This window comes from Lissotriton helveticus, chromosome 9, assembly GCF_964261635.1.
Source record: "Lissotriton helveticus chromosome 9, aLisHel1.1, whole genome shotgun sequence".
In the NCBI taxonomy this organism is placed as follows: Eukaryota; Metazoa; Chordata; class Amphibia; order Caudata; family Salamandridae; genus Lissotriton; species Lissotriton helveticus.
The window spans coordinates 113207809-113351987 of NC_136070.1; the positions used below are offsets into that span (position 1 = coordinate 113207809).

At 43.9% G+C, this 144179-nt stretch overlaps 1 protein-coding gene and 1 pseudogene across 1 annotated transcript; one reads left to right on the forward strand and one right to left on the reverse strand.

Annotated features, from left to right (window-relative positions):
* Positions 1-13604: 13604 nt before the first annotated feature.
* On the reverse strand, positions 13605-97106 carry LOC144782649 (cytochrome c oxidase subunit 7A2-like, mitochondrial). Its single transcript, XM_078662005.1, has 4 exons — positions 96990-97106; positions 26517-26657; positions 23869-24037; positions 13605-13765 (listed from the first exon to the last, which is right to left on the reverse strand). The coding sequence occupies exons 1-3, from the start codon at positions 97059-97061 to the stop codon at positions 23894-23896; spliced, it is 357 nt and encodes a 118-aa protein (XP_078518131.1). The 5' UTR covers positions 97062-97106; the 3' UTR covers positions 13605-13765; positions 23869-23893.
* On the forward strand, positions 81158-85508 carry LOC144782530 (uncharacterized; annotated as a pseudogene).
* Positions 97107-144179: the final 47073 nt, after the last annotated feature.

Sequence of the window (144179 nt, forward strand, 5' to 3'; positions counted from 1 at the left end):
TGAAGATACGTATATGACCATTTGTAACTGCGCTTTTATCTTTCTGCTTTTGAACGCACTGATGCTTACAGTTACATCGCTGTTTTTCCGTCTGTTACTGGCATTTCTTGTTGTTTATTTTACCTGCCGTGTCTCCGATCCTTTCGCTTGAGGAGAAAATAACGCTAATATACAATTGCGGCACAGTACACGTGAGCCTCGCCGAGCTCAAGCGCCCCAATGCTGACAATCAATGCATCACTTCACTCGAAATGGCAGAGCAAACACCCGCCCCCCAGCACGCACCACCAAAAGGAATGCTGTGACCCCCAACGGAGCACCACAATGGCAATTACCTCGTACAAACAGCAGCCGCCAACACACAACTCTGAACGTAAACCCGAACAACACGCATGTGCCATCACCAGGCTATCAAATCCACCCGTCATAAGTCAACCAGTAAAGGCCAGAGCACACTGACAAAAGAGAAGGCGGCTGCTCCAGACTGGGACGAGTCTGCACAAAATGCTCCAATGTCCGACATCCCATACAGAACCGCACCACCGTCAGCTCAGCCGAGCTGGTCGAAAAGGGCGAGCTGGTCCACAGAGCCCCATGACAGCGATGCAGCCGCCTGGCTCCATGGAATTAAATGGCCAGCAGGACTGCAGTGCACTAGCACACGACAAATGCTCTTAGACTGTCGTGTCTACGATCCTTTCGCTTGAGGAGAAAATAACGCTAATATACAATTGCGTAGAATGGTTTGGTTTTTCATTTTTACTCACAGGTTTACTTTACTGGTGGCACTGCCTTTATAAGAGGCCTGCTAAATACTGCTGCTGCTCCAAGAACAGTGCCCGCCTCCACGTCGTGCTGAACTCTGGCGGAAATGACTCTTGCGGTGCGTGTGCCGGGGCGTGGTCACGTGGAATTTAATTTGGAAAAAAAAGGTTACGCAGGCTGTTGTAGACTGCCCCTACCCCCCACAGGACCAAATGCAGTTATTTACTTTGTATGACGCCACATGTAGTGAGTTTGGAAGCGTCCTGCTTAATGTGAGTTCAAGTTGGCAGACTAGTATAGTGTAGACCCGGCCCAAACTGAGTTTTAAAATGACGTTCGGAAGCCCCCCCACCTTTCACTTCTGAAAGATATTGAGTCATTTGACACACAAAAATACTGACTGGAGCACAGAAGTGTGTTTTCACAACAAAGAACAGACGTTAATTGTTACAGCACTGTAGTTTTGCAGCAAAATTGAGTTTGCGATGCACTCGCTATTTTGGAGAGTTGCACTACAAAAGCAGAAAAGCTATGTTAGTGCAGAAACTGTAGCTGTAAAATTAGCTTGTTGTTCACCCCACTCACCCACACTGTACTAGAAACAATTCCTCATTAAAACATGAACTCCAACAAGCAATGTGGCGGCAGAAGGCAAGGCAAGGTGTGGACTACAAGATTACTGGCATGGCAGGCACAAATGATGCGTAGGTCTTTGAGTCTTTGCACATACATACCTAGAAGATCACCTCACACTCACTCACCCTCACCCTCTCTCACCCTCTACCCTCACTCACCCTCAATAGCTCACTCACCCTCACCCTCTCTCACCCTCTACCCTCACTCACCCTCAATCCCTCACTCACCCTCACCCACCCTCACCCTCACCCTCACTCACCCTCACCCTCACTCACCCTCACTCTCACCCTCACTCACCCTCTACCCTCACTCACCCTCACCCACCCTCACCCTCACTCACCCTCACCCTCACTCACCCTCACCCTCACTCACCCTCTACCCCCACTCACCCTCAATACCTCACCCTCACTCACCCTCACCCACCCTCACCCTCACTCACCCTCACCCTCACTCACCCTCACTCACCCTCAATCCCTCACTCACCCTCACCCACCCTCTCCCTCACTCACCCTCACCCTCACCCTCACTCACCCTCACTCACCCTCTACCCTCACTCACCCTCAATACCTCACCCTCACTCACCCTCACCCACCCTCACCCTCACTCACCCTCACCCTCACTCACCCTCACCCTCACTCACCCTCACTCACCCTCACCCTCACTCACCCTCACCCTCAACCCCTCACCCTCACACAGTGCAATAGGTCTCGGAGCATTTGAGTTAGAGCTTTTAGAAATGTTTATGGCTTTTTTTTTTTAATTCTTTAGCATTGGCTACAGGAAACAAAAATGCTAAAGATTTACAAAAAAACCCATAAACAATTCTAAAAGCACTAACTCTAATGCTGCGAGACCTATTGCATTTCCAATGCTTGTTTTGACTTTATAGCATTTCCACATTTTTCTCTTTGATAGAGATTATCCCCCAGATTAATCATGGTCCGATTAGCGAGTCCTTAATAGCGGTTATTAAGGAATCGCTATTAAGGACTCTCAAATCGGGATTCATGTAGAAATTGCAAAATAAATTGCGATTCCTACAGCCTCCTTATTTGCGATTAGCAAAATGCTAATCACAAATAAGGAATAACTCCTCATTCATTCCTATGGGCCTAAAGGCCTATAGGAATGACTGGGGAGTCAATCCTTATTTGCGATTAGCAATTTGCTAATCGCAAATAAGATTGCGATTTCCAGGGTGCCAGGGGTGTCCAAATGACACCCTGTAGAACCTCTGAAATAGAAATGTAGCCTGATGTTGCGCACACACATGTCCAAAGGACATGTGTGTGTGTAACATACCACTTAGAAAAATGCACTAAAGTGCATTTTTCTAAGTTTTCCCTATTTACCACAAAGTCAGACTTCGCGGTAAATAGCGAATTCGCAAATTTTAAAACTTTCATGAATTGCATTTAAGGAATCTCAAATAGAGATTCCTTAAATGCTATTCCTCGCTAAAATGCGAATTCTGTAATAGCGAATTTTGCATTTGGGATGATGAATCCCAAATGCAAAAATTGCGCTCGCAAAGGGCCAGATTCTCAGAATCTGGCCCTTTGCGAGCGCAATTTCCCTTGATGATATGTGAATTACAAAGGAGCCATATGCAGTTTTGCACCTTATAGCATTTGCACCTTATCTATGCCTAAAACCCAAGCAGTAAGTTGATTTTTATTTTGCTTAATGAAATGTCTAGCAATTCGTAACCTCATTCCCCGCCTGGAAGTTTTAAATCCTCTGTTTTAAATGTATGAATCTGAAAACTATTTATTTCTTTAGTACATTTTAAATTGTTTTATTATGCTCGGATTTCAATCCAAATGAAAATTGAATATGTACAGAATGATTGTTGAAAGAGATGATTACTGTACTTGCGCTATTTCCAGAATGTCTATTTGTTGTTGTCTTTTACCTTTTATGGTTTTATAAACTGAATAAAGATTATTGAATTGAATTGCATCATCTTGTTTTCTTGGCATCCAGTGTTGTCTTTCAGTTGTCTGGCTCCAACTCCAGCGGTGGTTCTTCAACACTTGTCACAGACCACAGCACTTGACATTTGATGAGATCATCGTTAGAACTGTCCACAGTTTTTGCGAGTGCAGCCATTTCTTTGGATCGGGTTGTGTGTTTATTTTTGCTGATTCTTTTTTGTATTCATACTTGGCACATTCATTTTTTATGAGAAAATACATTTGTATTTTGTTTGTGCTAGAATCATGATGTTATTTACTGTATGTACAAAATATTGGTGGATTTCTACATACAAATTCCCACATCTTAGGCCTTGGCTACTGTGTGCAAAGGCTTTGTTTCAAATACGTTTCATATTCTTAAAGTGGTCTTTGGATCAAACCCTTGGTCATGCCTGGAAGGCATGATTGTCTATGCCACTTCCCTGCTCCTCATTCACTGACTTTTCTCCCTGTTATGGGTTTGTCTGATCTAGGAACATTGAAGTTTCACTGTTTTCTGATTGGATGAATTGTATCCTTGCACTGTATGCTTAGGGTGACTCTTTGCTTTAAGCACTCAGGAATGCATCTGTTTCTTGCTCGCTCTCATTTCCTCTATTCTGTGTGCTCGACCTTCACTTGCCCCTCCCCTGCACCCGGTGTATTTTATTTATTCTTAATTTGCTTACTAGGGCCCGGCAGCTACAAAGAGCTGCCAGGCTACTCATTCACGCATTTCTCCATCTCCTCAATGTTGTCCATCCCACATTTAAACTTTGTAAAACTTTTGATTCATATGTGATTTTTTGAAGGCTCAACAACTATAAAGTATTGCCTAGTTGACCACTCGACATTTTGTGCTTAGTGCAACATATTTTATGTTAAAAAAAAGTGCCTGTCCAAAGTGGCCAGCCGCCATGTAAGAGAGGTAAAAAGATACCCACCTGTGTTAGGATGTATGCGTGGGTCATTAGGCAAACGCATATGTACATCACCACATATGAGATCACATCGGCAGCCATCTTGGAATGGGTTTTAATATGACACCTATTCCAAAATTGCGAGCCACGCATGTGCATTCATGTTGATGTGTACAATTGGAAGGAAAGCTTTGTCAAAGTCAATAGCTTGGCATTTTAGAGCAGGAACCTACTGGCTTTCCCGATGCCTGATTAAAAGTTATGATTTCCCAATACGACCACATGGAGACAATGTATTTGTGTCTTCTACAGAAACTGACAAGTTAACTGCCTAATTTTTCAAGCAGTATAAAAAAAAAGTATCAATCTTGGATTGTTCAACCAACAGAATAGCATCAGACCTATATATTCACTTAACAAGAGTCTATTCAGAATGTATCCGCTCATTAAAAGAAGGACGCTTAGCCGAAATTAAGTTAAAGAAACTAAAGTGCACTGGATTTCATTCAAGAGCATTATTTCGGATGCATGTGGCAAAAGTCCAAAGTGCTTCTTGACTTCGCCAAACATGCTCTCATGCTTATGGAATGTAGTCAATAAAGCCGTTGACAGCCTTGCACACGTAACGCCTTTTTTCATGTCTGTAATAAATTGTCTGACAACCCTGAACTAAAAGCATGACATGTAAACTTTCTTAATTTGACCGAAGGCTACTTTTTTCGAATAACATTTAATGCAGTTTTTGCGTACTGTGATCATATTCTAAGGCTGCAAACAAGGGATTTGTTTCATAAATATATGCCATATAAAGAGACAACCGCGGATGAGGGACTGACACTTATAACTGCCTGAGGCCTTTTGTCGCGCTGACATCACCTCCGGTGGGACCATGCTTTGGCCTTTGGATGACTGAGAACCTCTGTCTCACTTTACCCACCAAAGAAGTATATTCCCTGGATGTTTTACAGGGTTTATTAGGAAATACAAATTAAATTACCCCTATTGCAAGAAATAATAATATCATATTCAGTGATAGTGTGTAATTCACTCCAAGTGGGTGATATTTTCTGTTTTTAAAAAATGTGTAAGTCTGTGACTTGCAGACTGCAAAGATCAGGTAGTTCTTTTATGCCCCAGTAATCACACACCATTCATTTTTTGATTATTGTTGTCGATATCCTCGGCAGATATGAAACGCTGGTTCATTATAAAACTTGGTTTCAAGTGCAGAAGCTATTGCAATGATTTTACTACCTCGAACCATTGGCATCTCTTCTTGGTTGGCACGTGCAGGTTTCAGGAACGGTAATACTGCCAATGTTGGAATAAAAACGGTGAGCCTGATTCACTAAAGCATTTATAATTACAGGAAGTTGTACTACTGGGGTGCGCTTTGACGTACTCCCACATGACTTTGTGGATCGGCCAAGAAATGTCTAACTCCTTACTCATAAAGTCATTTTTATCGCACTATTTAATATTCCTTAATGTTGCCATTTTACCTGTTTTGGGGCCAATTATCAAAGGCATATAAGAGAATGTAAAAGAGTACTTACTACATGAGTTTAACCTAGCATACTCTAATTTGTCTTTGTGAATCGAACCCATAGGCTGGCCTGTAGATTACTGCACAATAAAGAAAGGGGGTGAGAATGGAGTATGCATTTTTCTTTTATTTTTAAATATTTGTAGATCCTTGATAGGGGATATAATGTTTTACTATACCCATTTACTCTTGCACCGGTCAATAAAGCCAATTTAAGATGAGACCAAGAAACGTTACCACTCAAACTGTATTAAGAATTGAAAAGTAGCACTCTGCTTCAATAAATTATTACCATTAATTTGTAATGCCACCATACCTGCAGCCAGGTAGAGAGAGTGTGAAATACCAGTCGCTGACTCAGCAGAATTGCAATGAAAATAATAAGCAGCTTTTCCATCTAAACTATTTTTTCCTGAAAATGGACTGTAATTAGTTTATGTTACGGCAGTGTGATTATTTATTTCATTTCAGGAAACCAGGGCTCCGTCTAAATTAATTGTTCCCATATATAATAACAGCTTGCTTTGAGAGTGACATGATAAAACGCTTAAAATAAAATCGTACAACCAATTCGATATTAACTGTACATATCTTTTAGAAGCAGAATGAAAGTTTTAAAAGTTGTTTTTGGGGGTATATATGTGAAACGGTATTGTATAGAATAATGTGCCCAAATCATACAGTTTGGAGACATTGCAAGGCAACTCAGAGTTTTTTGACCTCGTAAATTAACTCGGCCATTGCCCTCTTTCTTCAATATAGTCACGGAGCCACTTGGATCATTTTGCCAATCTTATTGTATATGGCGGGGGTACTGCAATAATGATACAACACAGGTTTGGTCAAGATATTTTATGACAAATAAGCCCAAGGAAAATGTATCTCATTTGTTGAACCTTAAAGGGAAATAGAGTAGCTGAGCGTCACACCGACACTGGTGTCACTGTCAGAAGAAAATCATACGATCTAACTCCGCTAGGACATCACCTTAATTTCAGGAAATTTCAGTTTAAGTGGCAATGAGTTATTCAAGGTATTGCTCACCCATAATATTGGAACCATTCCAGGAACAACATATCTTCAAAGGAAAATGGTAATTTTAGAACCCAAAGAAAACATCCCTAAATCTTTTAAATGTAGTAAAATTATTACAATGGAAAGCAATTAGCAGATTAAATTATTTACATTTGTAGCAGCAAGTGTCCTACTATTAGCCCTAAAACTTCTTATTTTGAAGCAGCCAGCCTGTGGGTTGTACCAGACAGTGTGGTAATGCTGCATGTCTTCCATGTGCAGTATGCCACTTATGACCAGATGGACGGTATCACTAATGGGCACAATTAGTTTTGAGTGAAGGTTTGGTTTGACTACGAGTGCATATTATGCCACCACAGGGAAGCAACCTCTTATTGTGCCGTCAAACCTCCTGCATTTACTAACAAGTAGTACAAATTTAAAGCATCTGTCAAAGAGAAGGATCGCAGAAATAGCTGGTAGAATGGCTTAGGGTAACACCTTCTGGTTGGCACTAAAACCAAATAAATGGTTGGATCCAGAGCTGGGGTGGAGGGAGCAGAGCTCTGGTGATATTTTGCAGAATATCTAAGCTTACTGTCGGGGCTTGGCTAAACTGGCCAAGATGGCAGACACACTACCCTAGTGCTCCGCATGGCCGCCCGCGCTAAATGACCATAAATGCGGTGTAATGCCCAGGGTCCACTCAGGCCCGGACTGGCTGTTGCGGGCACCGGGCAATCCCCCTGTGGGCCGCATAGGTGGGGGCCGGATTTGGGCCCCTGGGGGCCGTTTTTGTTAAAGGGCCGTTTTTCCTGCATATTAACTGCCGGACCCGGCGGGAGAGGAGAAGCCCGAGACCCCTAAGACGGGGTCAACCAAAGCACATACGCAACTCCCCCCATACCTAATGTGTCCCTAACACAGACATCACAATTCTCACACTAAATGTACGGGGGATGCATACAGCGAGTAAGAGATATGCGGTGTACGCTTACATAAAGAGGCAGCAAGCGCAGATAGCCCTTTTGCAGGAGACACACCTGACGGCGCCAGAGGTAGAGCGCTTGCATAAGAAATTGCGAGGTATCATATGCGCTACAGCATACTTAGCCTTTGCCAGGTTGGTCCTAATCTTGATCCGTCCGGGTACCCCATTCAAAGAAACAACGAGAGAGATAGACAAAGAGTGGTGGTACGCTGTGCTAGAAGGTCTCTTAGAGGGCCAACCTATATTGCTGGGAAGTATATATGCCCCGAACGTAGAGCAACCCGCCTTCTGGAATCGCCTCACCGGAATGCTAACAAACCACATGCACACCCCGTGGATCCTCGGTGGCGATTACAACTGTGCCCTAGACATATCCCTAGATAGGTCTCACCCCCGCACATTCACCTGAGCTTAAACAAACGGAGGCATTTAATACATGGGTATGACACTGGGCATTGACAGACGTTTGGCGACTGCGCAACCCAAGCACCAAAATATACTCCTTCCATTCCATTCCTCACGATTTGCGGGTGCGCCTGGACAGATTCCTCTGCTCTGCCACGATACTACCAAGAGTGCAGCATACAGACTACCTGGGGAGGGTGCTCTCAGATCACGACGCACACACACTGGCCCTAAGATGGAGACCGCCACACCCCCCCTTTCCCACATGGAGGTTGCTGAGAGACTGCCTCACAGATCAAGTGTTTAAACAGGATCACGAGGAACATATTCACAAACACTTCACACTGAACGCTGGCACAGGGACGTCACGCCTGTTAGAATGGGACACATATAAAGTAGTGGCGAGGGGGCACTTCATCCAACAAATAGTAGGGATCCGTAAAACTCTAGAAGACGCCCTGCAAAAAGCTGAACACACGCTAGCGAACCTTTCCAAACAGGCGGATCGGAGCAAGACCACGCCAGATCAAATGGAAGAGGCAAAAAGGCTTTACGTGGAAACACTTACCGACCTCCGTAAATATAATTTTCGACTGTATGCAGCAAGGGTCCAACGGGAGGGTAATAGGGGGGTGCGCTCCTGGCTTGGTTAGCCAAACAAGATACGGAGATCAAGCCGATCACAGCAGTGATGGATGTCACAGGGGTTCTACGCCACTCACAATTGGACATCCTAAATGTCTTCCATGGCTACTACTCAAGCATTTACACGACCCCAGAATGGGACACTTGCCGAGCAAGTGCCAATTTCCTGGACCTATTACCAATCCCCCAAATCTCACCAGAAAATAAAAAACAATTAGAGGCGTGGATCAAGCCGACAGATGTGAACCAAGCAATCAGGGCGCTGGTGCGTAATAAAGCCCCAGGAATGGACGGCTTCCCAGTAGAATACTCCAGCGCTTACGCAACCCAATTGGCCTCCCGCATGGCAATAATGTATAATGATGCACTAGACAGAGGGGTACTCCCCGGCTCCCTCAGAGAATCAGTCATAGTCACCTTCCCCAAACCCCAGAGAGATCCCTCCCTACCCTCTTCATATCGCCCAATAACTCTCCTCAACACGGATTGCAAGATACTAGGGAAGATCTTAGCGGAACGATACACTAAAATTCTGACACCATTAATTCACTCAGACCAATGCAGATTTATTCCAAGGCGCACTATCTCACAAAACCTACGTAGGCTATTCCATATACAGGATGAGACACAGATACAATTCCCACGAGCTGCATGTCTCATATTAGACCTTGAAAAGGCCTTTGACACATTACTATGACCATATTTGTTTGCGGTCCTCGACAGGGTAAACATAGGCCCCACGTTAGTAGCCTATACAAAACTCCTTCACACTAGTCTCACGTCGAGAGTATATCTCCTCAGCGTTTGCTGTGGAGAGGGGAACAAGACAGGGATGCCCATTATCCCCTCTCCTGTTCGCCCTAGCGGTGGAACCCCTGGCTATACGTTTACGCCAGGAGGGTGAGGAGTGGGGCATTCCATTGGCAGGCATGACACACTGTGTGTCCCTTTACGCGGATGACCTTTTGATAAATGTCCGTGACGCTACCCAAGATCTGACACCCATATGGCAAACATTGCAAGACTTCGCGGAGGCTTCGGGCCTGAGAGTTAACTGGGGAAAATCCACCCTGTATCCCCTCAGCCCACACATAGCCCCGTCCCAGATACAGATAGGGACGCAATCGCTCACGTGGAACGCCTAGGCACCCAGATATTTGGGAGTGCGTATGTACCACTCCCCAACGGACATGTTTGAAGGGAATCACCGCAGGGCCTTGGCAGGCCTTCGGTCGGCGGTGGGGTTCTGGAAATCGCTACCTCTAGCCCCCCATAGGCCGAGTGGCGCTGGCCAAAATGATTATGGTCCCACGCATGTTATATCACTTTGCTAACATCCCAGTTATACCGCCACGACCATTCTTTAAGGAGTTAGACTCCCTACTTGCTGAACTGATTTGGGGTGGGGGACGACACAGGGTGGCCCTGACTACACTATACATCCCCACGACGGAAGGGGGCTGGGAGCACCTTCCTTTGAGGCATACTTCCTCGCAGCTCAGCTGCAATGGCTGTCATATTGGACGGCGGAGCGGCACATGGGGGAGACCGTCACCATGTCAGGTTGCACGCCACTGCCAGTTATTTGCCGGATGCTACTCCCGGGCACAAGGCCCATACGCATGCAGCCCCTGCAGTTGTCCATAGCCCGTACTTATATGCAGCGCATCCACCGCATGTCGTGAAATAGGCCCCCATACTCACCCTTGCTCACGCTCGTGGGCTTCCCCAGGGATGACGCGTACTACACTGCCAGTGCCCTCCAAGTCTGGACTGACCTGGCAATCACGGAGATGGAAGCCCTATTTGAGAATGGCCAAATTAAAACGTATGCCCAAATGCCTGAACAGTACGATCTTCCCCCTGGACAATTCTTACTACACAGACAGCTGATCGACAGTGGCCATAGGTATTTGGACCCGACAGCAGGGGAACCGCAAACACACCCAGTGATCCATACTATTTTACACATGGAAATAGGGCGCCACCTAGTTACGTGGCTTTACAAAGCTATACGGACACTCATTCTCCCCTCCCTGCAACCGATACGTCAGAAGTGGGAAGCGGAAATAGTAAGGGCATTACCTGATAAGGAGTGGGAAATGGCCCTCGAGTTTCCTAAAAAAGTATCCAGGAATGCAAGCTTCCGCAATATACAATTTAACGTCCTCCATCGGGCCTACCTTACACCCCACCGGCTTCATAAATTCTATCCTGACACGGATTTTACCTGCCTCCGATGTCAATTACCGAGCGCAGACTTCAAACACATGTTCTGGGATTGCCCTACACTTCATGAATACTGGGACCAGGTCCACCGGACACTCAGAACCACAACTAACATCACAAACTTTTCCACCTGGGAGGCGTGCGCCCTTGGGGTACTCCGTAGACGGAAGACTCACAAAACACAGTATCTCTTTCTATCCCTTGCCATCCTCTTAGCGAAAAGGTGAATAGCCATGTACTGGCGAGCCCCGGTAGGCCCCCCATTGGCGGCCTGAATAGGAGCATTGAAAAAATGGGGGAGGGCAGAGGAGGAGGTTTTGCGAGATGAAGAAGCAAAAGGTACCTGCAAACATCCCATCTCTCTTGAGGGGGCACAGTTACTACATACCTTTACGCAAGAAACCACCCCGAGACCGAACCGGCAATTCATTCATATGAATACTCTTTGACCTTTTGAGGAATATGGGCTTTGTAATCACCTTATCCTCTTCACACTCTAGCCTTCTAGGGATCACAAACCAAGCACCTCCCAATTCTCCTCTGTTCTCTCGGATTCAATCTTTCTCAGCCTGCACCAGCTCCTCTGTAGTTGGTATTTCTCAAGGACCAGTTGACGGTCTTCTGCTTTTCTCACAGTACAGGGTGTTCTTAGGAGAGATCACCTTATCCTACAGGGTTTCCCATCATCTTTATGCAGATCACAAATCATCTTCTTTGCAGCACTTATGTCAAGTGTTCAAACCAAAGCCACTGGCTCTCACAAAAATCTGCCACTGTATTTTAAGCATTTTTTTTCTGTTCTGTTACCTCACCACTCAATGCCCATTTTGTCTGGTTAATAGCACCAATACCACATTATCATCCAGAAACATTGGTGCAAAATTCAACCCAAACACAAGCTTGGAATCCTTAACATTACTACTGCCTCAGCCGCCAGGCCCCAATACTCAACATTCACCAAAATTGCCCCATGTTCACTTGGCTAAACCGCTTCTGTTTCCATGAGTACTGCCTGACTTCCCTCAGTATTCATTCACACCATTAGACATGTTTCAAGACTTTCCAATACAGACCTTATATAATCTCTCAAAGCACGTTCAACCTCCTGTTATGGTCACCAAATTTCTTGACATTCAACATTGAAAAGACTGGTGTGAAAGTTTGTTCTAATATTTTAAAGCCAACTAGCTCCCTATCTTCCAATCTGAACCTCAATGTTATTCCTCAACCAGCCTCCACATCATTACGGTGCTGCTCATTTTAACTACTCTCGAAAAACAACTGTAATACCTTCAAACAGGCCATGTGCCATCTCCTCCATTTCTACCGCTAAAACAGTGATGCTGGTGCACTTTCTTAAACTGGAAGGATACTTCCAGTAATTGGATTATCTTTACTCTCTCACTTCACTCCACTCCTCAACCACCCTTTTTGTAAATATGTTTATATGATGTATATATTAGCAAGCTTGCCTACTGTGCCTCGATTATTATTAACCATGGGCATAGTTCGCGAAGTAGCGCTACGCGTAGCTATGCAAAGTGCACTTCGCGCTACGAGTAGCGCTACACGAACTGTGCAGTGCGCTGTTCGCGATGATTGCACAGTGCCGGAAGCTTGTCCGCACTGTGCAATCATTGAAAACAGCATCTTGCACAGTGGGAGCTGTCGTTTTCTGCCGCTCGAGTATATTTTTACTCGGGCCGCAGCTTTCTCAACGCGGACTGGTAGTTTCTCTTCGCGAGCAGTCGCGAGCATACGCGACCACTCGCAATGAGAAACCTAACCTCCCCGTGTTGAGAATCTCGCCGTGAGGTTTATTTTCCACGCTCGTGATCGCCAACTTGATGTTGCTGATCGCGAACGAGAAAAAAGTCTCGCCGGGATGTCATTTTGCTTGCTCGCGGTCGCCAACTTGACGTTGAGGACCACGAGCAAGCAAAAAATGGCCGCTACGCTACGCGTGTTGGCAACGTGCTATGTGCAATTCGCGTAGTGCGAAGTAGCGCAAACTTCGCAAACGTAGCGTAGTCGTTCGCCCAGGTTTAATTATTATGTTATAAATTATATGTTAGAAATGCTTAACATGCAAACTGTATATGACCTTTTTTAGGCATCAAATTCACAAGAATTGCGTAGCAATATAGACTGAAAAAAAGCTCAGGGGCAGAACAAGCTTTTTGACAAAATGCCGCATTTGTGCAATCTTTCCAACTGGAAAATAACATTCATCTGGAAATGTACTATCCTTATCATGACCCCCAGAATGTCATTGTTATCCTAAAGCTTAGTGGGACTCCTCAGAAGGTGTCTATGAGGAGAATAAATGGCCATGAAAAGTCACAATACAGGATGGTTCAGGGGTCTTTACTATTGGACACCTTGATATTCCTTATTTTATATATTTTTTGGTGTGCAGTAATCTATTGATTTCACTAGTTAAAAAGTCATTAAAAAAGTGTCCACATCACAAGAAAAATAGACAAGCACTTTATTACATTGGTTTCACACTCTACATTTACACATATTGCAATCCCCATTGAAGCATGAGCCTCGAACGCAAACGTGGTTTACTTTTCAAGGCTCATTGGTTTAATCTTCGCAGTCTCTTTTCCTCACACATGATCGGGGTATGATTTTCCATGATTAAACATATCTGCAAAACAAAATGCCCTTCAGAGATTAGATTTTCTAAGCAACAATACCAAATACACAAAACAATACCAATAACAGAAAACAATCAGCATTGTGTTATGTATGCTCTATTATGCATAATAATTACTCAAAAGCTGCAAGGTCAATTTCGCCTCACATGCTTAGGAAGAGCTATAAAATCTTTTTTTGCGATTTGCCATCCATAAATATAGGAACAATTTTCTTACAGTACATTAACTAGTTCTTATGCACGTCTTTCAATAGTTCTAAGAACCCCACACACAGTGCGTACATTAATTAGTTGATATGCAAGTCTTTAAATAGTTCTAAGAACCCCCCTCACACAGTGTGTACATTAATTAGTTCATATGCACGTCTTTAAATAGTTCTAAGAACCCCCCCCCCCCCCCCACACACACACACACACACACACACAAAGTGTTTGCAGCCTATTCTGATTGTCCAACGGTACATTTATTGGCTCAATTCGAAACCCCAACAAAGAAAGCATTAATTAACCAGAGAGTGTAAAATAAGTATCCTCATTACAGAGTTAAACCTTCTAGGCAAGGGGGAGATTAGATTTAAAAATCTAAAGGAAAAGTGAGACATATAAAGAAAAGCTGAGAAGAAAAGTGACAAACGTCATTAGCACAAAAAAAATCCATGAAGAAAAATATTTTCTGAAATTTCTGAAACTTTATAGTTGTAGGATGTGAGTTGAATTGGGGAAATGATCAGGAAAGGGCGGCTAAAGAGTTGTGGGAGAGTGGCACAGAGGTGTAAGTAGACGCCTGAGAAATGCACTGGGGATACAACACTGTGGAAGAAGGCAAGGGGCCTTCAGAAGGCATAAGTATTATGCAGTGTTCCTCCAAGCCTTACTGGGGGAGGGGAGAAGTGACAGGTGGTTGTGGGTCAACAGAATTACAATGTACTGAATCCAAAATGAGTCTTTCAAAGTTATCGGTGTTCTTCTCCTTTTGAATGTTTACATTACAATCATAAAGAGTAGCATGGCTCACCGCCCCCTGCTGTGGAACAGCATCACGGTTCTTGTGGAAATGGCGTGATTAAGTCAGGTACTAACGGTACTTGGGGCATTCCTCTGGTAGTACCCCAGAATAGAAACCCGGGGTGCATTTTTTTGTTGAAATATTGTGTGGAGAAATGTAATTCTAATGAAGAAGGTAGCCAGTAGAGAGGAAAAGATATAACTTGAAAAAGTGTTGGAGCCGTCTGGCACAGCACACCTCGGCCTCACATCACTCAGCACCATGGTGGCCAGCAGTAACCCCGGCTTAAAACGTCACTCTGATTGAAACTTACACATACATCTCAATTGCTCTTGACTTGTCCCATTAAAAATGGTGTGCAAATGGCAACCTAAATAAGCATGTAAAGGAGAAATTCACCATAACAAATAAGTGTTTCAGTTGGAAACAGCGATGGGCATCTTGGGTTGCTCACAATGGGTCCCTCCACAACACACAAAACTTACAAATTAAAAGTTGATTGCGTGACATGAAATATGTCCACAGGATTGACAGGAATGCAAGAAGATATTGCGATTCTGATGCAGCAGCGAGATGCATGGTAGAGGAAATTAGGAACCTTGAAGACAAGTGGCTAACTTAAAATTCCTTGCATATAATTTAGAGAGATTTAAAATGGCAGCCAAACTGTACTGACTTATCATTGACTCAGTTCTGATACTAGGGACAACCGCACAAAACAGCTCTCCTAACACGAAGTAGGAGCAGCAGGTGAGCGAAGAGCTCTTAGTCATACACAGACTACTATCCAAGAGGCACTCCAAAGATGTTGCGAAAGAGGAGGTTGCCAGGGCCATCAGGAACATTAACTTTTTCACTACAGCCCTTATCTTGTGCAGAGTCACTATTAAATACATTGACAGACATCACTAAAACCGGTTACAAATTCTTTGTTCAAGACGAGGAATGGATTGCAGTCTTGAAATGATTTCTCAAACTCAACCTGTCTAAAACTAATTTCCAACTCCTCCATTCAAAAAACACGCTTTCTCCAATCTATCACTGGCTACATTGTCTTGCTGACATAGGCTTCGCACCAATCCTGGTGCCCAATCCCAAATCACTAGGATTCACTACCAATCAGATTATATCCCTTACAACACACATTTCAAAACTAATCAAAAACCCTTCGTTCCAGCTCCACCTTCACAAGAAAATCAAGCTCTCCATACCATTGGGAGACTTCAGGATCGGAGTTTAAGCCTGCTCCTAATACACAATGCGAGCAGTAATGCCTTGAAGCAGGGCTCCCCAAACACAATCTTGCCCCTTTCAGAACCATCCTACACACAGTCGCCGGCTCTTATGTGGATGCCAAGAAATCATCATTGTGAGACTTGGCATCTTTTGACGTGTTTCTTTTGAATTTTTGCTTTCGGACCTCCTGGTTTTGGCTCTGTGCAGGCTTAGTGTTTCTGCGCACGTTTTTCCCTGCTGATCAGTGGTAAAGTGCAAGGGCTCCAGTGGAAAAATGTGTTATGGATGGGTGTTTCCATGATTGGCCTATTTGATTTATGTGTCAGTCCCTAGTAAACTGCACTGAATGTGCCAGGGCCTGTAAATCAAATGCGGTTAGTGGGTTGCAGCACTGGATTGTGCCACCCACACAAACAGCCCTTAAATGTAACTCTAGCCTGCCATTGCAGAGCCTGCGTGCAGTCTGGTTCTGCCATGTCAACATGGCAAGGACACCCACTTGCCAGGCCCTAACCTTTCCTTTTCTTACATGTCAGTTACCCCTAAGGTTGGCCCAAGGTACCCCTGTGGGCAGGGTGCAGTTTATGTGAAAGGTAGGACATGCCCTGGTGTTTGTGTGCATGTCCTGATAGTGAAATACTGCCAATCTAGTTTTTCACTATTGCAAGGCTACCTGTTCCCCATAGGACAGACTGGGGAGTTTGTTTATAACATCTTATAAACATAACTGGCCCAGGGAACTAGTTAGGAAAATAAAGTTTAGTATGCCTGAACTCAGAATCTAGAGATGCATCTTTTAGTGATGGTGGTTTTTACATTCTAGGTTTGAAAATACCACTTTTAGAAAGTAGGCCAAACCCCTGAACTTTAGAACTCTTTTGGACCAAGAAGACTGCCAAGAAGAAGAGCTGGAGAAGCTGTGAGGAGGAACTACCACTTTGCTGAAGTGCCATGCTGTGTTGGCCTGCAGTGGCTGCTTCTGTCTTGAGCAGTGAAAGGACTAGACTGTACTTTCTACAACTTCTTTCCTTGAGTATCTCCAAGGGCTTGAGGTAGAGCTTACAGTACAATAACAACAAAACGGGTGATAGAGGATAATTTGCGCTGGGAAGAGATAGTTATTATTTCAATCACAATATTTGGTAAGCTCAGAAGGATCAGATTCTGGTCACCCCACCAGAGTCAAAAAACCTACGACACCAAGGGGCCACAGTTAAACAGTTACAACACACACAATAGATCCTGAGCTGAAAGAGATTAAGTCAATTCAAAATATCAAGTCCCAATGTTTTAAATGTTCTTCATTTTATTCTTCATAAAAAATTTCTGTTCTTTGGTAGAATCCAATCTTCACACATTAAGGAAAGAAACAACCGCTGCCAACACGTGTTTCGTCTAGGTCGTCAAGACCAATAGACTTCGTCAGGGCTGTAAATATTACAATAAACATAATCACAATCGCGTTCCACTAAAATAATACTGTCATAAAATAAAAAAACGTCCTATTTACAGTTTTATATACAAAGTGGCATCCGTTCAAACAAAAAATTGAGCTGATATAGAGATTGAGAACAAAGTTTGAGTAGTTTGCACTAAGAACTCATTCAAAGTTAAGATGTTGCATTGTAAAATACAAACATTGAAAATTATTAGTCCACTAAGGCACAGAAATTTATAAGAATAGTGAAAATCCAATTCTTACGTTCTTAAAATGCTAACAAGAATATGGAGAGAAAGATAGACCAAATGAAGGCGACCACAGAAAAAGCCCAAAGTCGAGATTGTGTCTAGAGGATAGACCCGATTCACACCTAACTAAGTGAATAACGTATCTATGAGCCAAAAGAAACATGCAAATCAAAGTGCAGTAAGAATAATCACAAAATATGCTCACCAAATATGTCTCATGAAACAGTCATATAGGTGAAAAATAGGCGTTTTGTTCTAGTTCAAAATCTGCAACAATATTGAAAATCGTGAGTACGCACAAGCTCTATTCTCTACCTGCGTAAGTCTCATAATACGGGCTTCCTATATAAAAATCCAAATCAGTGACATACTTGTGGTACACTCACTTCGTTCCAAAAGAGCGTCCTACTCCAAGTACATATCCAATAAGAGAAACGTCCAATCCTTCCAGTAATTAGTTTGTGTCCACCCAATCCATGAAAAAAGTGTTCAAAAGTATCCTACGAGTCAAGTGAAAGCAATATCAGTAATACATAATCTATCTAACGTGTAAGTAGGTATAGCACATTAAAAGAATTATTCCACTCAATTGTATGTTTACGTTTATCCAAATTCATAGTGAAAACACCCTCCTAGTACTTCGTTAACCGGTCTGGAGACAAACGTTAAACCAATAATATTCCCGGATCACAAACCAAAAATACCTCATTAATTAAGTGATATTCCACAAGTACGCAAATCATGTAAGTATCCGAAATTCATATCAAAGACATCCAAACGTACCTCCGAGTACAGAGTCCGGAAGGGAAAAAGAGTGTTTCCTAGCGTTCACTGGCGTACAGCACACGCGCCATCTTATCTGTCTCCTTATCATCACCTTGCTTGTGGGGTTCCAAGAAATAAAAATAGAGATAGGACTATCGTACCTATAGTTACATGGCCGCCATCTTTTAGCAGTAAAAAGGTCTTAGAAACATTATCTAAATTCCCAAAATCCATCAAAACTGGTTGAGCATAACCCAGGTGATGCGTGCCCATTCCAAAGTCTGAAACATTATATCAGTATAGCATAGGAAAGGATATTATTAGTACATACTAATCCTAGACTACCCCACCCGGTACAGTGTCCTATAAGATAGGAGAGTGTCACACAAAGGTGGTAGATGTAAGATAATAGGTGAAACAAAAGCATGTTAATAACATCCATTATTTAGAAAGCGGAAGATCGAAGAAATAAGAAAAATTATATATCACAAACAGTAAGGTCAATATTCCAAATACAGTACAGTCCAAACATAGTGTGCTTTAGGTATTCACAAAAAATGCACATCCAAAAGAATTATACAGTGATACATGATTCAACCTGTACATGTTACAGAAGGATTCGAATTACAGTATACTTAAGATATAAAAATCCATCATATCTTAGAGGCATGAGATTCTGTTCTGACTAGCGGTGAAATTATACCAGAAAGAATTGTAGTTCCTCTTCAAAATTCAAACCCCGCTCCACTGCATGAACCCGCATTATCCAACGAGCTTCCTGTTGTCTTAATCTGAGTTCGCGATTCCCACCCCTTATATCTATGGGCATGGTCTCTATGCCATGGAAGGACATAGTCAGATGTTCTGTTTGTGCCGGACAATCCATGGCATGTGCAGCAATCGGAACTCTGTTGTCCCTATTCTTAAGACCCCTGAAATGTTCACTGACACGGTCTCTCAGTTTTCTGATAGTACTCCCAATGTAAACTTTGCCACATTTACAAAGTATAGCATATATGACATACGTAGTTGTACAGTCAATGTGGGTTTTAATATGGTAAGTACCTGAGTCGTTGTAGTTGAAATACTTTGTCCCATGTAGTGACATTCTGCACATACTACAGTTCCCACATCTATAAGAGCCCTTATTGTGAGAGTGTAGCCAAGATGTTTTACGAGTGTTCGTAGGATAGCTGGGACTGATCATGTTTCCAATCGTAATGCCTCTCCGGAAAGTCATTGATGGATGCGGCAATATATGTTCTTTTAATACAGGATCTGCAGTTAACATGAACCAGTATTTCTTTAAAATTCTATAGATGTTAGTGGACCATGAATTGTAGCTAGTCACAAATCTTACCAATTTTCTAGTCACAGTGTTTTTAGGTCTCGTTTGAAGTGTTACATTACGTTTAAGTTTAACCGCCCTGTTTTTAGCTCTACTAATAACAGCCTTACTGTATCCCCTGGATAAAAATCTGTTTTCTATGTCATTAGCACATACAGTAAAGTCAGTGTCTTCACTACAGTTACGGCGAGCTCTGTAGAACTCGCCAAACGGAATTGAATTAACTTGTGACTTGGGATGTGCACTACTTCCGTGTAACACAGCATTGCATGAGGTCTCCTTTCTGAAAAGTGTGCTACAAAGTTTACCATTGTGTACATAGAATTTGAGGTCCAGAAAAGTTATTTCAGAGCGACTGTAGTTCATGGTGAAAGTCACATTGTACATATTGTTGTTCATGTACTCAAAAAAATTCAAAAGTTGGATCTCGGTACCCGTCCAGATAAATAAAAGGTCATCTATGTACCTTCCATAGTAATTGATACAATCGTGCCAGTCAGCACCACCAGGGCCCCAGATATGCTTCGTCTCCATCCACCCCATATAGAGGCAGGCAAAAGACGGCGCAAATCTGAAACCCATGGCTACCCCGCATTTCTGGCGGTACCAAGTGTCTTTAAACAGGAAAACATTATTCTCCAAGATGATTCTAGACATAGCTAAGAGCATATTTGTATGATCTAGTAATTCAATAGGTCTTTTGAATAAAAAATATTCCAAACCTGAAATACCCTTATCATGTGTGATATTAGTGTACAGTTGTGATACATCCATAGTGACCATTATCATTTCTGGCTCCCAATTAAAGTCATTAAAGACGTTAAGTACGTCCTTGGTATCTTTAATATAAGAGGCAAGGCTGGTGACATAGGGTCGTAGAAAGATGTCTACAAATTCCGATAGTTTCTCGGTAGGCCCCCCAATACCAGACACTATAGGTCTTCCAGGTGGACAGGTAGTGTCCTTATGAACCTTAGGTAAGGTATATAGGCATGGGAAGCGAGGACGGTCTACTAATAGGTATTTGTACTCCTTGTCTGATAGGATAGTTTCTTGATGACAAGATTTCAAAAAATCATTAATTTTCGTTACTATTCCAAAGATCGGGTTAGAGGGTAGTTGGATATAACAGGCTTGATTATTAAGTTGGCTCATGATTTCATTATCATAGTTGGTTTTGTGTATTATTACCACATTCCCTCCCTTGTCTGCTTCTTTGACTACAAGGGAGGGATCCGCTGCCAACGTTTTTAAGGCTGTTTTTTCACTCAACATGAGATTACTCGGACGAGAAGAGGTTTTAGATGTAATAATCTTCTTTTCCAATAGATTCAATTCTTGCATTATGATTTTAAAAAATGCATCAATATTGTTGTTACTAGCCAATCTGGGGGTCCATTTAGATTTGCTTTTTAAACCACTATCCTCACTATAATTGGTACAGTAATCAAGTTCTTGCAATACCCGCTGTAATGTGATAGGATCGTTTTCATTCTCAGTAATGGAAAGGAGTAGTCTTGTTGCTTCCACATCGTGAATGGTAACATCCCCCCACATATGTTTAGAAGATTGATTTATTTCCACACCAGTTGCTGCAAAGAATTTTTTAATCTTTAGTTGTCTTACAAATTTATACATATCAATTTTCACATCAATTATATTGCAAAAACCCGTTGGACAAAAGTTCAACCCCTTCTTAAGTGCTGTTAGAGTATCTTGGGAAAAGTTTCTGTCCGTCAGATTCATTATCTGGATATCATTGGTGCAATCTACCTCCTCTGGTTGGCCTGCCATGATCTGGTCTGGTAATGGGTTCTTACGTCTGAGTTTCCGGACGCCCCTTTTACCTCTCTTGGGCTTGCCGTGCCCTCTCCCCTTAGGTCCCGCTGTCTCGAATTGCCAATTTTTATACGTTGGACCTCCTTTAAAAAAGAAGAAGAAGAGGTAGGAGCTGGTACTCCATTGGCCTGTTCTATGTTAGTACTGCTGGTCCCCTCATCCCCACTAACAGAAACACTACTAGAAGATATAGTGTTTAAACTTCTTGTCGATACAGTATTTCTATTCTTATTAAGGGTGTCATTTATAATTAGGGTGTCAAATCTTTTGGCAAAAGTAAAAACCCTGCCCATATTATGAGGTAGAGCTTGCCCCCTGTTCAAGAAGTCTCAGGAACAGCAAAGACTTCAAGTTCTTCTGCCCTCAGCACTGGGGACTTAGTGTTTTGCGTTGCAGCAGAACAAAAAGCAACCCGACGCCATCTACGACGCCGCTGCCAACTCCGTGTCCTGAAGGCAACGCAGAGGGCACTGCCGCAATGCTGCACCGCAACCCTGGTTTCACCGACAACACCTGCGGATGCCGCCTCTGAGCTGCTGCTTGCACCGCAACCTGTGGGCACCGCACTCCCCACAGCTTCGATTCACACCGCCGCCTTAGTATCCCCGACGACGATGCTCCATGCCGAAATTGATGCCACTACCTGCACCGTGGTTCGAGGGCACCGCTCGTAAAGTTACATGATTCACCGCCCTCATCACGCACCACAGCCTTGGCCTACCGACGCCGGCGCCATCGACTCCAGTTCGTCAGTTGACTATAGCGCTTCAGCAACGATGACAACACTGCTTGCACCGTGACCTGCCAGCACGGCGACGAGCACCGCATCACTCTGCAATGCGACCCTGGTCTCACCGACGACGCCATCTGACGCTGCTGCTCGCACCGTGACCTGAGGGCATCGCATGCCGCAGCGCTGCACTTTGCACCGCAGCACCTGACGCCTGCCGATGCCAGCGCTCCTGACTTCAACTGCGAGGAGTTCGATCTGCAACGCGTGTGACTTCAAGGGCCCCGACGACTCCTGCACCGACCTCCGGAACCGACGCCTGCCGAAGCCATGCTTTCGGAAGCTCAACGAGAAGTCGCCGACTCCCTGCATTTCTAAAGGTACTATTTTGCGGGTCTTCCTGACACCGTAGCTGGCCCGCGACGCCGCGGTCAGCCAGAACTGTTTGGATTTGTTTGTTCACAAAGCTGTTATAGCCTCGGACGGAGCTATCGACTTCAAGAACTGTATTTCAAGGTTATTTTATTAACTGAAGATTTCTAAGTACTGTATTGAGGATTTTTATCGTTTTTGGTCTTGTCTTAATTATATATAGATATTGGATATTTTTCTAAACTGGTGTGGTGTCCTTTTGCAGTGCTTTCACTGTGTTACTGTTGGTTATGTGCAAATGCTTTACACACTGCCTCTAAGATAAGCTTGACTGCTCTTGCCAAGCTGCCTAGGGGGTGAGCAGGGGTTATTTTAGGAGAGTAACTCCCTTATCCTGACTAGGAAGAAGGGTCCCTACTTGGACAAAGGTGCAAATCATTGCCTACTAGAGACCCCATTTCTAACAAGAATACTGAACTATCTCCACTGGCTCCATCTAAATATTAGAATACATTCCAAAATGGCCAGAATCATACATAAAGCTGTATGTCTAGGGCTGCCAATCATCATGTAAGAGGAAATCAATATCTCCAGAGGAGATAGGAGCTCCAGAAACCAATAACAACTAGGATATAGAAGTATCAGAAACCACTAACAACTGTTTCTAGAAATCTGGAAAGTTAAAAAGTCCAAGACCATAAGCCAGGCCTTTTCATGTCTGACAGTGACACACTGAAATTAAATGCCTGAAAATCTGAGGACCAATGACAACATTCTACAATTCAGGAGAAGGCTGAAAACCCACCTGTAAATCACTCCCCACCTCCATGAGCATATCAGTTCAACTCTAACATCTTAAATGTTTTCTCACCCTCCCACACCCGTTATTATCTCCCTTTTTCATTGTACTTCTGGTTATCTATAAAGCACTCCATTGCCCATGGTTTCAGGTCTGCTCTCTTTAAATACTAACAATAATGAAATAAATATAGAGAGAAAACTGGTCTTCCTCAGAGGAACAAAAATGTTGACCCAACCCCTGGCTCACATTAGTTGTTTTATTAATGGACATGACACTGTTTAAAGGAAAACTGAGGAAAACGTTTGACCTTCATATAAACTTTTGACCTTCGTCTACTTCTTATTCTGGGGTTGGGCTGCCAGGTAGAGGGCCACAAGACTGTAGACCGTGCCGCAAAGAGCCAACACCATAGTTATCCGGTAGAGCAATTTATCTGCATATCCACCTTTGAGGTGAACTGGCAAACCATCTGGTTTCTGGAAAAAAAGACAACAAAGAACAGATTTATATTCCACGCTCTCCTATATTTGTAAAACTTTTAAGAATAGACCACAATGAAAAATAAAGCAAGAGAGGGAATCCTCTCTGCATTCCACAATACATTCCAAATCGTTTCAGTGTTTGAAATACAGTGCATTCAACCAAACTATAGAAAGATTTATTGGAGACAGAAAGCATGTTCTGTCGCTTCTACATTTCTAATGTCCACCAAAGTACACACCAGTTGCATAAATGGGTGCAAGTCTGGAAAACCTCTTTATGTCCGCAACCCTCATCCATTTTGTTGCCTTTCTTCCTGTGTCAATCTTACCCCTGACCATGCTTGCACTGTCCGGGTGATAGTTGACACATCATGCACTGAACTGAACTATTTGCAAAGAGGGAGTGACATTACTCATGCGGGATGTGAGCTCCTGTAATATAAGGTCAGTCACAATTGATTTCTTCATTGTTAGGTTTATAGTTGTGGCCTTCCATTGTTGGGCCAGGATACAAAAATAGAAAATCAACATTTTCTCGGGCCCACAATGTTTGAAAAGGTGCACAAAGCCTAGCTCACTCAGCAGGTGGAGGTTCGTCCATTTAAGCCCTCTTCCAAGTTTCAGAGATTTCCCACCCAGGGTTCTATGAATACCATGAGATTCCGTTTTTCCCTAGCGCAGTATCATTTCTCCATTCCGAAATCAGCAGGTAGGGCTGGAGGAGAACGCGAAGTTGCCATTGGTTTTTTCGTTGAGAGCTGCAAAATTCAGAATATTGGGATTTTTTTGATTGCACGCATTTTGGTAGACTTTACCTGGTGAAATGTGTGGGGGATCTGAGTAAAATTCCATGCATACCTTGTAATCCCAATTTAAGTGCAAACACTTGTTTGCTCTCGAGTTTGGAAAGGAAGTGTCAGCTTGGGTAATACCAAGTAGGTACTCTCAGTTTGAGCTTCCCTACATCTTCCCACTGATGGAATGTCCCAGAGAGGAATGGCACGGCCCATCCATATCTCGTATCTTATTACTCAAGACCACAATTGTTGCTAACAACACTGTTTGGTTTTTTTAAGCCTGTGGTTCTCATTTTTGTTGAACTATGTCACAGAAATTATAAAAGGAGAATATTCTCAAAAAACACATGATATAGAAATACAAGAAAACGTATTCATAAAAACAAACCCCGAGAACTACTTCTGGCACATAATTACACCTTTCCTTAGAGTGGGGGAGCAACCCCAAAAAATCATCAGAACTTGAATGATCACATGAATAACTTGCACCCCAGGACTTTAAGGCTTGCTCTACTACCACACAGTGTACCCCCTGAGGAAAGTCCAGCAGATCTACGTTGCTCAGTAGTACTAGAAGTAACTTGTTACTACCCGCATTTTACTGGCATGATGCATTTCATTGCTACATACGAAATTGCAACTGAAGAAGCTGAAACCACAACAGTGACAGGCTGGCACATCATACATGATGTTGAACCTAATTTGTCGTGTCTACAGTTCCACAAAATAGGCGGGATGCATGTTGAAAGGACTTTACAATCAAAATATGCAGTCTGTAATGAACTGGTGGTTCCTGCACCCTAATGATAGGCAATTATTAAACATGGTAGGCAAATTACTACATGCGGCAACACCAACCAATTTGCAATACTGTAATACATACTTTTCTATTTATGGCTGTAAAAGTAAAAGCAGTCATATGTTCCAAAATTGAAATATTTGTACATTGGCCTAATTCCCCTGATATTAGACATGAACCTAGTATGAGGGCCCCGCTGTATTCTAAGGTATTACATTTAGTGCAGTCCCACATCAGAGAAGCATAAGGGAGCTATTCGTGGAGCAGGGGATCCTAGACCGAAAGTTGTTTTACTGAGAACTGTGCACTGTGTGCAGGTCTGGTTGTGGCCAGAACCTAGAACAGGAGGGTGAGAACATGCTACATGGTTAATACTAGACAGGGGTGGGAATTTGTTTTTTTACTTTTAACCATTTGCATTGCAAATATTTACAACCTTTTAATGGCAGAAAATTAAGTGATTGACTAAAACGTAACATGTTGATCTATAATTGGTTCCAGTCGGTAACATACCCATTGCAGTTAAAATTGATTTTTTTTTTCAAGTGCTTAACGCCGGCACTGAAACATGCTTAGGCATTGCTTAAAACACAACATCTTATGGCAGATACATTACAAGCCTGTGCATCATCCCAGAACGTATGTTTGGGGTCTCTATGTGTATGTTCATGTCTTTGTGACTATAGCACTCCCCTATACAGTGTAGCCAACCAGTAGGTCGGATTTGAAAGTATAACTTCATTTGGGCATTCACAGTGAATCTCCCAAAAAGGTCCATCTTGGAAACTTCTGAGGTTTCAGACATTAAACGTGAGAGACCATTGTAGGGAAAGCTTGCCTCTCTATAATCTTTTAACTCAAGTTAAGTAAATCTTACCTGGAAGAGTTTCTGTAGTTCCCGCACGGTGTTTCTTCCCATAAATGTTGCATCCGTGTGAGAGCTGTGGCCCGCTGCTACTCCGGTTGGACCACCAAATATCAGTGGTGCTGGCTCCGCTGGAATGCCAGGCTTCAGTCCCTAAAGATACACATAGTAACATTGAAAAGATTTGCTTCCAGAAGGCAATTTATATCCCTGTTAAGTCTAGCACTTCCTTTGGCTGGTGAAACCCTACAGTCAACCAGATGGAAGGACAACTGCAAAGGCTATCTTTCCTTTGTAAACCTGGAGCGGTCTTGTCTTCCGCAGGCACACTTCTGGCTGTAAGATGGACACATACACTAGGCCTGAAGGCCTGAAGAGCATCAAAATAAGAACACCGCTTACCTTCCGGATGTATGCCTCAAAGAGCAGGCAGAATCCCTGCATTAAGGATCCACATGGTATCCTCTTCCCAGGGTGAACTTGTAGTGAAATGAAGTGATGCTTGGACATGTCTTTACTGAGCCCTACTAGCATTAGATTTACCGACCTTGGCCTTATTTAGATTATAGTCAGTGTTGCCATCCAGAAAATATATACTCTTTCATTAGACATCTCTTCAGATATCCAGTTTTACCAAGGAGGACATCTCCTCATTTAGAGGTGTGCTTACAATCCTTGAACAAAGTCACTGGTCATGTGAAAGAGCGTGTAAAAATGACACCAATAAAACAAATGCTATCTACATCTAACGTAGCATTGCTCATCCACCAAGTATGAACCCTGTATCTAACCAAACTCCGATCTTTTTGTTCTCTACACATTTAAAACGTACCTAATGGTGCCACCATATTTTTCTAATCTTTAAAGAAACCCCTGTAAACCATCTTACAATAGTTAGCACATCTACACGCATTAATAGGTTATCTCAGCTAACCTATGAGGAAATACATTAGCCCCTCCTGCTTGGCTAGAGAGGGAAGATAGAAATTGAAGAGTGCATGAGTGAGTACACAGCTTTCTTTAGCCTGACTAGTATTCATGCCATGAACTGCCTCTCACTGCCCAGCATTAAGGTTCAATCTCCTCTTGGGAAACAAATCAATCCACATACATATCTTACATTCCTCCCTCAACCCTTGGGCAATTTGCTACCACTACAAATCCAGTACCACAGCAGTATTTGAAAGACACAAAACTTTAATAGCGTATTGACCATTCTACCTTTAAAACTTTACAAAGTGTACATCTATAACGTCAAAGATAGAGGAATCTTGCAATTAAAATCTTCACAGTACGGCGCAAAACAATGTTCTAAAATAAATATAAAACAACATTTTAAAAAAAACAGGAAGAGACAAAAACAGACAAAAGAATTGTTTATACAGACATACTGATCAGTTCAATCAGTGGTGAAGGATACTTCATGTAGTGTCCGAATCACCATCTATCGCTGCCACAGTTTACACAGATTCAGTATTATACATTTTGACGACATGTTTTGGTGGATCACAGACAATTTAATAGCCACCGTCTTCAACACCAACAAATCGATTCTCCCACTTACAAAGATACAGTAACTCAAAGTAAAGGTTGTGAAGATTCTTGTAGGGACCTGTATATAATAACTAGGATCCCAGTAGGGCTTCTTCTTGTAAAAACGTACTACCGTTGTTGGGGGGTGGGGAGGTCACCCTCATTATGGCAGCAAAATCCTTCTATAGGTCAAGTCGCCACCCAGTCTAGTGTTGTCCAGATTCAAATCAAGTCATAGGAGAATTATGTCCTCCTTAGGATCTCGGTGATTGTTCCTTAGCTTCTTCTTTAGAGTGGCTAATTGCATTCACATACATATGCCATGAGGACGCCGATGTGCGTTTTAAATTCAAGACCACTGCCCTGCGATGCTGCTATATTAAAAGTACATTTATTTTTAGTATATTATACATGGGCAAAGTCAGGTAAATAGCATATGCCCTGCAATGACTATGATCTTCACATGCTCATAACCCTTTTATGGTGTGCTTAGGCAACAGCAACAAAGCGCATATAATATTAGTTTACCCAGAAGCAAGCGACTGAGAATGGCACTGAGAAGACACAGGCACACATAAGAAACAAGCAAAGGCCTTATGCTTGGGGCCTTCATCTTTGTGTAGAATATGTCAGTCAACAAAATAAAAGCCCTCCCACAAGTACTCAAAGCAAGGGAGCAGACTTCTCTCCCTGCTTCTCGAATCACACTAGTCTTCTACATGCACTGATCTAACAATTTTACGATTAATCAATCTGCAAAGCAGGTATCCAGTAACGATGAGGAGCAAAATCAGTCTACATGTTGACAGACCAATCATCAATTCTGTATGAGTTGTTCCAATTATTAAGTATGCACTTGCATATTCAGCCACGCTTATTCCAGGCAAACGAAAATGATCTCAAAACTAATCAGGTTTTCAACGTGATCACAACAGCTGAAAATCAAAACTCTGAAAATCTTACGTAGTATAATAGTGTATTCTCTAATCTTCAATTTTAATGTATTTTGAAGATTGTCTGTTTCCAATACTGGAGACTGAAGCCCCAAGGGATATATAACACATGGTTTTATATTTCATCTTTAGATGAAGCGGGTACAGTAAACTTGTTTTTGATACACAGTGATAAAACTGCTCCTTGTCATGGAGAATCATGCTCATAGCAGTCAATTCATAGACCTGGAACGCCATACGATGACATCATCAGCTATGAGAATTATTTTTAATTGCTTTCTTATGCCAATGAAACCCTGGTCTTAAAGTCAATTCCTTTGCCTGAAATTAATGTTAGGATACTGTTTCGGGTGTGCCATTCTTGTATGGGCCATTTTCTGAAGTACGAATTAAATCTGATTCTGTAGTAAATTAGTTAATTGATCTCATAACCTTTTGGTTTGTTTTAGTGTGACTTAAAATACTGGCATATTTCTTAAAGGGATCCCGCTCCACTCCCATAATGGCTTGAATACTCTTATAATAAGACCTACTAAGACTTTAAAAAGCAACGGACATGGTAAGTGGGAACTGACTTTTGGGAGTAAAATGTTGTCTGCCAGTATTTTGTGTCTTTTTTTAAGTGATCTACTTCAAAAGGAGTACAAAAGGGGGTGGTGATGGACGGAGCCTCTGAACCAATCAAACACTCACACCTAGTCAAAAGATCAAAAGGAGCCAAGAGGGAAAAAGAGCGCCAGGGTTGCCCTCCACTCGTCAAACATCAATACACATAAACCCTGTCTCATAGGCGACCAATATATCTATAATATTACCGCAGAAAGAATGTATCTCATCCATTTCTTCTGCTGCAACACCCTTCTTATTACTATTTTTAAGTGGTGTTCTCAGTATATTGCCCTTGATTTAAAATTCAAATTACGAACAACCTGTTTCGATTTTCAATTGACAGTGAAGAAGAACACTATCGATGTCTGGAAAATAAAGTCAACAGTACATCAAAAAGTGAAAAAATGTGAAAAGGACAAAATGACCCGTCACGGGCGCACAACCTTCAGTGTAACTGGCAGGTACTCGCCAGATTGGGCCCCTTTTCTCATCATAGACAGTCATTATGTCCCAGAAAAGAAAAGAAGAAAGAAAAGTGTCCAAACAAATACAGAATGCGTGAAGTGCAGTAGAGCGATCAGCAATCTCACTCAACTCGTGACAAAAAGTGATTAAAATCCACAGGCACACCGCTTTCACAACTTTATTCTTAATTCCTGGGTGTGAATTAAGATAATATTATAGATATATTGGTCGCCTATGAGACAGGGTTTATGTGTATTGATCTTTTTTTAAGTGAACCTGCAGTTCAATTAAAAGAAATATCTAACGAGATATCAGGAGAATGATGAGAGCAGAAAATGTCTCTCATTGAGTCAATTTCTGTGTGAACCAGTCTCCAGCCGGTATCTGAGATACTTTTTTTTTTTACGTGAGGTGAGTACGCGCTCAAAAGAAGTTATGCAAAATTGCATAATATTACATTTCGTTACATTTCACAAACTTCACATAACGTGAAATTAGTGAATTTTGAGAACTTAACTTGCATTATTAAAATTTCATCAGGGCCTAAACTTCACGTGCTCCAAAGCTCCTTGTCTGGAGCTAAATTAAATTCTATTCATGAAATTTCATGGTTGTTGGAGGCAGGGCCTCTACGTATGTTATGCATTGCTGTGTCCATGCCACTTTTCCAAGGTTCAACCTTTCACATTAAGGAGTTCCACATAAAAGTAATTTAACACAGAGATGAGAAATAGATCTTCCTTCCATGTTTTGAAAATGTAAAGGGCTAATAACAGTTACAATCATAGCGGTAGGGATAACAAGGAACAAAGGAAGAACATTTACTTTGAGATTCTCTTTGATAAGTACTGGTAAGCAGATCGAGGACACTTCAAGGGGGGATGGCTTTGGAAAACGCAACAACATCATCGCATTTAGCCTTATACTACCCTCCCCAGTGTGTCCTCACAGAAGGGCTTTTAGTTTTCTGAAAAACAGAACAGCAAAGAATGAGTGCGTTTGTAAGCGTGCCGTTACACAACAGTCACACTAGATACTCCTTCGTTCCTCTCCCTTCCCTATCATGATTCATCTACCAACATCCAGTTACATAAAAAAAGGGAAAATACAAAAGATCCTGCTGCTTTCTACACGCTATTTACTAAACACCCTCCCCCTGCACACTTCTCAGTAGAAACCGCTTTGTGTACCAACCAATGAGAATATAGTATTGTCATGAGCTCATTGTAGTATCTTTATAACCAATAAAAGAAACATTTTGGAAGTGGTCTGACATTACATCTATACTAAACAAATTCACAAACGTCAATCTACGAAAGGTCATTGGGGGATCACAAGACTTTCTGGCAGTGAAACAAAACTTGAAAGGTCATTATTGTATCTTCGCTCAGAAGTCTTTTTCTGGCAGTGAAACAAAAAAAACTGATGGTTTTGTTGAGGAGGAGTCACAGTAAGAAACACATCACTTTGACAGAAATTGGGACCCATGCTGACAGAAGGGCCAACGAATGAGCAAGCGCAACGTAATGTTCCATTCCTGCCTCGGAGGCATGACACCTCAAGGCCAGGATCAAGACAAACCTGTGGGACCAGGTGTGCAAGGGTAGTTATTAGAGAGCTGTTAGTTTGTCAGCTTTCTTAAGAACTGTCAATATTTCACCCCAAGACATGAATAAAACAGGTCCGCCAAGGATACAAAACAGTCTGTTTGCCTTTTAAGAAACTACCTCTGTTTGGCTGCTACATTACAAACTACAATAACACTTCAACAGTTATAAACAAAAACATTCTAAAGAGTCCAAAGGTCCATTTTGTTACTTATTCGATGTATTTTTCTCAAAGAAGAAGTCCAAAGAAAATCATGACAATTTCTAATGATAGCTGACATGTATTACGCTCTTCCTCACAAAACTTTACAAAGCTGTACTTGAGCTTAGGCACCTAATGATAGTACAACACCTTAAGGAAAGGTAACTATTCTTGCTTTATATCCAAAGGACTCTCAGTCCCAGTGCTGTCTGTATGTCGCTTGCCTTTAGCGGTGACAAAATTTGACACAAGAGGAGGGATTTCTCCCCCTCTAATGTGAAAGTGCTTCATGGTATTGCCTTTGCACTCTCGGGAAAATGAGACAGCCAGCTACAATTTGTTGAGTTGAAATGCAAACAAAGGAACAAAAAAAACAGAATAGCAAAGGAAATTTCCAGATCACATCAATCACTAAAGTTTGCTGTTCTTCAAACACAAAACATGCCTGGATGCCTACTTCCTTGGTCAAACATGAGCTCAAAGGTAAACAATGGTTTGTGCATGATTATAAAAACAGCAACAAGAAAAGAGACCTCCAAAGCACAATAAAGTATGTTCTTAAATCACAATGCACAAATAGCTACTTGTGTAGAAACACAAAATAATATATTGTGTATTGAATATGGTTTATCATCACCCAACAAAGTTCTCAACAACAAAAGAAGCCTAAACTCTTAGTTATCATTTCGATTTTTAGAATTCGAAAAAAATATTGACTCTTCATATGATAAACAAACATTCAACAGATTGCCTAAATAGCCTGATAAGGATTGACTCGCTTCACAAATTTGCATGGATGTATCTACAAATTGACACCTCATGGCCTTAGGATAGAAGAAGACCGCAGTAACAAAAGAGTAGTACATATAAGAATGCAGGGGTTACATGGGTCGGCTCCCTTAGGTGGATGCTTAAACACTGACCTTTCTACTGAGCAGAACTGCCCGTAAGTAGATGGTAAAAGAAGAAAATGGCTCCACCCATTTGCAAACATTTCCAGAAGGGAGATTCGGGTTAAAGGTGTGTGGGTCAAGAACCATAAGTAGAATCTTAGTTCCTGAAAAGATCTATCTCCTAAGTGTGGATATGCTGTTCTGAAGATGTACCCTTTGTTTTAAGTGAAATACCAGAGATTTCTGGTTAGTTCAAAGGGTGGAAGAAATTGTGGCAGTAAACTGTGACTAACGTGAACTGTAGAGTATACTGTATTACAGACATGCTGTTTTTCAAATGCTTCAAGTGCTTAAAGGGGTGGGGCTGAAAGTGTCACTGAAGGCACTGGGTCATCGACTGACAATATTAATAATGCCTCCTAAATCATGGTAAGTCTTACTCGAGCCAGAGCTGGAAGAGGAGGGTGTAGATTCCAGATGAAAGTACATTGAATGCGAAATATTGTAACCCCACCCCTCCTCCCCCCGATAGTTTGTGCTTGGCCAGTTGAAGAGCGAGCAGATGATGGGCCCATGGCATTAGCAGTCTAATGGGTTTGGAGGATTGAAAGTTCAGTGAGTTAGCAAGATCTGTGGCATGGTGGTGCCTTGTGAATGCAGAGTGTGTTAAATTGTGTTTTTCTTCTACTGGAAGCTGGTGCAGGGCTTTCAGCTAGGAATGATACAATAGGATCATCTTAGCCTAAATATTATGTAGAGGTGTAGGTCTGAGCCCTTTGCAATGCACTTAACAAATCTGAAGGAGGACTTGCTGCCACTATACCCTCGCTGGGGTGGGCTCATCTCGGGATCCAGTACTGCTTGCAGACGTAAAGTATAATCTATCACCACCCATCTCAAAGTAAGACCCTTAATGCCTTCCTAATCAGCCTGGCTGTAGCCTGCAAATGGTAGAAAAAAATCCAAACCAGTCTGCACCAGTGTGCCACCAACCCAAGCAGAATAGACAACACATTTAAAATAATAGCATGATTTTACAGAGCTTGGTATATATTGAAACACAGTGCTAAATTTGCCACTATGGAGTAATCAGTAAAATTGAGAAGAAAGTAATATCATGAATTCCACTAAGCTCAAACAGGCAATCCCAAGGTAAAAGAAACAACAAAACTTATTTTTAACAAAGCTACAAGCCAGTTATATGTAAGATAGTTCGCAAACCCATAAATGTTCAGAAAAGAATAGCAGATGGAACCAAGGGCCAAAATCACCAACAGATTTTCATTTCTGTAGCAGTGTGGTTTGCCCCATGATCATTCTGGAGGGTTTCACTTGGTCCCACCGACTTGGAGCTCAAAGAATCTGTCCATGGAGCACCTTGATATCTCCAGTAGAGACACTTGTGGAGAGAGGAGAACTGTTTCCACTTCCAGGCGCAATATCAAGAAATATACTTTGCCATGGAGAACTGCAGTGGCTGAATGTGCGGTTACTAACTAAAAAGCCATAGCGTGCAGCGGATTATCATACGACTACTGCAAAATGTAAAGTGTCATCTAATGTTGATGGGAGCCACAGCCTTCAGGCTCAGCCTGAAGAAGCACAGAAGCTGTGTGGTGGAGGTTGGAGGAAGCCACAGGAAAGGCCTGAATGGTGGTAGTGTGGTGTGTTGGTGGGAATGTGTCCTGGGATGTATGGGCCCTAACACTGGCATTTGAAAATACGTATAAGGAAATAAGTCAATCAAGATGAGGAGTAACATTGCATTTGTCATTTATATAGCACATGGCTGTCACTAGGGGGCATCATAACACTAATCAAGGGTTGTAGAAGAAGGAATATGCATGTGGCCCAAAAATATACTGGGGCAGTGTACCTCGGATACTAAGAGATTGTTTTTGAGCATTTAACATTGACCTTCACTGAACATACTGTGGTAACCCCATGATACCACAGGGATTTACCTTGCGCGGAAGGACTGAGGAGTCGCTTGGCAACTTCATGGCATAACCAATCAGATAAGAGACGGTCAAATACTACTTTTTGCAGAAGAAGAGGACAACACTGACACAGGTTTTTGACAATCTCCAACCTGCACGTGTGCCTGCAGTTCACCAAACGTGCACCGATTAGACTGACAATTCTATCAAACGTAGATCATAAAAAAAGATTATTCTGTCATTCTGGTGACAACATTCTTTTAAAATGCAGTTTCTCTACATGCTCCCACCTGCCTTACTACCTTGGTGTACATGCAGCATGAGATGCAGGTTCCTTGCCTCTCTCGTCACTCCCTTCCCAGACAAAGACTTCTGCGACCAATAGCTTTGGTGCTGCACAGAACAATCTCCCCAGGCTCTTCTGGCCCTACCCTAACACCAACCCCTGTTTATCCAATCAGCATGCCCTGCTAACACATTTCACCTGTTTACTTGTCATCTTCATAGCACTGTTTCTCTCCCTATAGACAGTGTTTATGCCTCAGGGAAAGAAGGCTTGGTGTGTGGTAAAGCAAAACATACTGTTGTAGCAATAGTAGCAAAGTGCAATGCATCAGAGATCTACAGATAGCTGAAAAGCATTCCTTCTCACACACCAGGAGGCTGCCAGAGGGCTTATGTGTGTTGAAATGTAAAACGAAATGCATGAAGATTCCACATAAAATGGATTTAACAAAGTGTCTCTCGTTATGAGACAGATAGGTCATTGACAGTAATACACAATTACGGTGTTACCACAAGCTGTAATCTGGACACTATTGTCAATTTAGATTTGAATGGGGAAACACATGCAGAGATTGTGCTTCTGCATTTAAAGGAATGGAGCTAAAACAGACTTTTACTGGCATTAATAAGAGTGAACTCACTGAGCAGGAAATTACTGCAATACTAGATGCAGTGATGTCACTTTTCTCTATGTACAACAACTCTGTTAAATGCAAGGAAACTCAACTGTCACACCACTAACACAATCTGTGCTAACAAACTCCAGCTGATGGCCATGGTGTTTTAAAAACAATACCAACAAGATCTATGCTGAGACCAAGGATGCTCTGCCCTGACCAGATACAATGAACCCAGCCTCCACAATTTCAGGAAATACACTAGAAACGCCCCTTTTCAGAAACCCAACTTTGAGGAGATTAAATTATCCATGATGCATTAAATAGATAATGAATTAACATGATCTTCTTTTGATACATTCCAATGAGTAGTGTGAATAAAGGGCGGACATTGAAAACGAGCCTCCATGGGTAACAGTGTCATCTTCCATCTTAGTGGAAGACTATAGCAATAAACCCATTTACAAAGCTTATTTTTTAATTGAATCTCAACAAGGTGCTGATAATGAGCGCTTAAATGTAAACCCAACTGAACAACATCCATTTTATTGACCTCTGAAGTATATGAGGCTGAGTGTAGCAACAAGGCGTCAGTGAAATACAAGTAGTACGTATATCAACACCAACTAGAAGAAGGAAATAAGGAAGCAAAAACATTCATCCATCGAAGGTCCCTTACAAAGAAATGACTATGCAGAGGCAATTACAAAGTAACACCTCTGGGTCACCAGAAGCAAGTATCTATGAAGCAAAAGGAGGTCCCAAATACTGATGTGCCTCCCCACCTGGCTAACACACACATAGTGGAAGGAATATAAAGAAGCAACTCTGGCAAGCACGAACTAACCTTGAGCCAGCACAACTCACTAGAATCAGGCCATTAGGAAGCACCATAAAATTCATCGCTCTTCCTTTCTTTATGAAGGCTACACAAATATCTTCAACTCAGGGTCGCGAAGGACATGGGTGGCTTCTGTTAGGCCATGGTAATGGTCAAGGACCAGAACCTCTGCTCCATCCATGGCCCACTTCTCAACTCACACAAACTCAACATATGCCTTCTACTCATACCTTCATGAACAGTGCTTACCATTTCACACTCATACATAACACAATTATGCAGCCACCCCAACCTAAACAACCTCATCAACATTCCTCTCGCCATCCCACAACAAACACAGTAAGCACAACTTAACTTCATGCTGACCACTGCACACTCTGCAGTACTGCAATAGCAAACACCATCACCCCTCACCAGCTTGATGCAATCCTCAGCACTAATATCTGGTCCGCTCAGACCTCCCGACACATGCAGCACCTCATTGTGCTCAAGGCTGTTATTTGCTCAGACATGACTACCGCTCCCTACATGTATTTGGGCTATGTTGCACGTTATGACCTCGATATGGCCACCAATCCTAAAGCGCAGATATTTCCTTGCCAGATCAGGTTAAAGGATGCAGACAACAATACCTCAGAAATCCTCTGCCCCTCTCCATAAATGCCCACACAGATCACAAACATTGTAAATGTAAATGTAAATGTATTGCAATTTATATAGCGCACGTATCACCCGTAGGCATCAAGGCGTTTGCCTTGGGAACCCGTCCTGGTATTCCCCTGTGAGATAGCCCCAGCAGGGTATCCACAAGGTGAAAGCCAGGCATCCCGCCGCGAGGGGCCGTAGTGGAGATTAAGCAAGCTATTGCCAGAGTCGCAGAGTGTGAACCCATGAGTCGAGTAGGCACCGGAACGAGAATTATCGAGTCCATGGAATTTTTGAGCCCAAGACCCGGCGAGGCGGGGAATTGAACCCTGGTCCAGGACTGATCTCAGCTTCCAGGTCTGCCGCCTCTAACCCCTGAGCCACACTTCTCCACATTGAGCTCTGACTGCTCAGCTAAAAACACCACAGGCTCAGGATGAGCACCTTTAAAAAACAACTGCTCTTTTTCACTAAAGACATACTTCCTGGACGGGTACAAACTGCTCTTTGTTCAGAGTCTCAAAGAATACTAAAATCATGTACTAAAAATAACTTTCACTGACTATCCTGACCAGGAATGTGGTCTACACATAAACATATATGAAAATGAGATGGTCATGACTCACGCATTTCACATTAATCTCCACATCTACACCCAGTGGCGGCTCATCCGCATTGGCGGAGGAGCCTCACCCCACTGTTTTCAAGCAGTGTGAGAAACAAAAACATAAAATGATAATAACTTTCAGTGATTATCGTTTTATGCTTCCTGCTGCTTTGCGGGCAGGCAGGCAGGGGTGCTCTGCTCTCGGAGCAGGGGAGGAGTGGTTTGCTCACTCCTAAGTGCGCAGTGACAGTTTGGTCGGTCCTCTTGGGCCACCCAAACCAGTCATGCGCACTTTCCCTTTCTCCATGCAGGATGCATTACATCTGACAGGCCCCAACAATCTCACTAGAAATCCCATAGTGCATATTTTAAAGACACTGATTGGCCAGCATCCTTCACCTAAATATATCGCATAATTATGACCACCCTCTTCTTAATTTTGGCTGTTCATATGTGCATACTGAATGTCTGTTTCACATGTACAGACAGGTTACTCGGTCACATCGGTGACGGATAGCTTGTCCGCCAAAATATAAATCCCATAATGGGATTAATATTTTGGCAACGGGATAGCCGTCACTTTTTGTATTATTTTCTTTAAGACTGCATGTCTATCAATGTAAAATCTTGATGCGCAATATTAGCAAGTGTGCCTTTTCATACACATAAAAGGCAACAATTGCTAAAAAAATGAACAGGTGTTCAGTCAAGCCAATGAATCCACTGTGGACGAAGTGGATTGCGGGACAACCACAAAAGGGCACCGCAAGCGAAAAAATGGAAGTCACCTTTTAACCTACTTTATCCCCTCAACTTCCACTAACCCACATCCTCCCTGACACTCCTACCCACAATAACATTACTTCTCCAATGAGAAGTCACAAGATGTCTATTTTCTTTCTACCCTCTCCATTTTGTAGTTTACTGTCTTACTCACAAAGTGCTTATTCTTTCAAAGGTTTCTAGATCTTGATAGCAAGGCCTCCACTGGGTTGAATGGACAATGAAAATGAAAAAGTATGTCACATTGAATGGAACAGACTAGATTGGATTACTAGTCCTTAACTATTATCAATTTATTCACGAATTACCACTCTAACGTGTACTAGAAAAGACAAGCATAGATTGGTTGCGATTAAAAAGGCTGACAAATTATTGCAATAAATCCCTCTTCTTCTCCGGAAGACGTCACACAAGTCTGAGTCTCAAAGAAAATAGCTAATGCATCCAATGCTTATCTTTAACCAGGAGAGCAATGGATGATACCATATGCAATGGCCCATAGCATCCCTTAAAAGACAGCAGTACAACCCATGAGGATTGAGGCCAGGACACCGTCTTAGAAGCAACCCTTGGCACTGCAGAGATCTTGTAAGAGTATCTGGTCCTGACTGCAGTCTACATTCTGGAATAATGCACAAGCTTACACAAGTTTAGTTGCCTGCTTCCAGTTCTTCCTAGCAACAGCTCAATCACGCTTGGGATATGTGGCCTGTGACATCCCAACACACATTCCAGGTGTTGTCCCCCCTGCCCCCTCTTGTCAGTGTTGGAAACCTGGGAAATGCAAGTGAAGCTGCTCCCTCCATTGCCACACGTTCAGAGCCACTGTAATTCTGTGTCCATGATAGCTCTTGCGAAAGCTGTGTCAGAATTTCCAGATGTACCCCAATCATAAACCAGGATGCCCAATTCAGCACAATCTATGGCTGCTCCTCTTTGTCAGAAAATGCTACATGAGCTAGCTGTTACCACATTTTTGGATTCTCAACCTTCATGGGGTCATTCTGAGCCCAGGCTTTAAAGAGTCCCCTAAGTGTTACATTCCGAGATATCCACAGGTCCCTTCATGGGGTAAGTAACTTCCTGCACACATCACCAAACCTTAGAGCCTCAGTGTAGCAAGTACAGAAGAACGTTGATTACATGCTTGCCCAGCAACACACCACAACAATTCTCCCTACTGATCTGATTTGCTGTTGCATTCTGGCGGACTAAAACGATTTCCTAACCAAACACTTTTCCTAAACACGCCTTCTAAATCAAAAATATGTTTCACCCGGCAAAGAATTTTTCTTTTCTGGGTGGAGCCTGTTGGTGCTATAACAACAGCTAGGAACCCAACTCCACTTCACTGCAGCAATATTGGAACTCAGGCCTCCTTCCTTGCCTTTGGAAAGAATACAGATTCACCTTTTTCATCTCATCCTCAACTAAACAGGCACGTTTCTGTTTCATAAATTTGTTTTATTCTTAGCCAAACATGAGACACATCTTGCTCGTCTTAAATGCTGTTACTCTTCTCCTGTTCATTATACAGCGCCGAGTCTCATTTAGCTGTTTTTCCTACTTCTGTTTTCTGTTGCTTCGTCTACCTTATTTATGTTGTTGAGATACATACAGGCACTAAAAAGTCCCCAGGTGCTGGTGGGCTCCACGAAAATGTTAACTAAATAAAAATATAAATGAGAACTAGAAAATATATGCTGCTTCTGATTGCCAACTATCAACATCCCCTCTTCTTTGGGTTGGCATCCATTTTGCATTCGGATTTAGGGCAGAATCTCAGCAACTACTGCTTGAACATTAAGTGGAAGATGGTACTGAGACAAGAAGAATTTGCCTTAGCACCTAGGATATTTTGTTGCAAACCGAAACCTGAACTTTGAAGGCACCCATGTTTTGTGATCAGTGCAATAATGCTTTTGCTGTAAACTCCGCCACTTCTGATTAGAGCATCTCAGGGCCGATTACGATCTGTGTGTTAAATGTCAATTTCTTGGAAAACAGGAGTTTCCGCATGGATCTTAATTTCCCACCTTTATAATACTTATCGAACCCCTGCAGGTTCCCTAGATGGATTCCCACTGGATAAACCAACAGAATATTATTAGGGGAAAAGGTCATGCAATATGGCAAAGCAGGCACATTAGGTGAGTAAACATACCTATTCCGTGTGTCCTCCCACTTCTGCAGGTGAACAACTTGAAGTAGTAGGCATCAGGGCCGGACTGGCCGTTGCGGGCACCAGGCAATCCCCCGGAGTGCCGCAAGGGTGGGGGCCAGTTTTGGGCCCCTGGGGGCCGTTTTTGTTACAGGGCCGTTTTTGCAGCATAGCTGCAAAATCGGTCCTGTAACAAAATCGGCCGAAACCCGGCCCGACAAAGTGCTCTGTGGCACCCTCTACCTCCCCCCGGGGGGCGGCCGAGCACTTTGCCTGGGCCGGTTTTTGTTCCCAGTCCGGCCCTGGTAGGCATTCACAGCAGCCAGTAAATACCAAACGTTAGGGTAATAGTACTTCCTGGGTGCAGTGAATACCTCACACATTTCCAACCTTCTCAGTCTAAACATTAAAATACCATTCAGTTTTGTAGCTCAACCCAAGTAGGTGATATGGCTTTCTTGCTTCGTTTTGGCATACGGTAACTGCCCTAATGTTTTATATGTAAAGGAATCACTTTTGTACTGAATCATGGATCGTAGCAGGGCTTTAAAAAGGGAAAAAACTGATGGTGCTCTAAAAGGGGCATGGCAGATTTATTATTATTTTTTTTTAAAAACCTTTATTGAAACTTGCAAAGTATTACATGCGCAGGCCCACAACCACAGGGGCCGGCCGCAAGCGTATCAAATGAATCAGGATGTAGAAACAAGAACACGACCGAAAAAAGCAATATCATAGATACGTCATGTGTGAGTTCGCACTGCAAAGCATAAGGATATATGAGGTTTTCGTTTTTTTAAAGTTATGTAGAGTAGGAACGGCTGCAGGAGCAATGGCGTCACACCACATAATAAAATAAGAAGAGGTAAGGGGGGGACGTACCCCGCAGAGCAAACAGAATTAGTTGATGAACCACACAGTTGTCAAAACAATACAGTCGCCAAGGCGGACCTAGAGCAAAAACAATACGACAGCAAACAATAAAGCAGAGCACCATTCTGAAAACTCGCCCCCCAGTAACCTAAAGGCATAGTGGAGTGTAGAAGCCTTATAAAAAGGGAAAAAGGGAAAGAAAGACAGCCAACCCTACTAAAGAGGTAAAGAACCCTCCCAGAGACAGACGGAAAAAGAAGAAAGGGACCATAGAACAAAACAAACTAAAATAACAAACCCCCCCCACACCCGCCACCCTACACCACTGTAATGGCTACGGCCTACCCCACTAACAGCGTGCCTGTCGCCCAGGAACTGCCCCAAAGGAGAGGGAAAGAAAAGAGAAAGCGGAGGAGGAGAAAGCGGACACACTCCCGGACTCCCATGCCCACCGCCAACAGCAACCACCCGGAGACACAATAAAACCAATATTCAGCAAGTATACAAACCAGTCACGGTAGGATAAATAACAGCCACCCAATTCCCATCACAATATAGGCACAACCCCGGCATTAAGAAAAGCTATTATATCGGAACCCAGCGATAAAGTTCAGCCCTGGCCAGTACGGTCCGTCCTAAGAGTCCTTGCCACTCGAGCCGCCATTTTGATGGAAAAGGCAGAGCGTCCATAAAAGTTCTTTGCAGCATAAGAGGATCGAAAACAGGATAACAGTACATGGCTCGAACTAGGAAGGAAGTCCAAGAACAGCGAGCATCCGAAACCATCAGCAAGTAACTCGTGGCCACATGGAAGTTTGTCCATAGAAGTGATGGGTGGCAGCAGGGTCAGGCAAAAGACACTAGTGAGAAGCACGGGCTGGCTAGCCGGCAATAGGGGACCGTCAAGAATCATAAAGTCCGTGCGATGCACAGGGACCCCGACCTCTGAGATGCCATGCATCGCTGGTACCATCTCCAGCTGGAGACCAAACGAGGTGTCGTCCTCAGGTACCAGGATACCGTCCACCTGCACCATCAGTGTCCGGAACACAGCGACTGTGTGCGAATGGAGCGCCCCAATGGCAGCCACAACGGCCCGTAGTGATGGCGTGCCCTCCGTCCGCTCCATCTCCTCTCGGTAGGTGACAGAGCCGGGTTCGGACCCCGGAGGCCGGCTGCTCCGGAGTCACAGGCCACGTAAATCTGATCACAAATAATGGGCGCTCCTCGTCTTATAGAACACACCTTCGCCGTCAGGGAGGACCCAGCCCGTCGACCCCCACGGGGCAGAAAGGGCTCCGGGCGCCGGGCCTCCACCACAGCAGCCGGCGTGGCACGCTGGCGTGTCCCGGGTGTGGATCGTTCAAAGGATCGTCAGAAAAATCAACAATTCAGGCACTCTTCGGGAGACCGGGCTCAGTCCAGGTCTCACGGCCGATGTTGTTCAACTCCGACTCGGGTAGTCTAGAAATCGAGGCCCCGGCTTCAACACGATGTTAGGCCGAGAATAGAAACACGGCGTATCTTCGTCAGCCGATAAGGTAGAAATCTCGGGATTGCACCTCTGGAAGCAGTAGACCTTCATAGACAAGAAAATCAGGTGTGCAGACAGGATGAAAGACAGGATAATCGAGCTGTTGGCGGAGGTCGACGGAGCCGGGAGCTTATGCGGCCATCTTGATTCGTAGCGTAGCTCCTCCTCTGGCAGATTTTTTAAAGGGATGTGGCCTATCCGAGTAGGGGCGTGGTCTAAATCAAGATAACTAGCATTGTGTGCTTAAGAAAATCATAAAGTCGCATCCAGCAAAGGATAATAAAATAGGCAAAAAGGTATATTTATTAAGTATAAGCTATTAAATACCAAACACTGTAAAACATGTAAAAATTATTTACATTACTTCGAAATCTATCGCAGGATTTCCCAAAACCCTTGAAGATATTCACTGTGTCTGTTTTACTGGGGTTTCTCACAACAATTTTCTTCAGCGGACCTTCTACCTTTAGCCAGCCAACTCTTTATGTACAGCTTTGCATCAAATGTTTCAAATAGAGAACCATTGAGTTTTACCCGTAAGCATGAAGAAATGGTCTCTACAAGAAGAGAGGCCCTTGTTGGGCTAGCAATTAAGTTCATTGCGCTGAAACCTCTCTCGCAATCTGCATTACTTGCTGGCAGGGTTTCCATGCAAACTACTAACTTTTTTAATGCTTCAGGGGTTTTCTTTCTACCAAAATCTTTGAAAAGTCTAAAAGCTTGGATAGTATCTCTTGCTGGCAGCTGAAACTCTGAACACAGTTTCTGGATATCTCTTTCACCATAAGCAATGCATTCATCACCAGAAGACAAGTTGCCTGCATCTAACACACTGAAGCTGGCTATAAGTTCTTTCTCAGAATCCGGGACACATCGTTTACTGATATTTACAGACAGACTTTGGTAAAACTGATTTGGATTAAAGGCAACAGAGTCACTTCTACCATGGAAAAGAGGAACATTCTTGAATTTGCCCTCGTCAACTGTTCTCTGAGCCAGGGCCGGACTGGGAACGAAAACCGGCCCTGGCAAAGTGCTCGGCCGCCCCCTGGGGGAGCGACCGAGCTCTTTGCCGGGGCCGGTTTTCCTCCGATTTTGTTACAGGGCCGATTTTGCAGCTATGTTGCAAAAACAGCCCCCACCCTTGCAAAGCAAACTCCCCTGGTGAGCCCTTCATTGCTCTAAATATACGTACTTGACTAACCAAAAGTCTGTGGGCATTAACAATTGTAAAGTCCCTCCTCTGTAAGGAGAGTGATAGGTCTTTGAGCTCTTGAAGTGGATCACACATTACCCCCAAATCTCTGATAAAAGAATAGGATGTAAGCTTCTTCAAGAGACCTTCATACTAACTCCGGTCTCTTATGGGTCTGAATGGGTCTTTAGAAGCATTCTCAAAATGTTTGCACAAGGCAGGGAAGCAGTTCCAAACAGCTTTCACAGATCTGTAACTGGATGCTACCCATCCAGTATCAAGCATTATCCCTATCTTCTGAAGCTGTACACATAGCTCGCTGGCAGCGAGATTTAGCTCCCTGTTTCTTTGGTGACATGCTGTATGTGGCATACAATGAGTCCATGAAAATCTTGACGTGATGACCCCAGCAACCTCATCAACTGTATCTGCCATAGCAAAGAAGTGCTATGTCAGTACAAGATTTTGAAATTCTGATTTCAGCAATGATACTACTACTCCTTTTTTACCAAACATTACTGCTGCTCCATCTGAACATATTGATATCAAGTAGCAGACTTTTTGTGAGTCCAACTTTTTCGAAGTAGCTTAGGAGAGCGGTCTTTACGCCAAGGGCATTTGTTCTGCCAGCTCCAGCAGGCCGAAATAGATGGTCACTGAGGTACTTTCATTTCCAAAAATGGCATCACAGCAATGGTAGGTCCGCTCCCAGAAACTAGCACAGATTCCTTCTTGATCACAAAGTTTTACGTATACATAATCAGGGTCAGAGCTTTTAAAGATTCCAGCACCAAACGTCACTACTTCGTATGCCTGCTCAATAAATGTTCTAGCTTCGGTGCACCCGGTTTGGGATGTGACCCATATACATCCCACTTTGGCAGAACAAGATCCTCCGTTACAAGATACTAGACTGACCCTGCACTCGAGAAGTGTGTATTTAAGTATGTGACCAATGTAGTGCAGTTTGTATGAATCACTCAAGAACAAATATCACAGACAAAATATTATTAAATGATCAAATATCTTGATAGTAGTTGTATCAAATCCTTTATTTATTGTTACTCAAATATCCTCCTTTTGCAATTAAAAATACCACATGATTGCTTTGCCACCAACTCGTTTCATCCCTCTTGGGAATTCTTTAGGGCTTGTTATAGTACTGGGTCATATGTTGGTGATCAGTGTGGCTCCAAACCAACCTTAGCAGCAACGTGGATAAATGAGATGTATTCTTTTCTTATGATGGTCTTGAATATATGGTGCTATCGGACTTGTCCTCTCTCAAAGATGAAGAAGTGATAAAAACAGTTCTCGTAATTTGTGAAGATTCCGTAATCTGAGTTTGTTGTCCTGATATTAGATTCACCTTAAGTAATAGATGCTCACTGCTTATACGTAATCTTCCTGGAGGGTGGATTGTCCCCAATAGTCAGTTCGACCAGTCTTCACAAAGTGTTTCAATTTCTAAGTTAAATTCAGGTAATATGGCCTTATCCGTACCGTCACACTGCGACCTGCGTGGATTGTTCCGGTACGGTTGCTGCAGTCCACTAGTGACATTTAACTTACAGGCCCTGGGTACACTTTGTACCATGTACTAGGGACTTATAGATAAGCTTAACATACCAATTAGGAATATGCAATTTCAACGATGTTTAAAGGGGGAGCACAGACACTTTACTACAGGTTAGCAGGGATAAGCATACAGCGCTCTAAAGCCCACAAAAAATATAGGGTCTAGAAAAAAGGGGAATAATACGGAATGATCACATAAAAAAAGGAGGATTTCCTACTACAGTTGCCTATAATGGTGTATATATTTCGGTAAAGCCACTCGATGTTGTGCAGTGTTTCACTGTACAGTGTCTTTTTCATTTGATCAGCCAAAGTCCAGTGTTTGTGTTGCTAAACCTTACAAATTATGCCTGAGATGAGGTACACAGAGATAATGTCGTAATTACTTAATGGTAATCTTCATTACACGCAGCCCTACTAGTCCTTGTACCAGTCTTTACAAACTACCCATCCCACCCATGACTGTTCAAACTTCCTCTTAGCTCGGTATGTCAGGAGGATGCTGGGAATACCAGCCTTTTCATGATGACCAGTTACTAGTGGTCAGGCTTTGCATTCGCATCATTTACCTGGGGTTTCCTGTCTCAAAGAGGTGTATTGGTTCACCACATAAGTAGTGACTGAGAGGAGGACAAGAGGCATAGATGTAATTAGTTACCCCTGCCACTTGCCCGCCATCCTTTACTCCATTCTGGCCTGCCTGTCTTTTCTGTTACATGCATCTCTCCCTTCTCTTGTCCCTTTTTATTGTGACGCTTACCCGATCTCTCCAGTCAGGCTTTGTTCCATCTCACTGGATATTCATCCTCGCTTTTACCTCCCCCAGTTCTATCTGCCCTCTTCCTCCTCCCTATTAAGTCACTCGTTTCACTCACACCTCTTGCCTCTTTCCACCCAATAGACTTTCTCCTCTCCTTTCCTCCCGTCTCTCTTCTAACTACTTTGGGACGAAAAACGAGGGTGGGCAGAAGGCCATCCAACAGCTCATCAGTGGCGTTCTGCCCGACACTAGGGTGCCCTCCTAAACATCCATACATTGTGTCGCACACACGGTGCATGGATGTTTAAAAAGTGTATTTTTCCTATTGTGGTTTGTGCTGCTGCTTGTGAACAATGTATGATTATTAAAAGAAAGTTGGGTGAAATTGTATACAGTGTATTCAATGACAAAGATCACACAATGGAACTGAATACAAATAAAAATGATTCTTTCACTATAAATAAAGACTTTTGGAAATGTTATACTCAACATCTCTGCACAATTCCTTTTCATGTAGTACAATAGGTGGTTGAAAGAGTTAAGCAGTATAATGGATGCAGGCTATTGAGTTACATGCACAGTTACTAAGCCTGAAAAAGGTTAAGAAAAGGAGGATCTTTTCTTGAAATACTGAATTTGAAGACAACAGTTTACTTTGCCTCTAACAATATATGAACACACTGAGAGTGTATGTTTTTGTGAAAGATATTTAGAAGTATACAGTTCAGCGTGTTCAACAGCCAGTTTAATAGATGTATCTAAACTTAATTTAATTCAAAGAGATCTTTATTCGACTTATCAGGCCATAAATAACTCTTGTCAGCGGTTGGAATTATTCCTGTTCTGGCTGATTAGGTTGCCTCGACTGGTTTCAATTATTAGTTCGTAGGCAATTTTTTGAAGCTGTGTGCATCACATATCAATCTGGCATTATTTTAAGAAAAAAGGGACTTCGATATCATAATCTTAACAGAGATTTGATACAAGCCTAGCTTCATCACTGAAGACAAACTGCACAAGTGGCAGGCTACACTCCTGAATTCCAGTGAAATTAACATTGCCATTATTGTAGTGGGAGAAAACAAGGGATCACACTACAATTTTTGGGTTGACCGATTGTATAATAGATTTGCAGTCACAATGTTATTTGAGATGGAAAAATGCCAGCTAAGGATGTATCATGGGTTTGCAAGCTGAGAAGTAAAGTTGGCAGTGTTACATTGGCCCTAAATCTACAAAGAACTAAGGCAAACTGAGTACCCTAAAAGACCGGGGAGATCTACATCTAGATGATATACTTTGTGGAACTTAGAGGGTTATGGCTGTCAGAGCAGATTCCAAGGGGAGAATGATTCGAGTGCAGTAAATTGAGGAAGTGACGAGGAGGGCTTTAAAGACCAGTGTAAGCAGCTTGAATAGGACCTAAATCTGGCAGATAACCAACCAACATGGAAGTAGATGTGGGCCTTTGAAGATTAAATAGAGTTGGTGGGAATAATGTATGATTTTATACAGGAAGGAGAATGATTGCTGTGGCTTTCTGGTCTGGAAGTGATTACAATATTTAAGTGTATCCATGACGAGCATGCTGAGTAACGTTTAGCTGTTTGGAACTGCAAATTAGTATCAATTGTGCATATGTTATGCATTTAAAATATGATTGCCTTTCACATGATGGGTCTTTTATCCAAATGTCTCCCATTGGAGTAGATTTATCCACCCTTTGCTTCATTATATTTTCATTATTTTGTCTCGGCAGTTTCAAGAAAGAAAGAAAGTTTGATCTGTTTAGAGTGGCCACTAACTGCAGCCTGTTGCATGGATTGAGGGAGAAATTGCCTTACATCTACGATTCTCCAGCTGCCATTCACCCTCCATGCACCAGATTATTCAAATGGTTGTTGGCTGCAGGGCAAATGCATTGCTGTTTAAGGGCAGCACAGTTATCAGTGCTTCACAGAATACCCTCATCTTTGTGGTTCTTTCTCAGTGCCTTTAGCTAAAGGCTTCCCTGCTGGGGCCTGAACCACAGTTTTACTGCATATTGTGTCATTTATTGGGCCTGCTCCAAACTACTGAGTATCTTGAAGGGAAATTCTCATTTGAAGCACAATGCAGTTGAATTCTAATGAATGTGTATTTTCGTGGTTGGTTCCACAACTCCAAGATTTCCCGAATTAGAGAAGAATCTTAGCTGAAAATCACACGCTTCTTTAAAACCACTTAGTACCCTTGAACCTTACAAAATGTGAACTGCCTTGTAATTGCGTTAACGCACTGGCAACACCAATAGGCCAGGCCCTGAAAGGTTAGTGCAATAATTACTATTAAAATAGTTTATTTCAAATAAATACCATACAAATATGCCATATACCTGCAATAAATATTTTGATTTAAAAAATCACCACTGCATATAACATTAATTCAACAGTGTGGCTGTGGTATAAACATCCTATAACTTTAATACAACAGTGTGGATATGTATGTAGCCCAGGCACACAAATTCATGTTTATTTTTCACGCATACCACAGGAAAACATTATTATTTTTGCAAAGAACTGATGATAAAGGCGTTACAATACTGTAACAAGAACACAAAGCTTAAACCAGAGGTCTTCAAACTTTTTGCTTTGAGCCCCTAAAGGTAAATGTTTCCGAAGGAGCCTCCCCTACAGATCTTTATGGCAAGGACTGGAGGAGCAAGAGGGGCAGAGCTGAAAGGAGAGTGTGGGGTTATGACAGTTTCACGAGTGCTTTTTCTGCAGCTCATAATCCAAGCTAAATGTGAGACTTGTACAAATGAATCAACGAAAAACAGAAATTAATAGGCATGCTCCCCATAATTGCACTAATGATAGCTGCGACCCTGAGTAGCAGGTTGGCCTACTCGGCCTCTTTCACCTCTTCCCTACAAAGCTTGACAATCACACCAATCTTTCAGAAAATAAACCCCATGTCTCCCCTATCTGTGCAGCAGGAGTGCCCTCTGCTCTAATGCTAGCAAAGAATATGAACCTATTACCCTTTTACAAAGTAAAAACAGTCATAACTGTGATGCAGTGGGGCCCAATGTCACTGCACCTGTTTCACTAGTGATAGCGTCTAAGAGGAATGTATCGTCCTCCCTTTGTTAAAAACATGTCCTCCCCCTGTCTTGCTCATTTCCCTCCTGGCTATTTCTGGGAGGCCCAAGCTAAAATTTCTGCTTTGCTTCAATGTTCCCTCCCAAGGTGGCTCTTGCTACCTAAAGGAAATTTTAAATGTGTGCAATTGGTTAATCACCGAATTTAAAGGCTGCTTGGGAGCAAGAATGGGCTTTAATTGATGGATTTTCTTGAAGCTTCTTGATGACAATCAATTATTCTTTCTGAAAAGGTAATGAAAGAGTGTTATCAGCTGAGTTTCGCAATGAGTCATTGTAATGGACACTTTTGAAAATGTTGGCACTATGTACAGTCTGATGACCTATTACTAAAACATAAACTTTCAAAGCACTTGTTTTATCTCAAACACTAAATCGTTTTGCTGCAGAATGCCTTATGTTGCATATAATGCAATTTTAAATTAATGACATATTCACTTTGCTTTCTGTCACAGACTGAGACCTCGTAGCACTATAAATTCACAAATCACTATTCCCCATTGCAACAATCAGGATCGAATTATATGACTCCTGTCCAACACACAGACAACTGCAGTGATCACATTTAAGAGATTATGTTTCATATCATAACAGGGTGTTTCCCCACTGATTTGCGTCTACTTTTTTTTTTATCTGAGATGTGTGCCTTCTTTTATATGCAGTTAACCAAAGTGAAAAACAACATAACAGCTACAGAATATCTTTTTTCTTTTTATACATGTCTTTGGCCCTGCTACCATACTCACTGACCACCAACCCCTTACCCCCAAGGCAATCAGGATCACAGTTCTCACACTTTTTTATGCACTTGGAATGCTGCATTTAAACAAAGATAGCATGGAAGTACACCAAATAAACAAGATCTTTATTTACAAGCATTTGCACCCCCCATGGAAAAACAGCTACAAACTCCCAGAAGGGCGCGACCCACAGTTTGAAGCTTTCTGGTTTAAACAAACAAGGATACCAAAAAAAAAGCAATAAACAAGCATTGGTAAAGCCAACAGCTCTGACTTAAATGTGCTAAAACATACAAACACAAGCATTCACTAATACTTTCCACATGTTAGCAAAATTAAACCAGACCTATTGACTTGGCCAAAGTTGAGGCAAAAATAAGTAGCAGAAGCAGATTGTTTTCCGTATAAAATACATATATGACATAAAAGATTTCAGTTTTGATCAGAGAGTGCACTTTTCAGATGTGAAATGGTTAATCGTGATGTCCACTGGAAGTACTCCCTAGAAGGCAGATTGATACACCAAACAGCCAAGTGCATGAAGTGAGAGATAAATAATCCTCTGGGTGGAGTGAAAGGCCATTCTAGACATACTTGAAAGAAATAGTAACAATAGGTACAAACACGCATTGTCAAAGGCAATAGGATTTGCCTATACAAAATTAATTGACTTTTAAAAATAAAAATAAAACCACTATGACGCTGCCAGTATTGCACCTTTTAAAATTTTACTTTAAGCCACGGTGCACAGCTGCCCACGCTGCTAGGCATCATGCAAAACAAACAGCTTGGGGAATTTAGGTAGGGGTCAAGCAACATGACGGAGGAGTGAGAGGAGGTGTTGGTGAAATCACGGGGAGCGGGATGGCGGGGTGAAAAAGAGGGACTGCAGAGGCAAGCAGAGTGCATGCCAAGTTAAACAAGCATTGGCATAGCCAATAGGTCTCGCCTTCGGGACCTTATAAGTATTTAGTTATGCAGAACAATATTCTTACTGCAACAACAATAACTGTTGCATGGCTAAAGACTTATAAAGGTCCCAAAGGCGAGACCTATTGGCTATGCCAATGCTTGTTTTAATAAGCAATAAAACATTCTACAAAAGGAAAGCTCGCTAGGGTGTGTGGGAGTTTGTTTGCCAAACTCCTGTCTCCGAGCATGCAGCCCAGAATTAACCCGTTTACTGCTTCGAACGTTCAGCGCCAGTGCTGAACGTTCGAAGAAACGGGTGCGGCGCGTCGGCCGTTGGACGTGCGCAATGCGCACCATGGAGGTAGCTCGCGGTGACGTCCAACGGCCGACGGCAGCAGCGATAGGGTTAACGTACTTAGCTCGGTAAATACAGTAATGCCCTAAATGCCCCTCTTCATCCTCGGCGACTTTGTTACTTTAATTACTGACTTGTTACAGCCCTGATTACAATGGGATAATAGCTATTTTAGGCTTTACTGTCCAGTTCCTGCATCCTTCCCGCTGCCTTCATTCAGCGGTGGGCGAGGTGGCATCACTTAAAACAATGCCAATAATTACCAAGCTTAGCGTAGTGTCAAAAACGCCAATTAAAACATACGTTGGAGTAAATTCATACAAATATGAAGTAATCACAGCTCCTTGTACCCTTCCATAAATGAGCACCCCGACCTATGGTTGGCAAAGCTCATCATGCCGTCATATATCCACCATTAATCTTCTTTCCTAAAATAACCATGGGATATTCTGTCACCTACCTAAAGTATCAATGCGGGGCAAATGCGTCCATCCAAGTTTTTGTGAGGGCATTTCCGGAGAGGGTACCGCGTACATACAGTTGCACTTCTCAGAAATACAGTCACATGAACCACGAGTAACAGCCATGCTTTCTCTTCCCAAAATGCTTGTAGACCTGGAGTAACAACATTACCAGTGTTCCGAAGTGACCTCAAGCTCCTTGGGCACAGCAGGTATTGGAGTAAATGCAAAACATGGGTGGAGGGTGGGGCAAGCAAGTGCTGGATTTACGTAGCTCTAATTGTGAATCCTCTAGGTGCTAAGTCGGTGACTTTGGAACAGAAAACCAAGTTTTCGTCAATTAGTTCCCAAAATGAGTAACCAGGTGCTATACTAAGTTACTGTGTAATGCCGTGAAAGAAGGGCATGCCCTGAATGTTAATAGGTACATGCTTGCTAAAATAAAAGTGCTGCAGTCATGTCAAACAGAACCGTGATATGAGACCCAGGCATGCTAGATTGCCAAGTACTCAGTGTAAATGGCTTTGTGATAATAATTGGGGGGGAAACAGGGAGGGTGAAGAGAACAGATCCCTTTCAAATGTACGATGTACCAGATGAAAAAATAGAAAGCACACTCTGAAACGGCACGTCTTTCTATGCATGATTTCAATGTGGAGGGCGCGAGTAGCAAAGCCAGAGACTGAGCACAAGCTGCATGAGTCTATGATGAGTCTGGCAAGCAGACTCTTTGCCTCACATTAAATGCTATGAACATTGGGTTCCATAAATTGCTTGCCCCAGGGAGATGGAAATGTCACGAAAGGTTTGGTTAGATGCATGTCAGATGCTTTGGTACTACTTTGCATTCTGTAGTTAACACCACACTCCGCCGCCGTGTAGGGTGTTAAACCTATCTTAGAATACGCTAAACCGTGTCCCATCTTGTTTTACTTTGGCAGAGTTGGTGTAGTTATAATGCCTACATTGTCTTTAACAGTGCTCTTATCAATAGTATACGACAGGTGAGCCAGCTTTTAATTCTCAGAGTGAAACAACACAAAAAAGGCTGGGCTTCCCTTTTTCCTGGTGTGTACTATGCCTACACGTGTGCACAACAAAAGGCTCTTTATCCCGCTCATGTTTTTATCCGTAGGGTGTTCTTATTTAAAGTAACCGCATCAAATCCAAACGCCACCTACTATCAATCAAGCATTGGCCGCGCAGACATCGGCGCCGCGAAAGTGAAAATAATTGCGGCTATAAGGGTGCCCGTGAGATGGCGCCTGTGCTATTAAGCGCGCGCCCGCACGCGTAACCACTCGCTGGTGGCCGGAGAAAGCCCTTCAAAAAGCCAGTTACTGACTGTCTCGCTGACAGCGCATGCGCGTTGGATCAGCGAGACCTGAAAAGAAGTGTATGCGGCCAGTGGAAGGGCACTGGCCACAGTAAGCAGTACGTGGTCCATACTTCACGGCATGGGCGAAGACTCAGATGCCCAGGAGGAAGCTGGAGGCCAGGAGGAGCTGCTAACCAATATGAAGACAAGATAGGGGAGTGATGGGGAGCTCACCAATGGTAAGCAAGGGAAGTAATGTGTGGGTTCTAAGCCCCGTTTAAACATTTTAAATTAATGACAAGAGATTTTTCAAGCAAAACCTCAAAAGTGTAAGGACTGGAAAGAAAACAAGTATTGGTAATGCATCGGTTTCGCCAATGTGATGAATAAAAAGCTGTTTTATCAATCATCATCTGGTATGAAGGAAAGAGCTCCCGAGTGGAGAGGATGTGGCACAGAAGCAACAGCTGCTGATCCAGGTTCGAGTTTGGGCAGCATAACAGCCTATGATTCTGGGCAAATCACTATGGGGCAAATCACTATGGGGCACATGCATGAAAGTTGCATTTTGCGATTACCAAACAACGATTTTTTAGAAATCGCTATCTGGTAATTGCAAAATGCTATGGAACAAAACAGAGCAAATAGCGATTCTCTAATTGTGATTCCTTAAGGATCGAAAAACGCAATTAGGGAATCGCTAGGTGAGAATGGTCTTGCATTACCTAAATTACGAATACCTAAATCGTAATCGCAAATTAGGTAATGCATAGGCAAGGGTGCCCGAGGGCCTAAGCCCCCCTGAGGCACCCTAAAAAAAGGTGCACATGTAAGGCATGTGTGCGCCACATGGCACTTTGAAAAATGCAGTTTTGTGCATTTTTCAAGGTATGCACATGGTTAACATCAACTTGAAGTTGATGTTAGAGTTTCCTAAATGCACAGTTCGCATTTAGGAAAGGCTTCTTGCATCTGCTTTAGGGAATCGCAAATTGTGATTCCCTATTTGCATTCACAATTTAGTGAATCTCAAACAACTGCGATTACCTAAATTGCGAATAAAAAAAACTTCCATGCATTAGGAAAGGCCATTTTGCGATCATAAACGGACGATTTTTGAGCATCTAACTGTTTGCGATCGCAAAATAGCTTGATGCATGTGCCCCTTAAGCTCTGGGTGATAAATTGCTATATAAATCTGCTGCAAGCCGAAAAATCATAAAGAGACAAAACCTTAGGAAAAAATTGTTCCATCAAAGCTGATGTTAACAGTATTTAGGTACAGGAAACTGATAGGAGAAGCAGACAAGAAACAAGCATTGGTAAATGCAGGAAAATATACCACAGTCAATAGAAATGGAGGAAAAGTAAGTAGCATGCACAGGAACCAATGAAAAGCAAGGAAAGAGACAAGGCTTTTAAATTTAGATAAAAAACAATAGATATCACAAGCACAGCGCAGTGCAGGCAAAACCTAAAAAGATGGGAAGTAGAAAATAAAAACTAAGTACATGAAGCAGAGGAAGAAGGCTAGAAAATGAGAGAGGGAGGACAAGCGAGGGAGGAGGAGAAAAGTACATTGGTTGAAAATGAGGATGCATAACTAGAAAGGACCAGAAAGAAACCTGCTTTTTCATAGTTGATGGGGGGCACTTATGTGGTAAAATGCTAGTTTGCCTGGAGCACCAAACATCTTCCTTCACATAGCAATTAATCGGTACCATGTCAGGCGGTGGACTTTCAGGCGGTCTTGATTTTCTTTCAGAAAACAACAAAAAGCAGAATGAGACATGTAGGCAGGCTCATGCACATAATAGTAATAGGAAACATGGAACTATAGTTGGGGCCTTGCTTAGTCTAATGGCCTGGAGAATCAGGACTGGCTGAAAGTATTCTTGGTGACATGAATGTAGGTGATGACTATGTTTAGGCATTCTACTGAACTCCAAGTCACCGGGAAAAGATTTTTTTACTTTCACTAATAAGCGTTTAAATGTATCTATCCAGTTAGGACAGCGACACAACCACCATTGCAATTCCCAAAATGCAATAATTTCTGTATTATAAAACCAGGCCTGAATACTTGGAGTGGTGTCCTGGTGACATGGGGTCAGCTGGTAACCCTAGGCAAACGCTCAATTACCTGGAGAATTTCCCCTTCCTTGCTTTTAGTCCAGCTTAAATAGCAGCAAACTTACACCTGTGAGGATCTGGAGGCTAGTATTTGGTAAAAAAAAAGGACTATTAAAGATTCTTTTTGAAACAAAGTTCTCCAAAAGTGCATCCTTTAATAAAGAGAGAGAGAGACAAAGACAGAGAGAGAGAGACAGAGTGAGAGAGAAATCTGTACATGACCAGCATGTTTTTTTCAGTCACAGCACTAAGCATGCACTGACTTGTAGTTTCACTTGCCCGGGTACCATGATGGGACTACAAGTCCCAGCATCCATACTGCTCTTTGTTAAAATATCATGACTGGTTGAATTTCATGACATAAGTAAGGGAACCCATGTTTCTACTGAGAATATTCCTTTTACCAGCCATTAGAAAATGTCAGTTCAGCTTCACTGTATGCAATTTTTATTTTAGCTCAAAATCCTAAAAGGCTGGAATGGACCGGTCCTCATTGGCCGAGTCAGAAACCTCTTACACCTAAGATGGCCCAATGCAGGGGCAAAATGTGCAAGGTGTTTTGGAATTGCAGTGGTATTACATCCCTGTGTTTACTTGGTGACTCCATGTCACTTACGGTTTAACATGTTAATTGTTTCGAACGTTCCGCGCCAGTGCGGAACGTTCGAAGAAACGGGTGGGGCCGCGACGGCCAATGGTCGTTAGTAGCACCAGGTAGGTAGTGCTCCCGTCGGCCAACACGAAACGGGTTAAATAAGTTGAGTCAATCGGATTAACACACGTGGAACTGCAAAAGGAGAGCAATGTGGGGTCACCCGGTAACCCTATCCACAACTTCCACTGCCAGTGAAAGAGGTAGGGCTCTGCACTATGACCTTGCTAAGCCAGGCCCCATCGCTTACATGGAGGATCATCTAAGCAAGCTCCTTTAAAGGATATATTACCTCAACACTTCAATTTAGCACTGATCAATGCAACTTCTTAATTCCACTGTCTTGACATGTTGTTTCTCTAATTTTACTGGGCCCAGTTGATTTATGGGAAACGATCCCTATGTGGCAATATCTGCACTAACATATCTTTGACAAAATAAAAATAATTAAAAAACAAGCCTCACGGGAGTGGAGAGGATGTGGCGTAGCAACCAGTGCTGCTGACTTGAGAGCTCGGGGATCCCGTTTTGAGTCTTAGCGGCTCATGATACTGTGATCCTGGGCAAATTACTTTATCTCTCAGGTGGTAAATTGTGCTATATAAATCTGCTGCAAGACCAAAAAGAAGAAAGAGACAAAACTTTATGAAGAAATAGTTCCACCAAAGCAGATGTTAGCAGTATTTCGGCCACAGAAAATCAGTCAGAGAAGCAGACGAGGAACAAGCAGTAAATGCAGGAAAATATGCTACAGCCAATAGAAATGGAGGAAAAGTAAGTAGCACGCATAGGAACCAATGAAAAGCCAGGAAAAAGCAGGGGCGGGATGTCAGCCCATTTTAAGTTTATATTAAAAACAATAGATTTCACATGTACAGCCGGGCAAAACCTAAAAAGTTAAGTCTTGGCCAACCAGCATTGATACTGAAGGGCACTTCTTTTACATGGATGTGCAGTTTAAGAGAACTAATGGCTGAATTAGACTGACCCAATTCTCCATTGTATAGTGTAGTGGGTGGTAGCAAACCGTAAAAGACAGACGAAAATATCAATGGATGAAGAGGGCTGGTGAGTGAGTGAGTGAGTGTGTGTGTGTGGGTGTGGGTGTGTGTGTGTGTGTTCATTGTTTTTGATTACATGAGGCTGCTGAACCAACTCGAGTTGTATCTATACCAGACCTACAAATGTGTTGCTCTTCTCTTGAAGTGCATTATCTTGTATTGTCTCCCTAGCTCCTTTACACTAGTCCCACACTCCTCCATCAATGTGCAGCTCTCCAGCATGGTTTAATACCAATATACAATGAAATAAAGAACACTGTCTGAGCACTTGTCTAGGGCTCACATCTTACTCTTGTGTTTTACTGTGATGATCAGGGCCTAGGGGCTATTTCAAATGACTAGTCAAGGCACATACCGCAAAAGAAACAACGTATTTGTTATAAAGAAATGAAAGAGAAAGGAGTCAGCCAAAACTGCAATTGAAAAGTCATGTTGTTGTATTCAAGACAAGGCAAACAACTGGGCGAAAGCTGGTCACTCTGGAATTAAACCGCCAATGGAAGGAGGGGCGTGATGAATACAAGCTACGAATAAGAAAGTGATTTTTTTCTGAACAACTTAGCCGCAGCACATATCCCTCAGCATGGCGTTCTGTAAAAAAAAATTGTTTAAGATGGTGCCCATGATTCCTTTGGTCACTCAAGGCTGCACTTAAAAGAGTTGTACACTCCCTATTCTTCTGTATAGCTGTCCTACTTCCTCTGACTTGCTCCCGAAATCCTGTTTAGGATTTAAGGCAAAGAGATATGGGGAGATGGTAAGCTGTGTCTTTCACCGGCTCTCCTAGATCTCAGCAGGTTACTTTTGTGCCGCTTTCCCGACTGTAAATTGGCTCCAGGTGTGCTGATTTTTAGGTTTTGCCTGCAAGTGCGCACGTAGTGCGCATGCGCTAAAAAAACCTATTGAGTTGTATATGTGATCGATGACCCGCCTCGGTCTCTCATTGGCTAGCTCCATAAATGGAGGCTAGCCATTGGGAGACAGAGGCTGTCAATCACGCTTTCTCGGGGAAAACGCGATTCGGGGGCGTTTCTCGGGCTTTTTTTAAGTCCCGCCCTTTTGTCCCGGGCCGCGCTGTGATTGGCTGCCGGCCCGGGACACCCCGTGACGTCATTTCCCGGGCCACGCTGTGATTGGCTGCCGGCCCGGGACCTGACTTGTTGTGTGTTTTCCCCAGCAGCCGTGACAGGTATTCTTCATGTGTTTTTTTTTGGCACAGAGTTTTATCGTTGTGTTGTTCGCCCCTGAATTCTCCAAATTCTGCACGCAGGCTCTTTGTCCTCGTGTAAAGTCTCCATTTCTTGACAATGGCTGTTGTCAGCAAGTGAATAATCCGAGCCCCGGAAGGTTCCTCATTCTGAGTTCACACTGATTTGCCCCCTCTCGGTTCCCGAAGGTTCGCTGTCATGGCCGCTGCAACACAACGCGGTTGTATATCACCCCCCTGCACAATGACCCCGGCACGGAGAGGCGATGTCTGCTTTCAGGACGCATTTTGACAAAAAATGTAACTAAAAACACAATTGCATAACAAGCGCAATACGAAATATACTAAATTGTGCAAATTCGGTCAGCGTCATTTTTAATTTCACCAGGGCCTCGCTTTTATCAAGGTATTCAGAATATTGGCAGTAATACTTGTGAGTTTTGTTTTCAACAGAAATATAACCTCTTTTAATTAAGAGAAGCTTTTTTTTTTGCTGCATAATAAGACTCCTGTTCCTTGACAGAATTACGCCAACCAGTTATTTGATTTGTAAATAAATAAGTACAATGACTAAATGTGGGAGGGAGCGCCCGAAACCTCTCTCGCCGCTACCCCCTCCAAAAACGTGCCAGTCTGACATCCAGACATCTTCTCGGAAGGGCTTGTGTACTCTGAACGAGAGACCCGTGATTTCACAGCAGTGCTGCCCGTGTACATGGGTGTGGATGAATCTGTGTGTTTGAATGCTTGTGTGTGGGTGCGTGCGTGTGTGTGTGTGTGAGAGAGACCGAATATTTGTTTGTGTATGTGCATGTATATCTGTGTGTGTGGGTAAGGTATTCCTGGGTGCTTGCGTGTGTGTGTGAGAGAGACACAATATTTGTTTGTGTATGTGCATGTATATCTGTGTGTGTGTGTGTAAGGTCTTCCTGTGTGTGTGGTTGTTGTTGATTGTATTCTACGACACGCTTGCTTGAACACCAGCCAAATGCAAGTTCATTACCTGAGATTTTTGAAAGAATGACAAATAATAACTTGCAATTATAATGATAACTCGCCATCACGATCCTTCTGAGCTTGCAGAAAATAATTCAGACTGGCAGTAATTAGCATTGTGATGGCTGTCAGTTGATGGTTTTATTACACTGGGATTAGCACCGCCTGGGTGAAAGCGATCAGCAAAGCGGTCCAAAAACATCAGTTCACGAACCACGTAAAATGCCCATTACAAACGAACTCAGGGCACAAAATATATAAATTGCCACCAGCGGTCCGAGAAACTTTAAGAGAAACTTTAAAGAATGGTTAAGGATTTACTAAATTATTGGCTAAAAAAACATGCCCCTTAAACCACGGTATGCTACACTGCTGAAAACGTTTACTTTGCAGTTAAATCGTGGTCCCTCTAGCGAACTAAAATACAGGCGATCGGTTTAGTATATAATAAAACAAATATATTCAGAAAAGATTACCACAACGAGGCTGTGCTGCATTTATAGTCAAATCACACTTAGATTCAGTATTAAATCCTAGAAAATACAAACAGGGATCTTCTAGGTTTGTCTCCTATTTTAGAAAAAAATAGTCTAGTGTCCACTTGTTTACGTTTTACAATTCTGGAACAAGGGTGGTTAAACGTTAAAAAGAATGTGTGTTACATTGCAATTATCCCTGTGTTTGCTCTAATAATTATTCAGAAATGATTTAGACAACTCTGAAATACTTTATGTGATTTCTTAGCATTTTCTGTTTTAGAGTAAGTTTCAGAAGGGACAACATTCCAGACTCCACTGCTGTTCTTTCTCATTATGTTTTTCGACCTGAGTTTATAATACTCGTCAGCCCAATAAAAACAAGCATTGGCATAGCCAATAGGTCTCGTTTATTTTTACAGCGATCGACTACAAGTATTTGTGTCTTGTCCGGGTTGATGTTAAGAGAATTTGCTGCACTATATTCCTGTAGTCTGCTCAATGCTCATTGGATGCCACTTTGGTGTGGTCCATAATAACTATATTGTTATTAAAGGCGAAACCGTTGCATTGTAAATGCTTGTTTTTAAATATCTTTACCAGTTTCACACAGGTGGCGTCTTAAAAAACATTATATGAGGTTACATAACATTTAGCTTCTCAACTCTGCACGCCCTTAGCTGGGACTTGTATTTTAACATTGTAATTAAAAGCATACACCTGCAATTCACAGCAAGGGTAGTGTAAAACCAAGACAAGCAGAAAGTGACCCTTATAACATGGGCCAAACACGGTCTAAGTTTTTCCACTCTATTGTCCTCCTCCAGATCCCAATAGATGCCACCTGCAGGAAAACTTGTGACTGCTGCAGGTGTTTCAATGGATTAACTTTTACTTACAGGTGAATATGGCAATGGAATCAAAAGCGCTAGAGAGTGACTCTGGGAGGCAGATGCTTGGTGCACATTGTTTAAAGAAAAGGAGAGAGGACAAGAACAAATGGCAAGATACCCGTTTCAGAAGAAGATGGAAGGTGCTGCTGCAGAACAAAGATCTGACAACCACAGAGGTGACGACAGAGCTGCTGCCCGATGAATACAAGGATGAGAGTGACTTCCCAAAAATGGTGCCTGATGGAAAATCTTTATGAGAAAAGAGCAGATGGGATCCATTAGTTGAACAATTGACTAAAGCTGCAGAAGGTAAAGAACCTCCATGTGCCAGTATCAGGGGAAGCATTAGAAGTTGATCAGGTGTTGCACAAATATTGTAGCACTGCAGACACCAATCTGGCATAAAGTTAGGCCCAGATGTGGAAGTAAAAATTGCTGGCTGCGCGTATGGTGCCAAGCATAGCATGGCGGAATACTAGCTGCAGAATTATAGTTCTATGGCAGGACAGGAGGCTCAGATTATGCTTTCTCGATTTCTTTACTACCAATAGCAGCCAATAGGAACATAGTAAAGAAAAAAGCAACTACAACTCCCATGAGCCCTTAGGCAACCATAGAGACTACATGCTATATAAACCACCATAGAGGACAACACTTCCTCTTTCTTTGCTGCTTCGCAGCCAGTTAAGTCCTTTTCTCTTATTTTGTTACTACTTCCATGTTTGTTTATTGCATTGTATATTGCATTGTGCTTTACTCACACGTTGTGCGCCGCTTTTCGGCTGCTTCCTTTAATTATTGCCGCTTTGCTGTGTGTTTGTCGCCTCTGGCGTCCGTTGCTTCGGCGTATTGTGGTGTGTTTCTTCTCCGCTTCTGAGAGCGCGTGTCGCCTCTCTTATACTACGGGCGCTTTGTGCCCGTGTGTTTTCTACATTGTGGAGCGGGACCGGGGCTCGGGGGCTCGCACGCTGGTGTCGCGTGTCGCTCCTCTTCCGGAGTGTCAGGCAAGCCTCCGCGCATGCGCATTGGCTTTCTTTCCGTTCTGTGTGTGACACGGAGCCCGGACACGCTCAGAGGCGGCGTTGCTTTGTTGTGCCTCAGCCCACTGCCTGCCGGAGAGTCCCTTAAGACGCCCTTTACCTCAGCATAGGGTTTAGGGCTGTATAATCTATAGAGGCGTTGCCTAGGGTGACTGTATTTGCAAGCCTGTCCCTCCACTTTCAATTGTGTTTTTCTTTGGTCGAGTTTGATGCTCTGCCTGTTAGGCTTGCTTGGGGCTGTCACTCCCCCTGACTGGGTCGCTTGGTTTACGCCTAGACCTTTCTTTCATATTTTAGTGGGCTTTTTGGTATATATATATTTTATATATATATCTTTCCTCAGTGGTGTGTATTCCCTTTTTTTCCACCATGGCTGAATATGAGGACGCTGATGAATATTATTATGGTGAAGAGCCCGAGGAGTCCTTTGAGTACGACTTGGTCGATGCCCTTGACCAAGGGGTCCAGCAGTCAGTTAATACAGCGCTAGTCCGCGCAATCGGACCTCTGAAGCGCCATTTGACAGATTACGCTCAGCAGCAAGGCTGGATTCCGTCATCTTCTACCAGGCACTCCTCTAAGTCGCCTAAGAATCCTCATAAGTCTGACTTTATGAAATTGGCTAAGTCTTTGTCTGCCCCTACTGCGTCTAAGAGATCCCGTTCCCCTCCCCCGGACACGGAGGACACCTCCTCCTCTTCGTCTTCAGGTCCCTCGGGTCTTCCCCCTGCTAAAAAGTCACGCAAAGAACATTTTGTTGACGCCTCTTCCCATCCTCCGGTCCTGACCTTTGAGCCTACGGATATCATCCATCCCAACTCCAAATCTTGGTCCCCTGCACCAGAGGTTGCTGATTACATACAGGCTCACATCCGTGAATCCTTTGATCAGGAGGTGCGCTCTCGGTTACGCTCCGAGTGCCCTCGCCCGGAGTTGGAACATAAGTTAGCTGACACCCCGGAGGTAGATCCGACTATTTTGACATACCTCAAACAATTCACTATAGATCCAAAGAAGGGGATTGATCGCTCTTGGTGCCTGTGTCAGGATAAGTTGCTTGATCTTCTTGGCCCCCTGACGAAGATCTTGGATTTAGGTTATCAGGCACAAGGGTCGGCATCTGGCATCGACCCGGATGAGCTTATTGGTTGGGCCCAGCGGGCTATCTGTTTCCTGGGAAACGCGAACTGTGCCCTTTCCACCGAACGTAGACGTTCCATCCTGTTGAAAATGGATCCCCGGTTGTCTGAACTGGCAACGTCAGAGTCGGGCCCCCAGGCTCAGGGTCTCCTGTTTGGTCAACCGTTTTTGAAGGAATTGACTAAGTTCGTTGCGACCTTTAGTGGCCTTGACAAGGCGCAGTCTTCCTTGCGCAGGGCGTTCCGCCCGGTTTTTGCCAGGGCCGGACGTTCTGGGGGACGTTCGTTCGGCCGAGGTTCTGGTCAGCAGCGTGGCCAACAGTCCCACCAGGGAGGGGGCGGGCAACGTCAACAACAACAGTCTTCCTATTCAGGTTCCAAGACGTCCTTCTACCCCTCCCGTAAAGGTCGTGGTCAAGGCAACAAAGGAGGCTACGGTGGCAACCAGGGAGGTCGCCAAGATTTCTCCTCCACAGGTGAGCTTGATTCCTTACGACAGTGTTGTTTTGGGGGGCAGGGTGCAATTTTTTCTAGAGAATTGGCGCACGATCTCAAACGATGCATGGATATTGCAGACCGTTCAAGGGTACCACATCGAATTTTACCACCCACCCCTTCAAGGTCCCGTCCCTTTTCCCCTTGTTTTTTCCCAACGAGATCGAGAGGTGATCTCCAAGGAAATCGATTCTCTTCTTCTCAAAGGGGCCATTGTGAGAACGACCCTGCATTCACAGGGGTTCGTCAGCAATGTGTTTCTGGTGGAGAAGAAAGGGGGAGGTTCTCGCCTTGTGCTCAATCTCAAAGAGTTCAACAACGGGGTGGTCTATCATCACTTCAAGATGGAGGGTATCCATCTTCTCAGGGATCTTCTTCGCAAGGGCGACTGGATGGTTCGCCTGGATTTGAAGGACGCTTATTTGTCCGTTCCCATCTTTCCGCCTCATCGCCGCTTTCTTCAGTTCCAATGGTCGGGGGAGTGGTTCGAGTACACGGTTCTCCCGTTCGGCCTATCGTCCGCTCCATGGTGCTTCACGAAGCTCCTGAGACCTGTTATGGAATCGCTGCGAGCGCGCGGGGTGCGGCTAATCGTGTATCTGAACGACATTCTTTTGATGGCTCAGTGCCCGCTGCAACTAAGTTCCCATTTATCGTGGACAATCGATCTGCTTCAGTCTCTCGGATTTCTAGTGAATCCTCAGAAATCTCATTTACAACCCACTCAGTCGATAGAGTTTCTGGGTTTCCTTGTGGACTCGATATCTTGCCAGCTTCTCTTGCCTGCCCAGAAGGTCAGGTCTATCAAGAGGGAATTGAAGTTACTGTTGTCCGCACCGAACGTATCTTTGCGGTCGATCGCTCGGATTGTCGGACTCTTAGCCTCTTCCATTCAGCAAACTTTCCAGGTCCCTTGCATTATCGGGCCCTGCAACGGCTCAAGATCCGGCACTTGCAGAAAGGTCTTCGTTATTCCGACCTCATTCCTCTGTCACAGGACGCGAAGTCGGAGATGTTGTGGTGGCTCCGGCACATGGAAGCCTGGAACGGGAAAGCCCTGTTCGGTTCAACTCCGGATTTGATGTTGGAATCGGATGCGAGTCTGTGGGGCTGGGGAGCCCGTTGCGGCGACATGACGACGGGCGGCCGTTGGTCTCAGGACGAACTAGCCCTTCACATCAACTGCCTGGAACTTCTGGCGGGATCTTTTGCAATCCGCAGCCTTGCTCCTCAGGCCACCAGCTGTTGCATTTTGCTCCGCATGGACAACATCTCGGCGGTGAGGTATGTGAACAAACTGGGAGGGACACGGTTGAGACTGTTGGCAGAGATTGCGAAGGATTTCTGGCATTTCTGCCTTCAGAGGAAGATCACTCTTATTGCAGAGTATCTCCCAGGTCGCCAGAATCAGGTGGCCGACTGGAACTCTCGCCACCTGCTGGACTTCAGCGACTGGCGGCTTCACCCCCGTGTCTTTCGGACTCTGTCTCGCCTTTGGGGTCGACCTTGGATCGATCTCTTCGCCTCTCGCCTCAATGCTCAACTGCCCAGGTTTTACAGCTGGCGTCCGGATTCGGACGCTCTTGCCACGGATGCCTTTCTCCAGACTTGGCCTCCTCAGCTTTGCTATGCTTTTCCCCCGTTCGCAATGATCCCGCGAGTCTTGGCCAGGACGAAGCAGTTTCATTCGGAGATCATTCTGATAGCTCCTCTTTGGAGGGCTCAAGCGTGGTTTCCGGACCTTCTGGATATGAGTTGCTCGACTCCGTTTCTGCTTCCAACGAAGTGGAACCTGCTGTTGGATCCTCTGCTCCAGCCACATCCTCTAATTCTGTCGGGCCAGCTCCGTCTGGTGGCGTGGCGTCTTTCGGGGAACGCTAGAAAGTCCCTGGTTTATCTGGAGACGCTGAGAGATTTATCAATGAAGCTTGGGCCCCCAACACGCGCAAGCGTTATGCGTCAGCTTGGCGACGATGGTGTGATTGGTGTTCTGAACGAGACCTGGATCCCGCTTCAGCTGATGTCTCTTTAGTTGTTAATTTTCTTGCTTCCATCGCTTCTTCTGGCTCTGCTTACAGGACTGTCAACTCTTTTCGCTCCGCTCTCTCTGCGGGCCATGATTTTGTCGACGGTAAACCTATTGGAGAACATCATCTGATCTCTAAATTGCTTCGTGGTGTTCGGATGGCTAAGCCGCCATGTCCGAAGTATGTAGCTCTTTGGGATGTCTCCGTTGTCTTACGTTTTCTGGAAGCTTGGCCTCCCAACGCTTCTCTGTCTCGTAAACAATTGTCGGCAAAATTGACAATGCTTTTATGCTTGGTATCTTGTAAGCGTATCTCGGATGTACGCGCGGTGGATCTCGCCGGCCGTTCTTTTTTCCCGGACGGCGTTACTTTTACGGTTTCCAGACGTACAAAGACTAATCTGTCTACTGTTACTTATCCAGCTTTTCCTCAGAACCCACAGTTATGTGTGGTCCGGTGCATAAAGGATTATGAGGTGAGTACTGCTCCTTTTCGTCAAGATTTGTCTGGGCAGTTGTTGATTGCTTTGCAAAAGCCTTTTAAGCCTGTGGCGCCAGCTACTCTTGCTCGTTGGGTGCGCTGGCTTATGTCTGAGGCAGGTATTGATGTCTCCATTTTTGGAGCTCATTCCGCAAGGGGTGCCATGGCCTCTAAGGCTTTCCATGTTGGTGTAAGTTTGCAAGACATTGTGAAGACGGCTGATTGGTCTTCTGATACTGTGTTTAAGACGTATTATTTCAAACCCATTGTGGATATTGCCTCTGTTGTGGTGGACCAGCTTTGAACAAGCATAATCTGAGCCTCCTGTCCTGCCATAGAATTAAAAATTTGCAAACATTCGTGACAAGAATTTTCAATTCTATTAAGGACACGGAGGCGAGGATTATCCCACCCATTTGTATTCTACTGCATTGTTTATATTGCATCTTTGCTTTGCTATGATCTGCAATGTTTTCTTGCATTGATTTTTTTCCCCACCCTATGTGATGCTACCTTTCCAAGGTTTTGGAATTGTGTATTACGGCTCTGTTTTTTCTTTCAGGTTCTGACCAGAAGTGATCCTTCGTCATGGTCTCTCCAGCAGTGTTTTTCCGCCACTTTGGATATTGGATCTGCTGTATTTCCTGATGCGGCCTCTTCGCCTTTGGTTGGTTGCCTGTCTCCTGTTGGCCCACTTTGCAGTTGCCTTCGGTCTTCTTCCTTCAGGATGGTCGGCGGTATTTTCTTCAATGACTTTTGACTGTTTATGATTTCCTGGACAAAGAAAGAGGAAGTGTTGTCCTCTATGGTGGTTTATATAGCATGTAGTCTCTATGGTTGCCTAAGGGCTCATGGGAGTTGTAGTTGCTTTTTTCTTTACTATGTTCCTATTGGCTGCTATTGGTAGTAAAGAAATCGAGAAAGCATAATCCTCGCCTCCGTGTCCTTAATAGAATTGAAAATTCTTGTCACGAATGATTGCAAATTTTTAATTATGTGGTCCTGTGTCACCGGCAATGTTGACTGCATACTGCAACTCCAGAGAAAAATACTGTTAATTCCCTTATTGTTTTGGACGCGACAGGAGTTATTGCATTACTAGACGTGCGCAAAATCCTCTGCATAATTTTTAGGTGTCAACTTTGAGACAAGCTTTTGCTGTGTGGTCACTATTTTTCCCCAAAAAGTAATATATGATAAACATGCAGAGAGTTGCTTTTGGTCACTGGGTTTATCTGCTGGTCTGTAAAAATGTCATTCACATTTTACTTCCGCCCACTTGCAGAATACTGCCTAGGATAACAGGTCAGCACACTTTACCCATGAGCTTCCTTCACGAAGGTGACTGCAGAAACCCGATACACACATTTCACATCCACATAAAATTAGTTATTTTATCTCAAGGACAAATCTTGTTCAAAGTGTAGTTTAATTAATTTTTATATCCACTTTAAATATCAGCAGTTTGGTTTTGGTTTAAACAAACAAGGATACCAAAAAAAAGCAATAAACAAGCATTGGTAAAGCCAACAGCTCTGACTTAAATGTGCTAAAACATACAAACACAAGCATTCACTAATACTTTCCACATGTTAGCAAAATTAAAACAAGTACCCTTGAACCTTACAAAATGTGAACTGCCTTGTAATTGCGTTAACGCACTGGCAACACCAATAGGCCAGGCCCTGAAAGGTTAGTGCAATAATTACTATTAAAATAGTTTATTTCAAATAAATACCATACAAATATGCCATATACCTGCAATAAATCTTTTGATTTAAAAAATCACCACTGCATATAACATTAATTCAACAGTGTGGCTGTGGTATAAACATCCTATAACTTTAATACAACAGTGTGGATATGTATGTAGCCCAGGCACACAAATTCATGTTTATTTTTCACGCATACCACAGGAAAACATTATTATTTTTGCAAAGAACTGATGATAAAGGCGTTACAATACTGTAACAAGAACACAAAGCTTAAACCAGAGGTCTTCAAACTTTTTGCTTTGAGCCCCTAAAGGTAAAAGTTTCCGAAGGAGCCTCCCCTACAGATCTTTATGGCAAGGACTGGAGGAGCAAGAGGGGCAGAGCTGAAAGGAGAGTGTGGGGTTATGACAGTTTCACGAGTGCTTTTTCTGCAGCTCATAATCCAAGCTAAATGTGAGACTTGTACAAATGAATCAACGAAAAACAGAAATTAATAGGCATGCTCCCCATAATTGCACTAATGATAGCTGCGACCCTGAGTAGCAGGTTGGCCTACTCGGCCTCTTTCACCTCTTCCCTACAAAGCTTGACAATCACACCAATCTTTCAGAAAATAAACCCCATGTCTCCCCTATCTGTGCAGCAGGAGTGCCCTCTGCTCTAATGCTAGCAAAGAATATGAACCTATTACCCTTTTACAAAGTAAAAACAGTCATAACTGTGATGCAGTGGGGCCCAATGTCACTGCACCTGTTTCACTAGTGATAGCGTCTAAGAGGAATGTATCGTCCTCCCTTTGTTAAAAACATGTCCTCCCCCTGTCTTGCTCATTTCCCTCCTGGCTATTTCTGGGAGGCCCAAGCTAAAATTTCTGCTTTGCTTCAATGTTCCCTCCCAAGGTGGCTCTTGCTACCTAAAGGAAATTTTAAATGTGTGCAATTGGTTAATCACCGAATTTAAAGGCTGCTTGGGAGCAAGAATGGGCTTTAATTGATGGATTTTCTTGAAGCTTCTTGATGACAATCAATTATTCTTTCTGAAAAGGTAATGAAAGAGTGTTATCAGCTGAGTTTCGCAATGAGTCATTGTAATGGACACTTTTGAAAATGTTGGCACTATGTACAGTCTGATGACCTATTACTAAAACATAAACTTTCAAAGCACTTGTTTTATCTCAAACACTAAATCGTTTTGCTGCAGAATGCCTTATGTTGCATATAATGCAATTTTAAATTAATGACATATTCACTTTGCTTTCTGTCACAGACTGAGACCTCGTAGCACTATAAATTCACAAATCACTATTCCCCATTGCAACAATCAGGATCGAATTCTATGACTCCTGTCCAACACACAGACAACTGCAGTGATCACATTTAAGAGATTATGTTTCATATCATAACAGGGTGTTTCCCCACTGATTTGCGTCTACTTTTTTTTTTATCTGAGATGTGTGCCTTCTTTTATTTGCAGTTAACCAAAGTGAAAAACAACATAACAGCTACAGAATATCTTTTTTCTTTTTATACATGTCTTTGGCCCTGCTACCATACTCACTGACCACCAACCCCTTACCCCCAAGGCAATCAGGATCACAGTTCTCACACTTTTTTATGCACTTGGAATGCTGCATTTAAACAAAGATAGCATGGAAGTGCACCAAATAAACAAGATCTTTATTTACAAGCATTTGCACCCCCCATGGAAAAACAGCTACAAACTCCCAGAAGGGCGCGACCCACAGTTTGAAGCTTTCTGGTTTAAACAAACAAGGATACCAAAAAAAAGCAATAAACAAGCATTGGTAAAGCCAACAGCTCTGACTTAAATGTGCTAAAACATACAAACACAAGCATTCACTAATACTTTCCACATGTTAGCAAAATTAAACCAGACCTATTGACTTGGCCAAAGTTGAGGCAAAAATAAGTAGCAGAAGCAGATTGTTTTCCGTATAAAATACATATATGACATAAAAGATTTCAGTTTTGATCAGAGAGTGCACTTTTCAGATGTGAAATGGTTAATCGTGAAGTCCACTGGAAGTACTCCCTAGAAGGCAGATTGATACACCAAACAGCCAAGTGCATGAAGTGAGAGATAAATAATCCTCTGGGTGGAGTGAAAGGCCATTCTAGACATACTTGAAAGAAATAGTAACAATAGGTACAAACACGCATTGTCAAAGGCAATAGGATTTGCCTATACAAAATTAATTGACTTTTGAAAATAAAAATAAAACCACTATGACGCTGCCAGTATTGCACCTTTTAAAATTTTACTTTAAGCCACGGTGCACAGCTGCCCACGCTGCTAGGCATCATGCAAAACAAACAGCTTGGGGAATTTAGGTAGGGGTCAAGCAACATGACGGAGGAGTGAGAGGAGGTGTTGGTGAAATCACGGGGAGCGGGATGGCGGGGTGAAAAAGAGGGACTGCAGAGGCAAGCAGAGTGCATGCCAAGTTAAACAAGCATTGGCATAGCCAATAGGTCTCGCCTTCGGGACCTTATAAGTATTTAGTTATGCAGAACAATATTCTTACTGCAACAACAATAACTGTTGCATGGCTAAAGACTTATAAAGGTCCCAAAGGCGAGACCTATTGGCTATGCCAATGCTTGTTTTAATAAGCAATAAAACATTCTACAAAAGGAAAGCTCGCTAGGGTGTGTGGGAGTTTGTTTGCCAAACTCCTGTCTCCGAGCATGCAGCCCAGAATTAACCCGTTTACTGCTTCGAACGTTCAGCGCCAGTGCTGAACGTTCGAAGAAACGGGTGCGGCGCGTCGGCCGTTGGACGTGCGCAATGCGCACCATGGAGGTAGCTCGCGGTGACGTCCAATGGCCGACGGCAGCAGCGATAGGGTTAACGTACTTAGCTCGGTAAATACAGTAATGCCCTAAATGCCCCTCTTCATCCTCGGCGACTTTGTTACTTTAATTACTGACTTGTTACAGCCCTGATTACAATGGGATAATAGCTATTTTAGGCTTTCCTGTCCAGTTCCTGCATCCTTCCCGCTGCCTTCATTCAGCGGTGGGCGAGGTGGCATCACTTAAAACAATGCCAATAATTACCAAGCTTAGCATAGTGTCAAAAACGCCAATTAAAACATACGTTGGAGTAAATTCATACAAATATGAAGTAATCACAGCTCCTTGTACCCTTCCATAAATGAGCACCCCGACCTATGGTTGGCAAAGCTCATCATGCCGTCATATATCCACCATTAATCTTCTTTCCTAAAATAACCATGGGATATTCTGTCACCTACCTAAAGTATCAATGCGGGGCAAATGCGTCCATCCAAGTTTTTGTGAGGGCATTTCCGGAGAGGGTACCGCGTACATACAGTTGCACTTCTCAGAAATACAGTCACATGAACCACGAGTAACAGCCATGCTTTCTCTTCCCAAAATGCTTGTAGACCTGGAGTAACAACATTACCCGTGTTCCGAAGTGACCTCAAGCTCCTTGGGCACAGCAGGTATTGGAGTAAATGCAAAACATGGGTGGAGGGTGGGGCAAGCAAGTGCTGGATTTACGTAGCTCTAATTGTGAATCCTCTAGGTGCTAAGTCGGTGAATTTGGAACAGAAAACCAAGTTTTCGTCAATTAGTTCCCAAAATGAGTAACCAGGTGCTATACTAAGTTACTGTGTAATGCCGTGAAAGAAGGGCATGCCCTGAATGTTAATAGGTACATGCTTGCTAAAATAAAAGTGCTGCAGTCATGTCAAACAGAACCGTGATATGAGACCCAGGCATGCTAGATTGCCAAGCACTCAGTGTAAATGGCTTTGTGATAATAATTGGGGGGGAAACAGGGAGGGTGAAGAGAACAGATCCCTTTCAAATGTACGATGTACCAGATGAAAAAATAGAAAGCACACTCTGAAACGGCACGTCTTTCTATGCATGATTTTAATGTGGAGGGCGCGAGTAGCAAAGCCAGAGACTGAGCACAAGCTGCATGAGTCTGTGATGAGTCTGGCAAGCAGACTCTTTGCCTCACATTAAACGCTATGAACATTGGGTTCCATAAATTGCTTGCCCCAGGGAGATGGAAATGTCACGAAAGGTTTGGTTAGATGCATGTCAGATGCTTTGGTACTACTTTTCATTCTGTAGTTAACACCACACTCCGCCGCCGTGTAGGGTGTTAAACCTATCTTAGAATACGCTAAACCGTGTCCCATCTTGTTTTACTTTGGCAGAGTTGGTGTAGTTATAATGCCTACATTGTCTTTAACAGTGCTCTTATCAATAGTATACGACAGGTGAGCCAGCTTTTAATTCTCAGAGTGAAACAACACAAAAAAGGCTGGGCTTCCCTTTTTCCTGGTGTGTACTATGCCTACACGTGTGCACAACAAAAGGCTCTTTATCCCGCTCATGTTTTTATCCGTAGGGTGTTCTTATTTAAAGTAACCGCATCAAATCCAAACGCCACCTACTATCAATCAAGCATTGGCCGCGCAGACATCGGCGCCGCGAAAGTGAAAATAATTGCGGCTATAAGGGTGAGATGGCGCCTGTGCTATTAAGCGCGCGCCCGCACGCGTAACCACTCGCTGGTGGCCGGAGAAAGCCCTTCAAAAAGCCAGTTACTGACTGTCTCGCTGACAGCGCATGCGCGTTGGATCAGCGAGACCTGAAAAGAAGTGTATGCGGCCAGTGGAAGGGCACTGGCCACAGTAAGCAGTACGTGGTCCATACTTCACGGCATGGGCGAAGACTCAGATGCCCAGGAGGAAGCTGGAGGCCAGGAAGAGCTGCTAACCAATATGAAGACAAGATAGGGGAGTGATGGGGAGCTCACCAATGGTAAGCAAGGGAAGTAATGTGTGGGTTCTAAGCCCCGTTTAAAAATTTTAAATTAATGACAAGAGATTTTTCAAGCAAAACCTCAAAAGTATAAGGACTGGAAAGAAAACAAGTATTGGTAATGCATCGGTTTCGCCAATGTGATGAATAAAAAGCTGTTTTATCAATCATCATCTGGTATGAAGGAAAGAGCTCCCGAGTGGAGAGGATGTGGCACAGAAGCAACAGCTGCTGATCCAGGTTCGAGTTTGGGCAGCATAACAGCCTATGATTCTGGGCAAATCACTATGGGGCAAATCACTATGGGACACATGCATGAAAGTTGCATTTTGCGATTACCAAACAACGATTTTTTAGAAATCGCTATCTGGTAATTGCAAAATGCTATGGAACAAAACAGAGCAAATAGCGATTCTCTAATTGTGATTCCTTAAGGATCGAAAAACGCAATTAGGGAATCGCTAGGTGAGAATGGTCTTGCATTACCTAAATTACGAATACCTAAATCGTAATCGCAAATTAGGTAATGCATAGGCAAGGGTGCCCGAGGGCCTAAGCCCCCCTGAGGCACCCTAAAAAAAAGGTGCACATGTAAGGCATGTGTGCGCCACATGGCACTTTGAAAAATGCAGTTTTGTGCATTTTTCAAGGTATGCACATGGTTAACATCAACTTGAAGTTGATTTTAGAGTTTCCTAAATGCACAGTTCGCATTTAGGAAAGGCTTCTTGCATCTGCTTTAGGGAATCGCAAATTGTGATTCCCTATTTGCATTCACAATTTAGGGAATCTCAAACAACTGCGATTACCTAAATTGCGAATAAAAAAAACTTTCATGCATTAGGAAAGGCCATTTTGCGATCATAAACGGACGATTTTTGAGAATCTAACTGTTTGAGATCGCAAAATAGCTTGATGCATGTGCCCCTTAAGCTCTGGGTGATAAATTGCTATATAAATCTGCTGCAAGCCGAAAAATCAAAAAGAGACAAAACCTTAGGAAAAAATTGTTCCATCAAAGCTGATGTTAACAGTATTTAGGTACAGGAAACTGATAGGAGAAGCAGACAAGAAACAAGCATTGGTAAATGCAGGAAAATATACCACAGTCAATAGAAATGGAGGAAAAGTAAGTAGCATGCACAGGAACCAATGAAAAGCAAGGAAAGAGACAAGGCTTTTAAATTTAGATAAAAAACAATAGATATCACAAGCACAGCGCAGTGCAGGCAAAACCTAAAAAGATGGGAAGTAGAAAATAAAAACTAAGTACATGAAGCAGAGGAAGAAGGCTAGAAAATGAGAGAGGGAGGACAAGCGAGGGAGGAGGAGAAAAGTACATTGGTTGAAAATGAGGATGCATAACTAGAAAGGACCAGAAAGAAACCTGCTTTTTCATAGTTGATGGGGGGCACTTATGTGGTAAAATGCTAGTTTGCCTGGAGCACCAAACATCTTCCTTCACATAGCAATTAATCGGTACCATGTCAGGCGGTGGACTTTCAGGCGGTCTTGATTTTCTTTCAGAAAACAACAAAAAGCAGAATGAGACATGTAGGCAGGCTCATGCACATAATAGTAATAGGAAACATGGAACTATAGTTGGGGCCTTGCTTAGTCTAATGGCCTGGAGAATCAGGACTGGCTGAAAGTATTCTTGGTGACATGAATGTAGGTGATGACTATGTTTAGGCGTTCTACTGAACTCCAAGTCACCGGGAAAAGATTTTTTTACTTTCACTAATAAGCGTTTAAATGTATCTATCCAGTTAGGACAGCGACACAACCACCATTGCAATTCCCAAAATGCAATAATTTCTGTATTATAAAACCAGGCCTGAATACTTGGAGTGGTGTCCTGGTGACATGGGGTCAGCTGGTAACCCTAGGCAAGCGCTCAATTACCTGGAGAATTTCCCCTTCCTTGCTTTTAGTCCAGCTTAAATAGCAGCAAACATACACCTGTGAGGATCTGGAGGCTAGTATTTGGTTAAAAAAAAGGACTATTAAAGATTCTTTTTGAAACAAAGTTCTCCAAAAGTGCATCCTTTAATAAAGAGAGAGAGAGACAAAGACAGAGAGAGAGAGACAGAGTGAGAGAGAAATCTGTACATGACCAGCATGTTTTTTTCAGTCACAGCACTAAGCATGCACTGACTTGTAGTTTCACTTGCCCGGGTACCATGATGGGACTACAAGTCCCAGCATCCATACTGCTCTTTGTTAAAATATCATGACTGGTTGAATTTCATGACATAAGTAAGGGAACCCATGTTTCTACAGAGAATATTCCTTTTACCAGCCATTAGAAAATGTCAGTTCAGCTTCACTGTATGCAATTTTTATTTTAGCTCAAAATCCTAAAAGGCTGGAATGGACCGGTCCTCATTGGCCGAGTCAGAAACCTCTTACACCTAAGATGGCCCAATGCAGGGGCAAAATGTGCAAGGTGTTTTGGAATTGCAGTGGTATTACGTCCCTGTGTTTACTTGGTGACTCCATGTCACTTACGGTTTAACATGTTAATTGTTTCGAACGTTCCGCGCCAGTGCGGAACGTTCGAAGAAACGGGTGGGGCCGCGACGGCCAATGGTCGTTCGTAGCACCAAGTAGGTAGTGCTCCCGTCGGCCAACACGAAACGGGTTAAATAAGTTGAGTCAATCGGATTAACACACGTGGAACTGCAAAAGGAGAGCAATGTGGGGTCACCTGGTAACCCTATCCACAACTTCCACTGCCAGTGAAAGAGGTAGGGCTCTGCACTATGACCTTGCTAAGCCAGGCCCCATCGCTTACATGGAGGATCATCTAAGCAAGCTCCTTTAAAGGATATATTACCTCAACACTTCAATTTAGCACTGATCAATGCAACTTCTTAATTCCACTGTCTTGACATGTTGTTTCTCTAATTTTACTGGGCCCAGTTGATTTATGGGAAACGATCCCTATGTGGCAATATCTGCACTAACATATCTTTGACAAAATAAAAATAATTAAAAAACAAGCCTCACGGGAGTGGAGAGGATGTGGCGTAGCAACCAGTGCTGCTGACTTGAGAGCTCGGGGATCCCGTTTTGAGTCTTAGCGGCCCATGATACTGTGATCCTGGGCAAATTACTTTATCTCTCAGGTGGTAAATTGTGCTATATAAATCTGCTGCAAGACCAAAAAGAAGAAAGAGACAAAACTTTATGAAGAAATAGTTCCACCAAAGCAGATGTTAGCAGTATTTCGGCCACAGAAAATCAGTCAGAGAAGCAGACGAGGAACAAGTAGTAAATGCAGGAAAATATGCTACAGCCAATAGAAATGGAGGAAAAGTAAGTAGCACGCACAGGAACCAATGAAAAGCCAGGAAAAAGCAGGGGCGGGATGTAAGCCCATTTTAAGTTTATATTAAAAACAATAGATTTCACATGTACAGCCGGGCAAAACCTAAAAAGTTAAGTCTTGACCAACCAGCATTGATACTGAAGGGCACTTCTTTTACATGGATGTGCAGTTTAAGAGAACTAATGGCTGAATTAGACTGACCCAATTCTCCATGCTGTATAGTGTAGTGGGTGGTAGCAAACCGTAAAAGACAGACGAAAATATCAATGGATGAAGAGGGCTGGTGAGTGAGTGAGTGAGTGTGTGTGTGTGTGTGTGTTCATTGTTTTTGATTACATGAGGCTGCTGAACCAACTCGAGTTGTATCTATACCAGACCTACAAATGTGTTGCTCTTCTCTTGAAGTGCATTATCTTGTATTGTCTCCCAAGCTCCTTTACACTAGTCCCGCACTCCTCCATCAATGAGCAGCTCTCCAGCATGGTTTAATACCAATATACAATGAAATAAACAACACTGTCTGAGCACTTGTCTAGGGCTCACATCTTACTCTTGTGTTTTACTGTGATGATCAGGGCTTAGGGGCTATTTCAAATGACTAGTCAAGGCACATACCGCAAAAGAAACAATGTATTTGTTATAAAGAAATGAAAGAGAAAGGAGTCAGCCAAAACTGCAATTGAAAAGTCATGTTGTTGTATTCAAGACAAGGCAAACAACTGGGCGAAAGCTGGTCACTCTGGAATTAAACCGCCAATGGAAGGAGGGGCGTGATGAATACAAGCTACGAATAAGAAAGTGATTTTTTTCTGAACAACTTATCCGCAGCACATATCCCTCAGCATGGCGTTCTGTAAAAAAAAAATTGTTTAAGATGGTGCCCATGATTCCTTTGGTCACTCAAGGCTGCACTTAAAAGAGTTGTACACTCCCTATTCTTCTGTATAGCTGTCCTACTTCCTCTGACTTGCTCCCGAAATCCTGTTTAGGATTTAAGGCAAAGAGATATGGGGAGATGGTAAGCTGTGTCTTTCACCGGCTCTCCTAGATCTCAGCAGGTTACTTTTGTGCCGCTTTCCCGACTGTAAATTGGCTCCAGGTGTGCTGATTTTTAGGTTTTGCCTGCAAGTGCGCACGTAGTGCGCATGCGCTAAAAAACCTATTGAGTTGTATATGTGATCGATGACCCGCCTCGGTCTCTCGTTGGCTAGCTCCATAAATGGAGGCTAGCCAATGGGAGACAGAGGCTGTCAATCACGCTTTCTCGGGGAAAACGCGATTCGGGGGCGTTTCTCGGGCTTTTTTTAAGTCCCGCCCCTTTGTCCCGGGCCGCGCTGTGATTGGCTGCCGGCCCGGGACCTGACTTGTTGTGTGTTTTCCCCAGCAGCCGTGACAGGTATTCTTCATGTGTTTTTTTTTGGCGCAGAGTTTTATCGTTGTATTGTTCGCCCCTGAATTCTCCAAATTCTGCACGCAGGCTCTTTGTCCTCGTGTAAAGTCTCCATTTCTTGACAATGGCTGTTGTCAGCAAGTGAATAATCCGAGCCCCGGAAGGTTCCTCATTCTGAGTTCACACTGATTTGCCCCCTCTCGGTTCCCGAAGGTTCGCTGTCATGGCCGCTGCAACACAACGCGGTCGTATATCACCCCCCTGCACAATGGCCCCGGCACGGAGAGGCGATGTCTGCTTTCAGGACGCATTTTGACCAAAAATTTAACTAAAACACAATTGCATAACAAGCGCAATACGAAATATACTAAATTGTGCAAATTCGGTCAGCGTCATTTTTAATTTCACCAGGGCCTCGCTTTTATCAAGGTATTCAGAATATTGGCAGTAATACTTGTGAGTTTTGTTTTCAACAGAAAACCTCTTTTAATTAAGAGAAGCTTTTTTTTTTGCTGCATAATAAGACGCCTGTTCCTTGACAGAATTACGCCAACCAGTTATTTGATTTGTAAATAAATAAGTACAATGACTAAATGTGGGAGGGAGCGCCCGAAACCTCTCTCGCCGCTACCCCCTCCAAAAACGTGCCAGTCTGACATCCAGACATCTTCTCGGAAGGGCTTGTGTACTCTGAACGAGAGACCCGTGATTTCACAGCAGTGCTGCCCGTGTACATGGGTGTGGATGAATCTGTGTGTTTGAATGCTTGTGTATGGGTGCGTGCGTGTGTGTGTGTGAGAGAGACCGAATATTTGTTTGTGTATGTGCATGTATATCTGTGTGTGTGTGTAAGGTATTCCTGGGTGCTTGCGTGTGTGTGTGAGAGAGACACAATATTTGTTTGTGTATGTGCATGTATATCTGTGTGTGTGTGTAAGGTCTTCCTGTGTGTGTGGTTGTTGTTGATTGTATTCTACGACACGCTTGCTTGAACACCAGCCAAATGCAAGTTCATTACCTGAGATTTTTGAAAGAATGACAAATAATAACTTGCAATTATAATGATAACTCGCCATCACGATCCTTCTGAGCTTGCAGAAAATAATTCAGACTGGCAGTAATTAGCATTGTGATGGCTGTCAGTTGATGGTTTTATTACACTGGGATTAGCACCGCCTGGGTGAAAGCGCTCAGCAAAGCGGTCCAAAAACATCAGATCACGAACCACGTAAAATGCCCATTACAAACGAACTCAGGGCACAAAATACATAAATTGCCACCAGCGGTCCGAGAAACTTTAAGAGAAACTTTAAAGAATGGTTAGGGATTTACTAAATTATTGGCTAGAAAAACATGCCCCTTAAACCACGGTATGCTACACTGCTGAAAACGTTTACTTTGCAGTTAAATCGTGGTCCCTCTAGCGAACTAAAATACAGGCGATCGGTTTAGTATATAATAAAACAAATATATTCAGAAAAGATTACCACAACGAGGTTGTGCTGCATTTATAGTCAAATCACACTTAGATTCAGTATTAAATCCTAGAAAATACAAACCGGGATCTTCTAGGTTTGTCTCCTATTTTAGAAAAAAATAGTCTAGTGTCCACTTGTTTACGTTTTACAATTCTGGAACAAGGGTGGTTAAACGTTAAAAAGAATGTGTGTTACATTGCAATTATCCCTGTGTTTGCTCTAATAATCATTCAGAAATGATTTAGACAACTCTGAAATACTTTATGTGATTTCTTAGCATTTTCTGTTTTAGAGTAAGTTTCAGAAGGGACAACATTCCAGACTCCACTGCTGTTCTTTCTCATTATGTTTTTCGACCTGAGTTTATAATACTCGTCAGCCCAATAAAAACAAGCATTGGCATAGCCAATAGGTCTCGTTTATTTTTACAGCGACCGACTACAAGTATTTGTGTCTTGTCCGGGTTGATGTTAAGAGAATTTGCTGCACTATATTCCTGTAGTCTGCTCAATGCTCATTGGATGCCACTTTGGTGTGGTCCATAATAACTATATTGTTATTAAAGGCGAAACCGTTGCATTGTAAATGCTTGTTTTTAAATATCTTTACCAGTTTCACACAGGTGGCGTCTTAAAAAACATTATGTGAGGTTACATAACATTTAGCTTCTCAACTCTGCACGCCCTTAGCTGGGACTTGTATTTTAACATTGTAATTAAAAGCATACACCTGCAATTCACAGCAAGGGTAGTGTAAAACCAAGACAAGCAGAAAGTGACCCTTATAACATGGGCCAAACACGGTCTAAGTTTTTCCACTCTATTGTCCTCCTCCAGATCCCAATAGATGCCACCTGCAGGAAAACTTGTGACTGTTGCAGGTGTTTCAATGGATTAACTTTTACCTACAGGTGAATATGGCAATGGAATCAAAAGCGCTAGACAGTGACTCTGGGAGGCAGATGCTTCGTGCACATTGTTTAAAGAAAAGGAGAGAGGACAAGAACAAATGGCAAGATACCCGTTTCAGAAGAAGATGGAAGGTGCTGCTGCAGAACAAAGATGACAACCACAGAGGTGACGACAGAGCTGCTGCCCGATGAATACAAGGATGAGAGTGACTTCCCAAAAATGGTGCCTGATGGAAAATCTTTATGAGAAAAGAGCAGATGGGATCCATTAGTTGAACAATTGACTAAAGCTGCAGAAGGTAAAGAACCTCCATGTGCCAGTATCAGGGGAAGCATTAGAAGTTGATCAGGTGTTGCACAAATATTGTAGCACTGCAGACACCAATCTGGCAAAAAGTTAGGCCCAGATGTGGAAGTAAAAATTGCTGGCTGCGCGTATGGTGCCAAGCATAGCATGGCGGAATACTAGCTGCAGAATTATAGTTCTATGGCAGGACAGGAGGCTCAGATTATGCTTTCTCGATTTCTTTACTACCAATAGCAGCCAATAGGAACATAGTAAAGAAAAAAGCAACTACAACTCCCATGAGCCCTTAGGCAACCATAGAGACAACATGCTATATAAACCACCATAGAGGACAACACTTCCTCTTTCTTTGCTGCTTCGCAGCCAGTTAAGTCCTTTTCTCTTATTTTGTTACTACTTCCATGTTTGTTTATTGCATTGTATATTGCATTGTGCTTTACTCACACGTTGTGCGCCGCTTTTCGGCTGCTTCCTTTAATTATTGCCGCTTTGCTGTGTGTTCGTCGCCTCTGGCGTCCGTTGCTTCGGCGTATTGTGGTGTGTTTCTTCTCCGCTTCTGAGAGCGCGCGTCGCCTCTCTTATACTACGGGCGCTTTGTGCCCGTGTGTTTTCTACATTGTGGAGCGGGACGGGGGCTCGCGCGCTGGTGTCGCGTGTCGCTCCTCTTCCGGAGTGTCAGGCAAGCCTCCGCGCATGCGCATTGGCTTTCTTTCCGTTCTGTGTGTGACACGGAGCCCGGACACGCTCAGAGGCGGCGTTGCTTTGTTGTGCCTCAGCCCACTGCCTGCCGGAGAGTCCCTTAAGACGCCCTTTACCTCAGCATAGGGTTTAGGGCTGTATAATCTATAGAGGCGTTGCCTAGGGTGACTGTATTTGCAAGCCTGTCCCTCCACTTTCAATTGTGTTTTTCTTTGGTCGAGTTTGATGCTCTGCCTGTTAGGCTTGCTTGGGGCTGTCACTCCCCCTGACTGGGTCGCTTGGTTTACGCCTAGACCTTTCTTTCATATTTTAGTGGGCTTTTTGGTATATATATATTTTATATATATCTTTCCTCAGTGGTGTGTATTCCCTTTTCTTCCACCATGGCTGAATATGAGGACGCTGATGAATATTATTATGGTGAGGAGCCCGAGGAGTCCTTTGAGTACGACTTGGTCGATGCCCTTGACCAAGGGGTCCAGCAGTCAGTTAATACAGCGCTAGTCCGCGCAATCGGACCTCTGAAGCGCCATTTGACAGATTACGCTCAGCAGCAAGGCTGGATTCCGTCATCTTCTACCAGGCACTCCTCTAAGTCGCCTAAGAATCCTCATAAGTCTGACTTTATGAAATTGGCTAAGTCTTTGTCTGCCCCTACTGCGTCTAAGAGATCCCGTTCCCCTCCCCCGGACACGGAGGACACCTCCTCCTCTTCGTCTTCAGGTCCCTCGGGTCTTCCCCCTGCTAAAAAATCACGCAAAGAACATTTTGTTGACGCCTCTTCCCATCCTCCGGTCCTGACCTTTGAGCCTACGGATATCATCCATCCCAACTCCAAATCTTGGTCCCCTGCACCAGAGGTTGCTGATTACATACAGGCTCACATCCGTGAATCCTTTGATCAGGAGGTGCGCTCTCGGTTACGCTCCGAGTGCCCTCGCCCGGAGTTGGAAGATAAGTTAGCTGACACCCCGGAGGTAGATCCGACTATTTTGACATACCTCAAAAAATTCACTAAAGATCCAAAGAAGGGGATTGATCGCTCTTGGCGCCTGTGTCAGGATAAGTTGCTTGATCTTCTTGGCCCCCTGACGAAGATCTTGGATTTAGGTTATCAGGCACAAGGGTCGGCATCTGGCATCGACCCGGATTAGCTTATTGGTTGGACCCAGCGGGCTATCTGTTTCCTGGGAAACGCGAACTGTGCCCTTTCCACCGAACGTAGACGTTCCATCCTGTTGAAAATGGATCCCCGGTTGTCTGAACTGGCAACGTCAGAGTCGGGCCCCCAGGCTCAGGGTCTCCTGTTTGGTCAACCGTTTTTGAAGGAATTGACTAAGTTTGTTGCGACCTTTAGTGGCCTTGACAAGGCGCAGTCTTCCTTGCGCAGGGCGTTCCGCCCGGTTTTTGCCAGGGCCGGACGTTCTGGGGGACGTTCGTTCGGCCGAGGTTCTGGTCAGCAGCGTGGCCAACAGTCCCACCAGGGAGGGGGCGGGCAACGTCAACAACAACAGTCTTCCTATTCAGGTTCCAAGACGTCCTTCTACCCCTCCCGTAAAGGTCGTGGTCAAGGCAACAAAGGAGGCTACGGTGGCAACCAGGGAGGTCGCCAAGATTTCTCCTCCACAGGTGAGCTTGATTCCTTACGACAGTGTTGTTTTGGGGGGCAGGGTGCAATTTTTTCTAGAGAATTGGCGCACGATCTCAAACGATGCATGGATATTGCAGACCGTTCAAGGGTACCACATCGAATTTTACCACCCACCCCTTCAAGGTCCCGTCCCTTTTCCCCTTGTTTTTTCCCAACGAGATCGAGAGGTGATCTCCAAGGAAATCGATTCTCTTCTTCTCAAAGGGGCCATTGTGAGAACGACCCTGCATTCACAGGGGTTCGTCAGCAATGTGTTTCTGGTGGAGAAGAAAGGGGGAGGTTCTCGCCTTGTGCTCAATCTCAAAGAGTTCAACAACGGGGTGGTCTATCATCACTTCAAGATGGAGGGTATCCATCTTCTCAGGGATCTTCTTCGCAAGGGCGACTGGATGGTTCGCCTGGATTTGAAGGACGCTTATTTGTCCGTTCCCATCTTTCCGCCTCATCGCCGCTTTCTTCAGTTCCAATGGTCGGGGGAGTGGTTCGAGTACACGGTTCTCTCGTTCGGCCTATCGTCCGCTCCATGGTGCTTCACGAAGCTCCTGAGACCTGTTATGGAATCGCTGCGAGCGCGCGGGGTGCGGCTAATCGTGTATCTGGACGACATTCTTTTGATGGCTCAGTGCCCGCTGCAACTAAGTTCCCATTTATCGTGGACAATCGATCTGCTTCAGTCTCTCGGATTTCTAGTGAATCCTCAGAAATCTCATTTACAACCCACTCAGTCGATAGAGTTTCTGAGTTTCCTTGTGGACTCGATATCTTGCCAGCTTCTCTTGCCTGCCCAGAAGGTCAGGTCTATCAAGAGGGAATTGAAGTTACTGTTGTCCGCATCGAACGTATCTTTGCGGTCGATCGCTCGGATTGTCGGACTCTTAGCCTCTTCCATTCAGGCGATCTTTCCAGGTCCCTTGCATTATCGGGCCCTGCAACGGCTCAAGATCCGGCACTTGCAGAAAGGTCTTCGTTATTCCGACCTCATTCCTCTGTCACAGGACGCGAAGTCGGAGATGTTGTGGTGGCTCCGGCACATGGAAGCCTGGAACGGGAAAGCCCTGTTCGGTTCAACTCCGGATTTGGTGTTGGAATTGGATGCGAGTCTGTGGGGCTGGGGAGCCCGTTGCGGCGACATGACGACGGGCGGCCGTTGGTCTCAGGACGAACTAGCCCTTCACATCAACTGCCTGGAACTTCTGGCGGGATCTTTGGCAATCCGCAGCCTTGCTCCTCAGGCCACCAGCTGTTGCATTTTGCTCCGCATGGACAACATCTCGGCGGTGAGGTATGTGAACAAACTGGGAGGGACACGGTCGAGACTGTTGGCAGAGATTGCGAAGGATTTCTGGCATTTCTGCCTTCAGAGGAAGATCACTCTTATTGCAGAGTATCTCCCAGGTCGCCAGAATCAGGTGGCCGACTGGAACTCTCGCCACCTGCTGGACTTCAGCGACTGGCGGCTTCACCCCCGTGTCTTTCGGACTCTGTCTCGCCTTTGGGGTCGACCTTGGATCGATCTCTTCGCCTCTCGCCTCAATGCTCAACTGCCCAGGTTTTACAGCTGGCGTCCGGATCCGGACGCTCTTGCCACGGATGCCTTTCTCCAGACTTGGCCTCCTCAGCTTTGCTATGCTTTTCCCCCGTTCGCAATGATCCCGCGAGTCTTGGCCAGGACGAAGCAGTTTAATTCGGAGATCATTCTGATAGCTCCTCTTTGGAGGGCTCAAGCGTGGTTTCCGGACCTTCTGGAAATGAGTTGCTCGACTCCGTTTCTGCTTCCAACGAAGTGGAACCTGCTGTTGGATCCTCTGCTCCAGCCACATCCTCTAATTCTGTCGGGCCAGCTCCGTCTGGTGGCGTGGCGTCTTTCGGGGAACGCTGGAAAGTCCCTGGTTTATCTGGAGACGCTGAGAGATTTATCAATGAAGCTTGGGCCCCCAACACGCGCAAGCATTATGCGTCAGCTTGGCGACGATGGTGTGATTGGTGTTCTGAACGAGACCTGGATCCCGCTTCAGCTGATGTCTCTTTAGTTGTTAATTTTCTTGCTTCCATCGCTTCTTCTGGCTCTGCTTACAGGACTGTCAACTCTTTTCGCTCCGCTCTCTCTGCGGGCCATGATTTTGTCGACGGTAAACCTATTGGAGAACATCATCTGATCTCTAAATTGCTTCGTGGTGTTCGGATGGCTAAGCCGCCAGGTCCGAAGTATGTAGCTCTTTGGGATGTCTCCGTTGTCTTACGTTTTCTGGAAGCTTGGCCTCCCAACGCTTCTCTGTCTCGTAAACAATTGTCGGCAAAATTGACAATGCTTTTATGCTTGGTATCTTGTAAGCGTATCTCGGATGTACGCGCGGTGGATCTCGCGGGCCGTTCTTTTTCCCCGGACGGCGTTACTTTTACGGTTTCCAGATGTACAAAGACTAATCTGTCTACTGTTACTTATCCAGCTTTTCCTCAGAACCCACAGTTATGTGTGGTCCGGTGCATAAAGGATTATGAGGTGAGTACTGCTCCTTTTCGTCAAGATTTGTCTGGGCAGTTGTTGATTGCTTTGCAAAAGCCTTTTAAGCCTGTGGCGCCAGCTACTCTTGCTCGTTGGGTGCGCTGGCTTATGTCTGAGGCAGGTATTGATGTCTCCATTTTTGGAGCTCATTCCGCAAGGGGTGCCATGGCCTCTAAGGCTTTCCATGTTGGTGTAAGTTTGCAAGACATTGTGAAGACGGCTGATTGGTCTTCTGATACTGTGTTTAAGACGTATTATTTCAAACCCATTTTGGATATTGCCTCTGTTGTGGTGGACCAGCTTTGAACAAGCATAATCTGAGCCTCCTGTCCTGCCATAGAATTAAAAATTTGCAAACATTCGTGACAAGAATTTTCAATTCTATTAAGGACACGGAGGCGAGGATTATCCCACCCATTTGTATTCTACTGCATTGTTTATATTGCATCTTTGCTTTGCTATGATCTGCAATGTTTTCTTGCATTGATTTTTTCCCCACCCTATGTGATGCTACCTTTCCAAGGTTTTGGAGTTGTGTATTACGGCTCTGTTTTTTCTTTCAGGTTCTGACCAGAAGTGATCCTTCGTCATGGTCTCTCCTGCAGTGTTTTTCCGCCACTTTGGATATTGGATATGCTGTATTTCCTGATGCGGCCTCTTCGCCTTTGGTTGGTTGCCTGTCTCCTGTTGGCCCACTTTGCAGTTGCCTTCGGTCTTCTTCCTTCAGGATGGTCGGCGGTATTTTCTTCAATGACTTTTGACTGTTTATGATTTCCTGGACAAAGAAAGAGGAAGTGTTGTCCTCTATGGTGGTTTATATAGCATGTAGTCTCTATGGTTGCCTAAGGGCTCATGGGAGTTGTAGTTGCTTTTTTCTTTACTATGTTCCTATTGGCTGCTATTGGTAGTAAAGAAATCGAGAAAGCATAATCCTCGCCTCCGTGTCCTTAATAGAATTGAAAATTCTTGTCACGAATGTTTGCAAATTTTTAATTGTGTGTCCTGTGTCACCGGCAATGTTGACTGCATACTGCAACTCCAGAGAAAAATACTGTTAATTCCCTTATTGTTTTGGACGCGACAGGAGTTATTGCATTACTAGACGTGCGCAAAATCCTCTGCATAATTTTTAGGTGTCAACTTTGAGACAAGCTTTTGCTGTGTGGTCACTATTTTTCCCCAAAAAGTAATATATGATAAACATGCAGAGAGTTGCTTTTGGTCACTGGGTTTATCTGCTGGTCTGTAAAAATGTCATTCACATTTTACTTCCGCCCACTTGCAGAATACTGCCTAGGATAACAGGTCAGCACACTTTACCCATGAGCTTCCTTCACGAAGGTGACTGCAGAAACCCGATACACACATTTCACATCCACATAAATTTTTTTATTTTATCTCAAGGACAAATCTTGTTCAAAGTGTAGTTTAATTAATTTTTATATCCACTTTAAATATCAGCAGTTTAGCTCCCTGCGCTTTGGGTACCCACTTACATGTGATTTATTTTCTATCTCAATTTTAAAGCTACTGTAATAATATGTTTAAGTGACAGTAACATTGTAGCTGCCTGTGAATTGGGAGCTTGGTTTGGTGATGGTGTTTTTGTATCTCCTTCACAAAGAATAAAATGCATGGTCCAACTAAAATACTTGCCATTTTGAAAACATCATTAGTAAAGCTGCAACCTCAGTGAATGTTTTTTAATTTTACATTATATATTGCAAGTATTTGGCAGCGACTTATTAGTGGCAGCCTGTTCTTTTGATTTCATTTTGTGGCATACGCTTGCATTAGAAAAAACATTGCACCAGCAGACACCAAATCTATTGGCTTTGCCAATGTTGGTTTAACATGAGTATTCTGCCTCAATTTGCAAAAATGACTGAAAATCATACATTTCATCTAGCATTTACTGTTTTCAAATTACATTTTCCCAAAGCTTTTTTAGCAGTCTCGACAGGTAGTGGTTCTTGTTCTGCTACAAGAAAGGGGAGGGATTCCATTCACTTGGTACAGCCCATCTATGTCACCACTCCTATGAGCAGGATGCAGGATCCAGAGGACGTTATGCTTCAGTATAAGCTAAAAATTAAGCCTACTTTTTTAGGACACTGATTGCAATGTATGAAAATAAACACATGTATGCAAGTCATGTATTCCTATTTAAGCTAAACATACATGAGCCCCTACTTTGTCTTGTGAATTCAAAGTAGTGAACGTTTCAGGCAACAGACCTGTGTACTTGCAAAGTAAGACATAAAGGACAAATGTACATCAGATGTGCAAATAAAATACAAATTAAGGAATGTGCATATTGATTAAGATTATATCCATTCCTAAAGTTGACATTATATTTGAAACACCGAATGGATATCAAATATAACTAGGGCTTCCAGTTTTATGGTATTTATGTTTTAATCATTTCCATCTGTATTTATCCACAATTATTTGTTGGCTATTTTAGCTGTATATCCATATTTATTTTGTGTTTTGCGTGTAAATGAAGTTGTAAAACTGTACATTTCATATTTATTGAAATGATAGATGCCCACTCATACTTCGAGATCTGTTGTGTTTTAGCTATTTAAGCTGTCAAATATTACATAACAATGCATTCACTGGTAAATACTAGCATTGTATCATAAATGTATGTTGACATTTGATGTTTAGTTATTTAAAGAAATGTCATCCTGTTTTTTAATTTCCCATGCTATTTATCTGCTCAGCTTCTGGCCTATAATTCATGAAAGAAAGCACAGAGGCTCACTTAAAAGAAGCACAATTTTCTGTATTTATCCACTTTTAAAAATAAATGCAGACAGAAAGCACATTGTTTTCTGTCTGTATTTATCTGTAAAAACGGAAAACAGGGTGCCTTAAATAAAACGTGTAAAGTTACATGATTTGTCTGTGATATGCGTTTGATTCCTGCTTCCTTTCCTAACCGCTTGGAAGCCCAAACTGCCTCACATTCCTCCCACATTATGCAACAGAAGGGTTAATGGTGTGAAGTTCCCTCTGCACTTTACTGGTAAGAGAACAAAAAGATAGACCCCACGGCCATTCTCAGAGATGCAGAGGATGCTACCAAACCCAGGGGTGGTTGTACAACACGCTGTGAATCCACATTATAAGCATATACCATACAATATTTGTAAATGCAAACAGTTGCAATACCTCGTTAACAGTTGACAAGTTTCTGAGGTCTATACATCGCAGCTGCAAGAATGCAGTTTATCAATGTACATTCTGGGACCTGTAGTCTTGGTTTTATAATGGGATAAACATAGAGGTCAAAGTGGGTGGAAATTATTGGGAAAGATGTTCTTAAGCATATAAACGGTTACTGTACTGGGGATTTGTTTTTCCATTTGTGTCTGCCTGCTGGACCCTCGTTGTTGGTGGAGCACACTGGCGCAGTGAAATCTTGAGCGCCTATTTCTTCCAAAGCGCTACTTCGCGGGTCCCGCTTCTAGGCGCTTGCTTCCTGTGGGCGCTGGGGAGTAGGACTTACCAAAGACTGCTCTGGGCGTTAGTAATAGCAGGGCTGCGAGCGTGCTGGCACTTGGACTCCGGTTCCCAGGAGTCCCTGCTGCTGACCTGCCCGAGTCACCTGGGCCGCTCTCCCTGTTTGTCACGCCCCCCTCATTACGTTCAAAACCACCGGACCTGCAACCTTCGTGGGATTTGTTTTTCCATTTGTGTCTGCCTGCTGGGACTGGACCCTCGTTGTTGGTGGAGTACACTGGCGCAGTGAAATCTTGAGCGCCTATTTCTTCCAAAGCGCTACTTCTCGCCGGACCCGCTTCGCGGGTCCCGCTTCGAGGCGCTTGCTTCCTGTGGGCGCTGGGGAGTAGGACTTACCAAAGACTGCTCTGGGCGTTAGTAATAGCAGGGCTGCGAGCGTGCTGGCACTTGGACTCCGGTTCCCAGGAGTCCCTGCTGCTGACCTGCCCGAGTCACCTGGGCCGCTCTCCCTGTTTGTCACGCCCCCTTTCACTACTCCCCCATAAACAGCGCACGTCATCCCCGCTGCGCGGGAGCGTCCCGGGAGAAGCCCGGGACAAGGGCGGGACCGTCTGTGGCCGTCAGGGGCCGAAGGAGGCTGGGCTGGGCCCGGCCCCTAATATTTACACTCTGCCCCTGTTGTACTCAGGTTAGTCGGTCCCCATAGCTCCCATTATTGCAAGATTTCTCTACTGTTATGTCTAACCCTCTACCATCCTGTGTTGGGGTCCCGATCCCGGGGCCTCTTGACAAATATTTCGAGAAGGCTAATAAGGAGATAGATAAAGAACTTCTCCTAGCAGAGAAACGCGCCGAGCGACGCCGATCCATCGAACATTTGAAACAGAAACCCCTGTCCCCCTTGATTGATAGAAGTACTACTCATGACACGGGAAGTACTGGTAGGTTGGACAGAGATGCCGATCTATTCTGCACTGACCACTTCCCTAGCATTTTTCGTGACCTCAACACATCTGCTATTAATTTTGGTAATAATAGTGTTGACAATTGTACTAGTCCACCTACTGTTTCAAATAGTCTTATAGACCTAAACACCCCAGTAGCCCCATTCATAGCCCCCCAACTACACTCTTCTCTGTCTAATCAACCAATCGATAGTGTAGCCCCAAACAAGCCAATTCATAATAATAAAACAATTCCTTCACATAGTAAAAATGTCACTGGAATTAAACCCACGAATTTACGTAGGGTCTTTCATTCCCCGCCTAGGAAGAAGAGGAGAAAGGGTGGGGTTAAAAGGAAAAGTCTTAATACCCTGGCCACCCCACCCCCGGTAGAAACACCTAAAATTAAAAAAATTGTCCCCTCCGTGAGGGTGGTTTCACCAGGTTCCCTTACCCACTCCACTCCACCTGTCATTGATGATCCACTACCTATGACGAAAAAAGAGACCATAGAACTTTTTGACCAAATTTTAAAATCCATATGCTCCCCCTTATAGAGAGGGTTAGGATTTTGGGGGAGAAAATGGATAACCTTCTAACAACAGCTGATCCGAACAAAACTCTCCATCTAATGAACCGTAAGGATCAGCCTAAACCGAAAGGCCAACCTCCCACAACAATACTGATCCAAACCACATCACCTAAAATAAATGGAAACCCACCCAGCAAAAACACTAAAGTCATCTCAACACCCAAACCGACACTAGTAAATAAGCTAGCTAAAGAGAAGCACGTGTAGGCCTCTAATGAACTGATACCTATTGTAAATAGTCAGACATTGCCCCCTAGGGTCGACAGAACGAAAACTATATCCCAAAGAACTTTCCCAATTCGCAAGAAAACAGTGGACCTACCCCCTGAATCGTCTAATTTTGTGATCGTTCTGACTGGTGTTCCCCCGATCACAAATGGTAACCGTGAGCTTAATGCAAACTTGAAAAACAAAGTTATCTTTTGGCTGAGAAATCACAGACCCCTGCCAGCCCATCTGAACGGAGATATTATCTCGGTAAGAAGGTGTAACTGGGTGAGTCTCCATCCAAAAGATATAGAGGGCGACATTGTGATCATTAACTTCAAGGACCACAGAGTTGTCTCTCACATAAGCGATTGGTACCCTGGAAACAATGAAGGTGGTATATCAACTAGAAACTTGAGTTATTTCTATCCAGAGCCCTTGCTTGACCCCCTGTTTATCCCAGCACTAGTGGATACACTCCCTTCCTGAACCCTCCAAAACATTCACCATTCTTCTCTTATCCTATCAATAACTTTAATATTCCATGCCCCCCTAGCCCCCACCGCTATCCACCCAGCCATTTCCCTACAACAAGTAACCGTTCTAATTCCATCTGGTACAACAAGCACTGGAATATTCCACTGCAGAACTTGTATGAACCACTGTCAGGGATGGATTCAAATGATTGACTTGATTTTCCATTCTCAGTTCCTAAGGTCAATTTAGATTGTACGGGTACCTCTACTACCCCAGAATTGGTTTCTTACTATGGAGTTATTTCCAATGAGATGTATATACATTGTGGTAAGGAGAAGTACGATCCCCCGGTAGGGTTTGGGGTAGGAAACAGGAAATAGAAGTGGTAGCCCAGGAAGTAGCGACAGTTGAGGCTGATGATATGGTGATTGACAATAACGGGGGGTTGTGTAATGGGGCCCGGCTATCTGAGTCGGGAGTTTACGGGGCGGTCGAATTTGAAAAAAGAAGTGACGATGTACCCTTAATAGACAGACTAAACTTTAAGGGCTTCATGGATGATGATATAGTAAAGGCTAGTAGTACCTCCGGGACAGTCTTAAGCGGTACCAAGTTTGGCTCTTGGAATATTGCTGAGCTTGAGTCCCGTCTGTTTAACACGGAATGGGTGGATTTCATCAATCAAGGTGATGTTTGGACATTTCAGGAAACTTGGGCACTCCCAGCGGTGTTCTTTGTTGGTTACCTAAACTTTAGTAAACCAGCAATTAAAGGCCATAGAGGACGTGCAATGGGAGGCCTGACTACCTGGGTTCGACAGTATGAGGGTGTAAGAGCTGAGGAGGTACAAATTGATAGCCCCGACATACTGATGGTTAGAATAAGATCTTCTAAAGGCCTTGATATTCTGTTGATTAACATTTATGCCATGGGTACCCGGGGTGGAAGGGCTGCCCCAAGCCTTTACATTCTGGACAACTTCCTCTCTGGTACAAATGTAAATGGTTTTACAGTTGTAATGGGGGACCTTAACTCCTGTTTCGAACCCCTGAGTATAGGTGATGACTTACTCACTGAGGCTGAGGACACGATATGGGGGATCCCCCAGCTTGAGTTAGCCCTGATTAGGAAATGGACGCAATCCGCTACATTTATTAAGGGGTTTTGCTTGGACAAGTGTTTGCGAGCACTTAATGGCAGAGTGCGATCCGATAGGACAGGTAGATATACTTTTTGTAACGGTAGATATAGTAGTCGTATAGTCTATATTTTGGTCGATGTTAAGATGTGGGCCACAGTAGAAGATATGGTGGTCTTAACCTGACCTGAAAGTGACCATGATCCACTGGTGATGGAATTAAGGGAACATAGCTTTCAGGGGATAGAGAGTAGTTGCCTGAATGTCGTGCAGAATGACGTTGTGCTTAGTAACGACATGAGAAGGGTTCGGTGGCCAAAAGTCGCCGTTAATGTTGAGGCACGTAAGGAGATTAGAACCTTGGTCTCAAGCTATCTGGAAGAAATTTCTTGTTGTAAGACCCAAGATGATATTATTGCAAAAATCACTAATATCCATACTAATTTATTTTTTGAGCTAAAAAAACTATTTGTTAAAACCATATCCAAGCAGGGTAGGAGGGGAAAACAGAAAACTATATCCTGGTTTGATGAAGATTGCCGTCGAACTCAAGGGGATTTGTTTAACTCAATAAAGCTAAAAAATCATAGCTTAATAAGGGACTGTAGGAAGGCTTATAAAAAAGCAAGGCACAAACCAAGTCCAACTGGGATGATGAACGGTGGGCAATGCTAACTGAAGCATGTAGCTCCCGGAACATGTGTCAGTTCTGGCACCTACTAAAATGGGGCAAATCACAGGAAGATCGCCCAAGCCCCGCCTCGGTTGACCAACACCAGTGGGTATGTTACTTTGAAGAACAATTTAAGAACTATAGTAATATACAGGATGACATCCCATGTCTTATTCCCAGTCCCCCCTCATATTTACAAGCCGTGAGGTTAAACATATTCTGCAATCCATTCCAAGGGGCAAGGCACCCGGCCCGGATTGCATTCCTGCCGACTTAATCCAACAGGACCAGGTCCTTTGGGTCCCCTATTTAGTCCATTTGGCAAATGCTCTAGCCTCAGGTGCTAAGGTCCCCGAATCTTGGTTCGGGCAGAAATCCTGCCAATTTACAAGAAAGGCGATCGGTCGGTTCCTTCCAACTACCGGCCGATCAGCCTAATTGATGCGGGGCAAAAAATCATAGCCCGCCTTGTTCTTGGCAGGATTCAAGAATGGATCGACGAGTCCAATATTCTTACACCTCTTCAGGCTGGCTTCCGGTCACACGTGAGCACTTTAGACCAGGCTCTTCGGTTTACTCTTCTCTATTGGAAGACCGTCACCCTAGGCAAAGGTAACCTCTACGCAGCCTTTGTGGACTTAAGGTCTGCATTTGACCTTGTCCCAAGGGCTAAGTTGTGGGACTGTCTAGCGAAGCTGGGTATGCCTGCTCCCGTTTTACGCCTTTTGGTCAACCTTCATGCCCACACATATGCCCAAGTACGTTGGGGTAAACCAGGTGAGGTAACAGATAAATTTCCAGTTGCTAAAGGCGTAAGGCAAGGGTGCGTCTTAGCACCCACCCTGTTTTCCCTATATATAAACGGGGTTACGCAGTATTTTGCCAACCAGCCTACCGATGCCCCGTCCCTGGCTGGATTGAAAATCCCTCTGCTCATGTTCGCAGACGATACTCTTTTAATATCTAAGACCAGACAGGGCCTTCAACAGGCTCTGTCAAGGTTTGAATTATTCTGCTGCGAGCATGAGCTAGAGGTAAACGTGTCTAAAACAAAATTTATGGTACTAAGAGGACACTCCTCGATCACAGCTAGGGTTACTATGGGAGGTACATCTCTGGAACAGACTAAGCTGTTTACCTACCTCGGAGTTACGTTTAGTGAGACCCTTGGTTGGTCTCAACAGGTTGACCTACTGGCATTAAAGCATACGCAGATAGGAGGAGCCCTGCTTAAAGAACATAAAAGTTCTTTTTCCAGGCCCATGTCCCCCTTAATAAAAATCTATGGCATGAAAGTCTTACCATCTGTCTTGTATGGAGCGGAGCTTTGGGGCTATAGCAACCTTGACCCCTTGAAAGTTGCCCAAAATAAATTTTTAAGGCTGGCCATTGGCCTCCCACAGTCATCCCCGCGGTTTCCACTTTTGTATGATCTTGGGTGTCAGCCGGTGGAGGATATGGCCAGATTGCGTCCACTGGCGTTCTGGAGACGCCTTTGGACTACGCCCGAACTTCAGCTGTACGCAAGAGCATGTTTAGAGGTTAGGGATCTCCCTGGCTCCTCTAACATTGGCTGGTTCAAAGCCTTAAGAACCACCCTATGTGACATGGGCCACAGGGAACTTTGGTTAAACCCTGTCACTGCAACCTTTCCCTCTAAGAAGGATTTAAAGCTGCATTATTGGGAATGGGTGGCGAATAAAAGATACTCTGGACCGACAGCTTCCAACCTTACTGGCACATTTTTTATTATGAAAGATGTCCCCAGCTTTGAAAATTATTGGGATGCTATAACTAAGCCCCTGGACCGCAAACTATTTCATCAATTTAGGTGCGGTTCTCTGCCTTTAAGGGAGTACACTAAAAAATGGGGTAAGGGTGGCCCGGGGCATTGTCCTAGCTGCTCAGGACAGGAAGAAAATGTTGACCATTTTCTTTTTGTCTGCCCGTTGTACATTGCCCCCAGAGTTAAGTGGCTAAGCCCAGTTTGTAGGAACCTGGGAACACGCTCAGCAGCGAATGCTAGTAGGTTACTAAAGTCTGACCTGTCACCCCTATTTGTAACCGGAGTAGCTAAATACCTAGGTTGGGCGTGGACCCTTAGAGCCAGATTTATTAATTTGTCTTAGGCTGCAGCCTTAATCTATAGAATTGCTATTGGTCATGTGTAAATGTGTATCTGCCAAATGTCCCAGGATCATCAAGGTCATCTGACTAAGGATTCATTGTAACTTTTAATGATTTTCAATGAAGTTTTGTACTAATGATTTAATATGGTCTTCGACTGTTTTATATTACTCTGTCTATTTTATGGAATGTACATGTATTTTAGAGATTTGTATACTGTGTTACATGTCTTTTATGATTTAATTATCGAAAAAAAAGACTTCTTGAAAGGTTACTGTGCTCCTCCATTTATTTAGTGTGGGCCATTGAGTTGATTGTCCAGAATCACAGGATGCTGAGCAGAAGCCGAGATTTAAAACAGAATCCCCAAGCTCTAAAGCTGGCAGCTCTGGCCATTAGAATTCCAAAAAGGGGGTGGTGATGGACAGAGTATCTGAGTTAATCAGAACACTCCTACCCAGTCAACAGATCAGGGCTTGATCCATCACCGTTTTTTAGCTCACTGCACCATCCCAGTTCAGAACCTGGCTATATGCAAATTAGTCTGTCCCTGGCCCATTAGGTCAGATCTCTTCCCATTTGGAATAGCTTTGGACAGAGGCTGCTCCTCCGCAAAGGCGGAGGAGCGTTGCCTCACTTCTTTCAGAGCAGTGCAGAGGAAAAATAAAATGGTAACAGGATGTTATTATCATTTTATTTGAGCTTTTCCTGGGTGCCTGGAGGGCGGAGCTGGCCAGAGCAGGGGCTGGAGTGGTGAGCACACTTTTAGTGGGCATGACTTTTTGGCTGGCCATCTTGGCCCGGCCAAACAGTCCTGCGCACTTTGCATCTTCCCCACCAGGCTGCATTACACAGTCTGGTGGGGAACATACACAGGCTCCCTGCCCCCGTCTGAGCGCTGAACCACAGCGCTCAGACCAATGCAGCGTTGTGATTGACGGGAAGCCTGTGTGCCTCCTGCTGCTATGGAGGAGAGGCGGGAGAGAGGCAGCTGCTGGCGACGCTAGGAGGAGGTACGTTTCCGCATAATAATAGATTTGCCACATTTTCCACATAATTCATCATCTGACGCTTATTCTACAGATTTTAACATTAAAAAAGTCGTTTCTAGCTCAGACAGTTTAAAAGTTACTAAAAATGCAGCAGCGCGTGCTGCCACACAGTGGAAGGCCCTTTACAAAGGTTGAGAGGTTACCTTTCTGTTGCCTATTGCTATATTTGGGTATTAAATTGGTACTAATGAGGTACAACCAAAGCCCAGACACTATTATCAAGTTTAAGAACTACAAAATAATCAAGTAATGAGATCACAAAATGTGCTGCATCATGCCACATAATTTGCCTTTTCGTGCCGCATAATTTACTCAACCCTGATGAATGATTTGGCCCTTCCCTGCAGCATAATTCGAGTGGCTCTGCGTATACTGTGCGCAGTCTCTTATACTGTGATAGATAATTTACACTTTGGAAGCCTATCTTTAACTTTGTGTACTACATTTGTAACTGACCAACACATTCACAGTGCTATCACAAGCTGGGGCATTATAAACACACATGCTATTGCCCTCCAGTGCACCTACTACGATCCAAGTTGGTGACTCTCTGTATACACGCACAGACATCTGATGTGATTACATACAACAACTGCTCTTTATTACCAAATCAGTGCTTTTCCCACAAATTAGTTTAAAAACGTTTATTTTACATTTAAGGTGTATGCATTACATTTTATAATTATTTACCGGCGTGTGCAAGGACAACAAAAAATAGACCATGTTTTGTTATTTTTTGCAATGTCTCTGGCCCCGCCCACACAGTCTTGGCCCCTTCTACGTATGCAGGATCACAGTTCCCATGCTTTTTATGCACTTGGACAGCTGGATAAACAAGACTACAAATTACGGGACGCAAAGAATAAAACAAATTGGACTGGCACCGAGTGGACCACGGACCTACGAAACTTGCCAGAACTGTTCACCACTCCATGCCCACAAGCCACCACTGTTCTAGCCCGTGGCTTTTCTGTAACAAAACAATGTCATGCGACGTGTTAGTCCGATTGATTCGGTGAAAACAAGGTTGTCAAACGCAAGCTCTGGCTTAGAAGCATTCTGCACTTGGAACATGGAAATACTACTACCGCTGCCTTTGCGAAACTGAAAACCACCTGGTGAAAAGTAGAGAGCCGTTAGTAGAATAAGAAAACACCAGTGAGTCATAGGCGAGCGAGAAGAACAAATACAATACTGAACTGGAACCAAAAGATGAGATTTTCTCCTTTGAACTTCCTCAACCTAATTCTGTCTTAGAGGTCGTCCTTCTAGTCCCTTTTCTATGTCACCCACTCCCCTTTTCTACTCCACGATCCTCTTCCCACTTGTTTGCCGTTTTAACTATATATATCCAGCCCTGCTGCACCTACCACACCTCACCTGCGGGAAATATGCTGTGCGAGCCGAGGAGCCCGCCAGCTTCTGAGTTATCCCGTTGAATTTGTAATACATTTCTGCGGCTGTGCAAAAGAGCAGTTGCAGGGAGCAAGCTCCAGGCAAGGACGGAACGTTCAGCACGCCAATGTCAGCCTAAGCAGAGAAGACGGCTGCGCTGGGCGAACGGCATCATGGGGATTGTAGTCTTATCTGCATAATAAACACATTAGTTACTGTTTCTCTTCATAACGACATAAAGGTTACAGGCTACGATGTAGCGCGTGATTGGCTGGGACAAAGTAGGGCATAAAAGGCATTCTTATTTGTCTCTAATTGGGTCAGTTTATGTTGCGCCGCATGATTCATTTCTAGATATATTTCTGTATAAATAAATAGGCTTGACTTTTTGTGATATTATCGTGACGCGGGAGTCTGTATTTTTTGTCAAATGAACTTGGAGGTGGGTAAGCCATCATTTCAACAGGGATAGCCGAGCCAGAGCCGAGCCAAGGATAGGGTTTGGCTCTAAGTGCCTGTAGACAACCTGAGTCCTGAAAATGTTTGCCATTTAAATCGTGCAATGAACGTCATGTATCATGATGATAAAGTCTCTTCAAAATACAAAACGGTGTATTTCTTAGCTCATCACATTATATCACTGCATTGAAATACATTTATTAAACATTAGAGTTTTTAAACGTACTTAGAAACATTCATGTCCAATCTTCTGACAGCAATGCCATTACTGAGGTAAAAGGCAAGTCTGTTGTCACGACATGTGAACCCTACGTGTGGCCTTGATTCTTATAGAGGGAGGAATGTTACAGTCTATTAAACTAAACACAAGTGAGATTTTTGTACAGCAACCATCATGAACTTGCATGTTTGAAGGTGACTCGTGCAATAATTAAGACAAGCATTGGCAAAGCTGCACCTTAGAGAGAGAGAGTACTTTATTTATTTGTTGATTAATTAAAATCATTACAAAAACAAAAATACATAACAAGGACAAAGTCTGATTGCACTAATATAAATACAATGCCAAGATATGACATGCCCGTCATCGGATTAACCGTTTTCCAGTTTTGGAGGTAAAGTGCATAAGTACATGTGATAGCAGCTTATAATTTCCAGTTAAAAATAACTTGCCCAACATCAGATTAAACGTTTTCCAGTTTTGGAAGTAAAGTGCATAAGTAGGTTCAAAGGTTCAAAATAAGCTTTATTCGATATTCAAAAAGAAATATCATATAAGCATACATAATTATAACTGTTATAAAAATAGACATAAAATTTCAGTTTAAAATCATCAATTACACAGTTAAAAAAGTTTAAAACTCAGAAGTAAAAGAGGACAAAAAGTCAATATTAAAAAACAGCATCAATATCACACAGACCATTCTAAAGATCTCCTAAACTTAATCTTCCTTGTTAATTACACGTAAAAGTTTAGCATTCATGGATCTATCGTTACAAAAAAGGAGGAAATTATCCCATAATATTAACAATTAATAGCGCTTTCCGCTCTTATTACTATTGTACAGTAATTCCGGCCCATTTAAAGCAGAAGTATTTACAAGGGGTGGTGATGGACAGAGTCTCTGAATTAAGCAGAGTACTCTCACCCAGTCAAGAGATCAGGGCTAGATCCAACACCGTTTTTTAGCTCATTGCACCATCCCAGTTTCAGAACCTGGCTGTATGCAAATTAGTCTGTCCCTGGCCCAGTGCATCATGGGAACAGGGCAGACCAGACTACAAAAGCCAATTCTTACACTGGGAAGGAAACAAGCTTCCGGGGACCGGTTTCTGCCATTTCAGGCGTCTTCGGCCCGGCTTGCTTGAATCCTGATGGTGCAATGAGCAAGGGACTCACATCTGAGTATACCCTTCCACGCTTAGGGTGGACAAAATTATTTACAAGGGGTGGTGATGGACAGAGTCTCTGAATTAAGCAGAGTACTCTCACCCAGTCAAGAGATCAGGGCTAGATCCAACACCGTTTTTTAGCTCATTGCACCATCCCAGTTTCAGAACCTGGCTGTATGCAAATTAGTCTGTCCCTGGCCCAGTGCATCATGGGAACAGGGCAGACCAGACTACAAAAGCCAATTCTTACACTGGGAAGGAAACAAGCTTCCGGGGACCGGTTTCTGCCATTTCAGGCGTCTTCGGCCCGGCTTGCTTGAATCCTGATGGTGCAATGAGCAAGGGACTCACATCTGAGTATACCCTTCCACGCTTAGGGTGGACAAAATTATTTACAAGGGGTGGTGATGGACAGAGTCTCTGAATTAAGCAGAGTACTCTCACCCAGTCAAGAGATCAGGGCTAGATCCAACACCGTTTTTTAGCTCATTGCACCATCCCAGTTTCAGAACCTGGCTGTATGCAAATTAGTCTGTCCCTGGCCCAGTGCATCATGGGAACAGGGCAGACCAGACTACAAAAGCCAATTCTTACACTGGGAAGGAAACAAGCTTCCGGGGACCGGTTTCTGCCATTTCAGGCGTCTTCGGCCCGGCTTGCTTGAATCCTGATGGTGCAATGAGCAAGGGACTCACATCTGAGTATACCCTTCCACGCTTAGGGTGGACAAAATTATTTACAAGGGGTGGTGATGGACAGAGTCTCTGAATTAAGCAGAGTACTCTCACCCAGTCAAGAGATCAGGGCTAGATCCAACACCGTTTTTTAGCTCATTGCACCATCCCAGTTTCAGAACCTGGCTGTATGCAAATTAGTCTGTCCCTGGCCCAGTGCATCATGGGAACAGGGCAGACCAGACTACAAAAGCCAATTCTTACACTGGGAAGGAAACAAGCTTCCGGGGACCGGTTTCTGCCATTTCAGGCGTCTTCGGCCCGGCTTGCTTGAATCCTGATGGTGCAATGAGCAAGGGACTCACATCTGAGTATACCCTTCCACGCTTAGGGTGGACAAAATTATTTACAAGGGGTGGTGATGGACAGAGTCTCTGAATTAAGCAGAGTACTCTCACCCAGTCAAGAGATCAGGGCTAGATCCAACACCGTTTTTTAGCTCATTGCACCATCCCAGTTTCAGAACCTGGCTGTATGCAAATTAGTCTGTCCCTGGCCCAGTGCATCATGGGAACAGGGCAGACCAGACTACAAAAGCCAATTCTTACACTGGGAAGGAAACAAGCTTCCGGGGACCGGTTTCTGCCATTTCAGGCGTCTTCGGCCCGGCTTGCTTGAATCCTGATGGTGCAATGAGCAAGGGACTCACATCTGAGTATACCCTTCCACGCTTAGGGTGGACAAAATTATTTACAAGGGGTGGTGATGGACAGAGTCTCTGAATTAAGCAGAGTACTCTCACCCAGTCAAGAGATCAGGGCTAGATCCAACACCGTTTTTTAGCTCATTGCACCATCCCAGTTTCAGAACCTGGCTGTATGCAAATTAGTCTGTCCCTGGCCCAGTGCATCATGGGAACAGGGCAGACCAGACTACAAAAGCCAATTCTTACACTGGGAAGGAAACAAGCTTCCGGGGACCGGTTTCTGCCATTTCAGGCGTCTTCGGCCCGGCTTGCTTGAATCCTGATGGTGCAATGAGCAAGGGACTCACATCTGAGTATACCCTTCCACGCTTAGGGTGGACAAAATTATTTACAAGGGGTGGTGATGGACAGAGTCTCTGAATTAAGCAGAGTACTCTCACCCAGTCAAGAGATCAGGGCTAGATCCAACACCGTTTTTTAGCTCATTGCACCATCCCAGTTTCAGAACCTGGCTGTATGCAAATTAGTCTGTCCCTGGCCCAGTGCATCATGGGAACAGGGCAGACCAGACTACAAAAGCCAATTCTTACACTGGGAAGGAAACAAGCTTCCGGGGACCGGTTTCTGCCATTTCAGGCGTCTTCGGCCCGGCTTGCTTGAATCCTGATGGTGCAATGAGCAAGGGACTCACATCTGAGTATACCCTTCCACGCTTAGGGTGGACAAAATTATTTACAAGGGGTGGTGATGGACAGAGTCTCTGAATTAAGCAGAGTACTCTCACCCAGTCAAGAGATCAGGGCTAGATCCAACACCGTTTTTTAGCTCATTGCACCATCCCAGTTTCAGAACCTGGCTGTATGCAAATTAGTCTGTCCCTGGCCCAGTGCATCATGGGAACAGGGCAGACCAGACTACAAAAGCCAATTCTTACACTGGGAAGGAAACAAGCTTCCGGGGACCGGTTTCTGCCATTTCAGGCGTCTTCGGCCCGGCTTGCTTGAATCCTGATGGTGCAATGAGCAAGGGACTCACATCTGAGTATACCCTTCCACGCTTAGGGTGGACAAAATTATTTACAAGGGGTGGTGATGGACAGAGTCTCTGAATTAAGCAGAGTACTCTCACCCAGTCAAGAGATCAGGGCTAGATCCAACACCGTTTTTTAGCTCATTGCACCATCCCAGTTTCAGAACCTGGCTGTATGCAAATTAGTCTGTCCCTGGCCCAGTGCATCATGGGAACAGGGCAGACCAGACTACAAAAGCCAATTCTTACACTGGGAAGGAAACAAGCTTCCGGGGACCGGTTTCTGCCATTTCAGGCGTCTTCGGCCCGGCTTGCTTGAATCCTGATGGTGCAATGAGCAAGGGACTCACATCTGAGTATACCCTTCCACGCTTAGGGTGGACAAAATTATTTACAAGGGGTGGTGATGGACAGAGTCTCTGAATTAAGCAGAGTACTCTCACCCAGTCAAGAGATCAGGGCTAGATCCAACACCGTTTTTTAGCTCATTGCACCATCCCAGTTTCAGAACCTGGCTGTATGCAAATTAGTCTGTCCCTGGCCCAGTGCATCATGGGAACAGGGCAGACCAGACTACAAAAGCCAATTCTTACACTGGGAAGGAAACAAGCTTCCGGGGACCGGTTTCTGCCATTTCAGGCGTCTTCGGCCCGGCTTGCTTGAATCCTGATGGTGCAATGAGCAAGGGACTCACATCTGAGTATACCCTTCCACGCTTAGGGTGGACAAAATTATTTACAAGGGGTGGTGATGGACAGAGTCTCTGAATTAAGCAGAGTACTCTCACCCAGTCAAGAGATCAGGGCTAGATCCAACACCGTTTTTTAGCTCATTGCACCATCCCAGTTTCAGAACCTGGCTGTATGCAAATTAGTCTGTCCCTGGCCCAGTGCATCATGGGAACAGGGCAGACCAGACTACAAAAGCCAATTCTTACACTGGGAAGGAAACAAGCTTCCGGGGACCGGTTTCTGCCATTTCAGGCGTCTTCGGCCCGGCTTGCTTGAATCCTGATGGTGCAATGAGCAAGGGACTCACATCTGAGTATACCCTTCCACGCTTAGGGTGGACAAAATTATTTACAAGGGGTGGTGATGGACAGAGTCTCTGAATTAAGCAGAGTACTCTCACCCAGTCAAGAGATCAGGGCTAGATCCAACACCGTTTTTTAGCTCATTGCACCGTCCCAGTTTCAGAACCTGGCTGTATGCAAATTAGTCTGTCCCTGGCCCAGTGCATCATGGGAACAGGGCAGACCAGACTACAAAAGCCAATTCTTACACTGGGAAGGAAACAAGCTTCCGGGGACCGGTTTCTGCCATTTCAGGCGTCTTCGGCCCGGCTTGCTTGAATCCTGATGGTGCAATGAGCAAGGGACTCACATCTGAGTATACCCTTCCACGCTTAGGGTGGACAAAATTATTTACAAGGGGTGGTGATGGACAGAGTCTCTGAATTAAGCAGAGTACTCTCACCCAGTCAAGAGATCAGGGCTAGATCCAACACCGTTTTTTAGCTCATTGCACCATCCCAGTTTCAGAACCTGGCTGTATGCAAATTAGTCTGTCCCTGGCCCAGTGCATCATGGGAACAGGGCAGACCAGACTACAAAAGCCAATTCTTACACTGGGAAGGAAACAAGCTTCCGGGGACCGGTTTCTGCCATTTCAGGCGTCTTCGGCCCGGCTTGCTTGAATCCTGATGGTGCAAACGGTGATGGATCAAGCCCTGATCTGTTGACTGGGTAGGAGTGTTCTGATTAACTCAGATACTCTGTCCATCACCACCCCCTTTTTGAAATTATTTTGGCCACCATGAGTGTGGAAGGGTATGCTCAGACATGAGTCCCTTGCTCATTGCACCATCAGGATTCAAGCAAGCCGGGCCGAAGACGGCTGTAATGCCAGAAACCGGTCCCCGGAAGCTTGTTTCCTTTCCAGTGAAGAATTGGCTTGGTAGTTTGGTCTGCCCTGTTCCCATGATGCACTGGGCCAGGGACAGACTGATTTACATATAGCCAGGTTCTGAACTGGGATGGTGCAGTGAGCTAAAAAACGGTGATGGATCAAGCCCTGATCTGTTGACTGGGTAGGAGTGTTCTGATTAACTCAGATACTCTGTCCATCACCACCCCCTTTTTGAAATTATTTTGGCCACCATGAGTGTGGAAGGGTATGCTCAGACATGAGTCCCTTGCTCATTGCACCATCAGGATTCAAGCAAGCCGGGCCGAAGACGGCTGTAATGCCAGAAACCGGTCCCCGGAAGCTTGTTTCCTTTCCAGTGAAGAATTGGCTTGGTAGTTTGGTCTGCCCTGTTCCCATGATGCACTGGGCCAGGGACAGACTGATTTGCATATAGCCAGGTTCTGAACTGGGATGGTGCAGTGAGCTAAAAAACGGTGATGGATCAAGCCCTGATCTGTTGACTGGGTAGGAGTGTTCTGATTAACTCAGATACTCTGTCCATCACCACCCCCTTTTTGAAATTATTTTGGCCACCATGAGTGTGGAAGGGTATGCTCAGACATGAGTCCCTTGCTCATTGCACCATCAGGATTCAAGCAAGCCGGGCCGAAGACGGCTGTAATGCCAGAAACCGGTCCCCGGAAGCTTGTTTCCTTTCCAGTGAAGAATTGGCTTGGTAGTTTGGTCTGCCCTGTTCCCATGATGCACTGGGCCAGGGACAGACTGATTTGCATATAGCCAGGTTCTGAACTGGGATGGTGCAGTGAGCTAAAAAACGGTGATGGATCAAGCCCTGATCTGTTGACTGGGTAGGAGTGTTCTGATTAACTCAGATACTCTGTCCATCACCACCCCCTTTTTGAAATTATTTTGGCCACCATGAGTGTGGAAGGGTATGCTCAGACATGAGTCCCTTGCTCATTGCACCATCAGGATTCAAGCAAGCCGGGCCGAAGACGGCTGTAATGCCAGAAACCGGTCCCCGGAAGCTTGTTTCCTTTCCAGTGAAGAATTGGCTTGGTAGTTTGGTCTGCCCTGTTCCCATGATGCACTGGGCCAGGGACAGACTGATTTGCATATAGCCAGGTTCTGAACTGGGATGGTGCAGTGAGCTAAAAAACGGTGATGGATCAAGCCCTGATCTGTTGACTGGGTAGGAGTGTTCTGATTAACTCAGATACTCTGTCCATCACCACCCCCTTTTTGAAATTATTTTGGCCACCATGAGTGTGGAAGGGTATGCTCAGACATGAGTCCCTTGCTCATTGCACCATCAGGATTCAAGCAAGCCGGGCCGAAGACGGCTGTAATGCCAGAAACCGGTCCCCGGAAGCTTGTTTCCTTTCCAGTGAAGAATTGGCTTGGTAGTTTGGTCTGCCCTGTTCCCATGATGCACTGGGCCAGGGACAGACTGATTTGCATATAGCCAGGTTCTGAACTGGGATGGTGCAGTGAGCTAAAAAACGGTGATGGATCAAGCCCTGATCTGTTGACTGGGTAGGAGTGTTCTGATTAACTCAGATACTCTGTCCATCACCACCCCCTTTTTGAAATTATTTTGGCCACCATGAGTGTGGAAGGGTATGCTCAGACATGAGTCCCTTGCTCATTGCACCATCAGGATTCAAGCAAGCCGGGCCGAAGACGGCTGTAATGCCAGAAACCGGTCCCCGGAAGCTTGTTTCCTTTCCAGTGAAGAATTGGCTTGGTAGTTTGGTCTGCCCTGTTCCCATGATGCACTGGGCCAGGGACAGACTGATTTGCATATAGCCAGGTTCTGAACTGGGATGGTGCAGTGAGCTAAAAAACGGTGATGGATCAAGCCCTGATCTGTTGACTGGGTAGGAGTGTTCTGATTAACTCAGATACTCTGTCCATCACCACCCCCTTTTTGAAATCATTTAAAGCAGAAGGGCCCCTACCATTCCATGCACAGGCGGTTCTACCCATCAGATAGTTGTACCTTGCCTTTGGTCTTAAAGGCGAGATGTATTGTGCACTAGGGTAAAAGTCATATAAGTCCCAGGTGGATATAAGTCCATCTCCTTCTTTAGGTTGCCAAGTTTTTAAGTATGGGACAACATATCTGTTCCTAAATTTTACTAACACTAGGTCACCGGGAATGTCTTTTGGTAAGGAACCCAGCCAGCCCACCCTTCTAGCACTCAATATTCGTCCATCAAGGTCGGGTGGAAGGGGTCTATTTTTTGCTAGCCAAAACGTGACCTTGTTAAGTAAGTCTTGCTGACTTTCGGGTTTACCATATGGGAGTGCTGGTACTCCCGCCAGGACAGACACAAATGGGGCAGCCTCTGGGGGTAAATGAATATGGGGAACTTTTTTAGTCTCTGTTCTAGCAAGGTGGTGCTGCGTTGAAGTGACCCTTGGAGCTTTTGAGACTGTTATATCAGAGTCTAGCGACAGGATTTGAGCACTTTTGCTTGTTGTAGGTGGCTTGGTCTCTTTAGAGGCAGCTAATGGCTGAGAGCAATTTGATGTTTTGATAATTTTGGTGGGTGGGAAGATATCCTTGAGCCTTTCTTCTATTCCCGTCAGCCTATCCCCTAGGGTGTTAATTTTTTCCAACAAAGGTGATAAAAGGGATTTGACCAGTAGTTCAATCTGAGAAAGTAAAGGCTGCTTTGAAGGAGGTACTGTGTGGTCAAACTTTACTGCTGTTTCTGTGGTTAAAGGGGAATTATTAGAAGACAAAGAGGGGCTTAGGCACAATTTTTGTAACTTTGGATAGTTCCCATTTTGTTTAACTCCATCGTGCTTTCTTTTAACACAAGAGATCTGCGGGAGTACTGTGCTTTGAGTGTTAGCTTTTTTAGGTGAGAGGGGGGATTCCTGCGGGCAGTCATTAATAGGTAATGTACAGCCACTGATTATGGTACAGGATGGAACGCTTTTTTGTTCGTTTAACGGTTCCAATGGGACGTACCTGGTTTTACACAGGCTATTTAATTCCTCCCACAGTGCGAGACATTGCGTAGTATCGGCTGTATGTGAAGATGCTTGTGAGCTAGGTGTGGCAGGTGTACTAAGTATGAACAGGGGAGAATAATTTTCTGCTGTTTCATCAGGAGTAAGCACTGTTGTCCTGTTAAAATGAAAATCTAATGTCCCTTTGCAGAATCCCCTCTGTGGGGTAGCTTTATTGGTGAACCCTTGCTGAGTCATGGTCTGATTTAGTTATGACTTAGCACTATAGGGAATATGGCGTAGTAACACAGTCGGAGTGTTTATACAAGAAGGGTCAGGTCCGTTGGTATAATCAATAGGTAGGTATTGAAAATGTGAATGTATAAGTCTATCTACCTCCTCTTTAGTGCGCGCCATGGGGGGTGGCCCGTCCCGTCCCTCTCGGTCCTCGGAGGGCCACAGAGGGCCCGCCCTTTGCCCGGGCTTAGCCCGCGCGCGGTCCCGCGACGCGGATGTTGTGACCCTTTTTGTGCGCCTCCTGGCGCGGAAATGACGTGCTGCGGCTTCCGGTGCCGCTAAGGCGTCTGGGAGCAGTAGTTCGCAATGCCCCCCCTCCGCGCTGCGGCCGCTGGTGGCTGTGGGCTGCGGCGGCGGGAGGGAGGAGGGCAGGAGCAAGTTAGGCGGTGACTGGCGCAGAAAGGACCCTGGACAAAGTTTGCCCCCGCGCTGCTGGTAAGTCCCCCACTCCACGGAAGTTGTGACCCTTTTTGTGCGCCTCCTGGCGCGGAAATGACGTGCTGCGGCTTCCGGTGCCGCTAAGGCGTCTGGGAGCAGTAGTTCGCAATGCCCCCTCTCTGCCCTGCGGCCGCTGGTGGCTGTGGGCTGCGGCGGCGGGAGGGAGGAGGGCAGGAGCAAGTTAGGCGGTGGCTGGCGCAGAAAGGACCCTGGACAAAGTTTGCCCCCGCGCTGCTGGTAAGTCCCCCACTCCACGGATGTTGTGACCCTTTTTGTGTGCCTCCTGGCGCGGAAATGACGTGCTGCGGCTTCCGGTGCCGCTAAGGCGTCTGGGAGCAGTAGTTCGCAATGCCCCCCCTCCGCGCTGCGGCCGCTGGTGGCTGTGGGCTGCGGCGGCGGGAGGGAGGAGGGCAGGAGCAAGTTAGGCGGTGGCTGGCGCAGAAAGGACCCTGGACAAAGTTTGCCCCCGCGCTGCTGGTAAGTGCATAAGTACATATGATAGCAACTTATAATTTCCAGTTAAAGTGCAATGAACTCACATAATAAAAATTAAGATTAACATGCTAAGAACAAGCAACCAATATGACTAAATTCCTAAAATGGCTGTAACTATTAGCAACAGCGATACAATAGTATCCCAACATCAATACTAAGGTGGCCTGTGCTTTCAGCAGCAACCAAAAAATACAATGCATTTTCCACTGGCAAAACTAAAGTGCTGCGTGTTGACAATAACATAGTTACTAATACATTTTAGAACTCATCTGTACATTATAGCACCATACTCAAATATTTAAAATCATTGAATCGATCATAGGTACAAAAGTTACCAAACAACATTAAAATATCGCAAAATTTTAGAATGTTTTAAAAGTGCCTTAAAATTGCCCACATACTCCCTAAGAACTATAAAATCATTACTTCGCACCCAGCAGATTTATCAATTACTTTAGGAATCAGCTTTACATAATTTCTTTTCAGCTTTAAAGATAAATTGTACAAATTGCTGTATATTATAGAAATTAACGCCACTTAAACAGGATATTAATGCAGATCTACAAGTTCTAACTCCTAATTCTTTAAAAATAGGTTTTAAAATTAGCTTCCTTTCCTGACACATTTTTGGGCATAGTGTAACAATGTGCAGCAACGTTTCCTCAAACAGCCCGCACAGCCTACAGATGGTTGATGACCATTTGTACTCCCACTTAGGGGTTCCATCTTTGGTTGGATAAATTCCGAACCGTAAGAGCATACATTTCTTTTTAAGCAAGGGTTTTAAATGAAAAAGTAAATATGGTTGAGCACACAATTTCTCAAAAGAATTTGCTATAGTCCAGAAGTGGGTTCTTTTTCTTAGCTCATCTTTATCCATAATTTCTGACAGAAGAGCAACAGTTGTATTCAACATCTTTTTATATGCCATGATGCTCCTCACTTCTTCAACCAGATTTGGACATTCAAAACGTAAAAGGCACTCAGATAGGTAATCCTGCCAGCTTTGTATCGAGTCGACGGGTGGTGTGTCTGCCGTCGCCAATTTTAATCTGGACCCAAGTATTGGAGTACAATAAATTAATCATTTTTAGAAGAGTTTTAGATATACCCCAATTAAGAAGCTTCTTCCAGAGAATATTCCTGGGAACGGAATCAAAGGCGGCTTTTAGGTCGATAAAACATATGTACAATTTTTGTTTCCTACATTTTGCTCTTTCGCCTAACAATGTTAATAAAATTAAATTTGTCAGTGTCGATTCACCCTTCCTAAAACCTGTTTGAAAAATGGGAATCAATTCTTCTCTTAGCGCCCTGGATTCCAACTCATCTAACAGACAATTTGCAAAAAATTTCGCCTCAACATCTGTGAGGGTTATTAATCGATAATTTGCCGGGTTGTCCTGAGGGCCATTTTTATAAATCGGCTGTATAATGCTTCCCCGCCATGAGTCCGGGATACGACTGGTTTTAAGAACCTCGTTAAAAAGGAACGTTAGTAACTCTGGCCAATTTATAAGTTTAGCTTTAAAAATACAATTCGGCAGGCCATTGGGGCCTGGAGCTCCATTAGACCTAATCTTAAGTAAGACTTTTTTAACTGTGTCCACTGACCATGGCTCTAAATCATTCAAAGTTAAAGGGTCACTGACACTTGGGGGGTCACACCAACCTACTGGCTCCAAAGAGGCATCAAATGCTAGTCCAGTTTTTGATTTCTTAAAAAAGTTTATCCAACTTGATTCATCTATATTGGCACTATTACTTCTAGAATGTCAGTTTTCTAAATTATTAATAATACCCCAGAACAGTCGTAAATCCCTAGATTTGCAAGCAAAATGAAGTTTAGCCCAAGTTTCTTCGTAATATGATTGTTTAGCTCTCCAGATTTCCTTCTTATACTCCCTCTTTAGGTCTCTGATTTTAAGTGACAATAGGAAGTTGGTGGTCCCTGTTGCCTTTCTGTACAAAGATCTTATTGTTTTATTAAGGGATTTTTTCAAATATAATAAACGATGAGAAAACCAACCTGGGTTCCAAGGGTTCAACATAACGCCCCCTGTGCGTTCCCGCCTAGAAAATTTATCCACGAGGGAATCACACAGGGAGGGCCAAAGGGAAATAATCGAGTTTCCTTTATGAGCTGAAACCAAGGCTTCTGGAATTGAGAGAGAAAGAAACTCAATAATATCCTTCTCGGTTTTATCACTCCATATTAGCCTTTTGAGGTTATAAGCGATGGGGGAAGCTCTTAATATTCTCGCTTCTGGCAGATTCTTAAAGGCAAAACTAAAAGTAATAATTTGGGGATTGTGGTCACTCTCGATCCTTGGGATCACCTCATAGTTTTGAACTAGATTACAAAGTTTATCTGACAATATTGTATAATCAATAATCGATAAACTATCAGTTCTATTAAATGTTGGATTATTATCTCTGTCAAACAGGATCTTTAAATTGTATTTAATAAACTCACAATTAGACCATTTAGTAAGAAGATCTGATTCAATGTTTCACTTTTTAAAACGCACAAGATGAGTATTAAAATCCCCAGAAATAATTAAATGGGAGTCCATATGTTCGTAATAAAGCACCTTTACCATTTCCCATAATTGGGTAAATTGTAGTGATCGAACCTTTTTTTTCGAGCTTAAATACACATTTATAAGGATTAACGAATGTCTAGCAATCAATTTAACGCACTGTATCCATTTAGCTTGTAGGTCAATCTCATAGTGTTTAGCATCAAGACTAAGGAAATATATATAGAAAGACCACCACTTGGTCGACCAAAAGCAGCATCCCTGAATGCCGCATTCAAGTATTCCTGATAGCCGATCAGTGGCGTACTACACATATTCCAAGTTTCCTGCAGAATTAACACATCAAATGATTTTAGAAAGCCTATAACATTTACGTCCTCTATAAGTGAGTTAAAACCATTCGTATTCCAGGAGCACAGTTTGAAGAAAGGAACATTAGTTAAAGTACCCCGACTTCAGTCTGTCTTTACTGTATTTTTTTTTTTGAAAGTGTGGATGGGAGCCAACTCCAATCGTCCACCGTCTCGATGACCCTCTTTAACTCCTCACACACACGTGATCCAGGCTGATTACTTTTAATTTTAATACCACATAACTTGTTTAAGTCTGAAGTTGGCCCTGAAGCACCTTTCAATACTCTAAATTGGTCAACCTCAATTGGTTTTAGGGAAACCTTCTTCATTACTGGACCGCACAATGCTTTAGTTGGTATTAATGGGGTGGGGTATTGGAGCCCTTGAGGTTTCCTTACCTTAATCCCCCAATTTTCAAAATTTTTAGCATTGTCTAATATTTTTATCACAATATCATTATTTAACCAGGTCGTGATAGTTGATTCCCTATTACCACCATCAATTTTGAACTCAACAGAATCCAGGTCAGCAGATACTACGTCCTTTAAATCTGGGATTATTTTTAATAGTTTCAGTATGTTACCCCTATTCAAAATATCATGAGTGCCTCGCGTAGAGTAGAGCGGACAAAAGACCACTTTTCTCTCTTCGGCCATTACAGGGGAGTGATATATGTCTCCCCTTACCGTTGAATCGCCTGGTAACATCACTCTATCATTCGTTGGCAGGTTCAAAGCCTGTAAATTTATATATATTCACCCTGCTTTATGGGTGGTTGGACCTGGATGCTACGCCAATCCACCTCGTCATTCATATCGGGTTTTAATGATTTTCCATTAGGCAGGTTTTGATCTTGACTACAAGGCTGTTCACTCAAACTGTACTGATTATTATGTAAACAGATGGCATTAACTCTTTTCACAATATCCGAATAGTGGTCTCCCTGAGAAGTTATTCCAACATCAATTGGTTGGACTGGCTCAATTTCGCCTGCAATTTTTGGCGTATTATTTTTGGGACCTACTATTTCTTGAATGGTACCAGTCAAATTCTGATTAGAAGAATGGAGCTTACCATGCAGGGGGACCGATTCATCGGTTCGCTGGCCTAGCCCACCTTTTGTCCCTGAGAATACTTGGGGCTGGTTTTTAAGACCCACAATTAGCTCAGACTCTTCGTTTATCAAACTCCTGCCATCTTTAGAAGATTGATTTTCTTTTTTTTTAAATCCAGAGATTTTTGTTGATCTAAAAATAGGAAAGAGTGCCACAGGTTTAGGAATAGTGGTTAAAAGGGGACTCATAATTACTTTCACACTCTGGTTTTTTTTTTAATCTTTGCTGCTTTATTATGAGTCTTCCTTAACCTTTTTCTCGTCCTTTTTGATAAAACCACAGGCTCCTCTTTTGCCACCACTTTTTCTATCAAATTAGAGGATTGATCAGACTCAGCAGGTACACAAATATTACCAACTACCATTGGCGGACCTGTATTTATATCGCTAGTAATCGATGGGGGGGTAGATTTCCGGACTTGAGGATTATTAGCTTTATTTCCCGGAATCACTGTTTTATCGCACCCCTCAGATTTTCTACCTGACAACAATTTTACTTCGTGGACCATAGAGCCCACAATTGAAGGCAGGTCAGAAATTTTATCGATTAATTGAGCACATGTGCAGGATATTAGCTGATTCTCTTTATCCGCTTGAACATTAGATATCAGTTTAGTAAGCTGAAATAACTTTTCATCGATCCCTACAACATGTGATGCTAAAGTATTTAAAATGTCCACCTGCATGTCTAGTTTATCTGAGTGAAAATTAAGCCACACTACTGCCGGGAAGCCTACCTGCCAGACGCTCTTCTGCCTTCCTGCCCCTGGGTCCCTGACGCTGTAGGTCTCGCCGCCGCCGCGTTCTCCATTCCTCGCGGCTGGTGGCGGCTGGAGACTACAGCTCCCAGAGGGCAGTGCGACCACTTCCGGCCACTTCCTGCCGCTGCGCGCCTGGAGGCGCTACTTTAGCAGGACGCTCCCTCCGCGTCGCGGGACGCGCGCGGGCAGCAGCGCCGGGCTAAGCCCGGGCAAAGGGCGGGCCCTCTGAGGCCCTCAGAGGTCATCAGTGGTCGGGCGGGCCACCCCACTAACATCTCCTTCGTAAGGTTTGCCTCTTATCAGGTAAATAGAATGGGTGATCGCACGGACATAAGTAACTCTGCTGATGCCCCCATCCAGGAAATAGATACCTCATTTTCAATATTAACTTCTTTTGAGACACTAATTGATACCGCGTTCAATGAAATTGTCGAAACTGAAAGAAGGTTTTCTATGGGCCCTATGAACACTAATCAACCACACTCCACGGGTTGCCTAAAAGTCAACACTCACATTAATCCGGAGGTTAGAGTGGTTAAACCATCACATTCTGTTGTCACTGTGCCCACTGTTCTGGACGATGAAAATACCGTTATATACATAGCCCCAGAAATAGCCCCTGACTCTACATTAGAACCTACATCTGCGGAGGCTATCAACAAGGTATCTGATAATGCTGCTGCTGCTAAGAGAAAGAGGGCTCCTGTGAAATTATCTCACAATAAAAGGAAGCAGCCATTAAGGAGTGTAAACCAACCAACACCACAAAGTATGTGGACTAGGGAGAAGAAACAGAAATTAAATCAACGATTTGTATCTGCCCAGGATCAATCTCATCTGGGTGATGTTGTAGTCATAAATAACGAAGACTCAAATTGTACGTCTTGTTCAACCCAGACTGAGTTCCCCAATGTAAACAACACAAATGGTCTTTACTCTAAATCAGAGGGGAATCTTATTGAGACCATCGCAGATACTATTTTTAAACAGCTCGAAGGTCAAATGAATAAACAATTTAATAATATTTTTAAAAGACTTGACAGACTGGAAAACCTAATTAAAAATGATGATGCCAAAAGAAAAGGTACAGTGAGCTTGGATAAAATAAGAGTAGAACGTTTGTTAAAGGACCTGGAATCCACCACTCGTGTTCTTACTAGGGGGGACCAGGTCATTAATAGGGATAAGGAACCACAGGTTGCTACCCATTTATCACCATCTATTACACCTGCGGTTATCCAATGTAACAGCACAAGAGGTGGCAACCAGTCTGTTCCCTCAACTAAATCCTCTTTGCTTCCAAGTATCGCTACCAGTGTTTCTGACAAATCCTCCGTTTCCCCTATTGTTGTAACTGGCTCATCCACAGCAATTAACAATAGTATTTCACCGGCAGGCATTACCACAATGCAGAAAGCCGCCCCAGATCCCAGCCAGCGCTATAATAAGATCACACATGAAGACACTAGGCCTATTAAACACCAAGGGCCTGCCTTACACCTTCCACCTGAGGCTTGTCCTTATGTTTTAGTTCTGGCTGGTATCCCATCCCTTAGGGAAGGCCAAGGAGAATCGTGGGTCCAACTGCACAATAAGTGTATAGACTGGCTAGCAAAGCATAAGGGGGTGGGCTATGACATTTCTAAAGAGATTCTGTCCACAAGACAAGTAACCTGGGTCGGTCCTCTATTCAAAAACATTAATGGGGACTGCATTGTAATTAACTTTAGAAACCCGGGAACTGTAAAATTTCTGTTGAACAGAACCTCTGTTCGACACGGCCCATCTACTGTGGTGAAACCCCTACCGTTAAATTATTTCTACCGTCCCCCACACAAAATGATGCAGCCCCCACCGGTTTTCCCCTTACACAATAGGTTTGCAATATTTCAGGATTTGGAATCTTTGGATTGACTGCCTCCCACTACCACTGAACCGATTCCTGTGTGTTCTGTTATCGATCGGTCAGTGGAAACATTTCCTGAGGTGCCTCTGTCGACATCTAACACTTTTTTATCTGGTATATCATGTGAACAACAAGGGCTCATTACATTAACATCTGTTCCAGTTTCTGATCAGGGCCCTTGCTCTAGGCCAGATAATAATTTAAAAATTCTTAGTTGGAATATTGCCGGGCGGAAGGCAAAGATGGAAATTACCTCTTGGAAAGATTGGGTTAACTGTCATGACATATTAATGTTCCAAGAAACCTGGTGCACAGTTGATTTGTTATTTGAGGGGTATACCTGCCATAATAAGATCGTTCCAGTTCCTCCGTTTGGTCGTCCTAGCGGTGGATTATCAATCTGGATAAAGATTACTGCGGAAGTCAAAGTTGAGAACCTACTAACAAATTGCACTAGTTTTATGGCATTATCGTATACTCAGAGGACAAGACTATGTTTAATCAACTTTTATAATAATGACTTTTTGTCCCTACCAAACCCCAATTTTATTCTTTTGTTTGATTTTATCGATGAAATTATGGATGGTCAGAAATTTGGGAAATTTGATGGTATCTGCCTAGGAGGGGACTTTAATGCCCACATACACTCAAGAAACCCCCCTTGTAAAAGAGGAACAGAACTATCAAATTTTCTAACAACTAGAGACCTTGTAAATTGTATGGAACATGTAGGTATGGAGGATAGCACCGCCCCATTTTCCACTTTTATTGGTCATGGGGGTGGTACTACAATTGATTATGTTTTTGTTTCACCTCCTGTCGCTAATGCTCTAATAAGGGCTGAAGTTGTATGTAAAATTTATAGCGACCATTACCCAATTGTTATTCACCTATCACTTTTGAGGGGTAAGTGCATACGAAAAGAAATAGGTGCTAAAAACTTGAAGGTTGCAACTGATAAATTGAGGGTAATTTGGAAGGGCGTGGATAACCGGGGAATCCTAGCTGAAATTATTAAAAAATATCCAGTTTTGATCGAAAATTGTCTCACCATTGATGACCATGGGGTTAACATAATTACGTCATTTTCTGAACTCTGTTCCGTAATAAAAGGTGAGATCTCCAGACCAGCTTCTAGTAAAGCTGTGGAAACACCTAGATGGTTCGATGCCCTCTGTTCCAAAGCAAACAGGAACTTGAGAGCTGCCCTTAAAGCTGAACCAAGGGACCTAACACAAATAAGATTGCTCAGAACAGAGTACAAACGTACCCTACGAACTAGATCAAATGAACTGCTTAAATCCCACTGGGGCTCCCTGGCACGCTCAGCCGAATTGAAAGATACCACAGGGTTTTGGAAAGAGGTAAAGGAGATAAGATCTATAGGCTCTAATCTAACGGAGATTAACTGCAACATCACTGGCCTTGTCTGGATGGAACATTTTGCAAAAATGTATGCAACTCCAGATACTCCTCCTTTAACTCTATTACCCTTAAACCCACTTAATATTTCTGTATCTGAGGTTGAGGATGCAATATTAGAAAGCGCTGGAAATAAAGCGCCCGGCCCTGACGGCCTCTCAATTGACCAGTTGAAGTGTGAGCCCGTTTTTTGGGCTCCACTGCTATGTAATGTTTTTAATAATTTAACAAATGGGCAAATTCCAGAAACATGGTCCTGCAGCACAATCGTTCCAATTTTCAAAAAGGGTGACAGACTGGACCCGGGGTGTTACCGCCCCATTTCATTAATTGATAATACTTTGAAAGTTCTGGGGCGGATCATATTTAAAAGGATTAGAACTTGGGCTGACGAGAATAAGATCTTACATCCCAGTCAGCTTGGTTTCCGTAGTGGCGTTGGAACGGTGGAACAATGCCTAAACCTGAATCTGATTATGGCGAAATATAACATTGCCAAGAAATCCCCTCTATATTTTGGATTCATGGATTTGAGTTCCGCTTTTGATTTTGTTAACCGTTCCCGCCTTTGGTCCACCCTTCTTGAGTATGGTTTAGACGATTATTTGGTCCACTTTTTAGCTTTTTTACACCGTGATTTAAAAGCACGTGTGCGTATAAATCAATCTGGCGAAGTTTCTGATGACATTAGTATCGGTAGGGGGGTCAGACAAGGGTGTGTGCTGGCCCCCCTCCTGTTTATCTTGTATATTAATAATTTAAGCGGCGCCCTGAGTATTTTAACAAAAGATGTACCTCATGTAAATGGAGTCCCAATACCTACCCTTCTTTACGCTGACGATGCGGTCCTGATGGGCCGCACCCCGAAGGCACTCCGCATTTTAATTTCCGGATTTGTTCTTTTTATGGCCGATTTAGGCTTGACAACTAATTTTAAAAAATCATTAATCATGAGCTGCGGTCCTAAGAATTATAAAATTGCTGAGATCAAATCAGGGTCAAATGTTTTGAAAAGTACCAGTACCTTTCCATATCTGGGGTTGCTGTTCTCAAACACTGGTACATGGCATGCACATGTATCTTATGCTAGGAATAAGTTGGGCAAGGCTATAAATTGTGTCACTTCTTTGAGACAACCCAACTATGCTGACGTAATCACACCACTGGTTAAGATCTATCAAACTCAATGTATGCCAACTGGTACCTATGGCGCCGAGGTCTGGGGCTACACAAAATGCTCCCACATTCAAATGGAAGAAAACCGGTTTTGTCGGAAGGTGCTCGGCGGGGTTATCTGTTCCCCTAACTATGTATGCCACAATGAGTTAAATATTTCATACATAGAAGATTTTGTAAGATCGAGACCTGTACTCTTCTGGCTAAAGCTATGGAATAACCCGGCTGCCATTTTGACCCGTGAAATAATTTTAGATTGTCTAAAATGCGATAGGGCAAACTGCATACCATGGTTAAAAGCGGTAAGAGATTGCCTTGAAAGTGTAGGGCAGGGTTCTCTGTTTTCCACACCGAGTTTAATAAACCGCTCCCATAAGACTATTATTCTTAGGGCACTATATGATTTGTATAGAGGAGAACGTGAAGGGAAGAACTCAACTAAATGCACTGTTATTAAATATATGGGCTATTCGGAACCACACATTAAACATCCTGGTCCACCATATAGGTATTTACGTCTGCAACTTAGTAGGTGGAACAGGGGTTTACTGTTTCGTTTCCGAGACGGAAGTATAGTAAACTTACTGAACTTCCCTTTGGGTTACAATAAACATTTAGAGAGTTTGAATTGCCATTGTAACCCCAGCCTGAAACAGAGTCTTATGCATTTCCTGTTCTTTTGCGGTTTCTATAAAAAGCTCTCCGCTCATTATTTAATGCCCTACTGTAGGAAACATGAACTGACCAATTTTAAACTGGCATTAAGGTCATTTTTATTATTGGGATCGGATGAAGTTATATTCAGGGTGAGCTGCTTCCTTAAAGCAGCGGTCAGATTACGAGCCACTTTATTTACCGATATATAATTATCGCACATTGCACTTTTTCCTATGTATTTTAATAAAATTTTAAAAACTGTATATTCTTCTTTTATAAAGATTGTTTTATGTGGACACAATGATAATGCTGCTACCACCCATCCATTTCTTAAACCATGTTGATTAGATTGTATCTTTTTAATCGTGTATTTTTAAATTGTGTATGTAGATGTTTTTATAAAAGGGACAATTCGCGTGTAAATATGAAATTGAAATTTGACTATGTCTGATCGCTCCTAGACTTGTTTTCCAGATGTCATTATGTACTGCAAAGTTTTATTGTATTTTGTTTGTACTTTTATGGATGTTTTTATTCCGAATAAAGATCTTTTGACTTGACTTGAAGTGAGTTTGTAATAGCATCCATAGTGTTTAGCATACAGTCCCATACACCACGCTCAGGCTTGTTGGAATTGTTTTCAACTACACTAGATCTTATCTGAAAATTTTCATCAAATTTTGTTAATAAAGATAAGTCAGCTGCATAAAGGGATTGGCATTGGTCGTTTGTATTTTCCTTAGGGATGGTACGCCTGCTAGCCGTACCTGGAATCAGAATAGACTTATTTAAAGGAAGACTATTCTCCAAAATTATACTGGACTGGTCAAAATTAAAAGGACGAGCATCACCAGTTGGCAGAGGTTGTTCAATAGGACTTGACACTAAATCAACCACACCACCATTATTATTTGAACTGTCAGCATTAAGGTCCAGCACCACTGCTATATCACTCGCACTTTTTTGGAATAGGCCAGACGAGATATCTATTACTGGATCAGCAACAATTACACTCTCAGTACTTTTTTTGCAAATCTCCACTGGATTGTTGGTCTGTGGGACCGCCACCGGGTTTAACCCTGCTGCGTCTTCCACAGACTTTTGGCAGTGGATTTGGACTTGCGTCAGCGTCTGCGGCCTACTAGGCTGCCTCAAAAAACATTCAAGTGCAAGGGGTACTGAATCCTGTTCCTCATTGTCTGATTTTAGCCCCCTCTCCATAAGACCACTTACTACATGCCGCTTACATAAACCAGAGGAATTTTTATTTTTATGCTCTTTTACTAAACTGATTTGATCAGACTTTAAGCTCCTTTCTGGGGAAATGGCCCCTTCACATGACCTAACACATTCCGTGCCAGTTTTACACTTAGTAGATACACAAGCCGGACCATTTTTTGGACATTGAGCCAAAGCTGATGAGTCAAATCCTCCACATTCTGTAATAGAGTCAATGTTCTTAGTTATATTTGACTTTTGTTTTTGGGTCTGAGTATTATGATACTTAAAAAAGAAACTCTTAATCGACGGTTGAGCATCGGTCTTGGAGATTTTTTGGATCTTCCCGAGGGGTATGGGAGATATGGGGGGTAAAGGTGTGGAACACGACTCTACAGACTCACTCAGGAGTTCCCTTGATGAGACGCAGTCACTGCTTGTACTCCTTGTCCCTCTAAACCCCTCATTTTCAACTTGCTTTTCATAAGACCCCACATTGATGGATACTACTGACTTTAGGCTTTGTTTTAGCTCAGGCAAAGCCCTGCGCTGACGACCAGATCTCATCATCATCAACCAACTCTCCAAAATAGGTACACACCGGGCACAGTGTTACCGTGTCTGATCACAGTGGCCGAAGGCTGCCACAGCCTACCGGCAGCAGACTGTGGGTGCACCGCTCACACGCTGCTTGCTGCTCGTGCCTGAGAGCACAAAACCTCCCAGGCCTCCCAAGCCTGTCTACTCCCTCTGTGTCCGGAGTACGCCTACTATCCACCACCACCGACGGCCTCAAGCTATGATGAGATACAAGGCGGTACAGGGTGGGGCGGAGTAAGCAAGATTAAAACTCTGGAGCAGCTGCCGTCAGGGAGAGGCAGCTTTGCAGCGTCAGTGAGACAGCCCTCCCGGCCCGGTAGTCAACAGCAGCGGCACTACCGGCCACAGACAGTTTAAACTTAAAATAGAAGTTAGAGTTGGTAAAGTTGGTGAAGTCGGTAAAATTAATATAGTCAGTAATATTGTTAATATTTCTCGAATTGTTAAAGATATTTTAAGGTCTAATCCTTTCACCGGAATGAATCACAACAGTAAAAGCTTCCAAAGAGGTTCCCAAACGGTTACAAACAGCTCACAGCTGGCTCACCGCAGCAGCTACTGTAGACCATAGACTATAGTCTGTAGTAGTCAGAGCCACTCCTCCACTGCTCAGTCCGCTCGTGGACGGCTCTCACTCCCACAGTAAAGACTCTCTTTTGAGAACCTGGGAACTTGCCGCTCTCTCTGGATTCTCACATTAGCTCCAGTTTTGGCTCCAGTTTGGTGTTTGGTGATTTTAGGCGATGTTCTGTCCAGACTCTGATCTTCCTGGGCTGTGCTGGGCTTCCTGGGCTGTGCTCCTCTTGCACCTTTGACTCACTAAAGGGTAGAGGGGAACTAGGGGGCAAGGGCACGGTGCGAATGGCGGCGGGGTGTGGCCTAAACTCCCCCTTCCCACTCGCTGCTCCTTGTCTCCTGGAGTAATCCCAGAGCAGTGTTAACACAGTGGCCGTGGTAGCTCAACGATAGTTCAGCACGGCCGACTCCTGTGCCCGGCTCCCAGATCTTACCGGACCGTTATTATACCTTTGCCTCTCCCTCACTACCTCTTCACGGCACAATGCGTCACAACACAGCTCCTGGTACCTATGCTCTGCTTTGCTTTGCTGGACCACTGCTGGGATACCCCCCTCGTCACGGGTCACGGCTCACCGGCTCTCCTGCTTCTTGCCACTGCGGGACCCGCCGTGGCCGCTCTTCAGCCTCTCTCTCTCTCTCTCTCTCTCTCTCTCTCTCTCTCTCTCTCTCTCTCTCTCTCTCTCGGGTGGTGAAAAGGTAGAATAGCGGATCCCTGAAAGCTCCTCCGAACGCCGGACACCGCTCGCTCCGTTCCGTTCTGACTCTCTGGCTCTCTCGAGTTCTGCACAATAGGTCTTGCCTACTTAAGATCTATTGTCTTTGGTAATTTGTTTTAGACGAACATTGACAAAGCCAACAGATCTGGCATAGGCAAGACCTATTGGCTTTGCCAATGCTTGTTGCATATGGTCAGTGCAAGTGCTAAAGCAAAACTGCACTGACAGAATGTTTATGAAATTTGGCCATATGCCTTAGCTGTGTTCTACAATAGAATAAAATGAAGCCCTGTGTGGGTGATGAAGGTTTAGTGAGTATTAAAGCTATCCTTCACCTTCGTTCCGGTGTCTTGTGAATTTAAGAAACACAAGCATACGTATTTGAGGTCATCACTCAAAAAGGGTTACGGTCAGACAGTTTTTATTCTTAGTGTCTTACTGTTTCCATCCAACATTTCTATAGCAATAAACAAAGATACTCCCTTCACATAGAAAGTAACTGACTGATCCCTTTCTCCATCTTCCCTTTCCAGCACTTTGAGGTGGCCTTAGAGATGCATAATGGCTCTCTACATGCAACCAACATAACATAGCTGGCCAGTTGGAGATATGCACTTTACTGAAAACAAATGTAAATCCATTAAGGAAATATTGTCACGTGGCCCATAGGGACATTGTTGTTTTTCACTTAGCATGAGCATGAGCACGTTGCTGCTTGCCTGCTTCTTTGCACAAGTTACTACACATCTTTATTTTTGGCAATAATTTCAGACTGCTTTCACATGAGAACTCATCACTGTGTTCACACTCTCCATGTTCCTGGGATTTTGACTGAACATTATGTGCATGGTCAAACAACAATGCCCCTTGTTATTCTGTTCTGGCCAGTCCTTAGCCCTTAGACAAAACATACTGATGCAGCTGTTGTTTTGACAGCGTACCTGGGTTTTTAGTGGGGTGCACAACTAGGTTACACACACTTGGAAAGGGACCTTTCCAGGGAAAAGAGCACCCTTGATGTAGATCTACCATCTATAGGCTAAGGTATGGGGTCTGCTGACAAAGCTCAGAGATCTTCTATTATATAATAATACTTCTTCTTAGTAAGGGGAGGGAGGTTAGACACTATAGCCCTTTCTCCATTGTTTTTCTATAATGACATCTCCCTTCATTATTTATGAACTGACTGCTATGCTGACAATATTTGTACTATGCATTTTCCTGCTTGTTGTGGCACGTATACCCCATGTTAGGGCACGTTAGTTGAAATAAATATTTTAAACAGTTTCGTGTCTCCGGAAGATCTTATTGTGGACGAGAACAAGAGAGTGAGTGAAAAGGTGTGTCTCGTTACCGCGATTCCTGAGAGATATGGTAGTGTTGTGTTCTGGGGTGTCTAATCATTTGTTTCTCTGTGAGGAGTAGGAGAGCATGTGTGACACTATAGCTAGTCGTGAAGAACCGGGTTTTCAAGTACCCAGCGGCGTCAGGGACACGCCCAGAGTCCTCTAGGTTCCCTTGCCTTGGTATACAGAGACACGGAATACTTCTAGGTGGCGTCAGAGATCAAATTTATTAGCTGCAGCTAGTAGCAGAAATCCCAGTAATACAGCACGATGTACAACTCAAGAAACTGCTCAATTTTACTAAGGCGAGACATCCCTATTTATACACAAAAAGGTACATTTAAAATGCACACCCCTGCACCAAAATTCAACCAATAGAAAGTACATGACATCACACAGCATCATACAGTAAAGCTCAATTTACAGTGTCCCAACCCACAAGTTAATATTTAGGCATATCTAAAATATTAATCTAACCTTTAATTGAAAGCGTAACCCATGAAATGAAGGAAAAAATAAAGAAAAGTAGTTTCAGATAATGTGCAAGATTAACAGAGACGTAAAGAAATTTAAAAGTTGACAAATGCCTTGAATAGTAATTGGAAAAAGTAAATAACGATCTTGCAGGGAAATTGGCTTGGCAGGGTCAATTCCTAGGTGAAAGGCCAGCTTCTAAAATTAACTCCAGCGCACGAAGAAATCCCTGGTTAATGTGTATATGTGATTCACAACAAGTCAGACTGCTTGGCTCACAAACTAACTTCTGAAGCCTACATAAAAAGTAACACTAGATGGCAGTCACGACACATAGCAAAAACCCAAGTTTCAGAAAAGAAAGTCTTTAAGGAAAGAAAACATTTAGATGTTGTTTAAGATAACACATGCGCAAGGAAACTTAATGGTTAACAAGGTCCTAATCAGTAATTGAAAAACTTAGACAACCATCAGCTAGCGAAACTAGTTTTACAAAAGGTCAGTTCCAGGTGAAAAGGGTTACTCTTTGCAGTTCATTCAGAAACAGAGAAACCCAAATTAATATATGCACGAAAAGCCACTTGTTCGTTGGGCCCACAGCACTGGCCTACGTAAGGGCAAGATTAAAATGCAGACAGGTTTGAGAATTTCAGAACCACAGACCCTCCTTCTGCCATTACGTAGGCAATAACCTAAACTCATGTCAATCTGAATCTAGGTCTATATCTATTCTCATCAGGTCATCAAGGTGTTGCTGTAACATCATCTTATTATCCTTCACTTCTCTCGGAACTGGTCTTCTCACACAGATCATAGCACAAAGACTACAAATGGCGGGACCACACTGGATGCATAAACAACACGAGAAAAGGATAGCTAACGCCATACCAAGGAACGTCAGAATCTTCCATCCCCATTTGGACAACGACTCCCATAACCATCCCGTCAACGACCAGTCTCCTTCGTCCACATGAATAGACTCAGAGATCTTATGTAGTCTAGAGATGGCTTGGTACACTGTCGGGGCATTATCTGGTATGAAAACGCAGCAACTAGATCTAATCAATTTGCATACCCCACCTCTATCTGCAAGTATAATATCTAAAACAAAACGGTTCTGTAATGTCATTAGGCGATCCGCTTGAAGCTCAGCTGTAATATTGCTAAGGGCACCTGCAGTCTCATTTATAGTGGCCTCAACCACTCTCGTAAGCTGACGAATATTCCTACTATTAGCCATAGGACCCCAAAAGGGTAGGAAACCCTTAAAGAAGTCTCCAGCTTCTTGTGCGACAGTATCTTTCGCATCGATTACACCTCTACCATATCTTAGTCGAAAACAGCAGTGTATGTAGGGGGAAGCAAAAATGCCACATAACATGTGCCAGAAAAATCAGATGGCAACCATGTGTATGCTCTATCATTACAAACAAAATACGTGCCTTTAGCTGGCACGAATGGAGGGGATTTCTGGGACGTATAAACGTATGTGTGAACACACACACTCTTACCAAGCTGAGCTCTCGGATTCTGACCATTACCTTGCAAACAAAGATGACCTCGGTGGGGTACAATCCAAATAGGAGGGGACCTTCGCTGTCTTTCTTTCTCCGTCAAGCTAACACTATATGTCGTCTTATTCCAACCAACATATGCTCGCACCTCATCTCTAGGGATAGCGTTATATGCATCGATATCTCTAATCATATCAACTATTCCCCGTATCAAGGCATTATTACTTGCATTGTCTTTGACGGAACGTACAGGAGAGGCTTCATTCGCATAGATAAACATTGATTGGAGTGCCCAAACTGACCCGTTAGGCGGAAAAGGCAAAACCAAATATGGCATTCCCTTATCTGTAGTATGTGGCATAAGACCACACACCCAACAATTTGTGGTATTTATGACTAGCTGATGCTGATGCAACATCTGTATAAATGAATTGTTCACAAATTCTGATCTTCGTGTCTGTTCATGTTCAGGTAACGTATGAAACTCATGTGAAGAAACAGTAGAAAAAGAAAGAGTAGGTTGAGAAGTTGGTGCAGACGTCAATTGTGTAGGAGAAACAAACCAGAATATAGTAGCTAATAGAATACATAAAAGTATTAAAATAGATAAAGCTATACCACACTTAGAGAACAACATTCTGTAATATTGGTTTTTCATCTCTTGCTTTTTATCGTCATTCCTCAATACAATCTCCATTTTCTAATGTCGCTCACGCAATCTTGATAGAGTACTTCAGCTGTGATTATTAGCAGGTCGTAGGGACACTGCAAGTCCTGCAGACCTACTGCCACTACTCAGGTCACAAACTGAACCGTTGGTACTCCTACGTGACCCTGCAACTGGCAAATGGTAACCAATCAAAAATTTAACAGAAAACCATAATACAATTTCAGAAAAAGCAAGAGAAAAAGAAAAACAAAAGTCAAATGCAAAATACTTTGCCTCTTTTTAGTCTCAGTGTGGGAAAAAATAAAATAAATGTAATGTTCAAAGTCCCTTTATTTATTTCGAGATCGGAGGTTGTAACGTGATTTAGTCGGCACACTTTGGTCGGTAAACAAAAGTTCAGGTTTGGTAGTGTCCAATCTCAAACGTGGAGGAACAGCTTCTTGCAGCACATTGTCATCCTCGCGTTCTGACCGTGTCCATGTCAAATGAGCATCACTAAAAGGAACAAACCTAGGAGTTTTTTCACATTCAGAATCGGCAATACCTTCCCTCACCCACTTGTCATATGGTAAGGGCAATGGAACCTTTTTTGTATGGGTGGCATGCACCCAGTTTTTCTTGCCAGCTACTCTAACAGCAGTTCGAGTCACTAACAAAACTAAATGCGGTCCAGTCCACCTCGGCTCCAAATTCTTTGTTCGTTGAAAATTCTTGGTAAGAATGTAGTCGCCGGGTTGAATTGTGTGTCCTGGATCCGCAGTTGCTGTCGGTAGACTGTCATAGACCTGTTGGTGGAGAACAAGTAATTTAGCAGTCAAGTCATGTAAGTAATCCACCAACATAGGGTACTCAATACTGCTGTATTCTTTAGGACGAGGCACACCCCAAACATTCGCAGGACGACCAAACACAATTTCATACGGACTAAGTCCCACTCGAGAATGCACAGTCGTCCTTGTTGACAAAAGAGCCAACGGCAAGGCATCCGGCCATGTAAGGCCAGTGCTTGCTTGAACCTTAGCTAATTTCAGCTTCAAGGTACCATTGTAACATTCAACAAGTCCAGCAGACTGGGGGTGATTCGCTGCATGGAACTTCTGATTTATTCCTAATCCAGCACATACTTTCTTCATAATTTGACCCACAAATTCACTCCCATTGTCCGACCATACGATTCTCGGAAAACCATACCTAGGGAAGTACTCTCTCAGCAAAACCTTGGCTGTAGACAAGGCAGTATTATCCTTTAGCGGGTAGGCCTCTATCCACCTGGAAAAGGCACAAACAACCACAAGGACATACTTCAAATTGTTGCATCTCTCCATATGTATATAATCTAGCTGTATACCCTCAAACGGATACGTAGGAGGAACAAAATGACCAGCTGGAGTTGGAGTTCCCTTACCAGGATTATACTTCAAACAAATCATACAATGTTTCACCACGTTCTCTGCACATTTCGGGATTCCAGCATTCTGCCAAACTGGAGCCAACAACTTGCATATTCCCTTCGAACTTATGTGGGCCATTCCATGAGCCATTGTAACCACTGGGAGCACATACGCATCCGGCAACAGCCATCGCTGGTGTTCTGACAACTCAACCCAACAACCTGTTGAATCCAACATACCCGTAGTTTCTCTCCAAACACTCACTTCTTTCTCAGTCGCTTCAGCCTGAATCATTTTCACACTTTCTATTGTGTCTTCACACATTCCACCAGCCATAACCCAATTAGCTGGGCCTGCAAGATACATACGGCTCATCATGTCTTTCGCCGTTTCCTTCGCAACTTCATCCGCCAACGCATTTCCTCGACCAACATCGTCCACAACTTTCTTATGCGCACTACACTTCACAATTGCAATCTGCTTCGGGAGAGTGAGAGATTCCAAAAGTTCATTCACCAACTGCCCATGCTGTATTTTGGTTCCGTGCGAAGTAAGGAACCCACGCTCTCTCCACAAACGCCCAAAACTATGGGCAACTCCAAACGCGTACTGGCTGTCGGTGTAAACATTCACTCGTTTTCCTTCTGACAACACACACGCTCTAGTCAATGCAATTAGTTCTGCTGCTTGCGTAGAATTCTGTGGTATGCGCGCTGTCTCAACAACTGTATGTAAAGTTGTAATAGCATACGCTGCAGTCGTTTCACCATTCGGAAGCTTAAAACACGAACCATCCACCCATAGAGTACCATCAACATTCGTAAGGTGAGTATGCCTTAGGTCAACTCTAGCTTTCGTTTCTTCCTCTGTACGAAGAAAACAATCATGCTTTTCTTGAGGATCCGTCTCTGTAGAGATCGGTAACAACGTGGCTGGATTCAGCACATTACATCGTTTGATGTGAACATGGCTAGCCAACAGTGTCAACTCATAACCTGAAAGACGTGCACTAGTAAGGTGCTGTGTCTTAGTCCTGTTTAATAAGGTATCCACTGCATGTGGGACCATTACAATCAACGTATTGTCCAATACCAAACCAGCAGACTGTCGGATAGAAACAGCCGCTGCAGCTGTAGCTCTCAGACAACTCGGCAACGCCTTAGCAACTGGGTCTAACGTAGAGGAGAAATACGCGCATGGACGTTGCTTGTCCCCAAACGTCTGTGTCAACACTGACAACGCACAACCTTCTCTCTCGTGCACGTACAACATGAAAGGCTTACTATAGTCTGGAGTACCCAACACAGGAGCCGAACACAATGCATCACGTAGTTCAGAAAAACTTTTCTGACATTCGTCAGACCAAGGAAGAGGATGCGGAGTATCTTTCAGAGTCAATGCTAACAAAGGTTTCGCCAACAGTGAAAAATTGGGGATCCACTGTCTACAATACGATGTAATACCTAAAAAGGCACGCACTTCTCTCTGTGTGGATGGTACATTCATTTGCACAATTGCTTGAATTCGTTCTGGGGTCAATCTCCTTCCCTCCTTCGACAAGAGATGACCTAAGTAGGTCACTTCTTGGCGACAATACTGTAATTTTGAAGGTGACACTTTATGATGAAGGTCAGACAAATACCGCAACAAAGAAAGAGTAGCCTCTTTACAAATCTGTTCATCATCAGCAGTAATCAACAAGTCATCAACGTACTGAATAAGAGTAGCACCAACAGGTAACACAAAACCATCAAGCTGAGTTTTCAACGCCTGACTATAGATGGAGGGACTTTCACAATAACCTTGGGGAGCTCTTTTAAACCGGAAGCTTCGGCCTCCTAATGAGAAGCCAAAAATATCCCTGCTCTCCTCAGCAATAGGAATACTGAAGAAAGCATTCTTCAAATCGATGACAGAAAACCAAGCTGCCGAAGCAGGAATCAAAGTCAACAAAGCAGTTATATCAGGTACCACAGGAAACTGTGGCACGACTATCTTGTTTACCTCTCGAAGGTCAATCACAAACCGATACACAGGTGGCTGAGAAGCATCAGTACGTTTAAGGATAGGCAAAACAGGACTGTTACAAACATTACCTCTCGTTTCCTCAACTACACCCTTCTCAACCAGATCATAAACAATCGCTAAAAGAGCTCTCTCACCATCACTCGAGATCTTGTATTGGGGAATACGAGGTAGCCTAGCATTCGATTTAAGTGTGACAACATAAGGTGGAATTTGCAAAAGACCAACATCATTTGGACCTGTAGCCCAAAGTGTATCAGGAAGCGAACGTAATTCCAGTGGCAAACAATCCTTAGGCAAATACATTGGAGAAATCACTTTCCTACCAAGGGTAAGTTGTACTCCTGAAGGAGAACAATGTAATGTCGCATACAATCTTTTCAGCAAGTCCAAACCCAACAGATTCTCACCACAACCAGTCGTTAAAATAAGTGGAGATTCCAATTCACAAGGGCCAATCGAAAGGGACGAAGGACTAGAAACCGGATTACGAACTGGGGCGCCTGAAAATCCTACTGAAACATTGGTCAAGCCAGACAAAGGTGCGCCAGGAAGTTTAGAGTGCATAATAGAACTCTTCATCGCACCAGTATCCAAAAGAAAAGGTTCTACCACACCTGATGTATTCACTTCAACATAAGGTCCACTCTGGTCAACTGGAACTGACACTACTCCCTCACTTTGTCCTTGGCTGTCCTAGTTATCATTATAACCAGAACTCTCACCTTCGACATAGTAATCCTCAACATAATACTGGGCAGACTGACCACTCGGAACATTCTGTCTGTCAAAATAATTCGCAGAATTCTGTAGGGAAGAGGAACGCTCAGTCTGAGGGATCACACCACGTCCCCTACCCCTAGGAGCTTGCTGAAAACTACCACGACCTCTTTGACCAGATACACCATTCGCACGCTGTAACAAAGCCGGGCAACTATTCTTGTAATGACCTTCCTCTCTACAATAAGCACACTGATTAGGGCCAGGAAAGAATCGCTGTACATAAGGCTCGGGCTTCTGTAACAATCTCTGAAATTGCGGAGGTTGCTGAAACTGAGGCTGATTCTGACGAGGCGGATAAGCTTGCTGCAAAAGAACTTTTGTCTTTAACTCTTTAGTTTTTTTCTCCACTTTATCCTTCTCATCTTTATCCCTATTCTCGTAATATTGTGCAGTTGCCAATATCTGGGCCGAAGAAGAGACAGCCCATGAACTCTCAGAGTCCTTTAACTTATTAGAAAGTTCAGGAAGCAAATTAAAGACAAATTTATCCACAAAAAACCTTTGACCACCCTCCGTACTCATATCCTGACCACTATGATCAATAAACGTCTCTTCAAACCTAGTGAAGAAATCAGATACACTCTCGTCTTTCTTCTGCTTACATGCTGCTAACTTATCCCAATTCACTCGTAAAGCGGACATCATCGTTTTCATCAAATTAATAATTCTACCTGGTAATTCTGAAACTAGAGGTTCAGGTTTAGCACCTCCCTCCTGTCTACCATCTGCAGCAATAATATTCGCCCAGGTATCACCTAATTCAGCAGCATGATTCTCATGACGAATCTTCGCCCACAAGGGTTGAGGGACTACATTACCCATCAACATATCGATGTCAGCTAAATTCATAATACACGCTTCAACTGTCTGGGACAAGTCCTTGTAATAACCAGCAGGATTCTTACGAGGGTCAGGTAAGGTCTGCTTAAGAGCCAAGACCTCTGCTCTCTTCCAAGGGACATGTACCCATACTCGCTGAAAATGAGCCGGAGCGGCCTGAATACCCAAATTTACATTAGCCTGAACTGCTTCTTTCCATACTGGAGGAACTTCTCTCATAGGGTACTGTTTCACTTTCCTCCTAACAGAGGAATCAGGTTCATACAATGTCTGAGGCGGAAGTCTAGATCTGAAAGCAAGTATTGTCTCTACGGCATCTGTAACATCAGATTCCACTATCATCCCTTTGGCAAAATCTGACTGAACATCGAGCACATCCTGCGGAATCGGACCCAACTCATTATCTTCCCATTCCTGACGCAGAAAAGTACACATTACATCAAAAACATACCTTTGCTTAGATGGTTCCCACTGAAAGAAAACATCCATAACTGATGGCAAATTATACCTCTGAGCATTTAAAATCCACCTACGAGCCAACAAATCCAACACTGTCCGTTCTTCAGAACTAGGAAGCTGACTACGACTCTGCTTACGTTCCGAAACAGGGGTCATATTCAGTGACCCAAACAATGGTGACAATAAATTAGAAACTGTTTCTGTCATTCGTTTTCGAACAGAAGGAGAAGAAGCAGACATAAGAACAGGAGAATAAGTATTCTGAGGCAAGGAAGGTGTAGGGACAAGAACAGTAGAAATCGAAGATGCAGAAGCAGAAGGCAAAGGAGTTTGAGGCAAAGCTGATAGCAAGGCTGGCGACCCTAGAATGGGTTGCGCAGGAGGAGGCAAAACCATCTGTGGAGCACCGGGTGGCTGAACAACAGCAGAAGGTTGAACAACAAAGGGTGGAACAACCGGGGGTAATAGAGGCGCAGTAGCACCCTGCACATAGGGAGGAGGCAATCTCAGTAAATGAGAGATCAAAGGATCTTTTTCAGGGTCTTCCATCACTTTCGGAGGAGAAGACGGCAAGGCCGGATAACATTTATCTATGGCCATGCAACGCTGTCTATCTAAGACTTCACTCGCACGCTCTTCTCCATCTTCCTTAAACTGTCTAGCAGCTTGTAGTACTGACATATTTTTATCTTTCCTATCTCTCTTTGCTTGCTTAATTTCTCTCTGTTTGGCTTCCTTACGCCAAAGGCGGAAAGAGTCAAACATTGCCGGCCGGGCTTTCTTCTTAAATAGCTTAATTTCTAGATTGTCTAAAATCTCTGTTTCAAAACTACCATGTGGGGGCCATTGTAAAACACCATCTTTTTTAGTGTAGCGGACCCATACTTCATTATAAGTAATAGGGCCTACTCCATGTTTTGAGTACAATTCATAAGTCGGAGTTCCAACCGGAGGTATCGGACATGAATCCTCCAATCGGGAATCCCTGTTACTACCACAAACAAACCAATTACCAATTTTACCAAAACTAGGCATCTTGCTCACTAGTCTGGTTTCAAACTTCAAAGGGAATCAAAAAAAATTATATACTTTGTAAATATACAAGCCCTTTGGCTTTGGATACTGCAGCAGCCAAATCAAAACCAAGGAACCAAACAAAGTCGTGGGAGCGACCCACTTATACTTAACTAAATATCTGTCACGCCACCAGAAGACCGTCTACCGTCTCGCTTTACAGACATCAATCGGAGGGTCCAAGACAAGGCGACAGTCAGGGCAGCAGTCCTTCGCGGCCGTTGGAAAGCGGGAAGCCTCGCAGAAAAGTCCTTTGGTCCACGCCGACATGCAGGGGTCGATGAAGTGGGGGCCCTCCTCCAGAATTTCCTCACGTGGCTCCTCGCAAACTTCGGGCTTGGACCGGTACCACTGAAGTCGCCCAACGTTGGGCGCCAACTGAAGAACCGGGTTTTCAAGTACCCAGCGGCGTCAGGGACACGCCCAGAGTCCTCTAGGTTCCCTTGCCTTGGTATACAGAGACACGGAATACTTCTAAGTGGCGTCAGAGATCAAATTTATTAGCTGCAGCTAGTAGCAGAAATCCCAGTAATACAGCACGATGTACAACTCAAGAAACTGCTCAATTTTACTAAGGCGAGACATCCCTATTTATACACAAAAAGGTACATTTAAAATGCACACCCCTGCACCAAAATTCAACCAATAGAAAGTACATGACATCACACAGCATCATACAGTAAAGCTCAATTTACAGTGTCCCAACCCACAAGTTAATATTTAGGCATATCTAAAATATTAATCTAACCTTTAATTGAAAGCGTAACCCATGAAATGAAGGAAAAAATAAAGAAAAGTAGTTTCAGATAATGTGCAAGATTAACAGAGACGTAAAGAAATTTAAAAGTTGACAAATGTCTTGAATAGTAATTGGAAAAAGTAAATAACGATCTTGCAGGGAAATTGGCTTGGCAGGGTCAATTCCTAGGTGAAAGGCCAGCTTCTAAAATTAACTCCAGCGCACAAAGAAATCCCTGGTTAATGTGTATATGTGATTCACAACAAGTCAGACTGCTTGGCTCACAAACTAACTTCTGAAGCCTACATAAAAAGTAACACTAGATGGCAGTCACGACACATAGCAAAAACCCAAGTTTCAGAAAAGAAAGTCTTTAAGGAAAGAAAACATTTAGATGTTGTTTAAGATAACACTTGCGCAAGGAAACTTAATGGTTAACAAGGTCCTAATCAGTAATTGAAAAACTTAGACAACCATCAGCTAGCGAAACTAGTTTTACAAAAGGTCAGTTCCAGGTGAAAAGGGTTACTCTTTGCAGTTCATTCAGAAACAGAGAAACCCAAATTAATATATGCACGAAAAGCCACTTGTTCGTTGGGCCCACAGCACTGGCCTACGTAAGGGCAAGATTAAAATGCAGACAGGTTTGAGAATTTCAGAACCACAGTCGGTCCTGGGTTTGTGGGTACTAAGGTGGTAGGAAGACTCAGTCCCTTTACACCAAGGTCCCATATTCCTGCGCATAGTTCTGTATTTGTGCAGAATCTCTGCAATATTAACATACACAAAAAAACAAAATTCTACCTAGAGCAATTTTATGGGGACTGTGCCAAGTCCTGAACCCACATTACTAAGATTGCATGGCTGCAGCTGCACAAACTTCCCCATGTCTGACAGATACATGGTGCAAACATGGACTTCCTCCATGTGCTGTGTCACACAGCTATCCAAGCAGTAGATAGCCTGGCACCATAACTGCAGGTGCTAGGCACAGGGCATGGTTTTCAATTGGTAGCAGAGGCAGGTTCTACCAAATGCACTCTAAGTAACAGCATTAGTGCGGAATGAAGCACTAGGTAGTGATTACAATGAACTTTAGTTGTCCATTTCAGTAAACTCATTGTAATACCCAATTTACTCATGTTATTTGTTAGGTATACATAGTGATTGGAGTCAACAATAGGTACAGACGATTTGCCAAAGAAAGAACTCTTCACGGCCAGATGGACAGAAATTTGGAAAAAGAAGAATTTAAAGAACTTCGGAAGATGAAAGGGTACAACTTCAAAGTTAGGATTTAGGGATACAGAGCCAGGGGTCACAATTCCAAGTTCTCCTTGTTTAATGGGATACGTTGGTGGTGAATAATGTGATAGTCGGTACAGTGAAAGTACTGGCATGGACATGAGAGGGAGCAGATCATTCATGGAGCCAAATGAATCCCAACAGGAGCTGAATCAGCTTTCCTTGAGGGATCTGTGCAATTCAAAAAGGCATATTTAGTACAGATCAATACTGGACAGAGGTGCACTGGAATGGAAAAAAGGAAGCAGGTCCATTGTACGACGCTTGACCAGCATACCTGAAACATCGCTGCTCATTCCACGTACCCAACAGATACCTCTGCTCCGCCGAACTGGCCCTGGTCACCGTCCCTCGGATCTGCAAGACCAGGACCAGAGAAAGATCCTTTTCTACCTCGTCACCAAAACCTGGAATACCCTGCCTCTCCACCTCAGTTTATCACCTTCGCTGACCCAATTCAGGAAGGATCTCAAGACCTGGCTCTTGGACTGAACCACAGTGCCCTGGAGGACCTTCAGCCTCCCGCCCCCCCAAGCGCCTAGAGACCCTCGCAGGTGAGTAGTCGCGCTTAACAAATACTGATTGATTGTACTTGAAGAATGTGACTCACGCTAGTAGATAGAATACTAATTTCACAGGTTTTGAGCCTGTAATGTTTTGAAGAAACACATCGATCCAAATGCATTTTATTCCCAACCGTCCTCTGCAATCCTTGAGGTAAAAATTAAAATGCATCCTTCAGACTATTCTGTAAGTTTCGTAATGCACCACAATGGTGATGCTTAGAGATCCAAATGTTTGAATTTTCCCCTCACAATTTCTTCTGGCAGCAGCATGCCATTTCCTTCAAAAACAGGCTTGCATCCACCCAGCTGCAGTGATGCTCCCAAGGACCTAACTGAAGGCAGTAAGGGAGGATGGAAGTTATGAGAGCTTCTACATCTTCAAAGTGTGCGGTATGAGCCATGAGAACTGAAATCAAGGTAGTTGGTCTAGAATGTATTTACATAGCTCTGTGTGCGAACCTAATGTTGCTTCAAAGCACAGAAGGCAGAGCGAAAAGATGGACCAGTGAAGCAAAGTGATAATTAAAGCTCACACCATGAACTGAATTAAGTCTGGGAAAAATAATTTCTAGAAAATGGATCATGTGGCAAAAAAACATAAGATAGAAAATTATGCATAATGTAGTCGTGTAATATTAAAATAATGACATCTAAATATAATTGGAAAATAACGTATTACATTGCTCACAGCACTTAAACGAACAGGTATATTGTGGTTGACTTTTAGGTATCTGTTATATGGGATACTTCTGGATTATCTACTGCTCCAAGTTTATTGTAGGCGCTGAGAAATATGTTACTTGATGAGTAATGTATGCATCAACACAGCCTTACACTGTAAACATGACACAAAACAGAAGTATAATTAAATAAAAAGTTATGCACAATTAAAAAAGTATTGCCCTAGAGTCAGCCTGATGGTTCTCTCTGCCCAACAACGAAGGCTACCTCCCACTGTAGCTGCTGCAGCATCCAACACTTACTTGTTGGACTGCCCTTTGCTGCTCCAGCACTTAGATGCCCTCACCCTCAGTGTGGACAGACAGAGCTGCGCTCTTCAGGGCAGTGCCATCAGCCGTCTCACTGCAGGCACAGACTGCTACACTACCAGTGTGGAATAAAGCAATGCTTTTGCCCCCTGCGGCACAGGGCTGAGTGTCTCCAGAGGCTGATGATGTGCCAAGTCTGACGCAGGCACATGCGCAGCCAGGACCGATGGAAGAAAAACCGGACAATGGTGGGCGATAGCGGATGGAGTAGAAACAAGGAGTTTTTTAAATGTATTAAACTGCACCTCTTCGCTTAATGTTGTACCTGGATTGCAATTGAAACAAAGTAATCAGCACATAGAAAGGAGCTCTCTTTCAAAGTAGTGTTTACGGGAAGCTGTTATGGAATGGGTTGCGTGACAAGGTCGAAGGCAGTGCTAAAAGGCTCCCGGGGCCTGAGGCTTCACATACTGGAGTCTTTGCAGTGGAGCGCCGTGCTGATAACATAAAAGGCACGCAATGTTGAAACATGAAAGCAAGCACCCTCAGCTGATAAAAGAAAGGCAACACGATTTACAGCCCTGTTTATCGAAATGGCAGTCGGAGCTTGGAGCAACAGAAAACATCTAGTACTCCTGTGGAGTGCTCTTACACAAAGGGAAAAATAGTCCCTTTTCCAGTTGCTAAAATGGGACACATGGAGGGGTACAAGTGGCACTGCTCCAGGGTACTGGACAACCCACTAAAAGACGGACAAATAGGAAAGATTAACCACTTGAAAACAAGGATTTTTAATGGACACTGAAACAAACAAATGAAAAGCTGTGGGCTGGCTGTAAGCCCACATTCTATATACAACAGGTCTCGAAAACTCGACCTAAAAAAGGAGCATCTGTGAAATAAAATATTCGCCTAGGATCACACAACTTGGTCAAACAGAGATTGCTCCCATTTTTCTTTTAGTATCTCACTTCCTTTTTAATATCTAAAGTTAAAGCTTTGTCTTTCATTCTTGGTTTTAATGCAGTGTGACCGAAGCCACATGAAAGCTTGAGGGTCCAAGAGGGCATGGTGCCGGGCCAGAGCCAGGCATCTGGCTTGAACTCGATCTAAGCCTAATCTAAATGGAAATATATATTAATTCCTTCTCTCCTTGCAACGTATGTTATGTTACTAGCTTATTCTAAAGATATTGTTGCTTTCTTTGAAAAGTTACAATAGTTAGGAGTAGTTTTACTAAAACAATTCGAATGCCTTTTCCTGGTGGCATTGGATGTTCCTGTTCAGAGAGGACAAGCCGAGCAGTTCTGGTTGAACTGTTCCTATTCACGCAGGACCAAGACTGATTTGCATATGGATGGTTCTTGGGTGAAATGGGATGGAGGGTAAAAAAATAATGGACTGGAATGTCGCTTTGAGCAATTGTTTGTGGCTGAGATGAATTCAAACATTCCATTGGTCACTTTTTTGTTTTACTCAGCACTGTATGAGTTACAGCCTTTACTGCATAAAACCAAGCTGGGTTTGTTAAATTCATGATTCAAATATATAGGTGCCCAGGGCCTGACACAGTTATTTGGATGAGTGAATGCCATGCTGAGGTAGAGCAGATGTCTAGTCTGAAGGCCTAAGGGAGTGAGGAATACGACATTAGATGTAGTGGAGCAGAATGTGTCTAAGATCATCACATCGCATGCTAAGTCAGAGGGGGAAGTAAAATCACACAGAATGTGAGAGCGGAAGAATGGCGTGTCCAAGAAAACATAGGTAATGAGTGGCTTGAGAAATAGCAGTGACTGAAATTACATAGGCACGCTTCCCCACATACTCAGCTTCTGGCGTGTGATATGTCTCCCTCGCCTGCGTGCTACATCTTCAGTTGATGTTAGCAAGTTGATCATAGTCTGTTTGCCTCGACAGAGACCCAATTTTTAGCTGCACATAGGAGCAGCGTCTCCTGAGGGTATTTAATTGAGAAAAAGTATGTGATTATTACTGTAACTGTAATCTACGCATGGTACTTTTAGGGGCCACAGACTTGCCTGTTTTTTGCACTGAAAAGGTATTAGTCATGTCCTGGTCTAAAATGACCAGTGTGTTTTCCACAGCTTCACCATTTCACCAAGCCCTCTCCCTGTTTCTCCCTCTTCCAGAAACCCTTAGTTTCACACGACCTTCTTTATCGTCCCTTTGTCCTCCCCACCAACTTTCTCCACCATTAGACTCTCTCAGGGGTCCATCCTAGATTTCAGTTAAAGGGTGTCTTCTCTCTTTGGGCATGTTAGAAAAGTTAAGCAAATCTTGCTGTGTTGCTTTCCCTGTTTGGGCCCAGTTGGATGTTAAGGAATGCTTCTTGTGACAAATTCCCTGTTTTTGGAATAACAGGGCCAGGAAACGTTTTTTGTTGGAAACCCTGCCCTTCACTCCCCTGTCACTTCCTCCTTACCCCATTTTACCACACCTCTCATCCTCTTCAATTCTTGCTAAAATTTCCCTCAACAGAATTACCATGTATCACCTCTCTGACAGGTTTTATAGTCACAGCTAGCTTTCTCTGCTTTTGTATAGACACCCGAGAGGCATTGTGAAAGGCTGGCTTAGTATATGGTTCTCACTTATGTAAGTGTAGCACCCTGCACTAGTCGAGAAAATCCTTATGGTGTTTTAGTGGTCTTAGACAACCTTAGAAAGCTGTCTAAGTGGTAGCTCTGGAGAGCAGCCTTCGGGGTTAGTCCAGAAGGAGTGTAAAGCAGCTTGTGTTACCAGTACTTAATCTTATGGTATAGGTTAAGTGAAAAAGAACCACACAGTTAAGTTATAAAAATATGTATTTATTTTTAACACTCACTAACACAATGTTTTATCCCACTCTTACCCGGGGACACAAACATAATACACACAATACTTTGTCAATAGAATACGTAAATAGCACAGAATACACAGCGGTCCCTCGGTGGAGACCAAACCATATACTAAAATAGTGTAGTGCAAACCATGACCTAAGTCAAGAATGGACATAGAAGACGTAGAAGAGCCGGAGAGCCAAGGACTCCCCCCCCCATGGTAAGTATCTAGGAACCCCACGGAGGTCGTGTGCAGGGTGGGAACACGACTGCATGCTCAATGTTAGTCAATAGGTAAGTTGCGGTTGCAATTTTAAAGAAGAAGGACCCTTCCCAGCAGACCCTGAATAAACTACGTGGAAGATGGAAGTTTGGAGAGTCACCCCACTCGTGGATACCCCCAGGAACAAGGATACCTACACCAAGTAAGCCGGGGTCATAGGTGCAAAGTGACATCGGAAACCGCCGTAGACCACAATGGAGGATTTCAGGAAGATGCCGCTGGCAAAGAAGGTGAAAGTGTCTGGTGGAACTCAAAGATGGGTTCAAGATGAGAGGTACCTGTAAGCAAAGGGGACAGAGTCTATGCCACTCAGGAGGTGCCAGGAGGCAAGTAAGACGAATGCTTACCAAAGTCGGAGATGCAGGAGAGTTGACAGTGACCTTGAAGTTGCAGTTGTACGGATCAGGTGATGCAAAGGTGGACCTAGAGTCATGCACAAGCTGTCCCATGTCGGATGTCAAGATCCAAGGGGTCAGGGTCCGGCAGGGGCACCAACAAGCCTTGCCAACGGCAAGCAACATAGTTGTGGAACAAGGTTCATTGTCAGGACCAGCAAGGTCCAAGGGACTCACCATTAGCAGGTAAGTCAGAGCAGCCCCGAGCAAGCAGGGTAGCCCACTCGAGTCAAAGAAGACCCTCGAGAGTACCCCCAGGCCGGCGGCGTTGGAGTCCCAAGAGAAACTTGAGCAACTCACCAAAAGTTGAAGGCCCACGTTGCAACAGATGCGGTGCAGGTGTAGATCTTGGTTGCAGGAGATGCTTAAGGTTGGAGATTCCTGGAGCCCTAATATCTGTGGAAGAGAGAGCCAACAAGTCAACGCATTGCACAAGGGTTCTGTATCAGCGGTTCCGACGAGGGATACTGGCCTCTGAAACTCGGTGAGAAGATAGTGCAGGTCTCGAGGGAGTTGCAGAACCACTACCTGTGTTGCTGAGCCTTTCAATGTCCGTGAGACCTCAGGATCAGCAGGCTAGTCAGCTGTGTTGCGGTACCTGCAGATGCAAGGGAGTGACTCCTTCACTCCAAGGGAGATTCCTTCGGGTGTCTTGGATGTCCACAGGCACTGGGAAGAACCTGTATGGAGCACAGTCACAGATGTGGCAGCAGAATTGCAGGACAACGAGACCAAGAGCAGCAGGAGTTTTCCCAGTAGCAGTCTTGGTTCCCAACGCGAAGTCCAGCGAGGTCCGGAGTGCCCAGATGGTCGAAGTGGTATGTGATCTGAATCTTGTCCCATAACAAATCTAGGGACCCACCCACAGGTAAACATTTAAATACCGTAAGTAAAGGGTTGGAACGATTTAGCGGTCCCTCCCAGAGGAGGGGCTGGACAGTCGGGAGGATACTCCCATGTCCTTTGTCCAGTTTCACGCCAGAGCGGGAGCCAGAAGCTCTCCGAACTGGTTTGGACTGTAGTATGCAAGAAGGGCACCAAATGTGCCCCTCAAGCAGTCTGAGTGGTGCTCGCAAGCTCCCCCATCCTGTCCCAATACACACAGTCCAGTCTGGGAGGTGGTCACACCTCTCTGTGACAGGATACCTATTGTCCTGCCTTCTTCAGCTCGAACTTGGCTCAGCAGGAGGAAGACAGAATCGTGTCTCTGGTCGGCAGCATCCATAGTTTGCTGTCCGAGTCTAGAAGTCTGGTACCGGGTGCACGGAGGGCCTCTCAGAGGAGCTTTAAAGTGCATGGAATCATGCCTCCCACGGTGTGGGGGTATGATGCCAACGACAGGGTTTCATTACAGCTATTTTAGAGATGGTTATTGTGTAATGACGCATGGCTACTCTTAATGCCTGATACACTTACAACCCGGGAGAATGGACTCAGAAGGTTGTAGGGGTGTCCTGCTCATGCAGGGGCACCCTCACACTTGGAACTAAGCACCCTGCCTTCAGAATTGAAAGGCCTGCCTTAAGGGTGACTTATAGGTTTTAAGTGCAGTGACCTCAGATATAAGGAAACTTATATCTGTCATAAGTGGTGCTAGCACCAGCTTACACAGGCTGCAATGACAGGCCTGTAGTCACAATTTGAATGGTCTCCCATAGGTGGCATAATGCATGCTTCATTGAATTGAATTGAAATTTAATTGAATTGAAATAAAATTTATATTGCGCAAAACAATAACCCGAAGGCATCAAGGCGCCTAACAACATATATCACAAATCAGATCATATCATCCTTACACATAGGCCTGTACGAAAAGATGGGTCTTAAGGGCCTTTCTGAAGGCCTGGATAGTGGGTAGGGATCTTAGTTCGACAGGGAGGTAGTTCCACCACTTGGGCTCTAAGGTAGAGAAAGCTCTACCCCCCCATCTAGTTCTCCTAATACGGGGGACTGACAAAAGAAGCCCACTCGAGGAGCGTAAGTTCCTGACGGGGGTGTAGCGGGACAAAATGGATCCTATGCCGGTGGGACTGTTCTTGGATAGTGCCCTATAGGTCATGCACAGGGTCTTGAAGCGGATGCGGTCCTCCACAGGAAGCCAGTGTAGCAGCTTTCTAGCCGCTGTGGCTGAGGCCCGTTTGGGGAGGTCTAGGACAAACCTAGCAGTGGCATTCTGGACTACCTGCAAGCGCTGCAGTAGACTCTTATTCAGTCCCACATACAGCGCATTGCAGTAGTCCAGCCGAGAGCCAATCAGGGCAACAGCAATCTGTTTCCTTGCCTGCAAGGATAGATAGTGTCTGATCCTCCTGAGAATATGAATGATGCCCCAACATGTAGAGATGGTTCGGTTGACCTGTTTGTCCAGATTGAGAGCAGGGTCAATCATGACCCCTAGGTTTTTAGCCGAAGAAGTGGGGGTGGGGCAAGCTCCTAAAGAATCTGGCCACCAACTAGATGACCAGACGTCCTCTTTCCCTCCAAATACCATCACCTCCGTCTTCTCTCCATTCAGTTTTAATGAATTATAAATCATCCATTGCCCGACTGCCTCCATACAAGATCTAAAGTTGGCGGCAATCGGGACACCTGATTGGGAGAGAGAGACGAGGATCTGGGTGTCATCGGCATAAGACACTATCTCCATCCCAAATGATTTAATTAGCCTGGCAAGTGGGGTCACATAGATGTTGAATAGGGTCGGACTCAAAGCCGAACCCTGAGGGACCCCACATTGCACAGGGAGGGATGGAGATAGATACTCCCCCAGCTTCACTCTTTGCACTCGATGGTTGAGGAAGGAAGTGAGTAGATCTAAGGCTGCCCCCCGAACCCCAACCTCCCTCAGCCGTGATGTTAATACTGAGGGAGATAGGGTATGAAAGGCCGCCGTCAGATCTAGAAGGATCAGGAGGGTGGTCTGACCTCCATCAACACGCGTGCGGATGTTATCTAGCACGATAGTGAGGGCAGACTCGGTGCTATGTTCCCTCCTAAATCCATGCTGGGAAGAGTCAAGGCAACCCGAGTTCTCTATATATGCAGCAAGATGCTTATTAAGATGTGCTTCAAGCATCTTTGCAGGGGCCGGGAGGAGAGAAATAGGCCGGAAATTTTTTAAAACTGCGGGATCCAGAGAGGCCTTTTTTAGTAAAGGTTTTACCACCGCGTTTTTCCACTGGGTGGGAAAGATGCCATCCCTCATGGCTTTGTGCATAATATCAGCCAGTGGAGGCAATAAAGTATCTCGCCACTGTTTGAGGATCCTAAGAGGGCATACATCCAGAGGGGAACCAGATTTAGTCTTATTAAGAAGGTTATCCAAATCCTCCAGAGAAAGCGGGGGAAAGAAGTCCAAGAGTCCTACAGGAGATTTATCTACAGGGGCCGGGCCCATAACTCCATGGGTAGGGGGCCCAGCGATACAAGATCTCTGTAGCTCCAAGGCAGAGTAGATGTTTGAAATTTTTTCCTGGAAGAACAAGGCAATATTACTGCAGAGCTCTTGTGATGCCACTACAGGATCCGGGGTTTGAAGAGTAATCAAAGAATCCACTACCCTGAAGAGCTCTTTGGGAGAGGACATAGATGTTGTCAGGGCCGTAAAATGTTCTTGTTTGGCCTTTATAATTTCTCCTTTATAATTCCTCAGCATTGTTTTATGGGCTTCTCTATCCTTGAGATCCCAGCCAGAATGCCATAATCGCTCACGCCTCCTTACTTCTTGTCTAAGAAGTCTAAGATGCTCAGAAAACCAAGGGGCTGAGGGTCTTTTCCTAGCTCGATAGCGTAATTGGATAGGGGCAAGTTCATCCAGTGCCTCGGTCACAGTCCTTTCAAACTGTGAAACTGCCCTAGAGACACTCTCTCCTTGGGATGAAAACAGATTGGGTACCCACAGGGTAAGGGAACTGTTAGTAATATTTTTAAAATTTCTACGCAGTTCCTTATTACTTGAGGTGTTTTTAGGCATAAGGGAAGAAGGGCAGGATAGCTCAAATGGTACTGCCAAATGGTCTGACCATGATAGAGGGATAGGGTCCTTAATTATCAACCTCACATCGTTGGAAAAAATTCCATCGAGCGTATGACCTGCTCTATGAGTAGCCCCTCTAACCAATTGGGCAAAACCACAGGCTGACATGGCCTCAAGCAAAGAGGAGGTCTCCTTAATGTCAAGCCTCTCCAAATGAAAGTTAAAATCACCCAGGATTGTGAAGTCTTTCCGACCAAAATAGGGTTCTAAAACATGAAGAAGCCGTTGTCCGAAATCGGTACGAGAACCAGGAGGACGATAGGCCAGGATTCCATTAAAGAGGACACTATGGCCACTTTTTATGGAAAAGAATAAAGCTTGAAAGCTATCCGTAGGGTCGGGGATGGGGACAATATGGCAGTGTAAATGGTCCCTGTAAAGAATTGCTAGCCCTCCTCCCACCCGGCTCAGTCTATCTTGACGAGCTAAGCAGTATCCCTCGGGAATCGCTTCGATGAGGTCAGGACCAGATGAATCCTTTGCCCACGTTTCTGTTATGAAGACCAGGGAAGGCTTCCTGTCTGACACAAGATCCTTACACATAATGTTATTTTTAATGAGTGAGCGAGCGTTAAGAAGAAGACACTCTTCCTTCATAATTCCACGGTTAGGGGAAATGCCTAAATTAAACATAGGACTAGGTGGAGGCGGTATAAGATTAACCGCACCAGGAATCTCACATTTACATGGTAGCTTACCTAAGAAAGCGTCCGGCGAAAGGGAGTAGGCGCATGAGAACCTAGGTGGTTCTAGTGCACGCAAAGTTTGAGTGGAGTATCTCAGAAGCAGGGGGTCGGGGGCATCTAAGTCAAACGTCCAGCCGTCCAGCCCGTTCGTAGCGCGGACGGGCGCAGACGGGCTGGACTCTGGCGTGACTCCGGCGTTACCACGGCGCACACGCTGCGCGCTCACGCTGCGCGCCATTACGACCGGATTATATAGAGCTCTAGCCAGTCCACCTGACTGCTAGAGCGCAGGACAATAGAGCGCTTCCCCGACCCCTCCCAAGATGGCGCTCAACTAGATCCGACATCCCATGGGAGACCCTTAGTGTACCTATGCCATGGGTACCTTAGTACCATATACTAGGAACTTATCAGGGTACACCAGCAGCCAATCTGGAGTGTCCTTAAGTACTCACCATGTCCAATTTACAGAAGAAGCACAGAGACTGGGTCCTGATTAGTAGGAGCCCAGTCAGGCTAGTCAGTAAAACATAATAACACCAGCAAAAAGTGGGGGGACAAGGAAAGCAAATCCTACTTTCTTGCATATACTGTGTTGTCTTTGTTTATCCTTGGGTTGCATCTTCTACCGTTCTTGGTGGACACAATAGACCCATGTGCTGTGGTCTCTGATTATCTTTGGGGTGCATATTCCATGTATCTGGGTAGGCCCTAGAGTCACATATATTGTGGTGTCAGTGATTTCACTCTAGGTTGTGTCATTTGCGCTTCTGAGTGGGACCCATAGGCCCATATCATTTTGTGTTTTTGGTTATCTCTGCGTAGTGTCATTTGGTCTTTTGGGTAGGCCCTTTAGTCCCAGATAATGCCACTGCCTTCCTGAGTTGTGTCTTTACTGATTCCGCATTGAATCAGTCTTGTTCCCAGTTGGACATGGCCCTTTTTGCAGGGTCATCCCAGAACATTTTGCCTTTCCCTCTGTATTTTGTCTAACATGTTTTGTTGGGTTTATGACTCAGGGCATTTTACCACTGCTGATCATTCCTAAAGTGCATATGTTCTCCCTGTAAATTGTTGAAATGGATTGGTGATTACATGATTGGCATATTTGATATACTAGTCAGTCCCTAGTACAGTGCACTGTGTGTGGCCAAGGCCTGTAAATCAAATGCTGCTAGTGGGCCTGCAGCACTGATTGTGCCACCCACATAAGCAGCCTGTAAATGTAGCTCAGGCCTGCCATTGCAGAGCCTGTGTGCAGTCTAGTATTGCCATGTCGACCTGGCAAGTGCACCCACTTGCCAGGCCTTAACCTTCCATTTTCTTACAT

Coding starts and splice junctions, on each gene's coding strand:
- LOC144782649 (XM_078662005.1), bottom strand. CDS start 97,061: ATGTATTACAAATTCAACGGGATAACTCAGAAGCTGGCGGGCTCCTCG. Junction 26,658..96,989: donor GCACAGCATATTTCCCGCAG/GTGAGGTGTGGT, acceptor GTGTATCTTTAG/GGACTGAAGCCTGGCATTCC. Junction 24,038..26,516: donor AACTACAGAAACTCTTCCAG/GTAAGATTTACT, acceptor CTTTTTTTCCAG/AAACCAGATGGTTTGCCAGT.